The sequence below is a fragment of the Nelumbo nucifera genome, chromosome 2 (genome assembly GCF_055504915.1).
Source record: "Nelumbo nucifera cultivar China Antique chromosome 2, China Antique-T2T, whole genome shotgun sequence".
Lineage (NCBI taxonomy): Eukaryota > Viridiplantae > Streptophyta > Magnoliopsida > Proteales > Nelumbonaceae > Nelumbo > Nelumbo nucifera.
In genome coordinates this window covers 97,632,985-97,777,163 of record NC_142650.1, presented here as the reverse complement: position 1 = coordinate 97,777,163, position 144,179 = coordinate 97,632,985, and the positions used below count along the sequence as shown (strand labels likewise).

At 40.2% G+C, this 144,179-nt stretch overlaps 3 protein-coding genes and 1 pseudogene across 4 annotated transcripts; all 4 read left to right on the top strand.

Annotated features, from left to right (window-relative positions):
* The first annotated feature begins 50,724 nt into the window (after window positions 1–50,724).
* RECA3 (RECA homolog 3) lies at window positions 50,725–112,936 on the top strand. Of its 2 annotated transcripts, none has more exons than XM_010271349.3 (8): window positions 50,725–51,154; window positions 59,173–59,229; window positions 59,793–60,027; window positions 64,562–64,649; window positions 83,923–84,095; window positions 96,945–97,091; window positions 97,217–97,351; window positions 112,218–112,936. In XM_010271349.3, exons 1-8 carry the CDS (start codon window positions 51,105–51,107, stop codon window positions 112,503–112,505), a joined length of 1,173 nt encoding a protein of 390 aa, XP_010269651.1. In that variant the 5' UTR covers window positions 50,725–51,104; the 3' UTR covers window positions 112,506–112,936. The 2 variants fall into 2 exon arrangements, with proteins under 2 accessions (XP_010269651.1, XP_010269650.1); XM_010271348.3 differs by having other exon boundaries at window positions 50,728–51,154; window positions 59,173–59,233; window positions 59,810–60,027.
* Window positions 89,754–96,933, top strand: LOC148802594 (uncharacterized). Its single transcript, XM_088898535.1, has one exon. The coding sequence runs from the start codon at window positions 89,769–89,771 to the stop codon at window positions 91,074–91,076; it is 1,308 nt and encodes a 435-aa protein (XP_088754661.1). The 5' UTR covers window positions 89,754–89,768; the 3' UTR covers window positions 91,077–96,933.
* An 8,259-nt stretch (window positions 112,937–121,195) lies between the features above and the next one.
* Window positions 121,196–122,111, top strand: LOC104606342 (lichenase pseudogene; annotated as a pseudogene).
* Window positions 122,112–134,446: 12,335 nt separating this feature from the next.
* LOC104606341 (glucan endo-1,3-beta-glucosidase, acidic-like) lies at window positions 134,447–140,394 on the top strand. Its single transcript, XM_010271486.3, has 2 exons — window positions 134,447–134,601; window positions 139,263–140,394. Exons 1-2 carry the CDS (start codon window positions 134,541–134,543, stop codon window positions 140,204–140,206), a joined length of 1,005 nt encoding a protein of 334 aa, XP_010269788.2. The 5' UTR covers window positions 134,447–134,540; the 3' UTR covers window positions 140,207–140,394.
* Window positions 140,395–144,179: the final 3,785 nt, after the last annotated feature.

The following is a 144,179-nucleotide window of genomic DNA, read 5'->3' as shown; positions in this document are numbered from 1 at the left end:
GGGCCACACTTCTATCCGAACTCAAGACTTTACCTCGCACACCACTCTGGCACTTCATCTCCAGGCCACCGAACTGAACAACCGTACCTAACACCAAAGGAGTCCGTATCCTGAGGCGGCGCACCTGACTGACTTAGGATCTGACGCTAGACAGCCGCACTTCAATGACCACCTGCTACCGCCTCCTCCAGTTACAAAGACGGCTCCGACAAAGAGAGCAGTGGCGGTTGCCTGCCCCAACAGAGGTGACGACACCCGAACTGGCAGAAGTGCAGAGGCAATGAGACCCGACCTAACAGGAGCTTGGGAATGAGTGCGCGAAGTGGTTATAAAAGGTCCTCCTCCCCCCAAGAATGGAGGTACATGATAACTTTGCGCCATCTGGTCTTTTATCTTGCCTTTGAGAAAACACTAACTTGAGCTTCGGAGCACTCTCTCCGTGTTCCTCCCCGGAGACTATTCGCTTTCTCCCCCATTTCAGGCACCTTTTGCTCCAGTCAGAGACAAGATCGTTGACAGCTAGCACCGACCGGATTGCTTTACATCATTTGGCGCCGTCTGTGGGAAATGCTTCTAAAAGCCTCCCTCTAAAACTTTCATAGCACCTTCAATCAGAATGATGTACATTATGAGTTTATTGTAAATGAATAAAAGTACATATTTGATTCATGTTCCCTTGGTATGTTTCTGTGTAATACCCTTAAACTAGACACTTAATGAGACTCGTGTTAGTTTAGAATATTCACAGCCAGTGGGTCGGTCTGGGGAGACCTATCTGATAAGGCTGACACTGTTGTGCCACCAAGTCGGTTGGGGTGGCCTGTCTCAGTTGCTAGGGTGAGACTCTATGCGCATACAATGTAGGATTAATTGAATCTTTGAACTGGACCAGATTTCCAGTATTGCCCTAGACCTTGGAGATTGATGGGCAAAACTAGAAAGTTACACCCGACCCCAAGACTCGATTATAATACTGCACTAGGTGTCGAATTGGGCTATCTTTGATGTACCAATCAGTGAGATCCTTAGTGGGGGTCAAAACCTGGGTATGTTGGGATAGTCTGAGAATTCATCTGAGTGGGTGATCATAGTGATAGGATCAGCCCCTTTGTCAGACAAAGGTAATGATCGGGGATGCACACTCACTGATGGAAACCAAGACTGCCGGCAGCCGATTTCAATCGTTAAGATTTGTTTTGCAAAGTATATTATATGTGAGATATAAAAGTATATATATTATGGTTTCTAAAAGGTTTGCAAAAGGTTTTAATTCCCAGGATCCATATAAGTAGAGAGTGCAACACTGTTCCTTGCAGCCAAGGGAGAGGTCCTCTCTTGTCGGGTAGTGTATGATCATTATGGGCTGAGAGGTTAAGTGTAAGACCATTGAGGATAATACCTGATGGACTAATCTTGCATCTGCCCACAATCCCTGGGTGTAACAAGGTGGCTCAGCTCAGGGACCACTTAGGGTAAGTGTTGGGCCCAAAGAGCCCATTTGATGGGTTTCAGGGGGTGCACTGTCCATAACAGTGTATTCGGCTAGGCCTTGTCACAAAGGCTGGGCCGAACCCATGTGGTTGATGTGTAGATCAATGCTTGGGTCCCACACCATACAAGGAAGCCCAACTGGGCAGCAGTTAGGAAGGTTAAGTGAGCACATAAGCTTAATGGGCCTAAAGCCCATTTCGAACTAGGCTATTTAATTAGTTAAATATGGGGCAAATTCTGAGATGGATTAGCAAATAGGATAGGGTCTTGACCCTATCCACTCAGAAAGTCTAGATCTGAATGTGATTCAAATCTAGAAACCTCCTAATGAGATTAGGAGAAAGCTAATCTAATCTGCAGATAAGATAGGGGTTAATCCTTATCACCTAAAGAGATGTTTTGATCCAAATCTTATTTGGATCAGCAACTCCTAATTGGATTAGGAGATGATCCTTTGGGGTTAAAACAAAAAAGGAGGGGGCGGCAGCTTTTAGAAGAGGAGACATACTCACATTCTCTTGAGTGCAAAAAAACACAGAAAAAAGAATTAAGGAACCCTGTAGAATTCTTTCTTGCCGCCTCCTTGTTCTTGCCGCCCAGTTTGCCAATTCAATCTCCAGTTGTGGGAGAAGTAAAGATTTGATCTTGACATCAGTTCTTTGAGAAAGAATTGATAGGAAGTTGTGCTCACGTGCCATCCTACTGTTTCTTGCGAAGGACAGAATTCTTGGAGAAGAATACTGCTGATTCTACTCCATCTTGCACTGTGCCATTTTCAGTGGGAGCAGTCTTTGGATCCTTCCTTGGGCATAAACACCTTCGTTGGGAGATACTATTTTTCCGTATCGGGTATAATCCTCTCCTACTCCTTTTGGTTCAGATCTGGTTCAGTTTATGGTTCTAGATTGATCCTTGAAAATATGGTTTTCTAAATAGGGAATGTGATTCCCAGTTGAAGGGAGAGAAAAATTTTTGAAATTCGCCCCTTTATTCCACAAGATTTGGGAGTCCATACGATGGATCTCTCATCCCTTCAACCTTTGAGAAAATACTAACTTGAGCTTCGAAGCACTCTCACCGGGTTCCTCCCCGGAGACTATTCGCTTTCTCCCCCATTTCAGGCACCTTTTGCTCCAGTCAGAGGCAAGATCATTGACAGCTAGGACCGACTGGATTGCGCTACATCATTTGGCGTCGTGTGTGGGAAACGCTTCTAAAAGCCTCCCTCTAAAAGTTTCATAGCACCTTCTTTCCAAGAAACCCCAACACCTATGGCTTCTTCCAACAATGCCGGACGTAGCACGGAGATGAACACCACCAGGGAACAACTTCAAGTCCTCGTGGTATGCATCGGATAGTTCACCATCCCCCTTTCGATGGATGGGATCCCCAGCTTGAGTGCACCACGAACAATGGCGCCCATGAATCTTCCCTCCATGAACGTCCCCCTTCCTCCCTCTGTTGGAACCACCTTTCCTGAACCAGCCATTGTTCCCTCGGCAACTAGCCAGAACCAATTCGATGACCTAATGCATGGCATGCGAACCATCCAAGCCCAGATGCAGCAGCTTCAACAACATCAAATCCACCAGCAGCAGATGCTGCACCATGTCTCCCAGTACCACTACCAGCAGTTGTTCCCCCAACTGCTTCAAAGTCAGCCGCAGCTCCCACCTCGGCACCCACTGTTAGGCGAGCCAAGCCCTCCACTCAAGGTGGTGCCCCCACTAGGAGGCTTCCCAAGCTTTGGCTCTCCAAGCTCGGGCCTCCCAGGCTCGGAGCCCCTCTAGGAGCCAGGCCTCATCCCCTGGCAAGAGAGAAAGAGCGACTGCCCCCGCCTTGCCACGTGCCAGCGGATCAGGAACCCGATCTATCGAGTCAGCATCACCTCAGCGCTCTCAGGACGGGCTCCTGCACACCGAAAACCAGTTCAGCACCTTAGTCGCGGACTACCTCCAGCAATCCAAGCCCATTGAGCTCGGGAACACCGAGGCAAGCAGTGCCAACGCCGGGCCTTCCAAGCAGTAGAGGCGCCGCCGGCGAAGTCGCCGAACTGCAACACGCATCCTGCCCGAGCTCTGAGGCAAAGAAGAAGCGAGCTTGGATGAGGTAAAAGCTGCCCCTATCCTCTCAGTCCCTTCCCCCCTGTCATCAGAACTCCTTGCAATTCCTATGCCAAGAGACTTCAAACTCCCCCCACTTGACAAGTATGATGGGTCCTTTGACCCCAGTGACCATGTCGATGCCTTCCAGTCTCAGATGCACCTGGCGAGTCCTGTATGTGCGTGGCCTTCACTACCACTTTCAAAGGAGTGGCTCACACCTGGTACAGGAACCTGACCCCCGGGTCAATAAGGAGCTGGGCCTAGTTCGTGCAGGTCTTCACCGCACACTTCGCCACCAGCAAGCGGTGCCCCCGAACCGAGGAGAGCCTTCTCAGCGTGGTCCAGAAGGAAGGGGAGCCCATCCGCAGCTACATCAAGTGGTTTAACGACACATGCCTACAGATCCCACTCTTGGACCCCGCAGTTCAGCTTGCGGCAGCCAAGATGGGAGTGACACACAAGGAGTTCAAGTGGCACAAAGTGGCCAACCAGCCCACGACCATCGCCGAATTCCTTGAGCTCGTGGACAAGTACATACGAACGGAGTAGGAGATCAATCAAAGGACTGAGGGCAGGTTTGAAAAAAGAAAGAGAGAAGAACTCCCCAACCAAGGAGACACCTGGAAGGATCCAACTCGAGCGCTGAAACCGAGCCAGCCATTCCGAGCTCCCGTGGCAGGTCGGAAAGACTACACGCCCTTGAACACGAAGCGGGCTGAGATCTTGATGACGATCAAAGACGCCCCGTACGTAAAGTTGCCACCTCGCCTAAAAGGGAATCCAAACGAGATGAACAAAAACTCGTACTGCAGTTTCCATAGAGATCACGGTCATAGTACCGAAAATTGTAATAATCTCCGCGATGAGATAGAGGAACTCATCCGTCGTGGGTACTAAGAAATTTTGTACAACATAGTAATAACAATAATAGTAATAATAATAAGATAGGTCGGCAAAAGGAGCGCGGTAAGGATGCTCCCGAGTCTAGCAGCAGGCCGCCCGAACAGCCACAGAGATAGTGGGAGGTTCGGTTGTAGCAGGGTCCACTTCGGCAGCAGTCCGAACGTCAGTTCGCAAAGCTACTCGAGAAGACCAGAATCCTTCAAAGAGGCCAAAGATGGAAGAACCAATTCTTTTCACAGAAGACGATGCGCGAGGGGTCCACTACCCTCATGACGATGAACTTGTGATAAAGCTGAGGATCAACGACTTCAAAGTCAGGCGCGTGCTTGTCGACTCAGGCAGCTCGGCAGACATTCTCTTCAAATCAGCGTTTGACCAGCTTCAGCTGCGGGGAAGTGACTTGAAGCCCGCGAACACTCCCTTGGTGGGCTTCAGGGGGGAAGAAGTCAGGCCCCTTGGGAAAGTGACAGTACCCGTCGAGGTCGGCATGTGGCCCTGTGCGGTCAGACTCAACCACGACTTCCTGGTGGTCGCGACCCCCTCCCCGTACAGCGCCATAATAGGGCGGCCAATCACCCATGTCTTACGGGCGGTGGTCTCCACCTACTATTTGGCGATGAAGTTCCCCAAGGACTTCGGTGTGGGAGTAGCGTGGGGCGACCAACTCGAGTCCTGCAAATGCTATGTGGCCGCCTTGAAGGGAAAAACCAAGGTGGCCGGCAAACTCAAACTGGAGCGCCCTACGGAGCAAGAAGAAGAGCGATCTGCGCCCACAGAAGAAACGGTCACGGTCCCGACTTCGGCAACAAGCCCAGCTCGGACGCTACAGATTGGTGCTTCCATCCAAGAACCTCTACAATCCGAATTGGTAAGTTTCTTACTTCAAAATTTAGATATTTTTGCTTGGTCCGCGGCAGAAATGCCTGGCATAGACCCTGTGCTCATAACTCACAAGCTCAACACTGACCATGTAGTCAGACCCATTAGACAGACGTTGGAGGGCGGTCGATGAGGAGGTCGAGAAGCTCCTCGAAGTAGACTTCATCAGGGAAGCTCATTACCCGAGCTGGGTAGCCAACCCAGTTCTGGTAAAAAAGGCAAACGACAAGTGGCGCATGTGCGTCGACCACACCGACCTGAACCGAGCTTCCCGAAAGATTACTTCCCTCTCCCCAGGATTGACCGCCTAGTGGACGTGACCTCGGGACATGAGTTGCTAAGCTTCCTAGACGCCTACTCGGGCAACAACCAAATCAGGATGGACCTGACCGATGAGGAAAAAACCACCTTCATAACCGAGTTCGGCCTGTACTGCTACAAGGTCATGCCCTTCGGACTGAAAAATGCTGGGGCAACCTTCCAAAGACTCGTGAATAAGCTATTTCAGCCCTTAATTGGCACGAAGATAGAATGTTATGTAGACGACATGGTCGTCAAGACACAATTTTTGCATTAATTAATACAAGACTTGCATTTCGTCTTCCAAATTCTCCGTCAATTTAACATGAAACTAAACCCAAACACGTGTGTCTTCGGTGTCACCTCGGGTAAGTTCCTAGGGTACATCATCAACCAGCGCGGTATTGAGGCCAACCCGGACAAAATAAAAGCCATCCTAGATATGAGATCACCACAAAAAGTAAAAGAGGTTCAGAGGCTAAACGGTAGGATAGCCGCTCTGAGTCGTTTCATGTCTAAATCAGTAGACCGCTGCCTACCCTTCTTCAAGGCAATAAAAGGCAAAGGGTTCAAGTGGAGCCCGAACTGCCAGCTAGCATTTGACGAGCTCAAGAGATACCTCGCCAGCATCCCAGTGTTGACCCGACCCGAAGAGGGCGACATTTTAGAACTATACCTCTCGGCAAGCGACGAAGTGGTCAGTTCGGTACTGATAAAGGAAGCAGATCGGGTCCAACGACCCATCTACTATGTTAGTAAGATATTGCAGGGAGCAGAAACAAGATATCCAGAGATAGAAAAGCTAGCCTATGCGCTGGTCATCGCAGCCCGCAAACTCCGCCCGTATTTCCAAGCTCATACCATCATCATCCTCACCGAAAAACCCTTGAGGCAAGTACTACTTAGACCCGAGGTCTCTGGATGGTTGACGAAGTGGGCCACCGAACTCAGTGAATACGACCTCTAGTACAAGCCCCGAACTGCCATCAAAGCCCAAGCCTTGGCAGACTTTGTTGCAGAATGCACGTTCCACTCTGAGACCCCTGGCCTGATCGAGCACGAGGCTCCTAGTTCGGGTGAGCTCGGTGCTTCCAAGCAAGTTGAGTCCAAGCACTGTGAGGTCGCACCCAGTTCAGTATCTCTCCTGGTTAGGCCAAGTGCGAACTGGGATGAGGAGCCCTGGATCCTTCACGTAGATGGCTCCTCGAATCAGTAGGGCAGCGAAGCCAGTGTGGTTCTTCGTGGCCTGAGTGGCATAAAGCTGGAGTATGCACTACGCTTTGAGTTCACGACATCCAACAATGAGGCGGAATACGAAGCATTGATAGCCGAGCTAGCCCTAGCACAAGAAGTAAGAGCGAAGCACATAGTCGTCTGCAGTGATTCTCAGCTCGTGGTCAACCAGGTCACCGGCGAATATGAAGCTCGCGAGTCAACCATGATCGCCTACTTAGCAAAGGTAAAGAAGGCTCTCCTCAACTTCCAGTCACACTTCATCAGGCAGATCCCGAGGTTAGAGAACACTGAGGCCGATGCCCTATCCCGGTTAGCTAGCACCAGTGACAACACCATGAGAACCGTGTAAATAGAAGACTTACCTCGACCTAGCATTCTCAGGGGGGCATAGGAGGTCGCTCCCATCCTTGAAGCAGAGCCAAGCTGGATTGACCCACACGCGAGCTTCCTGCTAAACGGAACCCTCCCTGCAGATCGCAATGCAACCAGAAGGGTGCAGCGCCAAGCAGCCAAGTATGTCATAATAAATGGACGATTGTACCAATGATCCTACACGCACCCCTATCTATGTTGCTTGCGACCTACCAAGGCCGAGCTCGTGCTACGCGACACCCATGAGGGTCTGTGCGGCGGACACTTGGGGGGCAGGGCTCTCGCCCAGAAGGCACTTCGACAAGGGTACTACTAGCCAACGATGAAGGCAGAGGCCATCGATCTCGTTAGAAAATGTGACAAGTGCCAGAGGCACGGCAATATCCACCATCAGCCTGCTGCCGACCTCAAGTACCTCACTAGTCCGTGGCCCTTTGCACAATGGGGCATCGACCTACTAGGACCATTCCCGCCAGCAACAGGTGGGAGAAAGTTCCTAGTAGTGGCGGTGGATTACTTCACAAAGTGGGTAGAAGCCGAACCTCTCACGACAATCACAGCTCGAAACGTCCAGAACTTCTTTTGGAAGAGCATAGTATGTCGCTTCGGGTTACCTCGAGTACTGATCTCCGACAATGGAAAGCAGTTCGAGGACATCAAATTTCAGGAATGGTGCCAAGATATGGCGATTCAGCAAAACTTCACATCAGTCACGCACCCGCAGGCAAACGGTCAAGCATAACTTATGAACAGAGCTATCCTCCGCGAGCTGAAAGGCAACTAGACCAAGCTAAAGGGTTGTGAACAGACGAGCTACCAAGTGTTCTATGGGCTCACCGAACTACGAGAGAGACCCCCTTTTGAAGGGATGAGAGATCCATCCCATGGACGCCCAAAGATTGCGAAATAAGGGGCGAATTTCAAAAATTTTTCTCTACCTTCAACTGGGAATCACATTCCCTATTTAGAAAATCATATTTTCAAGGATCATTCTTGAACCTTAAACTAAATCAGATCTGAACCAAAAGAAGTAGGAGGGAGGATATACCTGATATAGAGAATTAATATCTCCCAATGGAGGTGTTCACGCCCAAGGAAGGATCCAAAATCTGCTCCCACTGAAGATGGCGCAGTGAAGGATGGAGCAGAATCAGCAACGTTCTTCAAAAGAACTTGACCCTTCGCAAGAATCAACTAGATGGCTTGTGGGTACAGCTCCAAGCAATCTTTTCCCAAAAGAGTGTGATCAAGATCAAATCTTGATTTCTCCCAAGAACTGGAGATCGAACTGAAGGGAATGGCAATGACAGGAAGGAGGCGGCAGGAGAGAATTCGCAGTATGCAGGAAAGCTCTCTTTCTCTCTTTCTTTGCTCTAAAGAGAAAATATGTTGTGAATCATGTGTCAAAAGGCTGCCGCCCCCTTCTTCTTTTATAATCTTAAAGGGATCAGCTCCTAATCAGATTAGGAGTTGCTAATCCAAATCATATTTGGGTTAGAAGTCCCTTTAAGTGATAAGGGATAATCCTTATCTTATCTACAGATCAGATCAGCCATCTCCTAATCAAATTAGGAGGTTTCCAAATCTAAATCTCATTTAGATCTTGGACTCTCTAAGTGAATAGGGTCTAAGCCCAATCCTATTAGCTGATCCACTTCAGAATTCGCCCCCTTTAATTGACTGACTAAATCAGCCCAATTCGAAATGGGCTTAAGGCCCATTTAAGGTTATGTATTCAAAAAGCCTTCCAAACTGCTACCCAGTTGGGCTTCCTTGTATGGCGTGGGACCCAAGCATTGATCTACACATCAGCCACATGGGGTCAGCCCAGCCTTTGTTACAAGGCCTGGCTGAATACACTGTTAAAGACAGTGCACCCCCTGAAACCCATTAAATGGGCTGTATGGGCCCAACACTTACCCTAAGTGGTCCCTGGGCCAAGCCACCTTGTAACACCCAGGGACTGTGGGCAGATGCAAGATTAGCCCATCAGGTATTATCCCCAATGGTCTTACACTTAACCTCTCAGCCCATAATGATCATACACTGCCCGACAAGAGAGGACCTCTCCCTCGGCTGCAAGGAACAGTGTTGCACTCTCCACTTATATGGATCCCGGGAATTAAAACCTTCTTGCAAACATTTTAGAAACCATAATATATATACTTTTGTATCTCATATAAAATATACTTTGCAAAACAAATCTCAACGGTTGAAATCGGCTGCCGGTAGTCTTGGTTTCCATCAATGAGAGTGCATCCCCGATCATTACCTTTGTCTGACAAAGGGGCTGATCCTTTCACTATGATCACCCACTCTGATGAATTCTCGGATTGTCCCAACATACCCAGGCTTTAACCCTTGCTAAGGATCTCACTGATTGGTATATCAAAGATAGCCCAATCCAACACCTAGTGCAGTATCATAATCGAGTCTAGGGGTCGGGTGTAACTTTCCAGTTTTGCCCATCAATCTCCAAGGTCCAGGGCAATACTGGAAATCTGGTCTAGTTCATAGATTCAATTAATCCTACACTATATGTGCCTAGGGTCTCACCCTGGCAGCTGAGACAGGCCACCCCAACCGACTTGGTGGCACCACAGTGTCAGCCTTGTCAGGATAGGTCTCCCCAGACCGACCCACTGGCTGTGAACATTCTAAACTAACATGAGTCTCATTAAGTGTCTAGTTTAAGGGTATTACACAGAAACATACCAAGGGAACATGAATCAAATATGCATCTTTATTCATTTACAATAAACTCATAAAGTACATCATTCTGATTGAAGCTAAGGGCATACAAAACTGTCTAACACCTTTAACCTCACCTACGACACCGAAGCAGTAATACCGGCGGAGATCGAAGTACCCACACTGTGACTAGAAGCATACGACGATCAGACGAATGGAGACAAGCTACGTACCAACCTCGATCTACTCGATCAGGTAAGAGACCTCGCGTACATCCGGACCGTAGCTTACTAGCAAAGAGTAGCTCGGTACTACAATGCCAGAGTAAAAAAGTGGAACTTCCGCATCAACGACCTGGTTCTCCGTAAGATCATGTTACCCGAGCTCGGCGTTGGAAAACTTGGACCGAAATGGGAAGGGCCCTACCGAGTAAAGAGAGCGCTCGGGGAAGCATACGAGCTTGAAACCTTAGAGGGCAAACAAGTACCCCGAGCGTGGAACGTCGTTAACTTGAGATGATACTACCTATAAATCACCAAGCGAAGTGGACTAGGAGACGCTACCAGAGCCTAAGGGCTAGAATGCCGAGCTAACAAGGACCTCGGCATGGGCAAGCAAAGGCAAAAATGATAACACCAAGCTGACAGGCAAAGTGCTACCAGCGAGCTGATAAGGACCTTGGCATCTCATCATCAGAGGCCAAGTGTTAACACCAAAATAGGCCGCACGAGTACAGTAACCCGGGCAGAAAACGGATCGGGCATATAGTCAGTTCGAAAAAAAGAGAGGGTGATAGAACAACACTTAACCAAAAAGAGAACATTTCATTACAAAAAACTTTGTTTACATTCCAAAAAAAAAACACAACAGAAGCGAGCTCATAGGCCCGGAGGTACATCTTCCTCACCATTGGAAGGCACTTCAACGATACCCGAGGGTCCTGCCTCGTCCTCAGAATCTGGTTCACCGTCAGCCGCGTTGGCCATCTCCTGAGTAATGCGCAAAGTGGTTATGGCGCTGATATCGAGCTTGGGGTACGTGTTCCTGATCATCCACCGGCTCAGTTTAAAACCCCTCCTGTACGAGTTCACCATCAGGTCATCAAAATGCAGCGAGGTGATATAGTCATCGACGGCCTTCTTCTTGGCGTCCTCGATGCCCTGAGAAAAGATCTCAGTCCTTTCCCTAATATCCTCCTGAAGGTATTCAACCTGATGCTGCAAATCCAGCCTCAGGTCCGCCATGTGCTTCACCGCCACTTCCATGGCCTCGGTGTCTCTCTGAGACCTCGCCAGCATGCCCTGTGCAGTGCGAGAAGCCGCTTTGGCAGTGCGGGAAGCCTCTTCGGCAGCTTGCGCTCACCTCGAACTCCTTTCCGCTTGGACCGTTAAAGCATGGATGGAGAAGTTCACTAACTTACCACCAAGGCATAAGAGGTAGCACGCCCGGCTACGTGGTTCAAAGGAAGCTCGGCCCACGCTGCGACCTCCTCAGGGTAAACGACCTCCTTACATTTTTGAAGAGCGTGGTTCGGCGACCGCACGCTCCTGAACTCGCCTCGGCCTCCCGAGCCTGAAGGTCTAGCCTGGGTATAAGCAGCCTCAGCATAAGGAGCCCCCATATAAGCAGCCTCAGCATAAGGGGCCCCTGCCGCTTCTTGTACTGGCAGGGCCATCTCGGGCTCCCTGGGAGGAGAGCTCGGTACCTCGGGCTCCACATCTCAGGGCGGTTCGGCACGAACCCATTTGGCAACTCGCTTCCTCCTCTTCATGGCGTGAAACAGGTTCCCAACATGAGTCTTTTCTGCATCCATCACACCTAGAAAAAGAGCTCAGCATCAGAAAAACAAAAGAATGGAAAGCAAAAAACAAAGGCAAGCCTCTGAGCGAGGAACCTACCCGAACTCAGGCCGGCCTGGATGAGCTTGGCCTCCGTCAGATAATGGTGGCATTTTACCCCGAGTCGGGCCCAGTCCCGAAGGCCCTTCGCCGTCTCCCTATCTAGCGTATCACCGGGGTCAGGGGCAGCCAACCCCCACCCGGTTTGGAACGGCAACCCCGATGCACTTCGTACCATGAAGTAGTCTCGTTTCCACGCCGGGACCTTGTTGGGAAGATCGTGTAAAAGCTTGAACCCCGGGCGAGGAGATAGGTAGTATGCCCGCCTATGCCCGGGAAGGGGACCCGCTTGCTTCTTAAGCATGAGGATAGAAGAAAAGATCACTAGGTCTAAAGGCAGAATGTGTTCGCGAAAGAGCTCGAGGGAGAATGTGTTCATAACCTCGACGATAAGAGGGTGGAAAGGTAGATGCAGCCCGGCGACGAGCTGCTCCCGGAATATCACGATCTCGTCTGGATCGTGTTCCCAAGGGAAGTCGCTCGAGGGTATAGAGTAAGTATACTCCCCGGGCAGGTTGAACTAGGTGATAAGGGAGTATAGCCCCTCGGGCGTCATGGTTGAAGACCCGAACTAGTCTAGCGTCCGACCTCGACGGGAGGAGGATGCCAAACAACCCGAGGCGACTCGGCCTATGGGTTCGAACTCCTCTTCGAGCTCTCCCTCGAGCTCTACTTCAGGCTCCTCGGGCTCACTAAGGATGTCGGGGGTCGCAGCTCGGTTCGTGGAACCTGCATCTGACCCCCTCGAGAAGCTGTCTAAGCTGTCCGAGCTAGACATAGGGAGGAAAGGAAAACCAGGAAGAAAGTAATGACTCACCCGGAAAAAGCTAACGGACTACGGAAGGTTGACGCGAGCTAAAATCTGGACGCGAGCTCAAGAAGCGAACACAGGAGAATGGCGATAGAAAGCGACTGGGGGTCCCCCACTATTTATACCCACAGTGACCGAAAACCGACGGCTCTGAATGAGGCAAATCCAACGGCTCGCGACCAAGCTGACCGCACGCCTCCTAAGACCGAGACATGACTAGCCGCACGTCTTTGGAAACTGAAGCGACACCGGCGCACATCTCCCAACATTGAAGGCAGCAGTGGCGCATTTTTTGAATTTGAAATAACGCCCGCCGTCGCGTCTCCCAGCGTTTAAAGGCGGATTGACATGTTTTTTGACTTTTTGGCGCTCGAGGAATCCGGAAATCTACTGGTGTATGCACACTTCACGCCATCAGTCAACCGGTTTGAGGTACGGGTCAAATCCACCCGTCACCTCGCGAACTCCCCGCGCTAGAGCAAAGACCCTTAGCGCGAGGAGTGGTGGGAAATTGATGGGGATAGATTTGGCCCGACCTCTTGGCCACCCGACATGTGGAAGCAACCGAGGGTGACCTGGAAGGAACGACAACTCGGCACGGCAGTGCTCAAGGCGCGAGCTCCAAGAAGAGGAGCCCCGAGCTCCCCCAAGAGGAACCCAGGACCCGAGCTCCCCAAAAGGAGCCCAAACTCTCCCTTTGACCCCGAGCCTTGCGAGGAGCACAAAGAGCAACAACCCGAACTGGCCCACCCCAAGGCAGTTCGGGCCACACTTCTATCCGAACTCAAGACTTTACCTCGCACACCACTCCAGCACTTCGTCTCCAGGCCACCGAACTGAACAACCGTACCTGACACCAAAGGAGTTCGTATCCTGAGGCGGCGCGCCTGACTGACTTTGGATTTGACGCTTGATAGCCACACTTCAACGCTCACCTGCCACAGCCACCTCCAGTTACAGAGATGGCTCCGACAAAGAGAACAGTGGCAGCTGCCTGCCCCAACAGAGGTGACGACACCCGAACTGGCAGAAGTGCAGAGGTAATGATACCCGACCTGATAGGAGCTTGGGAGTGAGTGCGTGAAGTGGTTATAAAAGGTCCTCTTCCCCCCAAGAATGGAGGTACATGATAACTTTGCGCCATCTGGTTTTTTATCTTGCCTTTGAGAAAATACTAACTTGAGCTTCGGAGCACTCTCACTGGGTTCCTCCCTGGAGACTATTCGCTTTCTCCCCCATTTCAGGCACCTTTTGCTCCAGTCAGAGGCAAGATCGTTGACACCTAGGACCGACCGGATTACGCTACATCAAGAAGGATTCCTGGGGATTTGCCCGACGGGAATACTCCGAAGCTTAAGTTAGAACGTTGGGGAGGAAGAAGAGAGAGTATAAAAGGCTAAGAGTGTAGGTCACGCTGGATCACTATGTCTCGAGATTAGGTCGTGATCAAATAAGAGTGCAAGTTCAGATATAATCCCCGAGAGAGTCTGTCTCTCTACTTAAAGGGCTTTTATAGGAGCGTTCTTGTCAAATCAAGCGTAACTGCCCCTGGGCTCCCGTCGCAGCCGTTACATGCCAGAGCTGCACAGGTGATCGTTACAATGTACTACCCGTTTGGCTGAGTAACACGTCTTCGAAGGGACAGGCACGCCACCATCTGTCGAGATACGTGGGGCAGACTGTCAATCGGGCAGGGCCTGCACCATCAGTCAAGAGACATGGTGCAGTCTGACGAGTACGGTCTTGTCGGATGGAAGCTTCCTGAGAGCGTCGCATCACAGTCGCAAGTTACTTCGTACCGAGCTATCCTTGCCGCAAGTTACTTTGTAGCAAGCTCTTAGGGGTACTTCAAGGTGACCCTTATCAAGGTTGGTCTTTGGGGAAGTTCTTCTGCCCAGGTGCTGGAGCGAGCTGATTTCCCTAACTCGCGAGCTGAAATAATCTTGGAGTATTCCCTTCTCAGCAGCTCGGGGGACCTGGAGCTCGCGTTGTAGCGAACTCCCCCTATAGAGAGCTAGGACGTGGCGAGCTGTTCTACAGACTCGTTACTTGGTCGCGGTCAAGCCATGCTACTAAGCTATTGCTCGTGCTGAGCCAAGTCCATGTGTCATCATCTCAGTAGGTCAGGTCAAATCATCCTCCATCAGTTTTCATACTAAAACTAGAGGTGGCACCCGTTTTAGCTATCTTTCTGGTAGCAGCAGTTAAGTGGCACTGTTGTCTAAGTGGTGGCTTTCAGATAGGCCTCTGCCTATCTGAACTAAAGAGTCTATCAGTTTGCTGGGAGCCTGTCAGTTTGCTGGGAAATAGACATGGAGTCTTTCAGATAGGAAATTGTGGCCAATAACATGGGAAACGAACAATACAACATGGTTTTTGTTGACCAAAGTGCCTGTCAGTTTGCTGATGGGAGCCAGCCAGTACCATGTAATCTAACTTTAAACAGCATTTCCTTCAATCTAGTATGCAATGACATTGGTCTTTGCCTCGCATGGTAAAAGAACAATACATGAATTATGGGTCAGATAAATTAGAACATAGAACCAAATCAGTATAGAATTTCAGTTCTTTGGCTGTTCCTTCATTAAGGTCCTGACATGAAATGATAAGCCCAAATAGACCCACCCATTCCAGAATCCACCAGTCTAGTTACTTTCATTTTGAAACCATTTACCACTCTCCCTCTTCGAATATGAAGTTGGTATGTTAACCCCATGCTCCCTCAACTTGTCACTTGTCACCACCACTGACCAAGGATGTGGACAATGAAAGAATAAAAACATAAAGCTAAAAAATGCTAGGAGAAAGTTCGAAGGATGTTGACAATGGTAGTTACATTAGCTAAATTTAAGCTTAACTAGCCAATTGGCTTCACCTATTGGCAACATAACAACGACGAACGAGGGCAAACCCGCCCCAGTTATATATCCACTTATTCGACCCCAAGTCAGCCCTGCACAGATTAATTTAGATGGTCTTGACACATGCAAAAGAATGCCTGGTAGTTGATCGACAAGGATAACACACTTGGTTTGGTGAACCTATATCTACAAGATGTTAATACTTAGAGTCTCAGACCACCTGTTCACATTACCCTACTACAAAATATTTGCAGAAGCCAGACCTAAGCTTACTCTTTAAATGCAACTACTAGAAAATTAAGTGCACAAGGACAAATTAACCTCGCTTAGGAGTCTCAGCAGGTGCGGACAGGCCTCCACCTCCCAATTGTTCAGGTTGCACCTAAACTGAGCACACCAGGAGATGCCTGCCTTTGAAAATCAAAACAATCTCAAACAATAACACCCCTATTGGTCAAATGAGTCAAACTTTTGGCATAACTTTGTTGATCTTGCACACTATACTGTGTACTTACCTGTTAAAGTAGTGAAAGGAAAAGAATAACCTTCCCCTAACCTGTAAAAGAGATGAAAATTCTTGGATCCTTTGCAAAAGGGTTCAGATTTGATAGTTATTAGCCTGATTTAGAATAACCTTCCCCTTACCTAACCCAAAATTCTTTGCTATATAATTCTGATACTTGTTAGTATTAGAATGTTCTTTCATGGTTTTCATATTGATGTTTAGAAAAAAAAAACTTGTTTTTTGAATCAGCATAGATCATGAACCAATCTGTTACACTACCATTGAAACTGGATATATATGTTTTATGTCTATGTTTCTTTATCAGTCTGATAATTTTCCAATGGTCATGTAGTGTAAATTTTGCACGAGGAAGAACAATCATTTTATGGATAATTGCCAGCCTTCTCTCTTGCTTCTTCACACACTTCCACTCTTGGATTGCATTTTTCTGCTTCTTTTTGGTAATAAGAAGATGACTTATTTGCCTCTAGTATCATTACCTTATGAATTCATTTTTGTTGAAATTGTCAGACCGAAGTTTATGACCCAAAGAAAAGGTCTTGAGTATGATGCACGTGCATATAATCAACTGTTCAGATGCAATGAGGATAATTTTGTTAATTCTCTTTTCTTTTTTGGTGATGGAAAAAAATTTATTAAAAGTGTGTATTGAACAAAGACTACTATGAATATTTTGTGTAAATTTGTACAGGTTTTTATCATACAGGAACAGGTGAAATTAATTATTTTTTTTTTTGTAATGGCATTCATACAAAAATCAAATGAGAAACAAACGTTTAGCAACGGTTATATTTTGTGACGACCATTCTACAGCATCGGTTTTTGACCCTAACCATTGCTATAAGATTTTTATAGCAATAGATAATGTAAAAAACCATGGCAATACAAAAGGATGGTTAATACTTTTAGCGATGGTTTGACTTAAAATCATTGCTATTTCTACTTATTCATCAATAGCCCATATTCTATAGCCATGGATAAAACCGTTGCTGTAGCAATTTGTAGCAATGATACATAATAAATCTGTTGCAATAAAATTTCCTATTAGCAACGGTTAAAACTGTGGCCAAGGTTTAAAATTTCATCACGTATCGACCGATACGGGCCGATACGTATCGGTTTTTCAACTTACTGGCATGAGAGACAGTCCTACATCGAAGGTACCATCTCTTTTCGTCATGCCGAAAGAGTATCAACTTCGTATCAAGCGGGTATCGGCCCATTTCGGTATGTTTCGACTGAGTATCGGCCGATATGCAATGAATTCATTGTTACAAACAAAACAACCTTCAAAAGAGGGCTTCTAAACCCATTTCAGAAGGCCTCTTTCTTCCCTAAACCCTCCAGAAACTTTCTTTGCATTCCTAGAGACTCAAATTTAGGAAAAACCCATCAAAACACCTACAAAATTGAAATATTCACCAAGTTTTTCAAGGTTGTTTAAAAAGTAGCGAGAATAGGATGTTTTTTAAAATTTCTTTACATTATCAGCCAGTTTTAGTTTGGATACTTGAAAACATATTTATGCATGTTGACCTCTTACTCTTGTGCAAAAAATCCAACATATTTTGTTGCTATATGTAAATTTTTGTGAATATTTGAAGAAATTCCAGAATAATAAAAAATCTGAAAAAAAATGAAAATTTTAGGTTTTTCTTTGGATATACCTATAGAAATTGATTATGTTGTAGATCTTTGGATGATCTAACATGTCCATAGATCAATTGATTTTTTTTCTAAATAATTGATTTTTTATTTTCGGAATAATATATATATATATATAATTTCTTTAATTTTATATGATCTAACCTTATAGGCTGGGTATGTTGTAGATCTATGAATGATCTACCATGTCCATAAATCAATTGAATTTTTTTATAAACAATTGATTTTTTATATATTTTTTTAATTTTTGGAATAAAACATATTTATAATTTCTTTAATTTTATGTAATTTAGCCCTATAGTCTGAGTATGTTGTAGATCTATCGATGATTTACCATGTCCATAGACCAAATTCATTCAATTCTTCTGTTACATACTTACTTTTCTTAATTTTAATTTAAATTTTAGAATAAAACATGAAAAATAATTATTTAGTTTTTAGAAAATTAGAATGAAACATGCAAAATAACTACTTGATTTATTATGCCCATAAATCCATTTGATTTTTCTGTTACATATTTACTTTTCCTAATTTTAATTTAATTTTTAGAATAAAACAACCAAAATAATTATTTGAATAAAAATAAATAACTATTCAGATTTTAGAAAATTAGAATGAAACATGCAAAATAATTAATTGATATATTATGTCCATAAATCCATTCAATTTTTCTGTTACATATTTACTTTTCCTAGTTATAATTTAATATTTAGAATAAAACATCCAAAATAATTATTTGAATAAAAATAAATAATTGTTCAGTTTTTAGAAAATTAGAATGAAACATGCAAAATAACTACTTAATCTATTATGTCTATAAATCCATTCAATTTTTCTGTTACATATTTACTTTTCCTAATTTTAGTTTAATGTTTAGAATAAAACAAGCAAAATAATTATTTGAATAAAAATAAATAACTATTCAGATTTTAGAAAATTAGAATGAAACATGCAAAATAATTAATTGATATATTATGTCCATAAATCCATTCAATTTTTCTGTTACATATTTACTTTTCCTAGTTATAATTTAATATTTAGAATAAAACATCCATAATAATTATTTGAATAAAAATAAATAATTGTTCAGTTTTTAGAAAATTAGAATGAAACATGCAAAATAACTACTTAATCTATTATGTCTATAAATCCATTCAATTTTTCTGTTACATATTTACTTTTCTTAATTTAAATTTAATTTTTAGAATAAATTAATAAAACATCCAAAATAACTATTTGAATAAAAATAAATAATTATTTAATTTTTAGAAAATTAGAATGAAACATGAAAAATAATTACTTGATCTTGTTATGTCCATAAATCCATTCAATTTTGCTATTACATATTTACCTTTCTTAATTTTAATTTAATTTTTAGAGTAAAACAAGCAAACACATTGGAACTGAATTGAGTACTATATTTTAGTTCCCATATGTTGATTATAATATGTTTTTCTCATAAAATCCACAAACATGTTATTTTTATGCATAACTCATACTTACACATGGGCTTAGACTTGTCCAAAACTTGAACACAATCCTATCCATGGACTTGGACTTGTCCCAAACCTGAACTCGGCCCTGTCCATGGGTGTTATGGGCCCGGGCATAGGATCTCGTCACGAGTCGATCCACGGGGAGAAAGCCCTGCTTTCCCTTGTGCCTTCCCTTGCGTGTAGAACCTATTGTGGAAAACTGAATGGGTGATTTGTCCAAGAGACCACCCGAACTCTCCTAATGGGTGATTTGCCCAAGAGACCACCCGAACTCTCCATACTCTTCTCTTGACTGGAAAACTGAATGCCTTTATTTCAACTCGTAGCTCCTTAAATAGGAGATTACAAAAGGGGGTTCCTTGTTGGATTCGACTAGGCTAGGGTAATCCCTATCAAACTCAACTTCTACTTCTAAATAAATTACCTACTTCTAATGGCAACACAACTCCTACTTCTAGTGGCAAACCGAACTCTTACTAAGAAGATAAGATTAGATAAGGATAAGGGATGAGGGATAATACAACTGGCGGCGAGTTGGCTAGAGTGGCAAGGTAAGTGGGCCCCTGATGAGCTGTCGTGTGGGCCCCCCTACTGCTACTGTCGGGCGGTGCGCGCCTCATAGTGCTGCTGTCGTGTGGTGCGTGCTGCTGCCGTGCGATGCGTGTTGCTGCCTAGTGCTGCTGCCGTGTGGTGCGGCGGTGCGTGCTGCACGCGGCTGTTGTGCGCGCTGCCGTGTGTGCTGCTGTCGGGCGGTGCGTGCTGCTGTACGGCTGTTGTGCGTGCTGCTGTCAGGCGGCGGTGTGTGTTGCATGCTGCCAGGCGATGCGTGTTGCGCGCTGCCGGGCGGTGCGTGCTGCTGCTCGGCTGCTGTGCGCGCTGCTGTGCGTACTGCTGTCAGGCGACGCGCGCTGCTGCACATGCTGCTGTGCGTGGTGGTTACGAGTGTGTCTACTGCTTCTATGTCTGTGACAATGGGCATATGCCTATCCAAAACCTAAATCTAGCATTGCCCATTGCTTTGTACTTGTTCAAATCCTAAACCCATACCTATTCATGGACTTAAACTTGTCCAAATCCTAAACATAAACCACTACATGGACTTAGATCTGCCCCAAACTTGAATAGGACCCTTATTCATGCACTTGGACCTATCCGAAACCTGAACCCAGCCATGTCCATGGGTTTAATTAGACCTGTTCAAATCCTAAACTTATACCTCTATATGGACTTAAACATGTCCAAAAGCTAAACTTAGTCCTATCCATTGACCTTAGGCTTCTCCAAAACCTGAACCTAGTCCTATCCATGAATCTATACCTGTCCAAGACCTAATTAAGTATTCATTTCATCAACAAAATAAAAATAAAAAATAAAAATAAAAATAAAACATATCAACATACCAACATACCAACACGCCCAAAACCTAAGTAAATTGTTTAAAACTTGTAGTATTCCTAAAGAATGTCTAACATGTCCAAAATATAAAAAACAAGATTAAAACAAGAGCAAATAACATATGTATCAAATCCTAAAATATGTCAACATATCCTAACCAAGTCACTTTCATCAACACAAACTATCAAGTGTGTGTTGAACCATCAATTTTTTTAGAGTTCAAATTTCCCTACATTGACTATCCCAATCAAAAACCCAATTAGGATTCCAATCACATAAGGCTGAATTGTTGGTAGTAGTTGTTGTACGTGCACTATCTTAGACGAACTAGCAATAGCAAGATTTACTAGGCATGATTTGCAAAATATTTGTTCTACTTCCTCACAGTCACAGCTATTAAAGGAGCACCAGGAATTAGCTTTAAATCTTATTATTTGTTTTTGGAACTTTGGCCAAGTCTTGTATATTCAACAAGCTAGTGTATATCAAAGAAACAACCATAACATTCAATGGAGTCATAAATATTGTACCAACTACTAGTTAAGTTCACAATCAACTAAAATGGTCATCCAATTCAAATAAAAGATCAAAATATGTTAAGGTTGTGAAGTATCAAAAAAATCCTAAACCATAGTTTGTTACTGTTGAACAAATACTATTGATATTAATCATAGAGTTCAGCAAAATTAAAGTACGTATAATGCATCTGACATTTGGGTAGTTTTGATAAGATATTGTATATCATCTAGGATTTGAATGGTTTTTGCCTAGCAAGAAATAGGCTAGCCTCACTCTCATTTCCACTCAGGTACTTGAAGACCGCATCTAGGACATGGATATCAAACCCTTTCAAGTCCATCACTTCTTTCTATATACAATTTTCCAAAGAACTCTTGATGGTTTATACTATCAAGGTAGTTGTAAGTTGCTTAAGACCTTCATTTATTTAATTCATTGGATCAACAAAATGTTCAAATGATTTCTTCTTTATACCACGAGCTCTCTTCTTTGCATCTAACAATGAGACATTTGAATGAGAGACATTGATTTGGGATTGAATTCCGTTATCATTAATGTTGATGGTGCATGGAGTAGAGGTTAATGCATCATCATCAACATCAAAGTAATCCACTCTAACATTCCAACCCAAATCCACTTCATCTTCTAGCATAATTTCTGTCATGGCATAATCTCCACTAGGTTGATCATTTCTGAGTACCAATTTCATCTCATCATACATTTTCATCACTTATCCTTTTGCACTATGTGCAAGTGGATTATCTTGCATTTGATAAATCAAATTTTTATGGTTGAGGTTTTCTTGCCAGTTTATAATAACAACATTACTAGTTAATATAATACTCTAGCCATTGGTATAAGTACTCTCTAACTTATGTGTCCACTTGTACTTGGTTTCTTGATTCGATTCATCCAAACACAGAGATACCAAGCAATTTTTTTTTGTTTTTGCTTCTAAGTAAATTTAGTGTGTGCATCCTATTCTTAATGTCGGGAGTTATCAATTTTATCCCAAAACTGCCAATCATTACTTTGCATATATGGGTGTACGCAAATATCTTGAAGCTTTTACCCACTTTGTTTTCAATGGAAACTTGTTTGACTAGAAGCTTTATCATGGCCTTATCCATGGCATAATTCCATCCTACATGATGACTATGTGTTACTTTTGATGTGACTTGATGTGAAAAGCAGGCGAGCTTTCTATATTCCTTTTAGAGACCCTTCCTAATAATCAATTTCATCCCATTAAATAATGGGTTAATTTTTTAAACTATCCTTATGGTTTAACTAAGTGTACTTTTACTGTTTGAAAATTAATTAACACTACACTTACTATTTCTAACAATTGACCAACTCTTCCTTTCAACAGAAAAACAAAAAAGACTATTTTACCCTTTATTTTTTTTCAAATTTTCAAAATAAAACAAAGGGAAAAGAAAAAATCAGTGATTTCAACAATTACATCCCTGTCATTTTTGCACCTAAAAACCCCTTTCATAACATCAGATTTTGTCTGCCGGAGAATTTATAGTTTGCGTCGCTGTGACTTCTAGCTCGAGTTTGGGAGTTTGACGATGGTGAACAATGACCCAAAATGCAAAAATAAATGAGGGAAGGGGTGGGAAAAAAGACAGGGAAGAAAGAGACAGAGAGACGGCGAACCAGCAGCACCTCTCTTCGAACAATAAAGAGTGAAGACGCAGCTGCACACAACGGCGAACCAACAGCACTGGATCCGCATTTTTCTAGAACCAGTGGCATTGGATCTACAACAATGGGTTAGCAGTATTAGAGATATAGGCTACGATGCCGAGGATGTTATTGATGAATTTATCACCCGTGAATAGAGACGGAGGCTTAAAACCCTCTGTCACTAGATCCGCATATTTCTAGATTATCACAAAGTTGGGTAAAAGATGGAGTACATCAATAAAAGGTTTACGAGGATTGCAGAGAAAAGATCAACATTCAATAATCTTGAACCTACAAATAGGGATGATCATTTGGTTTCTCGTCCTACAGCGGAAGGGAGGGAAGCTCCGAGAGATAGAGAAGTCGATGTGGTGTGCTTTCAACAAGATGCTAAAACGATAGCTAGTTGGTTGATTCAACCTAAAGATATAGAGGACGGGCGATTGGGATTATTTAAAAGGAGCTTTAGTTTTGGAAGATGATAAGAGCAACAGAGTGTTGCTAACTACTCGTAACAGAGATGTGGCCAAGCATGTGGGAAGATCAATCGAGCTATCAACTGAAATCCATGAACTTAGCCTTCTGGATGAAAGTGAAAGCCTTGAGCCCTTCGGGAAGAGGGTTGGATGTAAAGAACTTGTTCCAAATGAATTTCATGATCTGGGAGAGGAATGGTGAAGAAATGTGGTAGATTACCACTAGCCATTTTAGTACTGGCGGGTCTCTTGTCTACCAAATTGAATTTACGTGGCGGTGCAGCAGCCAGTCTTAATGCGTGGAAAAGAATTGGGATTCTTTAGAAGGAGCTTTAGTTTTGGAAGATGATAAGAGCAACAGAGTGTTGCTAACTAGTCGTAACAGAGATGTGGCCGAGCATGTGAGAAGACCAATCGAACTATGAATTGAAATCCATGAACTTAGCCTTCTGGATGAAAGCGAAAGCCTTGAGCCCTTCAGGAAGAGGGTTGTGTTGGAATATATGAATACAAAACAAAACATACAAAAAACAAGAAACTTTGTTGCACCCAAGATACATCATGCTGAGTTATCAAGGAAGTTTCGATATAAATACTTGTATCCATCGCAGCAGTCGAACCTTGTGGAATGAATGAGTTACCCTAACAGGTGTGGTTTTCCTCAGTTAAATCCTTCCTTTATTTAGGCTTTTCTTTTGACTCTCTATTTCTGATGGGGAGAAATAGGGGGCCACTGAAAATGATTTAACATGTTGGGAACCATAACCTAGGAGTCTTTATATTTTGACCTAATAGGATCTCATTAAGCCTATATGGGTCAAAATGTGGTATCCACTCATTAAACTCCACACTTTCTTATTAAAGTCTATGGGCCTTGCATAAATGAATCACTTAATTAAGCCCACTTATAAAATAGCCCATCAATGCAATTGTTTCACTGAATATGTAAACCCACATAATAGACATTAAAACCTAACAATCTCTCACTTGGGCTACATATGAAATATGAAACAATTATATTGAACAAATTCCTTATGTGTACACTTTTATGCTATTATCTTTAGACTTCTCCTTATTTTCAATCTGGTCCATTTCCTGCACTAATATGAGATCATGACGGCTTTTGTCACATACAAGCGTGACTAAACCTTTCATGCTCACCATATCAATCCATTCAATGACATAGATCAAGTATGGATGAGTGGCATGGAAATTACATGCAATGTGATCTCAAAACATGCATATTTCCAACTGGTTCTACTTTATTCTTTATAGAGATCATTCAAAAATTCACAAACACATTTAGAGATGTAGATGATGAAAAGAATCACAAAACTTTATTATGTATAAATGTAGACATACGAAACATGCCTTATTCCATAGAACATCCAAAAGTAAAACAACAAAAAAACTCCCACTAAATCAAGGTATCACAAAACATGCCTATACCCATACGAGCAGTGTGCTCATGAAAGACCTTAGGTGGCAATCCCTTGGTCAATAGATCCGCTATCATGGAATTTGTCTCTATATGTTCTATACAAATCTGACTACTTTGAACTCTCTCCTTAACAAATAGAAACTTGATGTCAATATGTTTTGACTTTACAGAGCTTCTGTTGTTGGAATACAGAACTGTAGATTTATTGTCACATAATAATTTTAATGGTCTTTCAATGCCATTAACTATACGTAGCCCGGTGACAAAGTTACGCAGATCCCATGATTGGATGCCTCAAAACATGCTATGAACTCTGCAGCCATGGTTGATGAAACTATGAGCGTTTGTTTGGCACTTTTCCAAGATATAGCTCCTCCAGCTAACACGAAGACATAGCCCGAAATAGATTGTTTGCTGTCTTGGCATCCCGCAAAATCAGAATCAGAATACCCAATGATCTCTAAACTGTCTGATTTCCTGTAGATTAACATATAGTCCTTTGTTCTCTGCAAATACCGCATGACCCGTTTAGTTGCTTTCCAATGATCCAGTCATGGGTTACTCAAATATCTGCCCAACAGTCCCACTATAAATGCTATATCAGGGCGGGTACAAACTTGAGCATACATCAGACTCCCTATAGCCGAGGCATAGGGAACCTTTTGCATTTCCTTTAGTTCAATGTCTGTTTTGGGGCACTGACTGAGACTGAATTTGTCTCCTTTAGCCACAGGCGTATCACCCGGCGAACAACTTTTCATGCCGAATCTGCTAAGCACCTTTTTGATATACCCCTTTTGTGACAATCCAAGAACACATCGAGGGCGATCTCGTACTATTTGTATGCCTAGCACAAAAGAAGCGTCCCCAATATCTTTCATCTCATAATTCTTAGTGAGAAATTTCTTGGTTTCTTGCAGCAAGCCTATATCGTTACTCGCCAGCAGTATGTCATCGACATATAGCACCAGGAAGATAAACTTACTCCCACTAAACTTGTGGTATACACAATCATCAACCACATTTACCTCAAAACCATATGAGGTAATCACTTGATGAAATTTATGATACCACTGACGAGAAGCCTGTTTGAGACTATAGATGGATTTCTTTAATTTACAGACCATAGACTTTGAATCTTTGGATTCAAAATGTTCTGGTTGAACCATATAAATCATTTCATCAATGTCTCCATTGAGAAACGCTATCTTTACATCCATCTGATGTAGTTCTAAATCAAAATGAGCTACAAGTGCCATTATTGTCCTAAAGGAGTCCTTTGAAGAAACCGGAGAAAATGTCTCTTTGTAATCAATGCCTTCCTTTTGAGTGAATCCTTTGGCGACTAGACAAGCCTTATATCTTTCGACATTGCCTTTTGAATCTCTTATGGTTTTAAATATCCATTTGCAACCAATGGGTTTCGAACCTTCAGGCAACTCGACAAGATCCCAAACGTCATTGTCTTTCATGGATTTCATCTCTTCTTGCATGGCATTGATCCATCGTTGAGAATTAGAACTTTGAAGGGCTTCATGAAGGTTGATTGGATCATCTTCCGCTAAGCCTACGGAATCTTCTTGTTCTAGGAGGAACACGATATAATCATCTGGAATCGCCCTTCTCCTTTGTCTGTTGAATCTCCTCAATGGCACTTCTTGAGGTTGTTGAGTTTGCTCTATGGGAAGAACTTCATTGTTGTCTTGAACCGGAATTGTTTCTTGAACAATGTTAGGAATTATTGTCTGATCACTATCAATAATAATATCAGGAAGAGAAATGAATTTCTCTTCTTCCAAGACAACTGTTTCGTCAAAAAAGACGTTCCTTAATTCTTCCCCCCCCCAAACTCTACATCCTCAAGAAATCTGGCATTTTCCATCTCAAAGAAGGACCGAGTAGTGGGATCATAGAACTTAAATCCTCGAGAGCGTTCTGCGTATTCAACAAAGTAGCAGATAACTGTCTTAGAGTCCAATTTCCTTTCGTTACGCCTATAAGGCTTTGCTTCAGCTGGACATCCCCAAATGTGTAGGTGTCTTATACTGGGCCTTTTTCTAGTCCACAATTCATACGGGGTTTTAGTTACTGCTTTGTTGGGTACTCTGTTAAGGATATACACTATAGTTTTTAATGCTTCTCCCCAAAGTGATTCAGGAAAAGAAGAATGGCTAATCATGCTTCTTACCATGTCCTTAAACATCATGTTTCGTCTTTCAGCAACACCATTCATGTTGGGTGTGCCCGGCATAGTGTATTGTGGGACGATACCGCATTCCTTTAGGAAGTTAGCAAAGGGTCATGGACGTTGTTTTCCTGATTCATCGTATCTGCCATAGTATTCTCCGCCACGATCAGATTTGACAGTTTTAATTTTCTTACCAAGTTGAAGTTCGACTTCAGCTTTATAAGACTTGAAAACGTCTAGGGATTGTGACTTCTCACTTATTAAATATAGGTACCCATACCTTGAGTAGTCGTCTATGAACGTAATGAAGTATTGTTGACCATTCCACGCTGGTGTAGGGAATGGCTCACAGATATCCGTATGTTTAGTTCCAAGACTTCTGTGCACCTGTTGGCACCTGTTTTCTTTACGTTCATTAACTTTCCCTTAATGCACTCAATATAGACTTAGAAATCTGTTAAATCAAGGGAATCAAGAATTCCATCCGACACAAGCCTTTGAATTCTCTGTTTAGATATGTAAACGCTTATGCCATAAGGAAGCAGAATTCTCAGCTAATTTGCGCTTTGCACCTTTAGAACTTGCATGTAGGATTTCATTATGGGAAGCTATGGTTTCCAACATATAAAGACGATCGATTAAAATACCGGTACCAATAACATTTGAATTTAAAGAGATACTAACTTTATTATTTCCAAAACCACAAAAGTAACCACATTTGTCCAAATAGGAAATAGAAATTAAGTTCCGTTTAAACAATGGAGCTACAAAAGTCTCTACTAAATTCAAATAACAACCAGTTTTCAAAAGTAATCTAAAGTGTCCAACAGCTTCCACAGGAACTTTATTGCCATTGCCTACATAGATGAATCTTTCAACATCATTTGGCGGTCGGCTCCAGAGGCAACCCTGCATAGACATACTTATGTGAGTAGTAGTGCCAGAATCTATCCACCAAGTGTCTATAGGTATAGAAGCTAAATTAGCCTCAGAACAAACTAAAGTGAGAGACGTACCCTTCTTTACACGCCAGACAGCGTATTTGGAACACTCTTTCTTCATGTGTCCTGCCTTCTTGCAGAAAAAGCAAGTGAGTCTGTCACCTTGCTTCTTCGCCTTTTTTTGTAAGGGCATTTCATTGGCAGTATTCTTAGCCTTCTTCTTTTTATTATTCTGAGAGGTCGATGCTAGGTGAGCACTTTCAGTCTTTTCCCTCTAGATCCTTTCTTCTTCTTGCACACATTGGGAAATGAGCTCATTAAGAGTCCATTTATCCTTCTAAGTATTATAACTCACCTTAAATTGACTGAATTGTACAGTAAGAGAAATAAGAGCCACGAGCAAATGATCATTTATCTCTAACCTTAGTGCTTTTAGCTTTTCAACAAGGTTTGACATCTCCAGTATGTACTCCCTTATGTTTCCCTTTCCCTTGTACCTCATGGAAATTAGAGTAGCCAAAAGGTTGCTAGTTTCTGCTTTCTCATTTTGGGCGAAATACTGTTGTATTGCCACAAGGGATTCCTTAACATTATTGCTCTCAGAAATAGAGCCCCGAAACGCTTTCGGTATGGAACGTTTCATAATCATTAGACTCATGCGATTAGAGCGATCATATTTCTCAACTTTGGCCTCATTGGAATTATCCTCAGCCGGAACGGGTCGCTCCATCCTTAACGCAAGGTCTAAATCCATCCAGCCGAGAACAATTTCCACATTCTCTTTTCAGACCGTAAAGTTTGTACCATTCAGCATAGGAATGGCACTGATTTGAGCAGAAACATTATTTGCAGTTGCCGAAACTGAATAGAGAACAAAAACAACATATAATCAATAATACAAATTACAAAAGTAAGATACCTAGCACAACTCGACATTTAGTGTTTGCACAAAAATATCAATTGTAAATGGTACTCTCAACGCAACAATCAAACATTGATAATAAATCCTATCAAACAACAACCTTTCTTTGGACCGACTATTATTCACATGGATAATAACCTCACAATATCAATATTTATCATCGCATGTGTGTTCACTATCTGGTCAAACATTAACATTCCTTTGGGCCGATCAATGTCCGCATAGACAATGAATACACAAAATCTTATATTTCAAATCGAGTTAATTTTACACAGCAGAGGCTACTTTGGTAACATGTTGCTTCAATCAACTCAATTTAAAAAAAATAAAAAACTGTATCTAGCCAATAAAACAAAAGAACTTAATATCGCATGCATGACAAAACCAAAACAATTCAATGTTCCATACAAAAAAATGTCACACGTACAGGTTTATCACGACCAAAACCTTTTTTTTTGTTCTAGAGACGCATTGAGCCGCTATTGCATTTCCCCGTTTTTTTTTTTGGATCTGAAAACCGCATTGAGTCGCTACAAGATATATATATATATATTTGTCAAAACAGCCTTGCATCATGGTTGTTCGGCATGCACACAGCCGAACGACTGTACAACCTCAAACAAGATACAATCTAAATATAAATTTTGTTTTGATAGAAAAGAAAATAATCCTAATAACCCAACATGATTTTTTGTTGTGATACCACTTGTTGGAATATATGAATACAAAACAAAACATACAAAAAACAAGAAACTTTGTTGCACCCAAGATACATCATGCTGGAGTTATCAAGGAAATTTCGATATAAATACCTGTATCCATCGCAGCAATCGAACCTTGTGGAATGAATGAGTTACCCTATCGACAGGTGTGGTTTTCCTCGGTTAAATCCTTCATTTATTTAGGTTTTTCTTTTGACTCTCTATTTCTGATGAGGAGAAATAGGGGGCGGCTGAAAATGATTTAACATGTTGGGAACCATAACCTAGGAGTCTTTATATTTTGACCTAATAGGATCCCATTAAGCCTATATGGGTCAAAATGTGGTATCCACTCATTAAACCTCATACTTTCTTATTAAAGTCTATGGGCCTTGCATAAATGAATCACTTAATTAAGCCCACTTATAAAATAGCCCATCAATGCAATTGTTTCACTGAATATGTAAGCCCACATAATAGAGATTAAAACCTAACAGGTTGGATGTAAAGAACTTGTTCCAAATGAATTGCATGATCTAGGAGAGGAAATGGTGAAGAAGTGTGGTAGATTACCACTGGCCATTGTAGTACTGGCAGGTCTCTTGTCCACCAAATTGAATTTACATGGCGGTGCAGCAGCCAGTCTTAATGCGTGGAAAAGAATTTCCGATAGTGTAATGGGTAACCTGCAAGAAGGTTGTGAAAAGATTTTGGCTTTGAGTTATCATGACTTGTCTCATTCCTTAAAGTCCTTCTCTTCATACAAATTCTGCTCCTATTCATAGTCGAATGAGTCTTTCACATTCTTTCTCAGAGTCTTCTAGAAAGTTACTAAAACAGAGGAGAGGAGAAGGTTCCATTGTTAGATGGATCGTCACGGACGACCACTGTTATCGCTGGTTTTGCCTTGGGTCTCTTGGTCTCTCTCTCTCCCTATCTCTAAATCAGATTGAAAAAGGAAATTTTAAAACTGCAAACCTGTGGGCTTTAGTGGTCTTGAATGAATATTTCTATGTAATATTAGTTGGGGATGGCGAGCGCGTTAGAGACATTGTGTGGACAGGCTTTTGGAGCGAAGAGGTACCACATGTTGGGGATATATATGCAACTCTCATGGATAGTTCTGGTCCTCTGTGTGGTTCTGCTCCTACCCATGTACATATTCGCCACGCCTATTCTAAAGTTATTGGGACAACCCACAGATGTGGCGGAGCAAGCGGGGTTGGTGCCTATTTGTTTAATCCTACTTCACTTCAGCTTCACTTTTCAGTTTCCATTGTAGAGGTTCTTGTAGAGCCAATTTAAGACAGTCATGATTGCTTGGGTGTCATTGGCAGCTCTGGTGGTTCACATCTTCGTGAGCTGGTTATTTGTTTACGGGCTTAAGTTTGGTGTGGTGGGAACTGCAATAACTCTGAGTTGATTAGTATGCAAGCATACAATGAGAGAAAGAGAGAAATAGAGGAAGAGAGAAGGGGAGAGAGACGAGAGGCAGAGGGGCAGGTTTGAGAATGGAGAGAGAGACAAAGGTGGAGGGGGAGGTCTTAGAAGAGAAAGAGTGGGGGCTCAGAGTACGAGGGTAATATTGGGTATTAAAAAAATTGTATAGGTCACGTGGGATCACATGTGCAGAGATTGTGACGGAGCATTAACGGATGCTAACAGGGGTAGAGTTAGTAAATTGTCAAAAACAGTAAGGGTAGTATTAGTCAATTTTCAAACAGTAAGGGTATACTTAGTCAATTAGTTAAACCATAAGGGTAGATAAAGAAATTTAACCTTAAATAATTGTAATGTATACAATAAATCAACACAATATTAAAATTGAAAGTTAACTACTAATAATGATTGACAACAATAACAATAAGGATGATGACCATTTCTTACTCTATGAAAACATAAAGATGATTTGTGTCACATTAACCACAATACCAAACTGTACCCTTATTGTTTAGCTAATCAACAAACTGTACTCTTATTGTTTCATTATTGTCTTAAACCATCCATACTGTTTCGAACAATTAACTAGCTCTACCCCTATTGTCAGTGTCCATTAATGTTATGTCAAAATCCATACACACGTAACACCATGTGATGCATAATTTTTTTAAAACCCAATAGTATCCTTTTCGTCTTTAATCTCAAGTTTGTTCCCATATCTCTCGTTCTTTGAGATTCTTTTGTATTGAGAATAGCTACTTTGACGATCTAACCTGTCACAAACTTTTTTTCTATATTAGAGAAAAAGCTTTCTCTACAAATCAAACATTGTCATATTCTATTGAAAAACCCACATTGTTATTTGGAGATGAAGCGAATAAAGCCCACATAGGTTTACCTTCGGTTTGGCAATCTATTATTGGTAGCTCTATTATTTCAAGGTGTTCATACCTTTGGGGGGAAGAAAGGCGAGACATTTGTAGAGCCTTCTCTGAAATATCTTCTCCTTAAGCTCTCTGATATATCACCTGCATCAATTCATTGTTTTTGGCTTGTTTCAATATTGAAACCAGAAGATGCCCTTGATATATTTTGGAGTTTCAAATTTGATTGTGGAGAATCTATTTATGAAATCGAAAAGGTGGAGCTATTGTGGAAATTGTTCTAGTTGGCTAATAACTAGGACAATATTTTGAGCATCTGCCTCCATCAATTGTCTCAGCGCAACATAAAGCGTTGGAGAATTGGAACAGAGAGAAACCACACTTGGGAATTGTTATGGTTTTTACAACGCCAATAATACCATGCATGTGAATGTTTGCCTGGGTTTTGTGCCCAATTGAAGGAGGATTGGGTTTCCGATAACATCCTATCCGAGACAAGTTCTTCTGCTAGAAATGGAAGGCCCTCTGGTTAACATCCTGTCCAAGACTTCAACAGACCTGAGCATCAATCAAACAACGAAGAGCTTCTGCAAGACTACAACCAGTTAGAGTAATCACCAAGCTTGTACTCCTTGTACCCTATTCCCGATATCGCTTTTCTGATGCCTTTGTTGGTCACGACAAAGGCAAAGATGGTGAAAACGAAGGTTACGGTAGTGAGAAGGAACATCACAAAGAGATAAAAGCAAAGGAGGCATGGAACCCAGCAACGCAACTAATCAAACCCAACAATGATACCAAGAACAAGAAGGCTCTAAATACCAGGAGAGGAAGCTACAAAAGCTTCTAGCATTCAAAAAACCCTTTAAATGTAAACCAAAATGCTAGATCTACAAAGAACCCAAAATTTGAAAACCCTTTAAATTTAAACCAAAACACCAAATCTAAAAGGAACCCACATCTGAGATCTAAGAGATACTCAGATATAAAAGGAACTTAGTTTCCGTTTACTTGTCTGAAACAGAATTTCAAGGACCATCGAAGAGAAGAAGAAGAGAGAGAGAGGCAACATCGGCCTCTGACATAAGGGCAAAAGGGACTTTTTCATCCTTTCCATTACGATTTAACGGCAATGACAATTGTTAGAAACAATAGAGGTGGTTTGAGACAATAATTAAACAATAAGGGAACAATGTCAATTAGCTAAATAGTATGGGTAGTTTAAAAAATTTGCCCTATAGATGCATCAAAAACTAGTCAAAGAGAACATAAAGTCAACAAAAATATAATGGCATAAAATAGTTTGAACTATAAAACACCAATACATTCATCATCTTCAATGTCGAGATCTCCCTAATCCTAAAACATTTTGGATCCAAGTTAATATTTGAAGGATAATCACCTTCCAAGTTCATTCCTTTAGAGTCGTTGTGTTAGGTTGTCCCCCACTAGCATATCATTTACAACCTCAGTCTCAATTTCAGTCTGACAAGTGTCTACCTCTTAAAAGTTGATTCAAGACAATGCATTGTTTGGATAAACTTCCATCATGTGATTAGCGAGGACACAAAATGCAAGGACAACTTTAACTTGTGTGATAAAGTCGAAGATTTAGATGGCATCAATAATGGTCCACTATTTCAGTACACCAAAGGCACGTTTTATTGCATTTCTCAATGAAGAATACCTATGGTTGAACATTTCTCCTGATGATTCTAGTAACCAACCTCGAATATTGTTAAAGTGGAATCTTGTGCCTGGGTAAGGTTTTAAGAATCCTAGCATGTTTCCTTAGCCTACATTTACAAGGTAATACTTTTCTACGCTTTGTTAATTAAAAATTAGTCCATATTCATAAATCAATTGAGTGAATTTAAGAAATAATGAGAAACTTATTATGCATATTACCTTCAGGTATGTTAAAGTTGTCTTTCCTTCATAGAGAATCATATAGGACTATCGCAACCATGGCTGACCCCTCCCAACTAGTCAACACATATGTCAATTTTAAATTAAAGGTGACTACAACTCATGTTTAGAAAATTGGAATGGATCAGCTAATAGAACATGAAACTTGTCTAAAAGGGTTGGTTTCCCTTTCTTCCATAGAATCTAGCCTATTCTTTAATAAGAACCTTGCATGGGATGTATGTTCCATCGGTAACACCTACGCAATTCTACATTTCAACTAAAATTCTATTAATTGGGTCATGGACTAAATAGAGAAGTTCTAACCATTATCAATATAAATTCTTTGAACATACCTTGAAGTATGACATGAATCAAGGGACATTTCTTTTGCTCTCCAATAGGTTGTACAACCAATATGGGATATAATCTCAACATTGCACATAAGACTCTATAAAAGTAATAGTTGACAATCTCCTGTGATCATCCAAATCTTACATAGATTGTACTATTCCTCACATTGGGGCCAATGGTGTGAAGGAACATTTCTACTTGTTTTTCTACATTTAAATCGGGGGTCACTTTGAGGTCACCATGCAACCTAAGTAAACTACACAATGAACCAAAGCACCCCCCTCGTCCTAATCTATCAAAACATCACTTCTCACTTTTAGCTATGCATTTCATAAACCTCCATTTTCATATTCTTTTAATCTTCTTTTGGGTTGGACTCTATAAAGTATGATATGCCATCATAAAAAAAAAATGTAGACTCTAAGGATGATAGATATAACCATAACAAACCGCCTACATCGTTCAAAGTCCTATGGTGCCTAATAACTCTGCACTTTGATGCTTTAAGGGCATCATTTTAGGGGTATTTCCGGCCTTAGAATAGTCAAAGTATGCCTTCTTTCCAATTAAATTCAATGTTGTAATCTCTGAGGGTCTCTATGCAAATTTTGTGCAAAACTGGGAAGGTTTCATAGCTGAAATGCAGCTTTTGGAAAGCTGGTGTGAAGTCCAACTGAGAGATGGGTTGTTTTTGTGAAAAACTAAGAGCAGAAGGGCGCCTCCTATCTGCTAAATCTAGTTTAGCGCCCCTCCTATTGTATTAGCATGCTCCCCAAGCCTTAGCAAACCCTAGGGCGACTTTTAAACCATTATTTTCACTCTTAGAAAACCCTAGCCGCCCCTAGCTGTTTAATCTCCACCCTCCACTTCTTCTAATCTCCACCACTCATTCTAGGGCATTCTTTTTGTAGCTTTTAAACCCTAGGGTGCCACTTATCTGCTAATCATTACCATTCAGCCCCTAACCACTAGATCTCAGCCCTTCATTCCATCTTCTATCTCAGCCATCCACTCTAGGGTGCCACCCATCTCTTTTAATCCCCACCTTTCAGCCCTAGGCACCTCAATCTACACCATCTATTTTTGGGCGCCCAAATCTCAGCCCTACATAATATTGGGTGCCCCCTCCTTTCCTTCTCATCCCTAAGATCACCCCAAAACCATCCTAACCCTCCATTAGAAACCCTAGGGTGCCCATATCTTTTGCTAAAACTTAGTTGCTGCCCCATCTTTCTCTCTAATCCCAATTGTATCCACCATTCTCTATAAAAATGACCCAAGAACTCCTGAGAAAGGGTTGGATTCTGCCCCCAAGTAAGACGAAAGGCTGATCTTGAGAAGTTGAAGGGTAGACGAAGAGGAGGGTGCCCAAGTAAGAGGAGGGGTTCCTGCTTGCAGTTCGCCTAAGCCACTACTGCTACCTCTGGATTCGGATCCCAACCACTAGTCTTAAATTTAATTTTTATTCTTTCAATTCCAGTTTTGTTATTTACTTTCTGCAATTTATTTTCATTATGTTTGATCTTCGTTTTCTTTTCTACAGATCGAGAATTTGGCCAGGTAAGACGAAATGCCTAGCTCAAGAAGTCTGAGGTTTAAAGGAGAGATCCGGAGACAGCTACCTCTGATCGGATTACAGTTTTTTTTTTATTTCATTTCCTTCATTTATTTATTTTTCTGCACTTTTAATTTCTACAATGTTCGAATACTATCTTTTTCAATTTAATTAATTAATTTTTATATTTTTGCACTTCCCTCTGGTGTTCTCTTGTCTGCATTTGAGTACGTATTAATTTTTCCCTCACTTCCCTGTGGATACGACCCATTCTCACCCATTTACTGTGTTTGTAATTGTTTCAGAATTAGAAAAATTTATAAATGTTTAAACTAGTGTTCTGAATTGATTAACAACATGCTTCCAGACACACCAAGTTGTTGGCACCGTTGTCGTGGAAGCAACGGAGAAAATCTTTTATTTACTTGTCTAGATATATTTCATTATTGTTTTATTTTTGTTTGATTACTAGATCTGTTATCTCAGTTTAATTCTCGTTTCTCTTTGATTTTGCAAGATGTAATAGCAAAAGGTGGGGTACCGGAGCATTGCGGTACTACAGGAGAGAAGAGAATAGAAGATTAATTGGATTGCGTTATAGGTGTAGTCGTCCCATTTTATGTTAGATTTTTGTATTTTTATTTTTGAACTCTTTTTGGTAGAATAGTGATTTTTGAATTTTTAATTATTTTTTTAGATTCAAATTATTTTCTTAGAATTGTTTTTCTTCCATTTTGTTTCTAGATCTATTTTTCTTTATTTATTTTAATTTCTTGTTCGAATTTTTATCTTATTAGGTTTGTGTTTTTCTTTTATTTCAAATAAAATAGCAATTTTATTGTTAGAATTTATTTTGGTAGTTGTTAATCTTTTTATCATAATTATTTCTTTTATTTTCTGCTTGTTATAATTATTTGTTGCCTTATTTAATTTCCTTTTTATTAGTGCTTTAATTGAATAATTAATTGTTAAAGAGAAAATTGTTTAAATTTTCAACTTTGAGTTTAAATTTTGATTTTGAATTTGAATATAAATTTTAATTTTAATTCGAATCTAAATTTGAATTTGAATTTGAATTTCAAATTTTGAAATTTAAATTTATAATTTCGAATTTTAAAAAAATAATAAATAAATAAGCGAAAAAAAAAATAATTTTTGCACCCCAACATTTAGGGTTTGATATTCTAGAGCATGCATCATTTAGGATTATTTAATTTCTGAAATTATCATTGTTAGTTGTGAATGTGTTAGGTTTTCTTTTTATTATTTTAATTGTTCCTTTTGCTTAATTAGTTTGTTTTATTATTTTATGTTATATTGCTTAATTGAATATTAGAAATAATTATTCATGCATTGTAATTAGTTCCATTTGCTTTGTTTATTTTGTTTTATTTCCGTTAATCCATTAAAGGGCAATTCAATTTAAATAATATAAGGTGGGGATTTCATCACCCTTCCTTGGCCCAAAAATCACCACCCTTCACGTGTGGTTTACCCTTAACCCTAAATTAAAATTTGGATAGCAAGATCCTTTAGGGAAGCCTCACACTTGGTTCAAAGGTGTGCTGAATTTTAGGAAAACTTGTAATTACTTTCCATAACCGGCGGTTGGTGTCTAAGGAAAGAGGTTAAACGGCAACACCCAAGCGGGTTTTGTGGTTACTTAATTAGGTCCTTGCGAGAGCAAGGGGAGCCTCCCACATCTCAACCTCTTCCCTGGCTGACCAAAGGAAGTGGTGTAATTCCAAGTGAACCTAAAAGGATTCACATTGGTTGAACCACTAGTTTAGGAAACCCTAGGTCAGCCCATAGGTCGTGTGTGTTAATTGCATGCATTTTTTTAATTTTAAAAATTCAAATTTGAATTCAAATTTTAAGAATTTAAATTTTAAAATCTGAATTTGAATTTAAATTTCAAAAACTTAAATTTCAAATTTCAAAAAAAAAAGAAAAAAATTTAAAAATTTAAAAATTCAAATTTGAATTTAAATTTCATAAATTTAAGTTTCAAAATCTAAATTTGAATTTAAATTTCAAAATTCAAATAAAAAAATATAAAAATTTAAAAAAAGATAGAGAAAATCAGGAATTTAAAAATTCAAATTTGAGTTTAAATTGCAAAATTTAAATTTCAAATTTTGAAAAAAAAAGAAGAAGAAAAAAAGGGGTAAAACAAAATAAAAGAAAATGAATTAAATGATCGGAGTGTGTGGAATGAGAAACTACTTCCAACCAAAGCCACAAATAAATTGGAACCATGTCTCTCGACAACTAGACAAGATTAATGGGATGGCCCACAAAATTGACTAAGTCCTTTCATATCGTCAACAAAGTGGCCCATACCCAACCTTGTCATCCTATCCAACATGTTCCATCTGTCCAAGCCCGCCCATCATGTTAGCATGTGCCTCGGGTCTTACCCTGGTGGCCGAGACAGGCCATCCCAACACTTGGTGGCACACCAGTATCAGCCTTGGCAGGATAAATCTCCCCAGACTTATCCAATGGCTGTGAACATTTAAAACTAACACGAGTCTCTATAAGTGTGCAGTTTTAGGGTCTTACACAAAATTATACCAAACAACATGAATCAAACATGCACTTTATTTATTTACACTAAATATCAAAAGTACATCAAATCGGATTGAAGCTAAGGGCATACAAAACTGTCTAACAATTCCAGACCAAGACATGCATCCAACAAATTTTTCCAACCCAATGCCAACCCATTCTTTCACCCATATAACCCTGGGTGGGAAAATTAGCCCAACTTCACTTACAGGGCCTAAGTCCAAGAGACCCCCTGCCAGATGTGCACTCCCAATGGTATGAAGCACAGACTCAATGGGAGTACAATGATTACCCTGGGACTCAACCATGTCAAACTTACACACAGTCCCAACAGTATCATCATCCATCTAACTCCATGGCCCAACAATTTCAGAGGCCACAAGTACAGAACCAATTCCAGCAGATGTACCCTAGGAATCAACCGGCTCAAGCTTATCAAGCTCACTCACAACCTCCTCAAGCCTGTATAGTCGATGACCAATTCATGCAACTTCAGCAGTAGTCCATCGATAGATTAAAGTGCCAAATAGGACAGCTAGCCGAAGCCAAGAAGAGGAGAAAAGTAGGGCAACTACCAAGTCAACCGTTGTGTATCCTAGAAATCAGCCATTGGGTTTTCCTCCACAACAAATTCAACCACCTCCTAAGAACCCTTAGCCTGAAAATACCAAGGCTATTACAACCTTAAGGAGTGGGAAGATTTTAGAGGACCCGTGTGAGAAAAAGAGAGTTAGTGAAGAAGAAAAGGAGCAGGAAGACCATAAGTTGGGGGGAGAAAAAGGAAAGGAGAATTTAGAAGAAGAGTCTATAGTGAACCAACCCATAGTTCCCTTTCCATCTACACTCACAGTCAGGCTGGTGCGAAAGAAGAAAGAGACTTGCAACGAGGAGAGAAGGGAAGTAAATCCATATTAAGTTCCCTCTCCTCAACGCCATCCAACATATACTGGCTTATGCCAAGTTTATAAAAGAGCTATGCACCCAAAAGAGGGAGCCACGATCGGCCCCACAAAAAGTGATGTTCTCGACAGATGTGAGTGCAGTCCTCCTGAACCAACTTCCCTGGAAGATGAAAGACCCGGGTGCTCCTCTCATCAGTTGTATCATCTCTGGAATCACCTTTGATCGGGCCCTACTAGATCTTGGAGCTAGTGTAAACCTGCTTTTGTCCATCATTTACGAAAGGTTTAGGATCAGCGAGTTGAAACCTACCCCGGTAATTCTACAACTCGCTGATTGGTTGGTCAAGACTCCTCGAGGTGTTATCGACGATGTCATTGTTAGGATAGAGAACTGTTATTTCCCTGTAGACTTTGTTGTCCTAGACATGACCCCAACCGAAGAACTAAACCATAACCCGATAATCTTAAGATGGTCGTTTCTAGCAATGACCAAGATTATCAAATTTGTTAGGTATCATGCTTCCATAAAACTATAGAACCAATCAATCAAATGTTTGATAATTAAGAAAACTTGTATTTTAAGAGCCTTTTCTTATGCCTAGCTATACATACAAGTTTTTCTAGAATTAAAAACATAGGTTTATTTATTTATTTATTTTTTTGCTTAGATGAAAAACATGAGTTTTTTTTTGTTTGTATAATATTTTCCTAAGTTCCAAGGGAGGAATAGGATTGATCATTTATAGCTCAAGCCCACATCAGGCTCGAAATTTTTGGGTTTAGCCTAGGACAAACAATTCAAGCCTAGCTTGGCCCATAATATATTTTATTTATATATAAAATATACTCTTTTATGCATGCTTTATATCATGTACATGAATATATGAGACACACACAGTGGAGGTTAAAGAATTAGATAGAAAACAAAGGTGATTTAAGTAATATACCAAAAATAGTAAAATGCACTATTCCTAAAATACTTGAATTAATTATAATTTTTTCTAAAAATTGTTTGAAATTATATAGGTGGCCAAACCATGCTAGTTGGTTGGGCAAATTTTCAAAAATTTCCTAATCCTTTAGAGAAGGGTAAAATTTCAAAAATTTCATAATCCTTTAGGGAATCAAATTCACAATGTTTTGAAAAACTGCATTTTTTAGGACCAGTCTTGCAATGAATTGGACTAGATTTGAAACCAAACAAAGAGGTGCAGTCTCCACTGAAGATGGTGCAGTGTATAGGTGAAGTTGATTCATCAACACAGTTTTCAGCAAAATTACAACTCAACTGCTTGGATCAAATTGGGGAAGGTGAGCCTAAAATTCCTTTGAATATTTCTTGTAAAAATCAGAAGAAAACTGATCTTTATCAGTCCTTGAAAGCCTAGGTCAAGATAGGGTTTCTTGGAAGACAAAAGAAAAGAAGAGAGAACAAAAAAGTGAGGTGTTCTAGTCTGGTTCACCGTCTTCTTCTTTTATCTCCTTATGGAGTTCTTTTCCTAATCAAATTAGGAGATTATCCAAATCTAATTTGGATCTGGACTCTATTAAGAGATAATCCATATACTCTTAAGAGGATGGGTGCTCCATACCCATTTCCAAACCCAGATTCAACCCAGAGCACATGACAACTTGATAGCTTAGTTAATCTTATTAATTATGGGTCTTAGGTCCATTTCTTTTAAAGGCTCATGACCCAAGATGTTACATGGCCAACTTAGGACTAATTTGTATGGCGTGAGACCCCACAATGACTTTATATAAGTTCACATGGGTTCGGCTTAGCCTCTGTGAAAAGGTTTGGCTGAATTCACTACTAAATGTAATAAACCCATAAGCACATCACTATGGGCTCAATATGGGCCCAACATTTACACTTAAATGATCATTGAATTTAGTCATCCTATGAAGACACTAAGATAATGGGCTTAAGTAAGATAAAGCCCATCAGGTAATCAACCCTGTAATGGTCTCTTACACTTAACATCTCGACCCATAATGATTACAACAATGCCTGACAAGGAAGGACTTTTCCCCTAGCTGCAAGGTACAGTGTCACATTCTCTAGTCGGATAGATCCCGGGAATTAAAACCTTTTTGCAAACATTTTTCATAAAACACATATATATATATATATATTGCAAAACCAAACCTCAAACACAATTAAAATCCACTGTCGGCAGTTTAGGCTTCCATCAGAGAGAGTGTAAGCCCTATCATTCACTTTGTTTGACAAAGGGACCGATCCTATCACTATGATCACCCATTCAAATGAATTCTCAAACTACCCCAATATACCCAGGTTTTGACTCTCAATAGATCTCATTGACGGGCATATCAAAGACAACCCAATCCAACACTTAGTGCAGTACCATAATCAAGTCTAGGGGTTATGTATAACTTTCCAGTTTTGCCCATCAATCTCTAAGGTCTAAGGCATAATTAGAAAATGGTTCAAGTTTAGTGTTTCATCCAAACACACATTGCATGTGCTAAGAACATACCAATATCAACATGAAATAATAATGTACTTTTATTCACAATAAATGTATATGTACATCAATCTGATTGGAGCTAAGAGCATACACTGTCTAACATTGCTCACCTCTACAAAAATAACTTTAGCTAGCTTCTCTCTCTAAAAAACAATTATTTATAATATGTACAAGGAATGCATAGGTTGTTCTTTACAATTTTTGAAGATATAGTATTTAAATAATTAAAGTTTTGGGGCTAGAAAAGCAATGACAATGACTATCAATTGCAACTATAATAACATTATTATGGAATGCGACTAAAAAATGATTATTGATGACATTAATCCTGAGAGAAACATACCCTTGAATTTTAAGATGATTATTCAAGACAAACAATATAGTGGAGAGAAGCAAAAAGAACATGAAATTCAATCATGCTCTCTAAAGCCAACATGGTTGTAGACTTGATTGTTGGTGGGAATTGATCAATGCTTGGAGTTGACTTACATAATGCAATTGAAAAGGATTAGGTTAATGGATTTGTGGGGCAATTTTATCCCTTGCCTTTCTCTGAACACTCTTTTACTATGCTAAAAAATTGATGAAATTTGTGGTTCTAAACTGATGTTTGATAAAGTAGAAAAGCTCTCTCTATAGGTCTCTAAATAACAAATATGTTTTTATATCTTTTACAACCTTCATAATATTAAAAAGGAAGGAATTTTAGTCATTATGAGCCATCTAAAACACATTTGAATGAATTCTATACATAGTCCACCTCTTATCAAATTAGACCTATTATCACTTTTTGGAGGTATGGAATGACATCCAACTTCTAAAGAGCAAGTTTCTCAAATATTAGACCTAGTTATTCAATGTTATCAAATGCTAACAATCATTTTAAGTTTTCGTTTTGGTCCAAAAAGAGAGCAACTTCATTCCTTTGTATATAAGGGTAAATCTATGATGCTAAAGTGGTATAGCACTATATGAGTTTTGACCAATATAAAGCCCCATAAATTTTAATATGGTTACTAATTTTATGATACTAGTTGATTGGTTATATATATATATATATATATGTATATGCCAGGGTTTGACCATGATATCGAAAAAACTTATAACCAATCAATTAATATCATAAGAGTGGTAACCAACCAAGTGGTTTTTATCAAAATTCATTGAGGGGGTTTCGATTGATTAAAGCTCTTTCCATATCATACATTTCCAGCACTATGAATTTACCCCTAAAAGAAATAAGAAAGAGAAAAACAAGATGCAGTTTATTGTAGTTGGAATCTATTACAATCAAGATATGTATAATGTAATACAAAATCCAAATGAGTGAAAATGTTAGTAAAAATGCACTTTTTCAAATATAATTTCCTTTGTAGAAATGAATCAATTGAAGAAAAGCTTGCAATGATAAGGACATTTGTTGATGGGCACATTTATCTATATTTTCCTAAGATTTTTTTAGTAAGGAAATATTCATTCATTAGAAAGGGGCAAAAACGAGTTTGGACCACAATATATTGTTGGCAATGTTTACCTAGCCGCACATTAGGAACATCTCTTGTATTTTATATCATTGATATTCCCAATGTGTGAATCCTAATACAAATACCAAGAACTACAAATAGATCTGTTAACATCAGCAAAGGAAAACCAAAGACCCTTAATGCAATTGGCGCTAACCAGATAGTAAGCATAGGCATTAGCCTCATAGGAAATGCAAAGCCATTGAACATCACCAAAATTGCAGACTTTTGATCTAATATCCTACAAAACAATGTAGGTTTCAACTTGGTCCTAAGGGATCTCTTTCAACATGTATACTAAAGGCAAATAGTTAGACTCCACTAAAACCTTTTTTAATTGGAAAAAGGAGGCTAATCTTAGTCCTAAAAGGGCAACTATAGCTTTAGAGAAAATGGCTAATCTTGGAAAATCAATCATTGCTTGAGCGCTAGCAACAATATCTAACTCATTATACAAAAAATAACCATAACCTGCTTGGGCATTAGATTTGAAGGCACCATCAACTTTCAACTTGGCAAAATGAACATGGAAAACTCCTGGTGTTATTATCTTGCTATTACATTGATATATAAAGGTTTTGAGCATCCATCTACTTGATCTCTAAACTAACTTTGGGAACATTATGTGGAATAAAAATTGGCATTATGTTTCCAAATAACCCAACAAGTCGTTGCAAAACTATAACCTAAGATGATTGGCATTAGTTATATATATTGCTATCTATCTAGACACCAAAAGCTCTTTAAAAAGTTAACCGGTAGAAATGGGAGACCAAATGGAGAAGTCAACAAGATTGCTTTGGTAGTTTAACAAGAGAATAAAGAATGCTCAGCTTTTTCAAGAGCACTTCTACAATGAAGACATAAGTTATTGTTCACAATTCTCCTCTTAAAACATTATATTTGACAAGCAAAATGCATTTCATCACCCATGCCAATCTGTCACTATTAACTTGTCTAGGAACAAACCTTTTAATTTGGAGCAAAGCCAAACTATAAGTTGATTTAACTGTTAATTAAAATTATGATTTTATTGTATTTCCACACCAGCTTATCCTTAGCATGGAAATAAAGAATATTTATAGACTCTATGCCCTTCCTAACATCCTTAGGGAACCAATTCTGAAGAGTAATAGAATACCAACATTTTCCAATTGGGTCTATAAGCTGATCCACCCTCTTGGTGTGGCAACCTTCTGGTTTTTCAATACCCACCATTTAGTTTTTCCTATTTTAAATTAGAGCAATAGAGTATCATATCATTAACGTTAGTATTTATATCTTACCTTTTTATCTTGCACACAACAATAAAAATGCCCTTATACTAGTGTCATAAAACTTTCTTCATGTACATATAATAGTTGTAATCTATGATGGATTTTAAAAAGGAAAGAATTTGCTCTTGAATTCATTATTATGATTTCTAGAGGAAATTCGTGGTAAGGATACTTACAAAATCTTTATATAAATTATACTTCAATAGAAATGTGTACCCATTAGGTCCTATTTATACTCAACCTCCACAAAATCACTTTGAATGGCTTGCTACACATCTAAATGATTGTTTTATTGATTGCCATTATTGATTAACAAACCAGTGCTAATAATCTTTGAATTAATAATATCCTAACCTTAATATTTAGGGTTAGGGTCATCTTTCCCAACCCAACCTAAAGGACCTGAATTTTCCTTGACCCAATACAAATCCAATCCGATTTCTAGGGTCGGTACCTGATTAAACCTATTCGTGGGCCAGGTAGCCTGATGGGCCAGCTTGGTCCCACCCATTATTTCTTGAACTTAGACATAGTTTTAGGCCCCTAGGCTTGGGCTTAGGCCTAAAACACTAGGATCGACTTTTTATGGGTCATACTTCTGTTTATTTTTTAAAGCTCTGCCTAAGTGTAAGCCTAACCCAATAATATTTTATATAATAAAAAATTAGGATCCATGTTATCCCAAACGACATGGGTAGAAGTAATAATAAATGATTTAAGCACTAATAATTTAATAGTGGATATGGCTTTAAATAAAATGGGTTGGTGAAACTGGATGATGATGATGATGATAAAAAAATATATTTCATATTTTTTTGTTTGTTCTTCTTTTCTTTTCTCAAGACATAGAAATTGGTCAAAAGCAAGGATTTAAATATTGATACGATATGTCTGATACGGGGTGTATCGTATTAGTATTGGTGGTGGTGGATACGGGAAACGCTACGGCATTGTGTCATGCCGGTCGTGTGTATCGCTACGATACAGTAGTACTGTATCAATGCGCATCGCACCGTATCGGTCGATATGGACTGATACACGCGACACGCAGATACACGTGCAACTTCTATCCTAAAATGTTTGCATCTTACGTGATTCAAACCCAAGCTAGGACCACTCGCAACTTAAGATGCTTAGCAATTTAAGCCACTAAGCCATCTTTTAATTTGTGATGATAAATGAAATACAATTATTGTTATTATCTTTATTGTAAACATACAACTGAATAAATGTCATAACTTTATATTCAATAGTTCCAACTTAAAATTAAATAGAATAATATTAAAATTTAATATTTATAAATATAAATAAAACAAATAATCTACCAATTTTATATTTATATCAAAAATTGATTTTTTACTCAATAAATTTAGACAAATAAAAAGATTAATAATAGAATAATTATTTTAGTACTTAAAATTCATATATTATATAATTTTAATATATTTTTATAAATTATTAATTGATATTTTAATTTACACTAAATAATAACATATTTATTATTTATAAAAATAAAAAATTTGTTTAAAAAATATTCAAGTATATAATATTATATTGAATCTATTAAATACAGTAGTTTAAATTTATATAAAAAATCATTTATTATTTTAGAAACATTATTGAAATAAAAGTGTTAATAATGGAATAATCATTTTAGTAATTAAAAATTATGAATTTGCAACATTATATGCTTTTAAAATTTTTAATATATACATATGAAATATTTTAAGTTAACATTATATATTTATATATTTTATAATTTATCAATTGATATTTTGATTTACATTTTATAATAACATATTTATTATTTACAAATATAAATATATTGTTTAACAAACATTTCAAAATTTAATGTATGGTTGACTTCTTTTCTATTAATGTTGAAAAGTAAAAATATTAAAATGGAAAATAATTAATATAGTAATTAAAATATAATAGCATTTGTTTGTATCTTGGAATTAAATAGAATGTAATATAATAATGGTTTTATGCATGCATTAATTTGTAAAGATCTATATAATATGAATCATAGACTCCTGATTGGTGGATTATCAACAAAGTTGTATGATATCTATGCATCACATAATATTAATTGTAATATATTCCTTTATATATACCATTAAAATATACATTTTGTATGTTTTATATCTTATTTGTAGCTATTTTAACCTTAAAGCTAGCGTAGTTGGTGTATTTACGAAATTTGTATTTATTTTTATAGCGTATCCATATGTTTTAATATTGTTCGTTTGTATCCATGTGTTTCTAAAGCGTATCCATATCCAAGTTATCCGTTACGATACCTGATACCGATACTTTGGTCCTTGGTCAAAAGTATATTTCAATACTTTTGGGTTTTGACGCAGTCTAATTTAACTAAATCAATTTTTTTGTTGAGCAAAATATAAAAATATCTTTTTGACCATTTCCTAGGTCAAGCTTCGAGCTTTATATGATGGCCAGGCTTAGGTTCAAGATCTAGGCTTGATGGTCAAGCTACGTTCAAACTTGAGCCTGAACATGTTCTATTAATAAAAAGGCAAAGCCCAACCCAAACCCGGCCAATCTGGCCTATGAATAGGTTTGTGCTCAATGTAGCTGATGTGAGAATCTAGTGAATTATGATGAAAACTACTTGTTTGCTTACCACTTTTATAACATTGGTTGCAATGGATTGATTAATCCTATAAGTTTTTGTTTAGGTAGATTAGAGATTACTATCTTGTACTTTAGGGGTAGTGGAAATTACCCTCCTGAACTTTCATTTGAGAGAAATACCCCCTACACGTTTGGATTATAACAAAGACCCCCTCCATTATCATTTCATTAGTTAACTTTGAAAAGATTCTCATATGATTCTTTAAACTTCTAAATCCCCAAATTATCATTTTCCAACAACTTTCTTAGTGTTTTTCATTTCCATTTCCATTAACAATATTGTGTTCGTTGCAATTATTCGAGGTTCCTATATAAGGTCTCTTTGTTTTTCTGTTGTAATTTCCATAAGTTTCTTAGAATGATATTTTCATAAATTAACTTATATCACTCAACTTTTCGGTAAGAATCTAAAAAGTTCATGTAATTGCCACCGCCATCCCAGGTAGTAATATGTAAATGGTATTATAGAGTAAGTTTTGTTTGATAAAAATAAGGGTCCATTTGGTTTATTGTCAGAATTGGAATCCTTCAAAATCGGAATTAGAATCAAAATGGTTTATTCCCTTTACCTATTTGGTTCATTCTACAATCAAAATCAAAATCAGAATTGGCTGGAATAAATTTTCATTCCCAGGGCCAGAGGAGGGGGACAATAGAAGTGTAAAGTAGGCCGTACCGGGCCGGCACGGCACGGCTCGTGGGCAGCCCACCCTAAAGGCAAGCCATGCCGTGCTGGCCCACGGGCTGCCACGGGCTGTGCCATCCTCCCCAATGGAAATTTTGGGGGTTGGCCTAGCATGACCCACAGCCCAGGCCCAAGCAGGCCCATGCCATGCCGTGCTAGCACGTGGGCCTGGGCTGGGCAGGGCTACAGGCCATGCCGAGCTAGGCCATAGGGCAGGCCTTGGGCCTAGGCCAAATCGGGCTGCACTATTTTTTTATTTTTTATTTTTTTTAAATTTTGATTTCTTTTCTAAGTAAAATTGTAAAACTAAAATATTTTAACTTTCCTATGAACTTTGGGAATTAGGAACTATTTAAAATTTAAGAAATGGGAAATATAAGTTATTTAATACATAAATGAAAAAAAATACTTAACCAAATGAAAATGAGAATGATGGAATAACAAATTGAAAGAAACATAAGAATTTTATTTCATTTAAATTTGAATGGTGCAAATTAGTGAATTACAAATACAATGATTGGATCATTGCATACTTGGATGAAGGTAATATAAAAATGAAATAAATTAATAAAATATAAAAAATACAATATGGTTATAAATTGAAAATACAAAATTACATTGTTAAAAAATTAAAAAAATATATATCAAATAAATTAAATAAAATTTAAAAATTTTACAATAATTTGAAAAAATGAAAAATTCTACCAGTAGTCAAATTCATGAATCATCATTCATGGCTTTCATCATCTGCTTCGGGTGAAATGTCTGGTGTTGTATCATGCCCTCCCTTGTCTTGTAAACTATTTTCTACATCTAGCCAATCCTTGAAGTAGATGCACATCTCTATGCTCTCATCATTCTTGCTGGTTCTTTTATCATCTACCACCCTGGTACCTGCACTAAAACAAGACTTCAATGGAATTGTAGACACCGGAGGGGTTAGTAGATCATGTTCCATGGCGGTAAGAACCAGATAATTTTTGTGTTCACTCCACCAGGATAAAATATCAAAATTATTGATATTTCACCTAAATTAGAAAAATTTGCTTGCAAATAAAAATTAAGTTCAGTAAATGAACTTGTTGTAGAACTAGCAGATTTCTGCCTTCAACTTATTAAATAAAAAATTTTTTTCTCTTCTACTACTGGGCTCAAGGTCAGAAGTAGAAGAAGAAGATGAACAAGTTGTAGGAATATTTCCTACAACTTCAGATTCATACAAACTATACATTTCAAATAATAAATTATTAATTTCTTTTTTTTATTTCCTATATCAATATTCATATTTTCATAATATGTTTCAAGTAAAATATCTAAACCATCTTTCCTAATCCTAGGGTCTAATATTGTAGATAAACAATAAAGAGGAGAAATGTTCTCCCAATATTTTTTAAATTTATTTTCCATAATTTCAACAATACATTTAAATTATGGATTATTTCTATATTTAGCAAAACAATCACTAATTACAATTAATTGATATGGTAAATTACAACTAGTTGGATAATAAATTCCAAATAATTCATTTTTTGCATCATAAAAATGTTTTAAAAATCTCTTATATAGGCTACAATTTCCCAGTCTTCCTCAAATATCATATCATTAGGCATTTTTGAATTATAAAAATCAGAAAGAATTTGTTTATGAGATATACAACTTTCTAACATAGCATAGGTAGAATTCCACCTATGCTTTATATCTAATATAAAATGTTTATATTTTAAACCATAATTTTGGCATAAATATTTAAATTCTTGTTTTCTTGCCCCTGAACTTTATATATATAATACAATTTCTAATTTTTAAAATATGAGTAGAAATAATATTCAAGGCATCTTGAATACTTAAATTTAAGATGTGACATGCACATTTAATGTGAAATAATTTACCATTTAAGCATAGTTTTAATTGAGATTTTAAAATATTTATTGTAGAATCATTATTGCTGGCATTATCAAAACTAATAGAAATCATAAGCATGCAAAGTATTTAAAATACTTGCAGCAATAGTTGGGCCACTATGTGGCCATTCAAGCCTAGTAAAAATTAAAATTCTTTTATTCAAAAGCCAATTTTCATCAATGAAATGGCCGGTAACACAAATATAACTAATATTAAATTTGGATGTCCAAATATCCGAAGTAATTGCAACTTTAGAATTAAGATTTGCTGACAAAGAAATTAAATTTTGTTTATATGAATAAAAAAATTTTATAGCATTAGTTCTTATAGTATTCCTAGAAACTTTTTATATTGTGGATTTACAGAACTACGCAACCATTTTTCTAGCTTTGGATTTTCAGCTAACATAAATGGTTGTTTTGCATGTACAATATACTTTGCAAGTTCTTGTCTCTTTTTTTCTTGTGAATATCTAAAAGTACCAAACTAGTCCCCCTCCCAATCAGTGTTTGGGTTGTTTCTCTCCCTTCATCTTCCTCTTGCTCATGTGTAAGTAGATGTCTGCTCAAATGACCCGTACCACCCTTACTACAATAACTAAAGTCTTTCTTACATGTTTGGCAAATGGCCCTTTTCCCCTTCCCCTCAATATCCTTTACTTTGAAAATTTTCCAAACCGGGCTATTCAGCTTAGAAGCCCTCCTTTTTCCTATAGTACTACTTACTACTGGGGGTGAGAGTTTCACTTCCATCGACATCAGTGCTAACACTAATGACTATATTTCTGAGCGGGCTGAGCGTGGCCTGTTACAGGCCCGGTGGGCTGTGCTTTGTGTCGTGCCGCGGGCTAGGCCGTGCCATGCTGGCCCATGGGCCTCAAACCCCCGGCCCAGCACGGCATGGACCTCCGTGCCGGGCCTGGCACGGCCCGGTCCGATTTATACCTCTAAGGGGGGAGTGACCTATGGGAGAATGCCGTAATGCCATTCCATCAGGGATGGGATTCCAATTCCGTCAATCAGACCCCTATTCCCGCAAACCAAACGAATCCTTAGTTTTCCCGGTACCATGTCTTTCAAGTCCGACTCGCGATGGCTCGCCAAGTTTTGCCAACGCGGTACCAATATTGCAGCGCTGCAGTGGTTGGTGGGCGACACTTTGTGACGAGAGCACTCTGTCTCACTGTAAACCCCTTTCTGCTCTCTGTTCGTTCGGCCACTTCACAGTCTCACTGTAAACCCTTTCTGTTCGTTCGGCAAGTTCAGCGCACAAGATAAAACAGAGGAAATGGCGCTAAAGCAGGCAGAATTAAATCCTGGGGAATCCAATCTCCTTCTTCAGAACTGAAACGTAGTTTTACAGTGAGTAACTCATTCAATGAGGGCCGTCAACTTCCCATCTTTTGTTTCTTCTACATTTCTTCGTTGCCCTCGTTTGCATGGACTGGAAAGGATTTCGGTGTCCTCCCTTCTCTGCCATATCCGACAGGTTTGAACGTCTATATCATGTTCTATTTTTTTTCCACTTTCGAATTTCTCTCTCGTGGGTTTTTGGTATTGCTTATTGGTTTTTGTGTTCCAGTTCTGCTTCTGTTTTTTACGGTGGTCAATTGACTGTTTGATAATCAGGGGCTTGGACTGTTCCTTGTCTCTGATGATAATTACCAACAGAGTAATTTCAAGTTTCTCCCCTAATTTTTGTATCGAATAATCTTCTTAGGAAAGTAGAGATTATTGGTGATAGAAAGGCTGAAAGCAATTTGAAAATCTGCTGCAATCTAGAGTAATGACATGGAAGATCGTTCAGTCAGCAGTTAATGGAACATTTTTTTTTTTAAATATGATTAGAGGTTAGAAGGAATCAAATTGCAGTACAAAAGGTTTGGAAAAGCAGAACTCAATCATGGACATAATTATTTTAAATATGAATAATTTAGGAGAACCGTGGCTCCCTAAGTAACAGGTCAGATCCTTCTCATTCTAATACCACAAAAAAAAAAAATGATCCTGCTCATTCAGCAAATATTCAACAATTTGAAATTCTGGATATCCTTCCTTTCCTTAGCTTTCCTACATTTCCCTTCTAAAGCAGTGGTGAAAAATATTCAACTTCAGCTTGCATTGTTAGCAATTAAAAATTTAACTGGTTGAAACTGGAATAATAGAGGGTGCTCACTCCAAGGTCCTATAAACCTCAAAAATTCAAATCGCCCACTCTAGAATGTTCCTAGCAAGTTAAAAATACCTGTGAATGAGAATAGATTCCACTTAATAATGCTGAACAAACAATATCTTTGATTATTCTTGATTTTTGGGAAGAAGCTTCAAGACATATTGAGATTTTAGACCAACTAACTTTCAATTTTATTCTCCATAAATTATCTAAAACTAGACAAACTGTGATAAGTTCATCAGTTTCTTTAATACTCCACCAATTATTAACAGATAGACTAGGAACTTACACCCCAAAGCATTGTGGGGCTAGCCCAAAACAAGTTGGCACTAAAATTAGAGAGGGACAAGTGGTGGGCATTTGCTCCTTGATTCACCGAAACTTATTCTGTCACTTCCTACCTCCATTGAAATTTGTTGATGTCTCGATCTTTCATAGATTTTCAGCAAAAATCTCTAGAATACCTTCCTAGAAATCAAAAGAAATTCTGAAAAGTTATCCAAGAATCTAATAAAATAACCAATCCAAGAATGAAGGTACTATTCATAGTAAATCTTAGACTTACCATAAATAGTAAAATCTCATAATTACAATTTATAGTTAAATTGTGATGTGCTATTTATATTAAAAAGATATGCTAGTAGGAATACAATAGAAAGCTGATATTGGGAGTTGATCAAACTAATGAGATGACAAAAATCCTAAAATGTCAGTTGATAAACAAAAAACTGGGTTAAAGAAGACAAAATGGTAGCAGAAGAAAGAATAGATTCTCAAGACACATAAAGAATCTAATAAAATGTCTTCATCATCTTTAGAGACTTCCTCTGGTTGCTTTGGTGCCATTTTGTTGAGAATATGAATAAGGAAAAGGAGAAGAGAAAAGAAGAGGAGAGAACAAGGAGGGGGAGAAGGATAAGAAAAAATTAGAACTGGAGAAGGATGACTCTGATTTGGTGGAAGACAGACAAGTAACTTGTAGGCTTGAAGGAGAACCTATAGGGGGACAACAACAGGTGGAAGAGGATCAAGTGAAGATCATAGCTAACAAATTGGGGCTTAACATTGAGAAATCCAAGGAGATACCAAATAAAAAAATTACAAGGAAAACTGGGGGTGGAAAAAGAAAGAAAAAATTGAATGAAGTGGAAAAACTAATTAATGATGTTGAAGGGGACAAAGAATTCAGTGCTAGAGGGTGGAGAAGAAAGGGAGGTCTTTAGGAAAGAGGGCTTCGGGGTTTTTAAAATAAGTGTAGTGAAAATTATTAGTTGGAATGTCAAGGGTCTAGGAAGTGCTACAAAAAGAAGAATGATCAGCATAGTTGTCAAGGTGACGCAGATGATAAAAAAAAAAGGTTGTCAAGCCAACTAGGCGCTTTTCAAAGAATGCCTCGCCCAAACGCCAACTATGTTAGGCACATGCTTAGGGGGCTGAAGCAAATATATACTATATAAATATTTATTAAATAAAAAATAAAAAACATATAATATTTTATTGGTTGTTTTAGTTTTTATAATAGAACCTATTGCATGTTATCATGCTTTTGTTTTGAGGAAAGTAAAAACAAAAGTAATCTTCGAGGGTTTCACTTTGACAATAGAACATTGACAATAGAATCGAACTGAGGAAGAGGAGAGAACAATAGCCTTCCATCGTTCCCACACAGTCCTCTAAAGTCAAGGTGAGTTAGTTTTGTTCTCTGTTTCCTGGTTTAAAACAGTAGTTATGCTCCATTTTTCTCTTCCTTTTTGTATCTTTTGTCCAAGTTTTTGAATCATTTCATTGGACTAAAACAGGGGCTCTGCCCCCTTCTTTTGTTCTTAAATTTCCTGCTTGTTTTCATCTTTTTTTTTTTTTTTCTCATTATTGGTGTCTGAAACAGGGGCATAACAGGGGCTCCGCCCCTTCTTTTATTCTTCATATATTTCTTTTATTTTAGTATTTTTTTCACCAGATTTTCTGGGTCTAGAACAGGGGCTCTGCCCCCTTCTCTTGTTCTTAATTTCTTGCATTTTTTTTCAGCTTTTTTATTGTTCTCATCATTTGTTTCTGAAATAGGGGCTCTTTCAAGTTCTAACTTCTAACTTGTAAGTTGCGACTCTAATATATTGTTTTGCCTACTTGAAACAACACTGCAAGAAATACAAGTACAAAAGTAAGTGCAGAATATGTAAAACCAAAAAAACTAGTTCAAAAGGGGTAGAAATCCATCAGCAAGCCTTATTTTTAAATTCCATTGCGTAGGTGAGGGCTAGGCGCCTGGGCGCCCCATGATCGCCTAGCCTCACCTTGGCGTCTTGAAAACTATGATGATCAGGGAACTGTTGAAGAAAGAAAAGCCAAACATAGTTATGATTCAGGAATCTAGGGTTTAGGAGGTTGATAGGAAGTGGATTAGGAGTTTTTGGGGAGAAAGAAGATGTCAATGGAGCTTTGCACCAGCCTGGGGTGCATTAGGTGGAATAATAGCAGTCTGGAAGGAAGATATGTTTTGTTCTGAAGAGCTAGTGGGAAGTTTTTCTGTCTCGATAAAGTTGAAAAACAATCAGGATGGATTTGATTGGGTCCTTACCAATGTTTATGGACCAAATTCTTGTAGAGAAAGGAATGTGTTGTGGGAAGAATTAGCAGATATTAGAGGCTTATGGGTGGCCTTTGGTGTTTAGGAGGTGATTATAATGTGATCAGATTTGTGGGTGAATCAACTGGAGGAAGACAGAGGATCACTTCAAGTATGTGGAAATTTAACAATTTTATAGGGGCCTTTGAATTAATAGATATCCCACTAGGGCAGTCTTGTTTTACTTGGTCCAATAAGGTTAATCCTATTTGTTCCAGACTGGATAGATTTTTTTTTTTGTCTCCTGACTACGAAGAACATTGGGTTGGTCTTAAGGGGAAGTCTCTACCCAAAATCACATCAGATCATTGGCCAATCTGTTTGTTCTAGAGGTCTAGTGAGGGGGCCCTATTCCTTTTAGGTTTGAGAACATGTGTCTCACCCACCCAGAGAGTGGTGGGTTTCCCAAAGTCCACAACCTATTTGGGATGGACAAAAGTTTTTGAGGAAATTACAAAGGCTGAAAGGGGAGATTAAAGAGTGGAGGATCTTGAAAGAGAAAGAAGATGGTCTCTAAAGGAGTTAGAGGATCTTTTGTTGAGAGAGGCGATTAGTTGGAAGCAAAAGTCAAGGGAGAAATGGATTAAGGAGGGTGATGGAAACACAAAGTTTTTCCTTTTCTAACTGCAATGGGAAGGTCAAGGTCAGACTGTGAGACATTAGGCTCAATACTAGTAGGAGAAGGAAGTTCAGGGTTGCTTTCAGAATTACCTGGAACTGGGTGATTAGATTGTTGTGGACATTCAGCCTTAGGAGTATTCTGCACCTTATAAACCACTGTTGCCAGGATTGCTGGAGAGAAACAGGGAGAGGAGGAGGTGGAGCATGAACACTGTTACTACAAGAGGGAGATGAACCAGGAATGTCCATAGAAGGAGGAACAAGAAAACAAAAAGGAGTCCGATCTTCACAAACACTCTTCCCTTGAAGAGAAGGATGAGTGGACTGAAAATATGGAGTAGACTCAAGGAATGTAACATCCCTAGATACATACCTTCGTCCAAGGTGGGGATCGAAGCACTTGTACCCCTTTTGGACTAAAGAGTAGCCCAAAAATATGCACTTGATAGATATAGGGTTAAGTTTCAGGCAAGGACTCATGCCATGAACAAAGCAGCTACAAACAAAGACTCTGAGAAGAAGATTGAAAATAGGATCCTTAGGAAACAAAAGTTGATAAGGGGATTGAAGAGAAAGGGATCATGAAGGAGGCTTATTAATTAGATATACTGCTGCTTCAACTGCATCTCCCCAAAATCGAGTTGGTACATCTGGAAGAGTAGGCCTCTAGCCACTTCAACAACATGTTTGTTTTTCCTCTTTGCTATACCATTTTGTTGCGGAGTATGAGAACATGAGCTTTGATGAATTGCTCCCTTTTCTTCAAGGAAGAATAGCAGATGCTTTTCAAAATACTCCTTAGCATTGTTAGACCGTAGTATCTTGATGTGCTTTTCAAATTGTTTTTCCACCATCTTGAAGAAGTTTTGAACAATGGTAGGAACTTCATCTCTACTCTTCATCAGGTATAGCCAAGTATATTTATAGTCATCAATGAACAATATAAAATATTTATAGCCGCCCATACAAGGAATAGAGTATGGGCCCTAAACATCAGTGTGTATCAAATTGAAAGCAATACCACTCCTATTACTTTGTTTTTGATAAGCAAAAGAGAATTTTATTTGAAATTAGGGTTAAAATAAGGTTTTACAACTTTGTGTATGGGATTAATGCTCCCACACTATTACAAATTTCTGTCTCACTTTACATTACAACCCAAAACAATTGTTGCCTCAAAGCCCCTTGTTTAGCAAGATAATCAGCTAGCCCATTTGCACTCCTTCTAACTCATTTGAATTCAGCCTCTACCTCCCTTGCAACCTTTTCCACTTCCCTTATCACTTGTTTGAAGGTCCATAGAATACTTCTATTATTTTTAGCCCAAGAAATGATCACCTTGGAATCCCCTTCAACCTCAATATGCCTCATTCCTAGTTGCTTAGCTATTTTCAGCCCTTGTAGCAATGCCATTAACTCAACTTTTAGAGAGTTGCCCATGCCAGTCGGTCTAGAAAACAAAGGTAATATTCTCCTTTTAGAGTACCACTCCTTCTATTACTTGCAAGATATATAGTTCTACATTGTTTTGAGAGATGACAGACTTTACGTTGCATACCCAAACTAGACACAGGCTGACACAAGTTTGGAAACTTAATGGACTTAAAAGACACATGACCGAGGCGACAATTCCATAACTTCAAAAGACTCAAATTTTCATCTTGATTTGACTCAGGGAAAGATCATGAGTAAGATTAACTTCCCCTAGACCAAAGATTGGGGTTTGAGATCTATTAGCTACAGTGATTTTTCCTTCTCCTGGAGCCAATTTATAAGAGGTAAAGTGGGAAGGCATACCGGTTATATGTGCACTAGCTCCAAAGTCCACAATCCAAGAGCTATAGTAGAAGATTGACAAGTGTAGTACCTATTTTTGCAAAAGCATTGGAAGGATTACTAGAACCATAGAGGCAGAGGGCCCAAACTTCTCAAGTTGAGTCAATAGAATCTTGAGCTTCTTCGTCACATAAGAGGAATCATGTGTGGGAGCCTGTGCATTAGGAGGGCATTCAGCTCCAAAAGTAGCAAGATGAGGATTACCCTTCTTTGTTGTTTTAAACTTGTTAGGCTTCAAATGTGGATTCACTTTCCAACACCTGTCCTTCATATGTTTCAACCTCTTGTAGTAATCACATACCACATCATCTCGGCTTTTCATTAGTACCATGTCTGTTTGTACTCGGCTTAGACCTTGAGGACATGTAGGCAGAATGATCCATCATTGACGAGTAAAATCATACTACTATTCAATCCATCCAAGAAGTCAAACACTCGGTTCTTCTCAATATACTTCCGATACTGCTCACTGTTGTCAAGGCAAGTTCTCCAAATGGCTACTGTCCTCTCCCCCTGACGCATATTATAGGTTTTCCTTCGGAGTTGATAGACTTGAACTATATTTTTTGCCTAATTGTATGTGGTTGTGACATGATCCCAAATATCCTTGACAATGGAGAGGAACATGTAATTGTGGGCAATATGTGGCTGCATTAAACACACTAACCATGACATAACGAAGGAATTATCCTGTTCCCATCTAGTAAGTTTGGGGTCATTAGCTTTTGGTTTCCCTTCTCTACCAGTAATAAATCCCAGCTTACCCCTATCTTCGATAGTAAACTTGGCTGATTGAGACCACACTAGGAAGATGGTTCCATCAAGTTTTATAGTGGTTATCATACCACTAGAGTCGTCAACATTACCCGGAAGCACTCTGGAAACAGTTTGTAACTCCTTAGGCAAATTCATTTGAGTTGAGTAGGCCTTTTAATAGTTCTATAGCACTCCAACAACCAACCGACACACACAGGACCCACAAAAAATGGGAAACACTCGGTTGGAGTCCAATGGGAGGCCCAAAACTGATTTGCCAGCAATATATGAGGGAAAAAAGACCTCTTGAAGAAAGATTAGAGGTCAAAAAAATGTGGAACCACTTCCCATACCGTTAACGAACAAGGTTCAAGCATGCATTGAACTCAGACAAGGAGGGAAAAATCCAAACACTGAACCAGTAATTTTCTGTAATTTCTGATTGTAAAACCTGGGAAAAATCGTAGACACATCAAGGAGTTCAAAGAGCAAGGGAACTAAATATCAGTTGGCTGATATTGGAAGGCGATTTAAAGGTGGTGATTAGCAGGTTGAAGAAAGAGGACAGTGGTTTGTGGAGCTACAATAATGAAAAGAAAAAATTTTTATGGCTGTGTAGGTGCATTGAGATACAATACAGCTGGGTGAAGAGGACCGCTAATTCTTTTGCAGATGGGTTGGCCAAGCAAGGGGTGAATAGGGAGTCTATCTTTTGGGCTATTTTTTAATTTCCTTTCATTGTAATTTGCTAATGGGGAGCTAAGGCTTTTTATCTCCCCCTTATTGTATCTAAAGCCTCATAAATTTTCTCTTAATTAATAAAGTCTGTTATTGATAAAAAAAAAGAACCATACCAAAATAACCCTAACATCAAGGTGTACCGGAGTAGATCAGTTTCAAGGGTTGCTGCTGCTACCTGTATGAACTGCTGATGTCATCCGGCGGTGGTCTGACATCAGCAGGTCTCCTTGAGTTTGGGAGTTAACAGAGAAATCTAGTCCAAGATTTCTTCCCACTCTGATACCAAGTTGTCGAGTGTAGGAAGAAGTTATGAGAGAGGGTGTGTGTTACTGTTACACCCAAAACATTTCATTATATACTCAGATAGAAATTATAGCCATGTCCCTATAAGGGCACCCAAAATACAAATAATTGAAAAGACAAAAATAACCCTAAGCCAAATGCATATTCTCAACATAGTTAACTCATTATTAATATTTTTTTTGATCAATGATGTGGTTGATTTGTTAAAAATTCGGCCTACTGATTGAGTTTTCAAGGCATGGTTTGACTTTTTCTATCAGATGCTCCAATTTTTCATGTTTGTTGTTTGTAATTGAGGAATTGTGGTGTGATACCCTCTCTCTCTCTCTCTCTTAATTAACAGTTCATCTGGTGGATTGATCAAAACTTACAAGTTCTGGTTTGTGTCATTTCTGTTTTATCTTTTCACAGTAGTTGGTTTATTTTATAATATTGCTCTTAATTTGCATTTCAGAATGAGAGAAGTCATCTGGTGGATTCCATGGAGATGCATACCAGTAACCTTTCTTCTGTAGGTAACAATCGAATTAGCAATTTTCTGTAGTGTTCATATTGTTCTTTTTTTCTACTTTCCACCTTCGTAACCCTTGATTGATTTTATGACTAGAAGGTGATTATTCTAATTTATTAAAGCACCTTCATAACCCTTCAGTCAGAGACATATTGTTGGTTTTGGAATATATTTTAATTAGCTTGGCGTTTGGATCTTTCGTTTGGTAAGTTTGAGAATCACTCTTATCTCCATTAAATAGATTTTCTTTTTTATTTACTACAAAAAAAAACTCAAATATACCATGAAATGGTTCCCTTCTATAATTAGATTTTGGAGCCAGTGGAACTGCATATTAATGCCATTTAGTGCAAGAGTGATTCTCAAACCATATGCAATTTCAACATGGTCTCTTTCTTTATTAAGCCTATTACTTATCTTAAAGGCTTAAAACCATCCGTTTCCTTTGACAAGTTGTTTTCTAGCCTGCTTTCAAAAAAAAAAAAAAAAAAAAAAGAACTTACTGGTGTTATAGCAGTTGGTGGTTGTATCATAAATGCCTTTTGGTCTAACATATACAAAAGTGCTATCTTTGTTTCAGTTGAATTTTCTGAGTATGGATGTGATGAACCTCATGATGATGACAAAGCAATGGAGAAGGATGCTGCATTACGTTCAGCTCTCTTTCGGCTTGCTGGCGATTTTGATAAAGAATCTATGTTGTCAATGCAGCGCTTTTTTGGTTCACGATATGCACCAACCATATCTACAGGTTCTTTAAAGCTTGATTTGGCTCTTGGGATTGGAGGATTGCCAAAGGTATTAGCTGGCAAGATCAAATGCTTAGAATTCTTATTATACGTGTATCTGTTAATCTTTTATCCAATTTGTCTTTAATATCTATTATTTCATGGAGTTTCTTTATCTATATAGTATAATTGTCTATTTTGTTTCTAATACAGTTTCTTGCCAAATGGTGTATTTTATCCATAAAAATGTGTATTATATTTGTATACAGTTTCTTGTCTTTAATGCGATTTAGGAATTCCATGTGGGAATTTATGCATCTTTTCTATATCTTTTTCTTTTCCCTTTTTGCTTTCTTTTCCTATAGGACATGATTCTTAAATATATAGTCAAACCAGTGTGCACAATATTATTAAAAGAGCATTTAAAAGTTGTACTTAGCCAGATAGTTCTCCCTCATCTCTTATGAAAATAATTTCCTCTTGCATGAGCAAACTTGGGTCCTTACATTGGGTGAAACAATTCCCTCAGTTTTGTGCTCCTTTTCCACCCACCTTAGCAATAAAGGGGACTTCTTATTCAGTATTTCCTATATGAGCAATTCCTCTTGTCATTGCTAAAGTCTTTGATTTTTTTTTTCTTTTTCTGTGAAGGTAAGGTATTGTATTAATTATGTAAACAAAATGAGATGCATCTTTAAGCCTCGTACATCCCATGAGCACGTCTATACACCTTGTTAGCAAGAAATTAACAAGAAAGAAGGATATCTCTATCAAAAGATCTATCAATGCCCAACCCCCTGAAATCCTCATGAACAGCTAACCAAGAACAAAGCCTTTCTTTAATCCTGTTCAGCAACACATCACTTTCAGCATAATTGTTTTCAAAAAGACAAATTCTCCTTTTCTCCCATATGGTCCAAAAAAAAACAGCCGTGGAGGTATTGTAATATAGAGTTAGATGCTGTAGGGTAGAATTGTCATTTTGTTTTATGTTCTGTTTTTAACGATCTCACTGTAATACTAACACTAATGAGGGCACCACCAGCCATCTTTTTGAGCTCTAAACATTTGAACCATTCTTCTCTTGTTTCTTTTCTCTCTTCTGTCCTTGTCCTCTACTTATTTTTTCATTGGATTATATGGTATCAGAGCAGGAATGTTGACCAGATTCACCTTCTTTCTATTTTCTATTCCTGATTGCCTCTGTTTTTGATTGGGAAGAACTTTTCAAAAAGCCCAGGTTGGTCTGAAGCCCTTTTCTCTTTCTTTAATTCTTTATTGTTCCTTGATCCTGGGGCCAAGAGAATTGTTCTTTGAGGTGATCAGTGGGTGTTGATGGAGGTTTAAAGGTTCTTTCAAAACTTCCTATGTTCTTTGTGGGGATCATATGACCTGTGAGAAGCAGGAGTGCATGCCGACTGCTTGTATGAATGCAAATAAAATTTCTGATTATTGTAAATGTGTGAGAGAGGTCCTGATTTTCTGTGGAGTGTGTTATTTCTCTCTTGAGTTGGTTTTTTAGTTCAAACAGTGGAATACAGGTCTGTCTAGGCATTGGACTTTGAACATCAACTGAAAGACCCTTGTGTGAAGTTATTAGTCACTCCAGAAGTGTTTTTTTTCCTTTTTTTTTTTCCGGTGAGAAAGTGCTACTGTCTTAGGTGTTTTTGTAGCTAGCATCAGGTGGGACCTCCTTTTTACAGTGATCAGTCTTCTACAAAATGTCTATACAGGATTCAGCAACATCAGGGGTTACTTCTTCCTCATCCATGGGTGGTGACAGTATGGACAGCTTGAATTTCTCCATTTTCTAAGTTGCATATTACTAGGAGGGGTAAGGCTGATTATCTTATTGTGAAGGTTAAAGAAGAAGCAAAAGAATGTACTGTAGAGTGTTGAGGATTTTTGTGTAGATTTATGAATTAATTTTGTTGATTATTTGTTTAGCATTTTTGTGCCTTATTTAAGTTCTTTATGGAGTTTTTGTGTTTAGCTGCCATGTCTGATGACTATCTCATTCTTTTCTCTACTCTTTCTCATCTTCTTCTCTCTTCTCACAAAACCTCTTCTTTTCTTTATCTTTTTCTACATTTTTTTTTTATTTCTGCAGATTTCTACTTGGTATCAGAGTAGGGTTTGAGCTTTTCTTTGTGCTCCCATCATGCATCCATAGATCAGCTGACTGCATGATGTATTAGAGGGCTCATCGAAGACCTCAAAAGTGCCCAATTTTGGGATTTTTTGGGGGGGACCTAGAACCCTTTATAGCAGATCTAGGGTTGATCACCAAAATCAAGAAGAGCTAGAGAAGAGGTAAGAATCCTGATTGCAGTAGGACTCTTCGGGCTTGTTTGTTTGCTCAGAAGTCTGACATCTGAAAATGCAATAATTACATTAAGAGGTATATTGGTATTGGTGGACTTTTCTTTCCTCTGAACTCTGAATGCAGAGAATGTTGTTCTCAATTCTGAATTCTGAATTAAAATGATCAAATATCCGTTTTGATCCCATATATGAGAGCTTTTGTTTTTCTTTTTGGGGGTATCATTGGAAAACAAAAAGTTGTATGGTTGCACTTTAAGAAATAAGAGATAAGAGGAAACGAACACCCATTTTTCTCTTAAAGTCAAAAGGTTCCTCTTAAGAGATAAGAGTTAAGAAGAAACGAACAAGCCCTTCATTATTGACCTGGGAAGGGGTTCTCTAGATTTTTTGGAGTTTTTGGTGAATTTTGAATGGGGCGGTTCAAGTTCCAGTGATTTTTGAGGTCTTTGGAGGGAGTGAAAGCCTTTTCTCTTGTTTCTACCTGCTCCTATGGTGACAAGAATCTTGGTGGGACCGTGGGAAGAGGTTTCTGTGTACCAAAAGGGTGTTTGAGGCCTCTAAAGTAGATAAATTCATTCTTTCTCACTTACAATTGTTTTTCTAATCTATTATGAGAATTATGGAGGGCTGGAGCACTGAGTAGACTTCAACCAGTGACATGGGACTGGGCAGAGCAAGCTTTGGAGAATCTTTTGGACATGGGCTTATTACCACAATTAAGTTAGATGGTACAAACTATCTAGAGTGCGCATAATCAACCAAGATGACTATTGGAGCTCATAGGAAACTAGGATATCTTACTGGGGATGAGAAAAAACCTAATACAGATTCCTCCTAGTGGGTACAAGAGAATTACATGGTGATGTTTTAGTTGTGTAATTCAATGTTACCACAAATTGGTAAGAATTTTTTGTGGACTAATACAACAAAGGAGATTTGGGATGGAGTGATTGAGACCTATTCCCAAAAATAGAATGTAGCCAGAGCTTATCAGTTGAGGAACCAGGTGATTAATACAAAATAAGGAGATAAGCCTTTTGCTATGTATTTCTCCATTCTGAAAACACTTTGGCAGGAGATCACTTGGAAATTGTGCTTTGGGAGAGTACGAAGGATGTAACAACCTATCAAAAGTTGGTAGATAAGAATAGGGCCTTTGAGTTCTTGGCTGGATTGAACCAAGAATTTGATATTGCTAGGCAACACATCCTTTCTAGAGAGAGTGCAACTCTTTCTCAAGCTTATGAATTTGTGTTTGGAGAGGAGAGGAGGAATGCCATGTTGAGACAATCTGGAGTTCACTAGTAGAGACACTCATTGAATTGAATCATAAGATAAGTGTAGAAGAGGGTGAGCCTCTTGAAGACAAAGCCATGTACCAACGACTGGTGGGAAAGCTCTAACAACAATAACTTCAAGTACAATTTTTTTCAAAATTCACCTTAAGATTGAACATTTGCTCAAAGAGTTGTATAGCCAATTTCAAGTTTCTAATCCAACTCAAGTTCCCACCTTCACAGAATAAGATTGTATCATTTGCAAATTGCAAGTGGGTAAGTGGTATCTCCTCCCTTCCTATTCTCCACCCTCTTAAAATTTGCAATCAAGGTAAACAAGAAAGGGGAAAGTGGGTCTCCTTGTCTTATTCCACTATTCCATTTACTAACACAGAGTAGTGACAACTCCTAACACATTCCAAGACCCATTTGCACCATCTGTCCCCAAAACCAAAGTTGAACAACACTTCCATCAGAAAGGACCAATCAACCAAGTCATAAGCCTTTTCTAGATCCAGTTTACATACCACTCTTTTTTAGTCTTTTTGAAATTCTCCACACTCTCGTTTGCAATTAAGATTTGATAAAATATCTCTCCCCTTCACAAAATCTCCTTGGTTAGGTGCAACAATAGTAGGGAGGACTTGCTTGATCATGAGAGACAACACATTTGCAATTATCTACTGCTTACCAAGCTAATTTGATCAGAATCTCTGTCTGTCTGTCTACCTGTTCTCTGGGTTTATATCTTTGCAAACCTGTTTTTCTTATTAGTGAAATTCCATACTTTTATCGTTGTCAAAAATATCTATTGTAGTATGCTATTTATTGCTATCAAGGAAATATGATATTCTATTGCATACAATAGGAATCTTATTGTGCCTCAAATTCAATTGTTTTAGTGGCATTTCTTGGCTCAGTATTTCCACGTTACTTGGTCCAATAAAGAATCTAAAGGCTTGTTTATGTTGATCTTGATCTATGAAAAAATGTTGACTTCAGGGAAGAATTGTTGAAATTTATGGACAAGAAGCGTCTGGGAAAACAACCCTTGCTCTTCATATTATCAAAGAAGCTCAAAAGCGAGGAGGTATTTATTTTATTTAACTATAAGTAGTCTCCCTTTCCCTTTTCATATTATTTTTTTTCTCCTGTGAAAAAGAAATGGTTAAGTGTTTGTATTTGTTATTGTGAATTTTAGTTTGACTTTTTCTCGTCTTTGCATCTTCCTTTTCTTCATTAGTTGCTAAAAATTTCTGGTAGATTGAATTGTTTCAGAGCCTCCCTTTGAATTGAACTTGACTTTGATTTTTATGTTTTGGTTAACTACAAATTTTGATTCTTTCATCCTCTTAGCAGCAAGAAGAAAATAAGTGTACCGCCTTCAATCATTATTTGTTTTTAGTGGTACCAATTTGACTTTCTGCCCATAAAGATGTATATATTCCAAATTTCCAGGTGAATGGTCTTCTGATTGAATTCTCATGGTGTGCCTAAAAGAATTCTATTGAATACACCTCACACAAGATTGAATACTTGTTGTTGAACAAGAGAAGAGAAGAGAAAGAGAGGAGAGGCGAGAGGACTGAGAGCCCAAAGAAATACTGCAGGCGTGTGTAGTATATTATTATTTATACTAGGCTGGTCGTACAACATGAAATATGAAGAAATTAGAAAAGTACCCTTGGAATGGTGTAGCCCTTTTGTAAAGATGTTTGCAAGTTGGTTCTCAGAGCTGACATAGGGAGTACATACTTCACCTATGATGACTTTCTCTCTGATAAAATGCTTGTTAACTTTGATGTGCTTTGTTCTATCATGTAGCACTGGGTTAGCAATAATGTTTATAGTTGCTTTGTTATCACAGAATAGAGTTATAGGCTTGTCCACTAGGAAACCCAACTCACTCAACAGATTCTTTATCCACATACCTTCAGCTACCCCGTGAGCCATTGCACGATATTCAGCTTCAGCATTGGATCTAGCCACCACATTTTGTTTTTTACTCCTCCATGTAACAAGGTTCCTTCCTATAAAGGTGTAGTAGCCACTAGTAAACTTTCTGTCACTTTGAGATCCAGCCCAATCTGCATCTATATAAACTTCAACTTTCAAATGCTCGTGCCTTTGAAATAACAAGCCAGCACCAGGAAACTTTTTTAGATATCGGAGGATTCTTTCTGCCACTTCAAGATGAGTGGACCTAGGTGCATGCATGAATTGACTGAGGACACCAACAACATAAGCAATGTCTGGGAAAGTCATAGAAAGATATTCAACTGGCTTCACTCCCATCTTTCCAGTGTCCTAAAACAAATCTAGGACATATTTCCTTTGGGAAATGAAGATACCCCTTTTTGATCGGGCAACTTCAATTCCAAGGAAGTATCTGGGAGGTCCTAGATCCTTCACTTCAAACTGAGTGGCAAGAAACCCTTCAACCTCTGGATTTCATCCTTCTAGTCACCAGTAACAATTATGTCATCCACATTTACTATTAAAGCAACCATTTTACCTTCTCCTCTTTTCACAAATAGTGTGTGATCTGATTGACATTGCTTGTATCCTTTCTGCTGAACCGCAACATGGAATCTACTGAACCAAGCTCTTGATGATTGTTTCAACCCGTATAAACACTTCTTCAACTTGCACACTTTCTGTTCATTGCCTTGAGCTAGGAAACCAAGGGGTTGAATCATTTTAACTTCATCTTCAAGATCACCATTCAAGAATGCATTCTTGATGTCAAGCTGATGTAGATCCCAATCCAGATTAGCAGTAAGAGAGAATAAAACTGTAGTGGAGTTCATCTTAGCAATAGGGGCAAAAGTTTCTGTATAATCAACTCCGTACACTTGAGTAAACTCCTTTGCCACTAAGCAAGCTTTATACCTCTCCACCGTTCCATCAGCCCTATGCTTGACAGTGAACACCCATTTACATTCAACTGGATCCTTTCCCTTAGGAAGATCTACAAGTTCCCATGTGCCATTTTTATGAAGGGCATTAATTTCTTCTTTCATGGCATCTGTCCATTCAGGTACTGAAAGAGCTTTTGCCACATTCTTGGGGATAGGGACACTGTCAATAGAGGTAAGGAAAGCACGAAATGAGGGTGAAATGTTCTCATAGGAAACAAAGTTGGAAATGGGATGTTTAGTGGTGCACAATCTAACACCTTTCCTGTGAGCAATAGGAAGGTTAAGGTCATTAGCAACAGAGGTATCAATTTCAATAGAATCAGGAACAACATTGGGAGCCAAGTTACCTAAGTGGGTATGATCCTCCCCCGAGGAGTTTGATGGCACTGGAGGTACAACTTCTAGATTCTCCACATCTCTTGAATTTGGTTGGCCTTTGCGATGACGAACGAAGACATGAAAAGGCGGAGAATCAGGAAGAGAAGGGAGCTGAATTAGTTTCTCCTCATGCCTACACTCCCCCTGAGGAGAAATAGGAAAGAAAGGCTCATCCTCAAAGAAAGAAACATCCATGGAGACATAGAATTTCCGAGAAACAGGATCAAAACAACGGTATCCCTTTTGAGTGAAGGAGTAACCAAGGAATATGCAAGGAATAGCACGAGAATCCAATTTCCCACGGGTGGGAGACAGATTTTGGACAAAGCACCGACAACCAAATACACGAGGAGGAATGGGAAGAAGGGGGGCCTTAGGAAAGAGAAGCTGATGTGGGGCTTTGTACTCTAACCAACGAGAGGGCATACGGTTAATGAGGTAGGTAGAACAAAGAACAGCCTCAAGCCAAAAACATTTGGGGACATTCATATGGAGTAGTAAACCCCGAGCCACTTCAAGGAGATGTCGGTTCTTCCGTTCAGCCACACCATTTTCTTGTGGTGTTCGGGCACAAGAGCTATAGTAAAGTGAACCACGCGAAGCAAAGAACTCCGTGAGATCACTATGAAAAAACTCTTTCGCATTGTCTGACTGAAAAATTTGGATTTCAGTCTAAAATTGAGTGAAGACCATCCGCTGAAAATCTTGGATAATTTTTGGTACTTTCTCCCTGGTTCGCATAGGATATACCCAAGTATATCTAGAATAATCATCAATGGAGGTAATAAAATACTTGTAACCACTCTCAGATGGTAAAGTAACAGGGCCTCATACATCAGAATGAACAATGTGAAAAGGAAATTCAGATTTACTATTTTTTTGAAGAAAATGAGTTCTACAATGTTTACTTAACTGACACGTTTGACAAGAGAAATCTGAAACGGACATTGACTTAAACAGTTCTGGAAACACAATTTTTAAAGACTCAAAAGACAAATGACCAAGGCGACAATGCCATAAATAAACTTGATTCTTACAGGATTGACTCATAGACTCTGTAACATGAAGACCAACCTTATTCTCCAGCATATAAAGTCTATCAACCATATGTCCCCTACCAATCGTCCTCCCCGAGGCCAGATCCTAAATCACACAATGAGAAGGGAAAAAGGTCATTGAGCAGTTTAAGGAATTAGTAACACTACTAACAGAGAATAAATTAATGGGAAATTTTGGAACATGTAGAACATCAGAGAGGGTAAGGCCAAGGGGAAGAGAGATGGTTCCTTGACCAGCTATGGAAGTGTATGATCCATCAGCTAGTCTCACCTTGTCTCTTCCAAAAGAAGGTGATAGTTTTGAAAGTAAGAGGACATACCAGTCATGTGTTTTGACGCTCCAGAATCAATGATCCATGGAGAGGCAAGGGTGTGAGAAGCAACATGGAAAGCTGTGGTAGAGTTACCTGATGTAGATGCAAATGAGGTTGAGGGAGGAGCATCCATCTGACGAGTTGCTCTACCATAGAGCTCTAAATGGTCACGGAAGGAATTCATAATATCCTCCCTCGGGTCAGATCCAGAGAGATGTGTCTGAGTCACAGTAGGGATGGAGGGCTGATTCTCCCGAGTAGCTTCGTTGGCCATGTTGTATTTCTTTGTACCTTGCTGTCCGGACCTTTTATTCACATCTGAACCTTGCTTCTTATTCAAATCTTGAGCCCATTTTGGTTTCCCATGAAGATCCCAATAGGTATCTCTGGTGTGTCGGGGTTTCTGACAATGAGTGCACCACAATTTGTTTTTATTTTCTGTTTTTTTCTGGGGATCTCCTTTCCTGGAAGAAGATCCCACACTAGTAGAGACACCCCCTTTTGCTGCCAACACAACTGCATCCCCGCCAGGGCTGTTCATCAAATTCCTTCTGCTCTCTTCAGATTGTACAAGAGCATAAACTTCCTGAGCTGATGGAAGATCCTTAGAACTGAGAATCTGTACTCTGATAGATTCATACATAGGATTCAGACCATGTAAGAAGGCAAACACTCTTTGCTGGGAGACAAGTTTCTTGTACAGTTTTGCATCCTCGTCACACTTCCAATCCACATTCTGGTAATGGTCCAACTCCTTCTAGACAGAAGTCAAGTCAGAGTAGTATACTGATAAACACCTCTCCCCCTGTCTACAAGTAGACGATTCTGCCTGCAGTTGATAGATCTTGGCATAGTGTTGCAGTTCTGAATATGTAGATTTTGCTTGTTCCCAGATCTCATTGCAGTTTCAGCCCACATGAAATTCTTCCTTATTTGAGGTTGCATGGAGACCAAGAGCCAAGACATAACCATACTGTTCTCCTAATTCCATCTATCATATTCAGCACTCCCAGAGTGTGGTTCTTTAATTCTCCCATTAATATAGCCTATCTTCCCCCTTGCAGTGATGTATAACTTGATCCCTCTTGACCACTCTAGGTAATTTAAACCATCAAGAGGGACAACAGCCATAGGAAAGGATAGGACACCACCCCCACTCATTCCATTCAGCATTGAAGAAACTCCAGATGTGGCTGAATCTTCACCACTCATGATTTCTGGTTTAAAAAACAGCACCCAAAGGAGCACTGCCTCACAGAGTTGTTATAGAAGGCACCAGGCACTTCCTGACTTTCAGTCCACTAAAAAGACTGCTATTGCAGCACACAAACAGGTCCTTATGACCTACGGTTTCACAGGGATCCAAGAACAAACACTGCTGTTGCAGCACGTAAACAGGTCTGTATGACCTATGGTTTTACAGGAATTCAAAAGACAAACACTGCTGTTGCAGCACATAAACAGGTCTGTATGACCTACGGTTTTACAGATATCATACGACCCCACAACAGAATGCAATCTAACCCAATCGGCAGACCTGGTACAGTGCCAACTTCAGGGCAGACGAACGGTCAATGAGATCAAAGTAAAAGAAAGAGCTACTTCAGTCCATCAACAGGGTAGCCGAACAGCAGTAACAAAAAAAAAAACTCAGTCGAATATTAGGGCATCAACAGTCCATCAATGGGTGCAAAGAAACACAAAAAGAAACTTCAGTTGAATACCAGGGCACCCGACTGTAGATGAACAGTAGATAATACCTTCTTGAACATCAGATGATAGCCTCTCTATAAACCAGAGCTTTCTCTACGCTGGAAGATGAAAAGCCAGGCAGACTTCTTCTTGCTTAAGGTTGAACAGCAGATGGATACAGCTGGGAGATGAAGAGACTGGCTGCTCGACATTGGAAGATGAACAAATCAGATTTGCTTGACATCACCCTTCAGGTCTGGACGACTAGCTCTGATACCATGTTGAACAAGAGAAGAGAAGAGAGGAGAGGTGAGAGGACCGAGAGCCCAAAGAAATACTGCAGGCGTGCGCAGTATGTTATTATTTATACTAGGCTGGTCGTACAACATAAAATATGAAGAAATTACAAAAGTACCCTTGTGGTACTAAACATGTGTACAGCAACATCTGTCAACACTTGTAACTATGCTATCTCCAACCTATTTGAAAGCACCACCATGGCACCATGTATTGACAATTTATGGTGACATCTTCTCTGTTCTTTGACCATGCAATTTCACATAGATCTGGATTTCTTCAGTCACCAAGTCCCTTTAACCATGCTATCTTTAATGAAATTGGAGCACTTGAGCTAATACTGAATCACATAATTTCTGTCCATGTTATAGCATGAATAGAAGATGTTTAATAGCTACTCATCACCAAGAGCTTCTTCTTCTTCTTTTTATTGTTTTTTTATTTTCCAAGCATAACATGTCTCACTACCAAAACTAGTAAATTTCCAAGTTTCAATAATCATATATTATCTTTGTACTCTTCAAAATTGGTCAAGTCTTCAATATATGTGTTGAAGTTTGACCTGCCATAGAATTCTGTCTTGTTCGTTGACTGTAGAGTAAAGTAGACAGCAAGAAGTAGGAGAGGAAAGAAGAAAAGAGAGAAGAGAGAAAGGCTGGTTCGAATTAGGGAAAAAAGTTAATCCCTTGATTCGGCCAGACCTGTTATTATATTATTAACTTATTGGAAAAGACTTGAGTGCCCTTCTTTAAGTAAGAGGCACTCGAACTAATATAACAGTACACATCAGCATTCTCAACAAGTACAAAGACTGAAATACCCCTTCACTAACACCACTAACACTCCCCCTCAAGCTGGTGAGTATATATCATATAATCCCAGCTTGTTACATATGTAGTCCACTCTCCCCCGACTCAAGCCTTTTGTAAACAAGTCTGCCCACTGGTTTCCCGTACTAACATATGCAGTTTCTATCACCCCATTCAGCATCTTCTCTCTCACAAAATGACAGTCAACTTCGATGTGCTTGGTTCTTTCATGAAACACTGGATTGGAAGAGATATGAACCGCTGCCTGATTGTCACAATAGAGCTTCATTGGAGTACTGATGTCATAGCAAGGGTAACAGATTGTGATACAGGGTCTAGGTCAACATTACCAACACCACAAATAGATGACGTGGAGCCATTAGCAAGCGTAACAGATTGTGATGTTGAGCAATGAGTGAGAGATGAAAACACACCAGGGGTTGGGTGTGGATGCCAAACAAGCCATACCTGAGTGTGCAAAGGAAGCTGTGTTCTGCTGCGACTTGGATTGAACAAACCTCTCATACTCATCACGAGGAGCACTCACCATCTCCTTGCCTGGACCATCTGAGGGAGTAGAAGGCATCGGGTCAGTTGACCGTTTCTCCTGTGTAGAGCTGAAACTGGTGTCACTAGTCATGGCATGGTTGGCCCACGTCGAGAAAGGACCATGTAAGTCATAGCAGTAGTTAATGGTATGTCCATCCAAACCACAGTGAGTACACTTCCGTGGACCCGAGCCACGTCCTCTACCACGAGCTCCCCCTGAATCTCTGCCTCCAGTACGACCACCACCACGGATATGTGTAGATCCACCACTACCACTCCTGCCAGGCTGGGTTCCTCGAGTCCCACTTCTGCCACCTCGGCCTCTTGACACTGCAAATGCTGATTTATCGGAGACATTAGAGTCCATAGATCCAATGGAAGCCCTCCGAAGACGAGCAAACACCTCCTCTAAAGATGGAAGAGCAGATCCCCCTAGTATCTGGGCTCGTACAGGTTCATACTCAGACTTCAGCCCCACCAGAAACCGTGTCACATCAAGCTGCTCTCGCTGTTGCTGTTGAACTTTGACATCTGAAGTGAGAGGATGATAGACATTTAACTCATTACGGATATTCCTCACATTGGCATAGTACTCCTCAAGGCTCTGATTTCCCTGTTGCAGATTGAAGTATTCCTGATACAGTCGATATACCCTAGTGGTATTATCCTGACCTGAATACAGTTTCTTAGCATGATCCCACACCTCTTTGGCTGTGTCAAGAAAAATGAAGTTCACACTGATTTTGGGTTCCATACTGTTCCACAACCATGTAATGATCTGTGCATCTTCCTGTTCCCAGTCTTCATACTCCTGAGAATTAGCGGGGGGTTTCTCCTCTCTTATATGCTTCACTTTCTTCTTCGCCTTCAGAAAAACCTCTACAGACTTGGCCCAAGGGACATAATTCTCTCCATTCAGTTTAATGGAGGTCATTTGGACATTCAGGTAGTCAGTAGATATCATGACACTAGGTTTACTATCACTGTTATCTTCCATTGCCGAACTCCCTTAATTCTGAGCACTGAGTTAGGAGCACTACACACTGCACACTACACACAGACACTTCACCGAAATCTGCACACTGATTTCAACAGCTGAGAACTGCAACACCACAAACCCTACTCACCGAAATCTGTACACTGATTTCAGCAGTATTAAATGCTAAAAACTACAACACCACAACCCCTACTCACCGAGGTCTACACACTGATTTCAGCGATATCAAAAGCTGAAAACCACACTTGTAACACCACCAACATTAATCCACAACTATAGGGAGCTTCACCATTCAGTAGACACTATTGCCATTCGAATCACACACAAACCAGAATAAACCCTAGCATAAACCCTAGCATACTGCAATCTGAAAACCCATCATGCGAACTGTACTACACCTCTCATGTATTCCAAAAAAAAATATATAAAAAAAACTTTACCTCATCGCCTGAAGGCCAACCATACGAAGGGCTGAGACACCACTGCACCACACGTACCAGCCCTAACTAGGGCTTAGAAACCACAGCAACCAATCACCAACGACACAATCGGAGGCATAGAGACCTCCTAGGGAAGAGGGCGATCACTCCTTTTCAGCCCTTTTCCCAGTCTCCAACTCACAACTGAGAACCCCAAGTGAAACCCTAATTCAAATGCGCAGAAGGCAGAATTCTAGCAAGTCTGATTTGGTGAACCTAGCTCTGATACCATGTTGAAGTTTGACCTGCCATAGAATTCTGTCTTGTTCGTTGACTGTAGAGTAAAGTAGACAGCAAGAAGTAGGAGAGGAAAGAAGAAAAGAGAGAAGAGAGAAAGGCTGGTTCGAATTAGGGAAAAAAGTTAATCCCTTGATTCGGCCAGACCTGTTATTATATTATTAACTTATTGGAAAAGACTTGAGTGCCCTTCTTTAAGTAAGAGGCACTCGAACTAATATAACAGTACACATCAGCATTCTCAACAAGTACAAAGACTGAAATACCCCTTCACTAACACCACTAACAATATGCAACATCATCAAATTGTTCTCCTTCCACTTGGTGGCTGGTTTCAACAATTGAGAGATTTATTGCTGTATATTCCCCACTTATAACAGTTATATTGGTGCACTGATTTTAATGCATCTATATCAATCTGTGTGAAAAGTTCTCTAATCAGGGAAGATTACCTATGATATAGGGCTGCAAATATATAGAATTTAATCTAATTTGAATTTGATTTGTTTAACTTGAATACAGATATTCTTTTAGCCATATATCAAATCAAATTTGAATGTAAGACCTGTTTATTAATTGGATCGAATTTGGGTATTTCTTTAGAACTAAATGGGATTTGTGATTTAAATAAAATTATTTTTTCTTTTTATGGTATATATATCTTTTGGTTTTATATTTAATTTTGTAAATTTATGCTAATTTTATATGCATTTATTGGTGTATTAATCAAACCGGGTTCGGGTGCACCCACCCTCAGGTGTGCTGAACCTTTTTGACTTTAACTTCTTCTGACAACCAAGGAAAAGGGGCAGGGTAATGTGGAGAATAACAAGAGCTGCCATCCTATGGTCAATTTGGGAAGAGAAAAACAATAGGATCTTCTTAGGGCAAGAAAAATCCAAGGAAGCACTTGTGGAGGTTGTCGCCATCAAGGTTATGCACTGGCTGAAAGTACATTATCTCTTCAAGGATTTCTCCTCAGCGGACTTAATTAGAAATTGGAGTGTTATAGCTATATCCTTGCCTTCCTCCCCTGTGGTACAAGATTGTTGCGTACCACCGCCTTAGCATAATTTTCAAGGCGCCCAGGCGAGGCTAGGCGACTGGGGGGCGCCTAGTGGCCTAGTCGCCTAGGCATCGCCTAGGCAATGAATTTTTTTATGTTAAAAAATAGATCCTTGGGTAGTTCCCTAGGTGCCATAACCATATTTCTTTAATAATTATTCATGGTTTTCATAAGAAAAGTATAAATTTCATATTAAAGTATAGAAAATCAACATATTCATGAGAAGAAAAGGAAGAAGGAAAATAAAATTAAAAAAATATAGGGGCTGAACCCTTATTTTTGTTATAGGAAAAGAAGAAAATAAAAAGTATTGGTAGAAGAAGAAGAAGAAGAAGAAGAAGAAGAAGAAGAAGAAGAAGAAGAATATATGGAAGAGGAAAATGTGCTGATTAGATAAAATTTTTAGTTCTTCCTTACTTATTGGTTCAGGTTTTTAAGTCTTTAAGGGTTCAATACAGCATTTAGCAATGTTTGTGTTGATTAAACCCTAATAGATAAGAAAATAATAGAAAGAAATTAGTATATAAACACACAAAATGATTATTTTAATAATGTCTATTTTATAATTATAATCTCAAAAAATTGTGAATAAAAAAGTATTTTATAGTAGGAAGTAGAAAACTGTTAGGCGATTGGGCGAGGCGAGCCTCAAAGGGCACCTTGTCACCTAGGCATCGCCTTGACAACTATGCGCCTCAGTTCAAGGTGAAGCTAAACTTTGATGGAAGCTCCTTGGGTAATTTAGGTCCGTTGGGAGTTGGGGGTGTACAGAAATGAGGAAGGAAAAGTCTTGGCCCTTTACTTGGGCCCAATTGGGGTGGGAGATTCATTAAGGGCAGAAGTAATGGCCTTACTTCAAGGTTTGAAATTGGCGAAACAATGGGGCATGCAGCAATTAGAAGTGGAAGGAGACTCCAAGCTGGTAATAGGGTGGATGCAAACTGGAAACCTGGGAATGTGGTCTCTTAGACAGCCTCTAAGAGAGATTATTAGCTTAGCAAGGGAGAATGGGGTGCACTTTAATTGGGTAAGAAGGTCAGCAAGTGGAATGGCTGACACTTTAGCTAAGCAAGGGGTTACTAGGGAGGCTTTGTTTTGGGCCTGTTTGTAAGTTTTTGATTTTCTTTTTCCATCCTTTTTATGGGTGGTAAGCCTATAATCTTTTTAATTATCTAATGAAAGTTACCGTTTCCTATCAAAAAAAAAAAAAAAAACAGGGTATCCAGATATGCAAAAAAATTGAACTTGAATCTATGTTTTACATATCTATTGGATATTAAATTGAATTCGGATACCTCAGGTTCTTATTGGATTGGATTTGCATATACCGTATCCAAATCTGATCCTTTCTGTTTCATCCCTGTACCTGAATATTCCATACATTTTGGTGCTGTAGATGATACTTATCCAGTAAGACATTGGATATTGCATGTAGAGGTATTCATGGTCTGGTCTGGTTTCGCTTGGAGAAAATCTCAGACCAAACCAGTATAGTATGGTCTTAGAAATTATCAGACCAGACCAAACCATTTTAGTATAGAAAGACGAGACCATAAAACAGTCTGGTCCGATTTCTAATACTGTTTTGGCCATTCTATTGGGCTTAATCTAGTTGGAAAGCCCAAATAACACACATACCTGCATAAATAACAAATATAATTCAAGTATCAAATTATATATATATATATATAATATATATATAATCACATATGTTTAAGCATATATATTATATATACCAATATATATTATTAATAATTTGGTTTATGGTCTGGTCTGATTTCTGAAATTCAGAAAACCGGACCAAAACCATAAACTGAAATTTTAAATTTCCTAGATCAGACCAGACCAAACCGCCAATTTCAGTTTAGTTCGGTCCTGTGTGGCAGTCTGGATCTATAGAGAGATTGGGCCAAATGGGCCTTGCTTTAGTTCAGCTGTTTGTTGCTTTATTTATGCTGTAATGGGCTGTCTTTATGGGTCCTTAACACATTAGTTCTTATGTTTATTGAGTCACCTACCTAGCTAGGGGCACCCATGTAATTGTTTCTTTAAATTAATCCAACACATTTATATAGAGACTAAGGGAGTGAGAGAGGGACACTTTTTCTCTTCTCTTCTCTTCCTCTTTTCCTCCAGCTTCTTTCTCTTGAACAACTCTTTCTCTCTTTTTCCTTCTTATTTTTCTTGTTATACAAGTAGGAAATTCTTGGACTGGTTTTCTTCTCTGTATGAAAGCAGGTTCCCACTTCCTGCTTTTCTTTTCGTAGGCCCATACATAGTGTGTATGGAGAAGTAAGCTGTTGATTGATTGAAGATTGATGCTACCCAGTCAGGGGCGATTTCTAGAGAAGATTTATCATTTAGGTTGAGGCCCAAGGTAGGTTCATGGAGATTTTTCCCAGAAACCCTAGCTAACTAGATAAATTGGACTAAGGGGTTTAGAGACTGTTTGAAGCTGGTGCTTGGGGCTTAAAAGGGAGTTTAATTACCCATTTGGAGATCAACTCCGACTGGAGATGTTTCTAGAGTCCCTGGTAGGAATGGCCACAAGTTCTTTCTTTGGCCCATTTTCTTCCATTTTGTTGGGTCTTGTGAAACCCTAGTTTTTTGCTATAGAAAATCTCAAGTTAGTGTTTTTTGATTAATAGTATCTTATTTTGAAATTCGTTTGCCTCCGTTTGACCAATGGAGCATACTGGAGGTGAGACAAAATACCCTACAGACTCTGGATGCAGTCAGGGGTCTGTAGAGAATTTTTGTGGGGTAGTGACTACTACTATGAAGTCTTTGCAACCTATTTGGTATGATCTCAATCAATAAAAATTAATGTTTTTGGTAGAGGAAAATGGGGGTGTATCACTGGGAATAAGACACTATTATAGGATGGTTGGTGAAGTCTATGCAACCTCATATCAGTCAACACTAATGGTTAGAGACTACTAAGGAGGTATGGGATATTGTTAAGGAGACCTCTCTGGAACAAGAGAGGGAGGCCGGGAATAGTCCTTTTCCAACCTTTTCATCAATCCCAGGTAACCAAGTGAATTCGGTTTGTGCTACTAATGTGTTTCCTGTGTCTTTGGTTCCAAATTCCGTCTCGGCTTCATGTCCTGTAGCCCATGAATATGCAGCCAAGCTAGATGGTGGGTTATTTGAGGTAGTGGAGAGAGGAATGAAGGACCGTGGGGAGGTGTGGGAGGGGAGGTATAGGAATGAAAAAGTGTGGGAAATCATTGAAAGATTATTTAATGAAGTGGAAGGAATTCTGACTTGGAGGAGGGATGGGGTGGAAGGAAGAGGGGAGGGGTCAGCGGAGAGGAAGGAAAGGAAGGAGGCTAGAGTGGGAGAGGAATATGGGGAGAGAACATGGCAGGTGGGAGGTAACAGGAAATGGTGGATGGAGGGAGAGGTGAGAAGAGGGGTGGGACCAGAGGAGAGGAGGGAAGGGCAGGGGGGCAGAGATGGAGGGGAAAATGTCGGAAGGATAGGGGTGGAGTCGGTGAATGAGGACATGATAACAGAATTTGTGGGGAAGTTGGGATGTAGGTTGGAAGATCTGAATGTGTTGAAAGAAGGTTTACAAAAGAGAAAGAAGGAGATAAAAACAAAGAAAAGGAAATTGAGTGAAGTAGAGAGACAAAAAAGAGATGTAGAAGGGGGCAAGAAGTTCGGGGTAACAAGAGATAGAAAAAAAGGGGGAGAGTAGTGGGTAGGCGGAGAGGGAGTTAAGAAAGAATTAGAAATAAAGATACTTAGTTGGAACGTAAGGGGAATAGGGAGTGCAAGGAAAAGAGCGACAATAAAAGAGGTGATAAGGAGGTATGACCTAGATATTGTTCTGTTATAGGAGTCCAAGAGAATGGTGTTTAATAACAGATGGGCAAGGAGTGTATGGAAAGCCAGAGGATTAGCTGGGTGGCTGCTCCTTCGTGGGGTGTTTCCGGGGGGATTGTAACAATGTGGAAGAGGGATGCGGTTGAAGGCCTGGAGGAGCTGATTGGAAAGTATTCGGTTTTCATGAAGTTTAAGCAACAAGAGGATGATTAAGTATGGGTGCTTACAAATGTATACAGACCAAATGACTACAGAGAGAGAAAGAAGTTGTGGGAGGAATTGGCAAATGTTAGAGGGTTGTGGGATGAGCCATGGTGTGTGGGTGGGGACTTCAATGTGATCAGATACTCGGAGGAAACCAATAAGATTAATCAGAGGGTGACAAAAAGCATGAGGAAGTTTAACAGGTTTGTGGATGCTTTTGAGCTTAAAGAGATTCCTCTAGCCCACAAAACATTTACATGGTCAAATCTCCAATCTAGACCCATTTGCTCTAATTGGATAGATTCTTGTTCTCTTTGGATTGGGAAGAACACTAGGGAAATTTGGCTTCTAGAGCTCTCCCAAGGGCAACCTCAGATCATTAGCCCATAGCGATTTGTAAGGAGGAAAGGAGTGGAGGACCTACCCCCTTTAGATTTGAAAATATGTGGTCACTCCATCCCGGGTTTACCAATAAAGTGAGGGAGTGGTGGTATGATTGTTACCCAATGGTGGAATGGGAGGGGATGGGATTCCATAAGAAACTACAATTTGTGAAAGTAAAGATCAAGGAGTGGAATCTTTTGGAGTTTAGGAGGATAGAAGAAAGAAAGAGGACTTTGATGGATCAATTTGAAAGCCTTGACTCTAAAGAAGAAAGGGGAGAATTTGGAGAGGAAGATAAGGAACTCAGGAGAGGCTTGAGAAGACAGTCAGAGGATTGCTTGCATAAGGAGGAAATAAGCTGGAGGCAAAAATTTCGTGTAACATGAGGGTGACAGAAACACTAGGTATTTTCACTCTTTGGCAGATGGAAGGAGGAGGAATTTTATCTCCAAATTGGTAGTAGGTGGAGTTGAGTTAACACAACAAGAGGAGACAACAGGGGCTTGTGTGGAGCACTTTAAATCCATTCTAAGATGGCCAGTAAGTGGAAGGGTGTGGGTAGAAGGATTGGATTAGCTAGAGGTAGGGGTGGAGAACAAGAGAAGGTTGGAAAGCATATTTGATTTGGAAGAGATAAAGGAGGCTGTGTTTTCTATGGATAGAACAAAAGCTCTAGGGCCGGATGGGTTTACAATGGCTTTTAATCAGGACTGTTGGGATATTTTGAAAGATGATCTTTTGTTGGTGTTTGAGGAATTTTTCAAGAGAGGAATTATCAATCCGGGTGTGAACTCTATATTTATAGCTTTGATTCCAAAAAAGAAAGATGCTTCCCACTTGAAGGATTTTAGGCCAATTAGCTTGGTAAATAGCCTGTATAAGATCATTGCTAAGGTGTTGTCTTTGAGGCTGAAGGAGGTTTTGCCAGACATCATCGCCCAAAATCAGGGAGCTTTTGTGAGTGGAAGACAAATCATTGATCAAATCTTAATTGCTAATGAGAGTGTGGAGAACTTTAAGAAGGATAAAAAGAAGGGAGTGGTCTGTAAGTTGGACTTGGAAAAGGCTTTGACTTGGTGGACTGGGAATTTTTTAGGAAAGTTTTGATGAAATTTGTGTTTGGGCTAGATGGTGTAATTGGATCATGGGCTGCGTCTGGAATTGTCATTATTCAGTGTTAGTGAATTGGACAGTGGTAAATTTCTTTTCAGCTAGTAGGGGTATAAGACAAGGAGACCCTCTCTCTTCTTTCTTGTTCATACTAATTGCAGAGGTTCTGGGAAAATTGATTCACAGAGCAGAAACCCCCTCATTCATTCATTAGAGGTTGGAGAGTTGGGAGGGCGGAAACCCCCTCATTCATTTACATTTTGTTGATGACACGATTCTGTTCTATGAAGGTGGTAATGTGAGCTCTATCAAGAACTTGAAGTTGGTGATACAACTGTTTGAGCAAATGTCAAACTTGAAGGTGAACATTGGGAAAAGTTGTGTAGTGGGGGTGAATATGGAGGAGGGAGAGATTAGCGAGAGTGCAGAAGTGTTGGGGTGTGAAGTTTAAGGGTGGCCATTGAATTATTTAGGGTTGCCATTAGGCGATAACCCTATGAGGGAGAGCTTTTGGAACCCGGTGGTGGAAAGGTTTGAAAAGAGATTGGTCTCTTGGAAAAAGAATTACCTCTCTCTTGGCGGAAGAATTACATTGATTAAGGCCATGCTTGCTAATTTACCCATCTATTTCCTATCTGTGTTCAAAATCCCAGTGAAGGTGTCTAACAGATTGGAGAAGTTGATGAGAGATTTTCTGTGGGAGCCAGGATAGGAGAAAAGGGATCATAGAGTCAGTTGGGAGGTAGTGTCCAGGAGTAAACTTGTGGTGGTTTGGGGATTGGGAATATTAGAAGGAATATGGCTCTTTTAGGGAAGTGGTTGTGGAGGTTCCCCTTGGAGAAGGAGAAGCTATGGGCTAGAATAGTGGCAAGTATACATGGGTTGGAGCACAATGGTTGGGATGCTGGAATCAGAGCTAGGACCACAAGCTTTTCTCCTTGGAAAGTCATTCACGATCTGCTTCCAGTTTTCTCCCCTAATATTAGGTATGATCTGAATTCCAGTAACTCCATAAAATTTTGGGAACAAACTTGGGTGGGGAATGCCCCTCTAAAGGATCAGTTTCTTTGTATGCTCTATCTGATCTTAAAAATGAGCCAATTTCATCCTTCTTTACCCTATCCTCTTCCACTTCTGGGCTTGGGTGGAATTTGGGTCTAAGAATGACTTTGAGGGATTCAGACTTCGACAATATTTTCAGCCTTCTTGAACTCCTTGATAACGTTGTCTTAGATCCCACAAGGGTGGATTCTAGAATTTGGACCCCTACCCCCACTGGCTTTTCTTCTTGTGCTTCCTTTTTCAAAGTCTTAAGCCAGTCCACCAGTCTTGGAACCCCCCCTTTCCCTGTTGATGAGGTTTGGTGTAGAGCAATCCCTCCTAGGGTTGGTAGTTTTTGTTGGGAAGCCTATCTGGAAAGATTCAACATTGGTGATCTACTCCAAAAGAAGAGACCCAATACTTTTTTGTCACCCCATTGGTGTGTTCTATGTAAAGTGGATGGGGAGACTGGTTTTCACTTACTGGTGTCTTGCCATTTTGTGAGGTCAATTTGGGAATGGGCTTTTTCCCTCTTTAGGTTTAGGTGGAACCCTCCATCAAATCTGCAGGGCCTTTTTTCCCCTTCTTTCTTTAGGTGGCATAGGAAAAGGGGAAGGACTATGCGGAAGGGGACTGAGGGCTGCAATATGTTGGACATTATGGGAAGAAAGAAACTTCAGGATATTTTTAGAAGCTGAGAGAGGGGTGGAAGACCTAAAGGCTGTCATTCATATTAGGGCTATCCAATGGCTGAAATCTTTGGAACTATTCACAAATTACACGGTGGATGACATGTTGAGGAAGTGGGGTGAAATAGCAGAATTTACCCAGACCAAGTTAGTAATGAGCGTGTATTGGACCCCTCCACCTACTGGATTCATGAAATTAAGCTTTGATGGGAGTAGTAGGGGGAACCCTGGACAATCAGGGATTGGTGGTGTCTTTAGGTATGAGAATGGGGTCATTTTTGCCATGTTCTCAGACCCAATTGGAGTGGGTGACTCCCTTAGAGTTGAGATCTTTGTAGTTATGGAAGGAGTCCAGAAAGCTAAGGAGATGAACATCAGAAAACTCCTAATTGAAGGGGATTCGGAGGTGGTGATAGGGTGGCTGAATGCAAACAGCAATGGTTTGTGGAAGTACAACAATCAGAGGAGGAAATTTAAGTGGCTGGTGCGGGAGATGGAAGTTAAGATGTGTTGGGTTAAAAGGTCAGCCAATTCTCTAGCTAATGGTTTAGCTAAACAAGGGGCAGAAAGGGATTTAATGTTTTGGGTGAAGTTGTAACTTTATTGTCTCTTCCTATTCTTTTGTTTTCTTGAGGACCTTTGTTGTTTTTGGAAGATAAGTGTGTTTGTCTTCCTTATGTAACCTTTTTGGTGAATTAATGAAATTGTTATTGATAAAAAAAAAAATTGTTTAGGAGACATACTCACAGAAGTTAAATGTTGATAGGGCCTACAAATTGAAGAATGATAAGAATAGTTTGAGATAGGGGGAGAAGCCATTAGCTACATATTTCTTAATATTGAAGTCTATGTGGTAGGAAATTGATTTGATGGAGACAGTTCAATGGGGATGCACAAAAGATGCTGAAACTCATAGGAAATTGGTGGAGAGGGTTCAGGTTTTTGAGTTCCTAATCGGGCTCAATCCTGAGTATGATATAGTCAGACAGAATGTGTTATCTAAGGATGAGGTGACCCTTTCTCAGGCTTATTCTATGGTTAGTAGTGAGGAGAGTAGGACACAGGTTCAGATTGTGGAGACCCCAGTGGAACACCTTGCTAATGCTGGGACGAAGCACAAGGGTGGTATCGAGAGAAAGGAGGTTGTGTGTGAATACTGCAAGAAGCCAAAGCACACAAAAGATATCTATTGGAAGTTACATCTAGAGCTCCTACCCCCCAGATTCAACAATAATAATAACAATGATAGAAAGAATGGGAATGGGAAAGGAGGCAAGGCTAATGTTGCCACCTCTTCTGATGGTGAGAAGGGGTAATGTGATGAGAAGTTTGTAGGGGAACAACTTTCTGGAGTCTACTTTAGCTTCCACTCTACCCAGTAACAGCTCTACCTCTGCCTATGCTCACTCAGGTATTCATGCTATTGCGAATCATGCTTCTATCTCAGGTAATCGTAGGATACCCTGGATAATAGCTTCTGACCATATGACTAGTGCTTTCACTTTATTCATTACTTACCAACTCTTATCTAGTTGTGACAAAATGTCTCTTACTGATGGTTCTCTTGCCCCCATCTCGGGAAAGGGGGAGGTTAGAACTTCAGACTCCCTTACTTTGACTTATTTGCTTCATGTACCTAAACTTAATACCAACTTACTTTCAGTTAGTAATTTGACTAAATATCTGAACTGCAGTGTAACCTTCTTTCCATCTTATTGTGTTTTTTAGAACATGAAATCTCAGTAGGTGATTGGAAGTGGCCATGAGGCGAATGGGATATATCTGTTAGGCATGCCTAAATAGAGCCGAGTACTACCTCATAAATCAGCTTTTAGATCTACAGTTTCAGAGTCAGTTAGTCGTGTCATGTTGTTATCATTGTTTGTGTCATCTGTCTTTTTTTTTATCTAAAAGCTTTTATTTCCTACACAATTTGAAGGAGGCGGTCTATCGAGTCTACACTGTGAGTCCTGTGAGTTTTCAAAACATCGTAGAACCTCTTATCCAACAAGTAATAAAAGATCCATTTTCCATTTAACATTGTTCAATTTGATGTGTGGGGGCGTTACCATTTACCTTGCATGGGAAACTATAAATATTTTATTTTGTTCATTGATGACTTCTCTCATTACACTTGGTTGTATCTTATGCGTTCATGTGCTGAAGTGTCTAAACTTGTTCACTTTGATGGTTTTGCAACATTCAGTTTGTTTGCTTTCCCTTGGTATCACTATATTTTGCAAATTCTGTTTTTAAATTGTTTCACTAATTTATATTCAATAACTCCTATTTTAATTTTGGCAGGACATTGTGCTTATCTTGATGTGGAAAATGCAATGGACCCATCATTGGCAGAATCTATAGGTGTAAACATGGATAGTTTTCTTATTGCACGTCCAATCTCTGCTGAGAAATCGTTAAGTGTAGTTAATACATTGGTCAAAAGTGGATCTCTGGATGTTATTGTGGTGGATAGTGTAAGTACTACTTTCCTCTCTTAATTTTGGGAAAAGAATCATATGATTAGTATCGATTTATGAGGGTTAGTGGCTGGCTTAAGTGGGGAATGTGCCAAAAACTGCATCAGTATGCTTACAAGTTACAACTATGTGTTTGGTATCCATTGCTTTGTCAGCATGGAGATCTCGACCTTTGGCTTAAAAGTTGATCCTCATGATCTTAAGATCTTTTTCTATTTCATTTAAAATTGAAAAGGAAGATGACTCAGCCTTATTTCCTCGTGTTTGGTTTAGAAAAAAGTATTGTGTACGGAAATGGAGAAAGACAACTGAACCATGACAAAAGTTTTGAATTTTAAGGTTATTCTTCTGACTTGTTTTTTGTTGTGTTATTCAGTAATGAGAAAAGATATGTCAGATTTCTTTTTATATTGTTGACTTTTCTGGATTGCCATTACTTCAGTTCTTGTTTTTTCAGTCATTTTTAACTTAGTAGTAAGTCAGGAAAGCTTTGATCAATGAAGAAAAAAAAGGAATTTACTAACAAGTCCAACAAAAACATAGTAACTCAGAATAGGTCCAAGCAGTGATTTAAAAGGTGCACTTTGGGTGCAGCTTGGCACATTGTAGGGTATGCACCTCGCCTAGGCCCTAGGCACAGCACTTTCAAAAGGTGTGTGCCTGGTGTGCCTAAGCGTGCTCTGAAAACCCCCTATTTGCTAATATGGACTTGTTTGGGCTTGCCTCGAGGGGCTTGGTACAAAGGCAGCTCGTAAAATCAGGAATGCATAATGTTAAACATCACATCAGCTAGTTGAAGTAATACAATTGGGGAAAAAATAAATAGATCGAGTCTTACATGCTTGAATATGTTTATATGTTATGCTTGATTTTATTTTAAATTTTCATTTTAAACATGTTTTGCATGTTATGTTTATGCATTTTAATTTGAGATAATAGGTTGCTAATACAACGTGACTTCTTCTGGCTATGTCATAAAGCTCACAAAGGAGGAATTAATAACCAGCATTTTATAGATAGTGACTGATTATACAACCAGAACCTCGCAAGGATTTCTGACTTTAGATGGTCACCAAGGATCTTTGTCATGAAGACGAAGACCTCGTTGTCATGAAACAACTTAGGTACCAATTGGTAACTGATGAAGGGTGATTTGGCCCGACCTCATAGACGGACGACGCGTGTACGTGACTCAACACAAGTGACAACCTGGCATAAGCCAGCTCGGTATAAAGCGAGCTCGGGTATGCTAGTACTCCGAACTGGGATCACCTCAGCCCAAGAACACTTCAGCATTCACAAAGGCAGACCAAGGTGCGAGCTCGAGAAGCTCGCTACTCACTAGCTCGCTACCAAGCAGCCGGGTATCTCGCAGATAGCCCATCTACCGTACAGAGCTCCGCGTGGCCACCTCGAGGAATGCACCCCCCTTTTTCCTGAACCCCACTGGACCGTACTTATAACGGTAACATTAGTTCACCAACTCCCCGTTCTGGCGGGAAGTGACAGTATTACCGTTTGGCGGCGCTTCAACCACCTAACACGCGACAGGTCCCATCGTAACAGGGGTTCAGTGACCGTTCCACCTACCCACCTGAGCCAGTGTATAAAAGACCCTGCACTCACCTGGGGCAGAGGTATGTTCTATTACTATTATTGATTGTGCGAAATCTCTACTCTCTGAGCTCTCATTGTTATCATCTCCAAGCTCTACACTATCATTGTGTTCTAACTTAGCCATCGGAGTATCCACCCCGGGTGAGTCACTCGGGGATCTCTGAGCTCCTCTCTTCCAGGAACCCGTTCTCGTCGTCGTTGGAAGCCAGGTCACCTCCAGCAGGGAGTAGCCAGATTACGCCACATCAATTGGCGCCGTCTGTGGGAACCTCTTACAAAAAGCTTTTTTTTTTTCCTCCCTTTCTGAACACCTAGAAAACTCAGAAATCAAACCTATGGCCTCTTCCAGCAATTTCGAACAACTTAGGGAAACGAATGCCTCCGGGGGACAACTTCAGCCCCCAATTGTTTGTGTAGGCCAGTTCACTATACTGCTTCCCACTGATGGGATCCCAGCACCTGTGGTGGCTGAACCATTTGGGCCTGGGAGCACCCCATTCCCTCCCGTAGTAGCCCCAACTTTCGTGGAACCATCCATAGCTCCCCCGGGAGCAGGACAAAACCAACTAAACGACCTAGTATACTGCGTACGGGCTATGCAAGCCCAAATGCAGCAGGTCCAACAGTTCCAACAATACCAACAACAAGTTCTGCACTACATGTACCAGCAGCAGTTTCCACCACTGCGGCAAAACCAGCAACCTACCCCACCTCAGTGCCCAATCACCTCGAGCAAGCTTCACTGCCAAGGCAGCCGCCCTGACCAGGAGGAAACCTCCCAGGCCTCGTCTCGCGGCAGAAAAGAGAAACAAGTCCACCCCACCTCACTCCAAGTGACCAGGTCGAAAGATACTCGACTCACTAGAGTCAACCCACCTCGGCCTTCACGACCTGAAGGCCTTCTTGCAAAAAATCGGTTCGGAGTCCTAGCTGAGGACTCCAGGCAGGGCCTCTCAGCCTGCAACAGCCGGCAGTCCGAGTCACACTCGACCAAAGCACCATCAGACAATACGGAGGTCAGCAACACCGCTGCGGAACCATCCGAGCAGCACCGAAGGCCTACCGAAGCATCCACCAAACCTGAGCAGCATAAAGGTAGGGCCCGAGTAAGCTCGAAGGTCACCAAAACCGCTCCCCTCCTTTCTGTACTCTCTCCGCTATCCCCCGAGCTCCTAGCTTCCCCGATGCCAACAAACTTTAGGGTTCCTCCCCTGGACAAGTATGATGGGTCTTTCGACCCCAATGACCACGTAGACTCGTTCGAGTCCCAGATGCATCTCGCCGGGGCTGACGAGGCCTGTATGTGCGTCGCCTTCTCCACGACTTTCAAAGGAGTAGCCCGCACTTGGTATAGAAACATTACGCCTGGGTTGGTTAAAAGCTGGGCGCATCTCGTACAATTATTCACCTCGTACTTCATCACCAGTAAGAAGTCCCGAGGTCACAAGAAAGCATCTTCAATATAGTCCAAAGGGAAGGAGAGTCAATCAGAAGCTACATCAAACGCTTCAACGACACCTGCCTGCTGATCCTGGACTTAGACCCAGCTGTGAGACTTGTGGCAGCCAAAAAGGGGATTACTCACAGAGAATTTAAATGGCACGTGGTTGCAAACAAACCCAAGGACATTACAGAGTTCCTGAAGCTCGCGGTTCAGTTCATTGGCACTGAAGAAGAAATGAACCACGACCGAAGCCCCAGCGGAGAAAAGGAAAAGGGAAGACCACAACTCGAACAAAGGAGTCGACAAAAGAAAGAAAAACAGGTCTCCTGTCCGGCCTTGTTTGGGGGAACATGTCAGATTTCCACCCCCGAGCTCCCCCGGTTGAAAGAACGAGCTTCACACCCCTCAACGCGAAGCATGGGGAAATTCTCATGGCCATAAAGGATGCCTCCTTTGTAAAGTGGCCACCCAGGTTGAGAAGCGACCCGACCCATAGAAATAAAAATGTATATTGTCATTTTCACAAGGACCATGGTCATAGCACCGAAAACTGTAAGAACCTCCGCGACGAGATTGAGGAACTCATCCGTCGCGGGTACCTGAGGAACTTTGTACAAAGAAGTAATAAAGGCTAGACAGACCAACGAGGGGAGCAAAAGGAAGACGCTCCCGAGTCCAGTAGCAGGTCAAGTGAACAGCGACAATTGCTTGAGGAAAGACCAGTTCGCGGAGTAATCAATACGATCACCGGTGGGTCGGTTGTTGCGGGCTGTTCCACGACAACAGGAAAGATTTCTGCTCGCGAGCTAGAACATGAGGAACAGAACCCTCCAAAGCGGCCGCAAACTGAGGACCCTATATTCTTTACCAAGGACGACGCGCGAGGGATTCAATACCCCCACGACGATGCGCTGGTCATCAGAATGAAGATCAACGACTTCGAAGTCAGGCGCATCCTGGTAGATTCGGGAAGTTCGGCCGATATCCTGTTCAGAAGCACCTTCGACAAGCTACGGCTCCGGGAAAGCGACCTCTAGCCCGCCAACACTCCTTTAGTGGGTTTCAGTGGAGAAGAGGTCAGACCCCTCAGACGAGTTTCCTTACCTATGGAGATCGGTACATGGCCCAACATCGTGAGGTTCGAGCATGCCTTCCTAGTAGTCGCAACACCCTCCTCGTACAACGCCATTGTAGGGCGGCCCGTCACTCACACATTGCGCAGTGGTGTCAACTTACTACCTGGCCATGAAGTTCCCCACGGACTTCGGGGTAGGGGTAGCCCGGGGCAATCAGCTCGAGTCCCGAAAGTGTTATGTTGCTTTTCTCAAAGGAAAAGGAAAACTGGCGGATGACCTCGAATTGGAGCGGCCTACGGAATACTTCGAAGAATGAGCCATGACCATCGAAGGAACAATCCACATTCCGACCTCGGCGGAAGACCCAACCAAAACTCTCCAAATGGGAACCACGATCGAGGAGCCCCTTCGCTATCGGCTGGAAAGTTTTCTACTTGAAAATTTAGATGTATTTGCCTAGTCCGCGGCAGAAATGCCCGGTATAGACGCTAAGGTTATAACTCATAAATTGAACACTGATCCTTTAGTCAGGGCAGTTAGACAGAAAAAATGCAACCTAGCCCCGGAGCGCTGGAAGATAGTCGATGAGGAGGTCGGAAAACTCCTCGCGGCTGATTTCATCAGGGAGGCCCACTACCTGAGCTGGGTGGCTAACCCCATTCTGGTAATAAAGGCCAACGTTAAATGGCGCATGTGCGTCGATTACACCGACCTGAATCGAGCCTGCCCGAAGGATTGTTTCCCTCTCCCCAAGATCGATCGTCTAGTGGATGCGACCTCAAGGCACGAGTTGCTGAGTTTTCTCGATGCGTACTCGGGCTACAACCAGATCAAGATGGCCCCTCCGACAAGGAAAATACATCGTTTATAACCGAGCTAGGCTTGTACTGTTATAAGGTTATGCCTTTTGGACTAAAAAATGCCGGGGCAACCTTTCAAAGACTTGTCAACAAACTCTTTAAGCCGTTGATCGGCGATAAGGTTGAGTGTTATGTAGACGACAAGGTCGTCAAAACCCGATTTTCAGACAGTTTAATAAGTGACTTGCAGTGCGTTTTTGAAATCCTGCGCAAGTATAATATGAAGTTGAATCCTCGTTGGTGTCTTTGGTGTCACCTCAGGCAAATTCCTGGGTTACATAGTTAACCAGTGTGGAATCGAGGCAAACCCCGAAAAAGTCAAGGCTATTCTAGAAATGAAGCCACCTCGCAAGTTGAAAGAGGTTCAAAGGCTGAATGGCCGCATGGCTGCCTTAAGCCGCTTCCTGTCCAAGTCGGTAGATCGTTGCCTCCCCTTTTTCAAGGCAATAAAGGAAAGTAAAAACTTCGAATGGACTAAAGAGTGCCAGCTCGCCTTCGACGAACTAAAGAAATACCTTGTGATGAGGTGGTCAGCTCAGTACTAATAAAAGAAGTAGATCGGGTCCAACGACCTACCTACTGCGTAAGTAAAGTTTTGTAGGATGCAGAAACCAGGTTCCTAGAGATCGAGAAGCTGGCGTACGCACTGGTCACGGCAGCTCGGAAGCTCCTCATGTATTTCCAAGCCCACACTGTCGTAGTCCTCACAAATAAGCCTCTGAGACAAGTCTTACTCAAGCCCAAGGTATCTGGTAGACTTACGAAGTGGGCCATCGAACTCAGTGAATACGACCTCCAATATGAACCTCGTACGGAAATTAGGGCCCAAGCCTTGGCCGACTTCATAGCAAAGTGTACTTTCAGCACCACAATCCCCGAACTACCAGAGATCGGACACGGAGAAGAGGCTTCAGCCAATACGGCACCGATCCTGGTCAAAGCAGGGCCAACTTGGGATGAAGAACCCTGGATCCTTCATGTGGACGGGTCGTCCAATCAACAAGGAAGCGGAGCCGGCGCCATACTACACGGACCAAGCGGAGTGAAACTAAAGTATGTACTTCGGTTCGAGTTCCCGGCGTCCAACAACGAAGCTGACTACGAAGCACTACTAGCCGGACTCGCATTAGCAAAAGAAGTACAAGCAAAGCACGTCATCATCTGCAGTGACTCCCAGCTCGTGGTCAATCAAATCACCGGAGACTACAAAGCCCGCGATCCTGCCATGGCCGCCTATTTGGCCAAAGCCAAAGAAATCCTGCAAGTCTTCCGGTCTTATTTTATCAGGCAGATTCCAAGGTCTGAGAACGCTGAGGCCGATGCACTGTCCCGATTAGCCAGCACGAGCAACAACACCATGAGGACCATACACATAGAAAACCTTCCTCGACCCAGCATTCTCAGGGGGGCAAAAGAGGTCGCTCCTGTTACACAAGCCGAACCAAGCTGGATTGACCCACTCTTGAGCTACCTACTTCACGGAATCCGATCTGCAGATCGCAACGCAGCTAGGAGGATAGAACTACAGGCAGCCAAGTATGTCATGATAGACGGGCGATTGTACCGAAGATCCTACACGCTCCCCTACTTGCGCTGTCTGCGACCGTTAGAAGCTGAGCTCGTTCTCCATGACACCCATGAAGGCCTATGCGGCGGACACTTGGGGGGCAGGGCTCTCGCGCAAAAAGCACTACGACAAGGGTACTATTGGCCCACGATGAAGGCAGACGCACTAGAGCTCGTCAAGAAATGCGACAAATGTCAGAGGTACGCCAACATCCATCACCGACTTGCTGCCGACCTAAAGTACCTCACCAGCCCATGGCCCTTCGCACAGTGGGGAATTGACATTCTCGGACCATTCCCGCCAACGACAGGACAGAGGAAATTCTTAGTAGTAGCAGTAGATTACTTCACAAAGTGGGTAGAAGCGGAACCCCTAGCAACAATCACAGCTCGAACCGTGCAGAACTTCATTTAGAAGAACATAGTATGCCGCTTTGGATTGCCCCGAGTGCTCATTTCTGACAATGGTAAGCAGTTTGAAGATATCAAGTTCTAGAATTGGTGTGCGGAAATGGGGATACAATAGAACTTCACTTCGGTAGCACACCCCTAGGCGAACGGGCAAACAAAAGTCACGAACAGAGCCATACTCTGCGGACTGAAAGCTCGCTTATCCCGCGCTAAGGGGCTATGGATAGAAGAATTGCCCAGCATACTATGGGCCTACCGAACTACAGCCAAGACCGCCATAGGAGAAACCCCCTTCAACCTCACCTATGGCACAGAAGCAGTAATCCCAGCCGAAATTGAGATACCCACACTACGTCTAGAAGCCTACGACGAAGAGGGAAATGACGGCGAGCTCCGCACCAACCTCGACCTAATAGAAGAAGTAAGGGACCTTGCCTACATCCGGACCACAGCCTACCAGCAAAAAGTAGCCCGGTATTATAACGCTTGAGTCAGAAAGCGACACTTCCGCATTGGAGACCTAGTCCTCCGAAAAGTCATGGTGCCCGAGCCCGATATAGGTAAAGCTCGGACCGAACTGGGAAGGTCCCTACCGAGTGAAGCGGATACTAGGAGAAGGCACGTACAAGCTCGAAACCCTCGATGAAAAGAAAGTGCCCCGCGCATGGAACATCAACAACCTAAGGCGATACTATCTCTGATTACGAACCAAAGCATCAGCCCCGAAAACAAGTAAGCAGGTTCTAACTCTCAAATTGTGATTTCTAAGCCCGTCGTCTAATATGGGAGTACTAACTTAGCCATCGGAGCAACCCCGTCGGGTTAGTACCCTGGGTCCTCTGACAGCTAGTTCCTTACAGGTCTCCAAGGAGCAACTAAATCCAGGAGCGGACTATGGGTCCCTCCCTAAGTCTAAGGGCCACAAGAAGACCGCAGTTGCCACTTCGGCCTGGGTGAAATCCAGGAGCAGACTACGGGTCCCTCCCTAAGCCTAAGGGCCACAAGAAGACCCCAGTTGCCACTTCGGCCTGGGTGAAATCCAGGAGCGGACTACGGGTCCCTCCCTAAGCCTAAGGGCCACAAGAAGACCCCAGTTGCCACTTCGGCCTGGGTGAAATCCAGGAGCAGACTACGGGTCCCTCCCTAAGCCTAAGGGCCACAAGAAGACCCCAGTTGCCACTTCGGCCTGGGTGAAATCCAGGAGCGGACTACGGGTCCCTCCGTAAGCCTAAGGGTCACAAGAAGACCCCAGTCGCCACTTTGGCCTGGGTGAAATCCAAGAGCGGACTACGGGTCCCTCCCTAAGCCTAAGGGCCACAAGAAGACCCCAGTTGCCACCTTGGCCTGGGTGAAATCCAGGAGCGGACTACGGGTCCCTCCCTAAGCCTAAGGGTCACAAGAAGACCCCAGTCGCCACTTTGGCCTGGGTGAAATTCAAGAGCGGACTACGGGTCCCTCCCTAAGCCTAAGGGTCACAAGAAGACCCAGTCGCCACTTTGGCCTTGGTGAAATCCAAGAGCGGACTACGGGTCCCTCCCTAAGCTTAAGGGCCACAAGAAGACCCCAGTTGCCACCTCGGCCTGGGTGAAATCCAGGAGCGGACTACGGGTCCCTCCCTAAGCCTAAGGGCCACAAGAAGACCCCAGTCGCCAGTTTGGCCTGGGTGAAATCCAAAAGCAGACTACGGGTCCCTCCCTAAGCCTAAGGGCCACAAGAAAATCCCAGTTGCCACTTCGGCATGGGGGAAATTCAGGAACGGACTACGACTCCCTCCCAAAGCCTAAGGGCCACAAAATGCCGAACTGACAAAAACCTGGTTATCTCTAACCCTTAAGGGAAAGACAACTCGCGTATGAACCCTACGGTGTCTACACCCTTGTTGCTCTTACTCAGCTCGGTAGCCCGATAGTCCGGGGTAACCCGCGCAACCCAAAGTAACACAACTTCACTCAGTTACCCTTACCGCCGACTCGGTGGCTCGACAACTCGGGTAACCTATACATTAAATTGACCAGCTCGGAGTCCACTCACACTTAGAAGTATTTTTGCACTCAGAGATACTCGAAAGAAACTATATTTCATTAAAAAGAGAGTTCAGATACAAGAATTTTTACTCGAGCTCAAAGGCTCGGGATAGTACATTCACAGTTTAGAAAGGGAAAAAGAAAGGAGCTGTCACTCAGAAGGGTCTGCCGCCTTGGCCTCAGTGTCGCCCTCCTCCCCCGAAGAGTTGGGCTCTGCGTCCGCCTCCTTGGCCACTTCAGGGTCCAAGCCCGCCATCGTGATCCCACCAAGATCAAGGTCGGGAAACTTCTGACGAACTAAGTAACGACACAGCTTGAACCCTGTCCGGTAGGAGTCCAATCCATATTCAACCTGCAAAGCCTCAAATTCTGCGGACTCCTTGAAGCTCTCCACGGCTTTGACCCTCTCTTGTGGGATAGAAGCTTCGAGGTCTGCAATCTCCTGCTCCAGACACGTTTTCTCCTCGCTCAGTGAGGAAATTTGTCTCTCCTGAGTCAGGATAAGCTCCTTCTGGGCCTCAACCCCCTTCTTGGCCCTAAGCGCCTCGCCCCGAGCATGGTTCAAGTCGCGGTGGAGACTCTACATCTGCGTTCTGGCGTCGATAGCTTCCTTCGTGCGGATCGCCACCTAGCAAGCCAACGCACGACCAATGGAGTTAACCTGCAAACCAAAAAGTCGAGGTCAAAAAAAAAAAAAAGAGAAGAGAAGAGAAAGGGGGAGAGGAAAGGTAGAAGGCTCACCACGATACAGTGGCTGGCAACTAGTCCCAGGAGAGTGCCCGGAGCCAGCTCGGTCCACTTCGAGACTTCTTCTTCGAAGACAGCCTCCTGACTTTTCTGCATGGCCTTGACGTGGTCCATGATGCTGTCCTTCACAGCCGGAAGATAACCTTCTGGTCCATCCACAGGTATGGACGAACACCCCGGCTCTTTGGACTGAACTTCCTCACGCGGGACCTCAGCCAAGGTCTCAAGGGCAGCAGACTGGGCCTCCTCCTGAGGTACGGAAGACGGTTCCACGATGACGACCTCGGGAGATTGCTCGGCCTCCGGACACGGTCTCTTCATGCCCCTCTTCCTCCCTTTCTGGGAGCTCCTCAGAAGACTTAGCATTGATCGGCATGGTAGCTGCCAAAAATAAAAGGTAAAATTTGTCACGAACTAATCAAGATCTTGAGAAAGTAAAAAGCCCAATACGACCTACCAGGATTCAAGCCGGCCTGCATGAGTTTATCTTCAACAAGGTAGTTCGAGCAGAGGAAGCTGAGCTCCGCCCAAGACTTAAGTGTCTCTCTTGTCTTCAGGCCCAGCCTAACACCAGGTACCTGAATTGCCGGCCTCCATTAGGTCAAAAAGGGCCACCCCTCGGGGTTATGAACTACAATGTAACCCCATTTCCAGGCTGGAATCTTGTTAGGAAGTTTGTGCAATAGCTTGTACCCCGGGCGAGGGGATAGGTAGTAGGTTCTCCTGTGCTCGGGGAGAACACAGGAGGAGTTTTTCTTGATAGACAGGATGGTGGAAAAGGTGTCGAGGTCAAGGGGAAGACAGTACTCATAAAAGATTGAAATGGTCCCTACCACATTACGAACAAAGTTCGGGTGTAATTGATCTATGGTTATATTAAAGGACTTTAGGACCTCGGTGATCAAAGGATGTGACGGAAGACGAAGACCAGTCGCGAGTTGCTCTTCAAAAACCACGATCTCGTTATGATCGTGCTCCCAAGGAAAGTTACCACGAGGAAGGCTATAGGAGAACTCCCTCGGGAGGTGGTACTAGTGAACTAGAGCTTGAAGTCGGTCCAAGGTCATCGTTGAAGGACCGAAGTTGTCTAGCTCTCGACCTTGGCAGGAGGTGGATGCTTGACCACCCGAGGCCTCTCGGGGAGCCTGTGCTTTAGAAGGGCCACGATCTGCCCCCGAACTCACAATGGCCCCATCCTGGCCACCGACCAGGGCCAAGGCACCCACCTCGGCCTCGTCAAGAGGGCCATCGGAACTAGAAGGCGACATGGTGATAAAACTGAAAAAAAAAAGAAAAGAAGCGAAGGGAGACTCACCAAAAAATGGACAACCTGGCTAGGAAGGAACAACGAATCGGGAAACCCAAGCTAAAGAAGCAAGCGCGACCTCAAGACAAGAGCTGATGGATTTGTAGCAAAGGAAAATGGGTCCTGGAGGACACTATTTATAGCCACTGTGCCGAGAAAGCAACGGTCAAGATTAAAACGATCCGACGGCTCCTAAGAAAACCGGCTGCACGACCCTCGAGACCGAAATCAATTTAGCACATTTTTTGGCGTCCGTAGAGCTTATAAGATCGCCTGACGTCCACGCATGAATCGCACGCGGTCCGTCCCACATCAGCTTAAACTCCGAGCCAAATCCACTTGTCATATCATGAACTCCCCGCACCAGGTCAGGACCCCTAGCTCGGGGAGTGGGGGGCAATTGATGAAGGGTGATTTGGCCCGACCTCATAGACGGACGACACGTGTATGTGACTCAACACAAGTGACAACCTGGCATAAGCCAGCTTGGTATAAAGCGAGCTCGGGTATGCTAGTACTCCGAACTGGGATCACCTCAGCCCAAGAACACTTCAGCATTCACAAAGGCAGACCAAGGCGCGAGCTCGAGAAGCTCGCTACTCACTAGCTCGCTACCAAGCAGCCGGGTATCTCGCAGATAGCCCATCTACCTTATAGAGCTCCGCGTGGCCACCTCGAGGAATGCACCCCCCTTTTTCTTGAACCCCGCTGGACCGTACTTATAACGGTAACATTAGTTCACCAACTTCCCGTTTTGGCGGGAAGTGACAGTATTACCGTTTGGCGGCGCTTCAACCACCTAACACACGACAGGTCCCATCGTAACAGGGGTTCAGTGACCATTCCACCTACCCACCTGAGCCAGTGTATAAAAGACCTTGCACTCACCTGGGGCAGAGGTATGTTCTATTACTATTATTGATTGTGCAAAATCTCTACTCTCTGAGCTCTCATTGTTATCATCTCCAAGCTCTACACTATCACTGTGTTCTAACTTAGCCATCGGAGTATCCACCCCGGGATCTCTGAGCTCCTCTCTTTCAAGAACCCGTTCTCGTTGTCGTTGGAAGCCAGGTCACCTCTAGCAGGGAGTAACCAGATTACGCCACATCAGTAAGATTTCAGGAAAAAATGTTGTTCCTAGGGATTAAAATGATTGTTTTTTCTGCTTCTGGGAACAGAAGCACAGGAGTTATTTTCTTTTCTTTGAAAATGCTACCAAATGTTACATTAGTTGGTGATTTTTTTGTATAATTATAGATATATATATATTTTTTCAGTTTGTATAATTATACATATCTTCTAAGAGATTTCTAAAGGAAATTAAATAGTAAATGATTTTTGCCGATTGCAAAAAAATGTAAATGATTTCATAGAGTACTGCAGGTAAAGTTAATTAAAGAATCTGATAGGCAACGATGAGTATGTGGGTAATATTCATCTCATTTGATGCCAATTTCTCTCATCAAAATGCATACTTCTCAAAATACACTTCAACACTTTCCAATTGCTTCTGGTTACACCAGACACATTAAATATGAAATCTAATTTTATTCTTCCACAAAAACTCTATTGTCAAAAATATTGATGTTACTGTATTTATGAAAAACAAATTGATGTTACTGTCACGTGGTTTAATTTACAGCCTCTCCTTTTGCTACTTTAACTGATTTATATTCTGCATGTTGCTTATTACTGTGTTCACCATTTTTTATCACTGGCATTGAGGTTGCTTTGTTGTAACTCATGTTGCTTCCTCTCTTTCTGTCATGTCCTACACTCATAACTTTGGCAGGTAGCAGCTCTTGTTCCCCAATGTGAACTTGACTCTTCAATAGATGTTAGCTTTCCAGACATACAATCACGACTAATGACTCTAGCACTACGCAAAATTCATTCTTCATTGTGCCAGTCCCAAACTCTTCTAGTTTTCACTAACCAGGTATTTTGCTAGTGTAATATGTACTCTGAACTGATAATTCTTTTTTATTTTCGTCATTTATTTCAAACCGTCTTATAACAAAGACACATGATATAAAATTAATTATACTCCTTTATTCTATTCAGGTTAGATCTAATTTAAAACCATGTCATGGTTTTGTGCATGCAAATGAGGTAACTTGTGGTGGAAATGCCTTAAAATTCTATGCAGCAGTACGAATGAGAATCACAAGAAGAGGACTGCTCAAGATGGAGAACGAGGTAAAGCTTTTATTACATTAAAGGAGCATGTATAAGGTTTTGTTGTTAAATTTTCTAATAGCTAGGGGTGCTCATCAAAAACCAAAAAACCAAAATATCCGGTTAACCGAACCGGTCGGTTCGGTGTTTTGGAAAAAGTGAAGGTACAGGTTTGATTTTGGTTAGCCAATATGAAAAATTGGTGGTTAACTGTCAAGACTGTTGGAACAGACCAACAGAAGGCAGTTAATCAGTTTTACAAGAGGAGGCCACATCAGCACAACTAACCATCCACTTGTAACAACTGCCATCCAATTGTAACAACTGCCATCCACATGTAACAACTGTAAGAATCAAGATTGTAACACTATAAGTAGTAGAGCAGAAAAGGAATAGGACATTGACTCTTTCAGCATTAAAACTCTCCCCCCATCTCTCTATCTCTCTCTCTCTCTCTCTCTCTCTCTTCTAAGAATTCAGGAGGTTGGCCCCTTGAAGAGCCCTGAGTTAGGCAGGTTCCTAACAATTTGGTATCAGAGCTAGCATGACCAACACAAGAAACACATCAGTAGACAGCCGAGTGGATCAGATGGAGGTCGAGATCCATCGAATGTTTTCAGATCTCAAAGAAATGAAGGAAGGCTTCACTGCTCTCCTCCTTCGACTGGAGCAGGGGGCAACGAACATTGACAGAGGAAGGCAAGAAGAGCGCAGCAATGAAAACAGGCGCAGAACAGGGGCGGCAACAAGAATAGCCAAAATCGAATTCCCCATCTTCTCAGGCGGTGACCCAACTCCCTGGATTCTCTGAGCCGAAAGGTATTTCGATTACCATGAAACACCAGGGCAAGATAGGGTAGCTCTGACTTCTGCGCATCTTGAAGGGGAAGCCATCCTCTGGTTTCAATGGTACTGAAGGGGGCACCCTCGTCAAACCTGGGTAGACTTCACCGATGCCATGACTGTCCGTTTTGGATCATTTGGGTTCGAAGATCTTGATGAAAATTTGGCAAAGCTGCGACAGGTGGGATCAATAAAGGAATACCAGATGGAGTTGGAAAGGTTGGCCGTGAGAGTCCAAGGGTGGACGGAGAAGGCGTTGGTGGGAAGCTTCGTCGGTGGCCTAAAAGAAGAATTGCGACTAGAAGTGAAAGCGATGCAGCCCACTTCGGTCATCAATGCGGCATCACTAGCAAGATTGTATGAGGACAAGCTCAGTCGAGCAAGAAAGGTGCAACGACCATGGGTTCCAAGAGCAAGAAGGGAGCAAGAAAGGATGACAACACCAGACAAGGAGGAAGAAGTACTGGGCCCAGGCCCACTGGTTCCTTTCAAATGGCTGACCTGGGCAGAGATGCAAGCCCGCAGAGACAAAGGTCTCTGTTACAACTACGAAGAGAAATTTGGGCCAAGCCATCGCTGCAAGAAACAACAAGCGTTTCTCCTCCAAACAGATGTCAAAGAGGAAGACGACATCACCGGTTGCGAAGAATCTAACCCAGGGTGGGAAATACAATCCAATGGCATGCCTAGAATATCCTTACAAGCCCTTATGGGACTTGCATCCCCTCAAACAATGAGAGTTGCAGGGCTGATTCTAGGACGCCAAGTGCCAATCCTCATAGACAGTGGCAGATCCCTTAACTTCATAACTCAAGTCTTGGTGGATAAAATGGGACTTCCGGTTCAACCAACAACGGCCTTTACGGTTCATGTGGCCAACGGTAACAGCCTATCTTGCAATAGCATTTGCATGGGCCTACCACTAAAGATTCAGGGTCATCAGTTTGTGGTGGACCTATATCCTCTCCCATCTCAGTGGAGTAGACGTGGTGCTAGGCATTCAATTGTTAAGACAGCTAGGACCCGTGGTCTGTGACTGGGCCCGTCTCACCATGGACTTCACATCAGGAAACTCTACAGTCCATCTACAAGGGCAAACATGCAAGGGCCCAAGGCCCATCAGTCTTGCAACACTGACAAAGCAAAGAGGAGATCCAGATCAGCCTATATTCATGCACATAGACTCAAATTGGACCAGGCCATCCTTAGCTGACAGCAGCCCAGATGGGCCTAGAGACTTCCAAAGCCGCCTACAACAACTCCTTCAGCACTATGGCAACGTGTTCAAAGAACTCCTTCACCACCGCATCCCCCTCATGCTAGGATCAGCCCCGACCAATGTAAGACCCTACCGGTACCCTTACTTTCAAAAATCTGAAATCGAGAAGCAAGTTCAAGATATGCTTAAGCAAGGGATAATACAGCCCAGTCACAGCCCATTCTCTTCACCGGTACTATTAGTCAAGAAAAAAGATGGGACATGGCGGTTCTGTATTGATTACAGAGCCCTTAACAGCATCACCATTAAAGACCGATTTCCGATACCAGTCATTGATGAGCTGCTTGATGAACTCAGTCAAGCCACCATATTCTCAAAACTGGATTTACGAGCTGGGTATCGTCAAATAAGGGTACATAAGGAGAATGTTCACAAAACAGCTTTTAGGACACATGATGGCCACTATGAGTTCCGGGTCATGCCATTTGGGCTGACCAATGCTCCAGCCACATTTCAAGCGTTGATGAATGACATATTCCGGCCATATTTACGTAAGTTCATCCTTGTTTTCTTTGATGACATATTGGTCTATAGCCCCCATTGGGAGGAACATCTGAACCATCTACAGGTCACCCTTGCAACACTTGAGGCCCACCAGCTGTTCGCTAAAGAGTCCAAGTGCTCCTTTGGGCAAAACCAAGTTCACTACTTAGGGCATGTTGTAGAAAAGGGGATTGTAGCGGCTGACCCAGATAAAATCTCCAGTATACTGGGCTGGCCGCAACCCAAATGCGTGAAAGAATTGAGGGCCTTCTTGGGCTTGTCCGGGTACTATCGCCGCTTCATCAAAAACTACGGCCTAACAGCTACCCCATTGACCCAATTTCTGAAACAAGACGCTTTTAACTGGTCAACCCAGGCTCAACAAGCTTTTGAGCAATTGAAACAGGCAGTTGCGAGCCCTCCAACATTAGCACTGCCTGATTTCACAAAAGATTTCATCATTGAGTGTGATGCCTCCGGTCAAGGCGTTGGGGCTGTTCTCATGCAAGACCACTAGCCTTTTTCAACAAGGCCTTAACATCACAAAAGTGGGCCAAATCAGTTTATGAGCGAGAATTAATAGCAATAGTCTTAGCAGTCCAACGTTGGCAATCCTACTTGATCGGTAGACGGTTCACAATTCGGACCGACCATCAAAGTCTGAAGTTCTTATTGGATCAATTGGTTCTATCCCCAGAACAGCAACGCTGGATATCCAAGCTACTGGGGTACGGCTACAGAATTGAATACAAAGCAGGGGCTGCTAACCGAGTGGCGGACGCCTCTCACGGCACCCACAGTCATTTCAATTACTAGTATCTTTCCCAACCTCTCCACTTCTGGATCTACTGCAAAAAGAAGCCCAATCCCATAAGGAGTTACAACAGTTGAAGGCCCAAGTATTGGAAAATCCCTCACTGCACCCCGGGTAGACAATTAAGAATGATCTACTCTTCTTCAAGGGATGCCTGGAAATCCCGGCAGCCTCTGCTCATCTCAGGAAGCTCCTAGAATTATTCCATGCCTCACTCACAGGTGGCCACTCCGGCATCCTACGAACACAAAATCACATCGCCACACAATTTCATTGGAAAGGCATGCGTACATCTATCCAGAACTTCATAGCCGGGTGTGCAGTATGCCAACAAAACAAGTCAGCCACTACAGCACCAGCAGGCCTCTTGCAACCACTCCCAATACCAACCCAAGTCTGGGATGATATATCAATGGATTTCATCACGGGAATTGCCCGTTTCTACAGGCAAAACAGTTATCCTTGTGGTAGTAGATAGACTGGCGAAATACAATCATTTCCTACCTCTATCACACCCATTTACAGCAGCCACAGTTGCTGAATTATTCCTCTGGGAAATTGTGCACCTACATGGGCTCCCTAGCTCAATTGTATCAGACAGGGACCCTATCTTTATGAGCCGTTTCTGGGCTGAGCTCTTCCACCTACACGGGGTTAAACTATTCAAGTCAACTAGCTACCACCCCCAATCTGATGGACAGACAGAGGCGGTTAACAAGAGTCTTGAAACATATCTGAGATGCTTCGCAGGAGATCGACCAAGACAATGGGTGATGTGGATCCATTGGGCCGAATGGTGGTATAATACCACTTTCCATAGCGCCGGGACCCACCCCCTCTACTTATGAAAAAGGAACCACCATAGTAGTGGCTGTTGAAGAATAGCTAATGCAACGAGATGAGGTGCTAAGGGAACTAAGACATCATCTCTTACAGGCACAACAATGGATGAAGCACACCTATGATAAACACAAGAATGTCCAATATGAAGTAGGTGATTGGGTATTTCTCAAATTACAACCTTTCAGGCAGATTTCAGTTGCAAGCCGACAGTGGAACAAACTCGGCCCGCGCTATTTTGGCCCATTTAAAATCCTGGAGAGAATAGGATCAGTGGCCTACAAACTAGACCTTCCGACAACATCCAAACTGCACCCTGTATTCCATATCTCTTTACTAAAGAAAGGGCCGAAGTCAGGAGTCATTACAAGTACGACCCTTCCCATATTTTCAGAAGAAGGACAAGTGCAGACTCAGCCAGCCCGCATCATTGATTTCAGATGGGTGCGCCAGGGTGGCAGAGTCATACCAGAAGCATTAGTTGTTTGGTCTAACCTTCCGGAAGAGGATGCAACCTGGGAATCGTACTTAGATCTGCAATCAAATTTTCCTACATTAGACCTTGAGGGCAAGGTTGCTCTAAAGGAAGGGGGGATTGTCAAGACTGTTGGTGTTAGACAGTTTTGTATGCCCTTAGCTTCAATCATTTTGATGTACTTTTGTTATTTAGTGGAAATAAATAAAGTGCATGTTTGATTCATGTTGTTTGGTTTAATTCTGTGTAAAACCCTAAAACTGGACATTTGTAGAGACTCATGTTAGTTTTAAATGTTCACAGCCGTTGGATAAGTCTGGGGAGATTTATCCTGCCAAGGCTGATACTGGTGTGCCACCAAGTGTTGGGATGGCCTGTCTCAGCCGTCAGGGTAAGACCCGAGGCACATACAGCATGGGATTACTTGAATCCTTGAACCGGACCAGATTTCCAGTCTTGCCCTGGACCTTGGAGATAGATGGGCAAAACTGGAAAGTTACACCTGACCCCTAGACTCGATTATGACACTTCACTAGGTGCTGGATCAGGCTGCCTTTGATATGCCAATCAGTGAGATCCTTAGTGGGGATCAAAACCTGGGTATGTTGGGGCAGTTTGAGAATTCATCTGAGTGGGTGGTCATAGTGACAGAATCAGCCACTTTGTCGGACAAAGGGTAATGATCGGGAATGCACTCTCTCTGATGGAAACCAAACTGCCGGCAGTTGATTTCAATCGTTGGAATTTTGTTTTTGCAAAATTAATATATTTACATATATATGTACGGTTTCAAAATGTTTGCAAATGGTTTTAATTCCCGGGATCCATGTGAGAGGAGAGTGCGGCACTGTTCCTTGCAGCCGAGGGAGAGGTCCTCTCTTGTCGGGCAGTGCTTGATCATTAGGGGCTGAGAGGTTAAGTGTAAGACCATTTAGGATAATACCTGATGGGCTAATCTTGCACCTGCCCACAGTCCCTGGGTTTTTATAAGATGGCTTGGCCCAGGGACCACTTAATGTAAGTGTTGGGCCCATAGGGTTCATACGATGGACTCAAGGGGTTCATTGAGTTTTTCAGTGAATTCGGCTAGGCCTTGTATTAAAGGCTGGGCCGAACCCATGTGGCTGGTGTGTAGATCAATGCTTGGGTCCCACGCCATACAAAGAAGCCCAACTGGGCAGCAGATTGGAAACTAATTAAACACTGAATACTTAATGGGCCAAAAGCCCATTTCGAAGTGGGCTGATATGATCACCCATCAATGGGGCGAATTTGAGATTGAAGTTAGCAAAAAGGATTGGGCTCTTAGCCTTATCCACTCTTAGAGACCAAATTCAAATCAGATTTGAATCTGGTAACCTCCTGATAAGATCAGGAGTAAGCTAACTCTATCTGGGAAAGGGATTAAGATTATCCCCTATCCAAATACTGATTTGGATTGGGATAACTCCTAATTAGGAGATTTCTTAATCAAGAAGAAAAGAGAGGAGATTTTCGAATGAACCAAGAGAGGGAAATCAGATTTCGATCCAAGAGGTTCTGGTAAGCAAGAAAGGTTCCTGCGAATTGAGATTAGATCTCATTCTCTCCAGAAAAGAAAACAGTTCAGCCTTTTCGTTTCTGGAAATCTCCTCCTGCCGCCGCCATCTGCATTGTTGCAAGATTTGATCTTTGCAGAAAAGAAAGTCAAGAAACCAGTTCTTGACATCAGTCTTGCAAGAAAGACTGAAAGAATTCAGTGTTTAGTACATCCAGGGGATTCTTGTGAAGGATCCAGTGTGTAGGACACACCCTGCTGGTTCTGTTCCATCCACAGCTGTGTCATCTTCAGCAGGGACAGATCTTGGAGCATTCTTTGGGCGTGAACACCAACTTTGGGAGATACTGCTTCTCCGGATCAGGTATAATCCTCCCATTTATCTTTTGGTACAGATCTGGTTTGATTAGGGTTCAAGTAGATCCTTGAATATTGTATTCTAAATTCAGGGAATATGATTCCCAGTTGGGAGAAGGTAGGAAATTTTTGAAATTCGCTCCACCCATTCCGCAACCTTTATGGCGTCCATTAGATGGATCCTACCATTCTTTCAGTTGGAACAGACCAACAGAAGGCAGTTAATCAATTTTACAAGAGGAGGCCACATCAGCACAACTAACCATCCACTTGTAACAACTGCCATCCACTTGTAACAACTGTCATCCAATTGTAACAACTGCCATCCACTTGTAACAACTGTAACAATCAAGATTGTAACACTATAAGTAGTAGAGCAGAAAAGGAATAGGACATTGATTCTTTCAGCATTAAAACTCTCCCCCCCCCTCTCTCTCTCTCTCTCTCTCTCTCTCCTTCCAAGAATTCAGGAGGTTGGCCCCTCGAAGAGCCCTGAGTTAGGCAGGTTCCTAACATTAACCAAACCAATTGGTATATATATTCTATATATTTTTCATATATTATAAATTATATAATATACATAAATATATATGCATTATATATATTTATAATATATAATATATTATATATCATTTATAATATAATATATCACATACTTTTTTAGTATTTATATTTGTTAGAGTAAGCCAAATAAGGGTAGATTAGTCAACTCACCTTGGTTAAGTTATGAGCTTATGTGGCAGTCTTATTAGAGGTTCTCTGTCCCATACTTAAGTAGGGGCAGTTTAGTCCTTTACATTTATTAGAAGCCTAATCACTATTAAGAGGTCGACTGATAGGGTTTAGCTATCAGGTTCGACAGTTCTTTCATCTTCTTCTTCTCTTCTTCTTCTTCTTCTCCTTTTCTTTCTTCTTCTCCTTACTGGTTCGGACTACCGTAGCAACAGTAGAAACATGGTATCAGAGCGTGACAACTTCAGTTCGTGACCTGTTTCAGTTCGTGACAACTTCAGTTCGTGCTTCAGTTCTCTCCTTTTTCTTCTCTGGGCTGTCAATGGAGAAAAGTTGTTCGTCCCAGGCTTGAAACATCACAGCTCTTCTTTTTTCTGGTGCATAGAACCTCCTTTCCTAAGAAAACAACTTCAGCAGTGAATGGTTGGCTGAAGCTCTCAAACGAAGGTTGGTTATCTCTCCTCTGTGTGCTGTTGGTATTTCTGGGTTGAAAATCTTCAAGAACTTGAGAGGACTGATCAGAACCTAGAGAACTAGGTTGGTTGTTGCCCTGGTTCTTGGAAAAATTCCAAGAATAGGCTGTGTTTACAGTGACCAAATGGTGTAAGGGCTGCTACTGTAGGTGGCCGAATGGTGCAAGGTGTAATGCAATGGTACTAGTTGAGTTTTTGTTGGTCTTGTGGTGCCCTCTTAAAAGCGTTAAAGCAGGTCTGTATTGTGTGTGACAGCTATGGCTGTGTGGTGGTGCTTGTGATGCACAAACTCTGCTGAGTAGTTGTAAGAGAGCTTGCATGTGGTTAGTAAGTGCTGAATTAATGTCGGTGTAGTCTGTGTTTTTTTTTTTGTGAAATCAGTAGTGGTGTAGATAAGAACAAAGGCGTGTGTATCTATCATTGTGTTTAGGGACTGCTGTAGGTTCTGGAACATCAAACTCTTGACAGCAGCACTTAGTTGGTGATTGGGAATTCAGATTAGAGGCAGCATTGAAAGAGTATCATGGTAGCAATGGGAGATGGCTGTAGTGATCAGAAACCTAGTGTGGTGGTTTCCTCTGACTATCTAGGTGTACAGATGACCTCAATTAAATTGAATAGTGAGAACTATGTTCCATGGGCCAAGTCGGTGGAAGTTTTTCTCAAGGCAAAGAGAAAAGTGAAGCATGTGAAAGAAGATAAACCACTGGCTGACTCTCCAGGGTTTGATGATTGGGAACAGGAGGATGCTCAAATCATGACATGGCTATGGAACAGTATGGAACCCAAAATAAGTGTCAACTTCATGTTCTTAGATACAACTAAGGACATATGGGGAACATGCCAAGAAGCTGTATTCTGGGCAAGATAATACTACAAGGGTATATCAGCTCTATCAAGAGTACTTTGGTCTGCAACAAGGAAATAAAACCCTAGAAGAGTACTATGCCAGTATGAAGAACCTCAGAAATGAGCTCAATGTCTATCATCCTCTAACTCCAGATGTAAGGTTCAGCAACAACAGAGGGAACAACTAGATGTCACAAGGTTCTTAGTGGGGTTGAAATCAGAGTATGAACCAGTTAGGGCCCAAATATTGGGGGGCTCTACCCTTCCTACACTTGAGGAAGTGTTTGCTCGGCTTCGCAGGATTTCTTTGGGACAGACAGAGAATCCCACACAGTCTGATAGATCAGCTTTTGTGACAGCCAGAGGAGGTAGACGTGGTACAAAAGGGGGAGGACATGCCTCCCGAGGAGGTCGTGGTGGTTCCATATTTGGCCGTGGTGGTGGTCGTGACTCAGGGGGAGGCCGTGGCAAAGAAAAAGGCAGCTCTACAAGGAAGTGTACCCCCTGTGGCAGGGAAGGACATTCCGTAAATTTCTGTTATGATCTTCATGGCCGCCCTCTCTCTAAATGGGCCAATCATGCTGTTGTTGGTGGGGTTGATGTCAGTGATAATCAACAGACAAACCTAACTCCTTCCACATCTACATTTGTTTCCAGAAGGGAGATGGTGAGTGTACCGCGTGATGAGTATGAGCGGTTCCTTTAGTCCATTTCACAGCACACTACTGCTACTCTTGCCCACTCAGGTATAACTTGCCTGTCATTTAAAACCTCCCCTTGGATTATTGACTCTGGAGCCTCTGATCACATGACCGGGACTCCAGGTGTGTTCTCTTCTCTCTCTGAAACTTTCACATCTCAAACTGTTACCCTTGCCAATGGTTCCTCCTCTCCTATCTGTGGTGTTGGAAATGTTGACATGGCTTCTCTTTCTTTATCATTTGTTCTATATGTCCCTAAGTTTCCATTCAATCTTATGTCTGTTAGTAAATTAACCAAGACTCTTAACTGTTCTGTTACTTTTTTCCCTTTCTCTTGTGTTTTTCAGGATCTCAGGACGGGGAAGAAGATTGGTGGGGGGCATGAAGCTGGTGGATTGTATTATCTTGACGGTGGTGGATCGTCAGTTGCACTTCAGACTTCACTCACTCCTCTACAGTGGCATTGCCGACTGGGACATCCTTCTCTCAAGGCACTCAAGATACTAGTTCCGTCTTTGAGTCATTTGTCAGTGTTACAGTGTGAGTCATGTCAGTTTGGGAAACATCGTCGTGTTTCCTTCAGTCCTAGAGTTGAAAGTCGTATGTTGAGTCCTTTTGCTTTGGTTCATTTAGATGTTTGGGGCCCGATCAAAATAGTCTTATAATGGTTACAAGTATTTTGTCACTTTTATTGATGATTGTTCAAGAATGACATGGATTTATTTAATGAAAGAAAGGAGTGAATTATTTTCCATTTTTCAAAAGTTCCATGCTGAAATACGTACACAATTTGGTGTTCCAATCAAAGTTCTTCGTTTAGATAATGGTCGTGAATATTTTCTAACTTCCTTTCAACAGTATTTAGAACAGCATGGCATCATTCATCAAACTTCTTGTGCATCCACTCCTCAACAAAATGGGGTGGCTGAACGGAAGAACCGTCATCTCCTTGAAACAGCTCGGTCTATTCTTCATCATGAGTGTTCCTAAACGGTTTTGGAGTGATGCTGTACTTACTGCGTGTTTCCTCATTAATCGGATGCCCTCCTTTATTCTTCATGGTCGGTCTCCCTTCTCTATCTTGTTTCCCACCTTGTCTCCCTTTCCATTAACACCTCGTATCTTTGGTTGTGTGTGTTTTGTTCACAATCATAGTCCTGGAATAGACAAGTTGGATGCACGCTCCATTAAGTGTGTCTTTCTTGGCTACTCTCGGACTCAAAAAGGGTACAAGTGTTACATCCCATTACTCAGAAGTGCTATGTCTATCCTGATGTCACCTTTTTTGAGTTTGTTCCCTTCTTCTCAGGAACTGAAGCATCTTCGTTTCCACCTTTACTTCCTCTTCTTCTTCCGGTCAGTGATCCCGTTCCGGGTGTTCCTATTGGAGTTGACTCGTCACCTCATCCAGTGCAGATCCCTACTGAACGACCACCAATTCGGCAAGTGTATACACGTCGAACGACACCGGCCCCTCCTCCAACTTCTACCTTGTCCGCGGATCCTGTTGTTGCTCCTGTTGCTGAACCCTTAGGACTTGACCTACCCATTGCCTTACGGAAAGGTAAACGTAGTTCTACTCTCCATCCCATTTCCATTTGTGTTTCAGTATCTCGCCTTTCTGCTTCACATCGCCAGTTTGTTTCACTATTGTCATCTATTTCCATACCTAACAATGTCCAAGAGGCTCTTAGTTCACCTGGGTGGAGGCAGGCAATGGAGGAGGAACTCTCTGCTCTTCAGCATACTCACACGTGGGAGCTCACTACTCTTCCTTCTGGTAAGCATGTTGTGGGTTGTAAATGGGTGTATACTGTTAAATACTTGCCAGATGGTAGTGTGGAGCGTCTGAAAGCCAGACTTGTTGCTAAAGGGTATTCACAGTTGTATGGAGTGCACTATATGGAGACCTTCTCTCAGTGGCTAAGATTAGCTCTGTCCGTGTGTTAATTTCCCTGGAAGTTATGTATGATTGGCCCTTATTTCAACTTGACATAAAAAAATGCCTTCCTTCATGGTAACCTTATAGAGGAGGTATATATGGAGCAACCACCTGGGTTTGTTGCTCAAGGGGAGGCTGGTAAGGTGTACAGACTGAAAAAGGCAATTTATGGGTTGAAACAATCGCCTCGTGCTTGGTTCGGGAAGTTTAGTGAAGTGGTGAAGAATTTTGGAATGAAACAATGACAGGTTGATCACTCAGTGTTTAGTTATGACTCAGAAGCTGGAAAGATTTTATTAGTGGTCTATGTGGATGATATTGTCATAATTGGCAGTGACAAATTGGGGATCAACAAACTCAAGGTCTTTCTGCAAAATCATTTTCAAACAAAAGACCTTGGGACATTGAAGTATTTCTTAGGTATAGAAGTTGCTAGATCAAGACAAGGTGTAAACCTGTGCCAAAGAAAATATGTTCTCGATCTATTGGACGAAACAGGACTGTTAGGTGCAAAACCGGTTGAGACTCCTATGGAACCAAATGTTAAGTTGAGCAATGATACAGGGGAAATATTTGATGATCCTGGAAGGTATAGACACTAGTGGGGAAGCTGAACTATTTGACTATCACGAGACCAGACATCTCCTTTGCAGTCAGTGTGGTGAGCCAATTTATGCAGAACCCTCGTATATCTCACTGGGATGCAGTTCTTAGAATTGTAAGATATTTGAAGGGAGTTCCGGGCCGTGGGCCATTGTATAAACCAGGAGGAAAACTTGAAGTAGTTGGGTACACGGATGCAGATTGGGTGGGCTCTGTGTCTAATAGAAGATCTACTACAGGTTACTACACATTTCTTGGAGGAAATCTTGTGACGTGGAAGAGTAAAAAGCAGACAGTTGTGGCTAGAAGCAGTGCTGAGGCCGAGTACAGAGCCATGGCACACACTACATGTGAATTAGTGTGGTTGAGGAATCTCCTACAAGAAATCGGGTTCCACATGGATAAACCTATGAAGTTGTACTGTGACAATCAAGCTGCGCTCCGTATCTCATCCAACCTTGTTTTTCATGAGAGAACAAAGCACATAGAGATTGATTGCCACTTTGTAAGCTCAGGTGATCAGTGGGCAGATTTGTTTACAAAAGCCTTAAGCTCAGGGAGAGTGAACTATATATGTAACAAGCTGGGATTATATGACATATATTCTCCAGCTTGAGGGGGAGTGTTAGAGTTAGCCAAATAAGGGTAGATTAGTCAACTCAGCTTGGTTAAGTTATGAGCTTATGTGGCAGTCTTATTAGAGGTTCTCTGTCCCATACTTATGTAGGGGCAATTTAGTCCTTGTACATTTAATTAGAAGCCTAATCACTATTAAGAGGTCGACTGATAGAGTTTAGCTATCAGGTTCGACAGTTCTTTCATCTTCTTCTTCTTCTTCTCCTTACTGGTTCGGACTACTGTAGCAACAGTAGAAACAATATTATATAATTATATATCTATTTATAATATATATTACAAATTCAAAAATAACTGAAAAACTGAAGAATCAAACTGGTCAAAACCGAAGTGGTCAGCTGTGAGCATCCCTAATAATAGCCTGTTCTCTATTCTTCGTCCATTTGAGGGCTTTGACTCTTTTGTATTTCTCATACCATTATTTTTTATGGGAAATTATGAGGGAGGGAAGATACTGCTGAAATGTGAGCTGCCTATGCAAGGATGAGCTCACTACATCTCTTTCCCCCCCCCCCCCCCTCCCCCCATGGATATCACTGCAAAGTCTATGAATTTCTCAAACAATTCCAGTAGGCAACCCTATACTCCACAAAAAATCTACTTTGTGCTTCTCCACATGAATAGCAAGTGGAAAAAAAAAGATCCTATTCAAAGGACAGGAAAATTTTTGCTCTCCATAGGCTCTCCACCTGAAACTTTAGCTCTGCCTTTTACTAACAGTCAAGGTTCAAAGTATCGACATGTATCGACCTGTATCGGCCGATACGTATCGTTCCGGGACCCCACCGATATGCCCCTATAGTGGGTGTGTTGGGGGTCTGACCAGTTCAGGGGATGGAGGAGACCTAAACCGGCCCCCCTGAACCGGTTTCAGAAAAGAAAAATAGTATTGATTCGCCTGATACACCCATACCGGCGTATTGATATTTTGAACCTTGCTAACAGTAATGGAGGAATAATAGAAAATGACATATTAAAATACATTTAAAATAAAAAATACTTTCATTTTACAAGACTTAATGGTACCCATCCCTATACTTGACTGGTGAAATGAGTCTTGTTTTTATCTTGATGATGGGAAAACAAGAATTAGAAATGAAACATGGGGAACAGTTTATCTGGATGCAATGATTGCGTGTGGTCTTTTGGAAATTAATGGAAATAAGGACAGCATGATGGTTAAGAGGTAAAAGATGTGGAGGCAGGTCATGCCTAGGTGACAAGGCACCCGTGGAGGGTTACTTTGCTTAATTGCCAAGTTATTTTTTACTAGTGCTATTATACAAGTAAGGAATAACTCAAGGTTTTTTTCCATTCTCTACATATTGATTATTGTTTCCTTCATTTCCTAGGACAAAAGTAGTGATTATATTTTTCATCCTTCTCATCTTTTCCTAGGACAAAAATAGGGGCTCAGCCCCTCTATTTTCTAAAATTTCTTTTCTTTCTTCCATTTTTTGATAAATATGTTGATTTTATATGTTTTAAATGAAGGTTATACATTTATTTTATGACGATTATGGATAATTACTAGTGAAAGATGGTTGGTGCTTGTTATGGAACCCATGGAATTACCCTAGGATTCATGATTTTTATTCAAAAAATCCATTGCCTAGGCAGAAAGGCACTCCCTTGTTGTACAATGAATAACAGTAACAGATAGATGTGAAAACTGAAAACTAAAATAATTACTCTCTTATCTGTTTCTTCTCTTTTGCACCCATTCCCTGTTTAAGTGCTTAGCTGCATTTTTTATGTGATTAATGATGGTTGAGTTTTCTCTTCAGATGTTATGTTCTATTGCATCTTTTGTTAGATTTTGTTTCAGTGGGTTGGCAATTTCTTTAGTAGAAAACTTCATGAACTTTCATCAAGGTTTTCTGATTATCTATCTGCTTTTATGTTATTCATTGCCTTCATTGCACTCTATTTTCCATTCCTTAAGACCTTGAAGTACTCTTAGTGGGGAAGGGGTAGGGACATTGAGTGGTGTCATTTTGAAAGAAAACAAAAACAAAATAAGACAACTTACATCTCACCTCTGTTACTGTTAGTGGGGAAGGGCAGAGCTAACATGTAAGGATGTCAAGCAGAGAGCTCACACTGGAGCACTAGACAGAAAAATCCCAATCTCATCCATGTAAAAATAGTGATGCATCATTAATTGCCTAACTAATAGAAGGCATCCTGCAATATATTGCTTCTATTATGCCCCTGACTGCATTTTTATTTATTTGCAATCTCTTTTCTATTTGAAAAACAAAAAGAAAACATAAAAAGATTTGTTTTCATTTGACGTTCTTTTCTAATATTTGTCTTCTAGATCACCGGCCTTGGTGTTTCTGTGCAAGTGGTGAAAAATAAACTGGCACCTGCGATGAAGAGGGCTGAGCTGGAGATCAGATTTGGGAGTGGAATTTGCTGTGAATCAGAGGTCTTGGAGATTGCTTGTCAGCATGGACTCATATTGAAGGAAGAAAATGGATATCGAATAGAAGGGAAGGTTTTCAACGATAAGCAGGAAGCTGAACGATATCTGGCTGAAAACGTTGGTGTTCTAGATAAGATTGTCACAATCTTAAGAAAGCAGTTGTTTAAGAATGAAGCATAATCATGATGGACCCCAGTTAGAACATCATCGAGGAGAGAGTATCAGATCTAACATAAAAAGATGGAGCTGTATTTGTCCAGTTGTAATTGGTTTTCGCTCCATGGCCGCCACCCATCCAGTTTTTATGGCAATGTAAGCTTCAAAACATTCACATTTATATTTTTCTGTGCATTATTCCAATTGTGGACTCCGATTATCTATAAGACTGTTGGTGATGAGTTGTGCTAGGCGAATGTACATCTTGAGCTAAGTGAAGAATATAGGGCTGACAGCATCTTATTTCTCTCCTTGGACTCTTTAGTCGCGTTATTGTTGTAAGTTATCTGACACATTTGTTTCTGACTTGAAATATTGTACACTACATACTGTTTCTTTTTCTCAAATTTTTATTAAGCATAGCCATCCTCAAATGGTTGGTTTTAAAGTTTAAACTGGAATAGCACGAACAATTCATTCGGCCAACTTCATGTAGTTAATGATGGCCTTTGATGATGATGATGACATTTCTTAATTTGGGCAAATCTCAAATGTCTGAGATGTCAATCCTAGGTTTGGAATAGCAGTCCCCTTAAATACATATTATTACTCCAGAAATCCCATTCGATATTGTCCAGAATTGCTGCGCCACTTAAAATTGGTGACCTAAGGAGGTTTTTTTTTTTGATCAATAACAACAGATTTCATTAAATAATAATAAAGTTATAAAAAACAGGGGAGCTAAAGAATCTCAACTCCCCAGGGAAAGGATAAATCCCAAGCTGAAATAGAACAAAACAATTACAACTGAGCCCAGAACCCAAAAATCCTATTCACTCCTTGCCTAGCCAGACCATCAGCAAATGAGTTTGTACTTCTCTTAACCCAATTATACTGAACTTTCATATTCTTGGACAACCATTTGAATTTCCTCTTATCATTACTGTAACTCTAGAGCTTAGAATTGTCTTCTTTCAACCAATTCACTACCACCACAGAATCTCCCTCTACAATCACCTTCTTGACCTTTAGTTCTTTAGCCTTTTGTACCCCTTCCAAGGCTGCTAACACCTCAGCCCTCAACCAATCCCCCACTCTAATTGAGCTAAACCCCCCCAAGACCCGAGGGCCCTGGATTTCCCATGCTATTACCATCAAAATTAATTTAATAAATCCAGGAGGTAGGTGGAGGATTCCATATAGTATTCAGGGTCTTTTTAGCTAAGGAGGTTTAGAGGCACTACCCAAGTTTCAAAATATTGCTAAGCTTAGAAATGTACATGTATTTTGAATGTGTTGGATATGTATGAATACTGTGAAAAAAATATGAATATGCTTGGATAAATTAGGGAAACACTTATAAATTAATCCTACAAACACAATAATAGCATCAAGTGGGTTGATAACTGTGATATAAACACATAAGAAATGCATACTTTAACAGTTTATATGAAGAATTATATTACAATCAATATGGTGGGCATGTAATATTCATGACATGCCATGCCATGTAACATATGCAAATTACTAAATGTGTAAAATCATTTTATGTTATTATTGTTATTTTTATTCAGTTAAATTATTAATTGATAATTAAAGAATTTAGTTAATCTAAAAAGTATATTAGATTCATTAGAATGTAAGATTCCAAGCACAAATCAATGTGCAACTATTATATCATCAGGTAAACAAATTGATTTGCTGTAAAAGCTAACTATTTGTTTTGTTTCCTGGATACCCAGAAAATCTCAAAAAAGCTTTTTCCTTTTTATTTATTTTTTGTTAAAGAAGGTTCTCTAGGTTTATATCTAGCATAGAGCCTACATTGAAGTATAATTAATGGTAGTCTCCCATTGTTCCTATTGCCCGTTGTTTGTAGCACAGAGACGGTGGGCCAAAGCAATAAAATGTTACAGTAATAGTGTATGCCCATGTTTACAGACTTCAAATGATTTTTGGTCAGTGGTTGCTTCAATTGGACAAGGACATGTTTTGTGGTATTAAGTACCATCGTAAGAACAATTGCAAACTGTAAATGTTTGTTTACAGTTTGTGGGACCAATAATAACAATTGCAAGCTGTATCAGCGAATTAACTGAATTTGATGGCTTCGTCACTGGCTGTGGGACTAATAATAAAGACTCTATCTCTTACTTGACATTTAATTTATGGCTGGCATGGGGAGTTATTAGTGGTCAGTGATCACACAGCTTCAAAAACAATCATCAAATAGGGGTGTTCATAAAAATCGAAAAACTAAACCGAACAGAAAAAAAAAAAATGAACCGAAAAATGTGGTTAATCGAACTGCCAGTCATACCTGTGCTCTTTTTTCTCTAAGCCCTTGTTTAAATTTTCGATGAGATCTCTTAAATACTATCCTACAAACATTAATGATTTTTTCAATAAAAAAGATTTTAACAATTGATCAGATAAGTCTTACATTATGGACCCTTGATTTCAACATTGAAATTCTTACATTGCCGAAATAAATCTAGATCGATTAGATTGGTACGACCTGAGGCATATATATGTATATATGGATTGGTTCGATCGATTAAGCTATATAATATATGTAATATTTGTATTAGTAGATGTCCAAAATGATCATTTTGGTTGGGTTTCAATCAAAATCCTACCGAAATGACCATTGCATTTAGCCAAAAGGGAAAACAAAAGGAGATTTGGGGACACCAACTCTCAACTCAGGTCTGTGGCTCAGGTTCTGCTTCTTCGGTCTCACCATCTAGGAGTAGTCTTGCTCACTACCAACTCTTCTTCACTCAGGACCTCACCGTATAGGAGCATTCTCTTGACCCTCACCGTCTCTCTCTTCCATTCAACCACTGAAAAAATACGAATCATCTTGGATTGGTTTGAAGTGTAGACTTCCATTCTTTAAACTAGTCAAATGGAATAAAGTTAGACCAATTTTCCTCCGCCCTCGACCTAATGATGATAAGATGATTTGGAGGGTTGGACCATAAAGGAAATTTCTCTATTAAATCTACTTAGAAAGAGGCTAGTGTGATTAGAAGGGATTAAGAGGGCCTATCATGATCCTTAGCAGCATTTGGGGTCTTCGGATTCCTCCTAAAATCAAAACTTTTATACTCTTTCTATTGAGCTATCGACTTCCCTCAAAAGTTTTTCTTGTTGCTAGTGGTTCCCATTGATGAAGATTGTAGTATTTATGGGGAGAAAGAGAACATTGATGATATATTTAAGAATTGCTCCTTAGCAAATCAAGTTTGGCTTGCAATTAACTCTAGCATTATAGGCCTAGAGGATAATGGTTCTTCAAACTTAGATCGGTGATACAATTTGAATAAGGATAGTAGAGTAGAAGGGACTATGGATAGAGAAAGAGTTGTCTCATTCTAGGGTTTTTATGAAAAATAGAAATGAAAAAACTTTTCAAAACCGGTGCTCCCCCATTCTATCATCACTGAGTGGGCTTTAAATTTGTATTTGGAATCAAAATCTTGTGATGCTTAGGACCCAAGTATGGATAAAAGAAAATTATGGAGAAAAATTAGATGAAAATATCCTAGAAGGGGAACCATTAAAATTAACTTTGATGCTTCAAGAAATGATAATGGGGTTTTCTCAATTGCTTTTATTGCCAGGAACCATTTGGGGATATTCTCTCTGCCAAAGCATATGCTATTAGATTAACCATGATAAATGTTGTTGAAGCTTGAGCTGCTTGGGAAAACCCTAACATTGCTAAAAATTTTAGAAATCATTTTATAATTATTGAAAGTGATTTACTCCTTGTAATCTTTTGTTTGAAGCGACAAGTTCAAGTTTCATGGAGATTGGACGCCATTATGAAAGATTTCTTGAGGATGGCTGGGTGGCTGCGGTGCAGTGTCGCTTAGGCTACGTTTGAAAATGATGCAAATGGAGTGTAAATTTCAGTTCAGGGTAACATTACATTTATGCTTGGCAACATTACACTCTGGTTCACTTTTGCTTGTGCTTGGCAACATTACATTTATGCATTGACAAATGATAGAAAACACATTTTCCAATGCATATTTACATTGATAATAAGATGTAAAATCAATAAAAAAAGTAAATTTGCATTCAATTGGGCTTTTGATAAAAAAAGGAATATGTTTTATTGGAATTTGTATTTGCATCCATTACAGCTAAAAGTTTGTTTGATAAGAAGATAAATTTGTCAATGCAAAACTAACCCAACTTTGCAATTTATATGAACCGTTTTACACTCTACATATTTGCATCGTTTCCAAATGCAGCCTTATTTTCACTCATTGCGAGAAGCAAATCAAGCAACGGATTGATTGGCACATCAAGTTCTTTCTTTCTCCTCTAATCCCCTCCCCTTCAATGTCTTCTCTCCCTAATTCCCTTTTGTGTATATGTTTGAGTGATGTCTGGGGCTGAGCTACCCCCACCTTGTGTAGCTCCTCCTCTTATCTACCAAAAGAATAAAAAAAAAAGATCATCAATGTATCTTTGCTTCGTGCCTTTGAAATTCTAGGTTAACCAAATTTTGAAAATGATGTACCGTAGATTGAGGAAAAAGATGAAGTCAATCTATTGTTACAAGCACACAATCAAGACGCTTGAAAACAAGGTGATCATTATCTCTTCGATTGGACCAAGTATAAGAAGATCCAGATGATCCTAAGTCAACAAGCCCATAGTAATCAAAGGTTGCATGCATTAACATCATTTGGGAGTTGTTAGGACTTCAACCCCCACTCTTCTTGATGGTGTTAGTTTTATTCAAATCTGTAAGTATTAAGGAACAGTGCATGGTCGACTCCGAGAAAAGATGTAGATTGTTCATGAAGCGAGTTCGACCATCTGTGCTAGGGTCTACAGAGGATGTCCCACGTGCAGTTAGAGGATACTTATGAAACCGAACTACCATTTGATTTGGTTTATTAAACAAATTTGAAACATTAACACCCTTATCAAAAAAACTACAGACCTCCTAAAAGTCATCCAGAACCAACAATGTGAATATTATAGGAGGAACACTAGTGAAGGATTTTATTACTCTTAATTACACTACTCTTGGTTTCATTAACAAAAAAGAAGATAGGTTTATACTGCTAGATAAGACTCTTAGGCTCTGTTTGTCTTTTAATAAGTTATTTATCGGGTAAATGCACTTATTTGGGTAAGTATTTCCTAGGAAAGATTTATCCGGGTAAGTTCATTTACCCATGTTCTTTTATTCCCTATATAAATAAGGCAATGATCATTTTATCTCTAAAAATCCAATATTAAAAGGGGCATTTTTGTCCCATTCAAGTGTTGGAAACTTTCCCCCCAAGATGGGAAAGTTATTTACCCACCTAGGAGATGAGTATCATTTACTAGGGTAAGTGATAATCAAGAAAATAAATTTTTTCTAGTCCCCACATTAATCTGGAAAAAGAACATGGGTTTCTTGGTCAATGGGAGTCAAAATCCCATTGACCAAATTTCCTCCTCTCAAAATCCAAAAAAAAAAAACACCCCCTTAAAATGATGAACTGTTTAGGGGATTCCTCCCCCTTGATAGTTCCAACATTGCAATTCATGGCACTGATGGTGGTGCTTTAGGGCCCACCACCTCAACCTTAGACATGTCATTGCTCTACTCATCTCCTTGATTTCTACTTGTTCTTCCTTGATTAGCTTAACCAATAATTAATACTTTCTTCATAACCTGCTTCTTCAAATTACTTGGCTTGCCAATTTTAGAGGGTAATGGCCCAGCCCATTATCCATTAAGTTTCTTCCTTTTGATATAACTTGATGGGCCATTTGTTACTGGTTAACCAGGATTTTCATGATCCATCTCTCTCTCTCTCTCTCTCTCTCTCTCTCTCTCTATATATATATATATATATATATATATATATATATAAAGTACAGGGTACTGAAGAAGGAAGTTTAGGAATTCTGTCATTTTTTGAAACAACTAATGAGAGGTTTTCCTTCCCATAAAAGTTTACCTAAAATCTCTCCCTCTCACATGTTCCCAATAACCTAAATAATCTCTTCTCCTAGAATTTATCCTAAACTACCTTCTCCACCTAAAACTTCATTTTAAAACATATTCTAACTCTCCCAGTTATATATTCCATTATTTTTAGGGAAAATCCCCAATTAGTGCCCTGTACTTTGGTCCTAGTGCCACTTTGTCCCCGAACTTTAAAATACGAAAGTTTAGTACCCAAACTTTTAAAGCGTGTCAATTTAGTGCTTACCATTAACTAAGCGTTAAGTTGCATTTGAAAAGGCACAAATGCCCTTTGAATGTCATATAATTTTCTTTACCAACCATCCAAATGTTGATAAAAAATGAATAGTCCCAAATCCTTGTATCTTCTATTCAAGAAAGTTGGGACTGTTCATTTGAGATTTTCTTGAGTAGAAGAGGCTATAAAGATTTGGAACTATTCATTTTTTAATAGCGTTTGGATGATTGATAAATAAAATTAATTGACACTCAAAGGGTATTTGTGTCTTTTCAAATGCCACTTAATGGCTGGTTAACGGTAGGCACTAAATTGGCGCATTTTGAAAGTTCGTGTATTGAATTGCCGTGTTTTAAAGTTTGGGGACCAAAGTGACATTAGACCCAAAGTACATAGTACTAATAAGGATTTTCCCTTATTTTTAATGTTAAATAAATTTAAAAACTATTAATAAAATTAGAAATGCCCATCTAACTCAAAAAAATGATTGGTCTTGACAAATTTAACCCAATTGAGAATGTTATATAATTCTTTTTGCTCCAATTTTACTTAACAAAGCCTAGTGCAACATCACATAGATCCCCACTAATATCAATTATGGATGAATCCTTAGGAGAACAATTGCGTTTTGCTTTTGGAGAATAACAGATTTCATTGTTTCTTGAAGACTTCGCCCATCAATGTCGGCACCATTAACATGTGAATATGGTAAAGAGAATACCTTGTTAAAATAGATGGGATTAGTTAGTGGTGAGAGAAGGTGTGGTGGAGGGGCGGTCACCATGGAATTTTATTAATCTATACTATATATAAGAGTGTGAATGCAGTGTGAAACTTTTTTTAAACTAAAATTACCCTCTATTTCTTTGTTTGTTAAAGGGTATATAAGTCATTTTATTATAGTTTTAATAGCTACTAAAATCGTCATATTTGTGTATTTAATCCATCTTTAATTGCAAGGGTTGAAAATGTAATTTCAATTATTATTTTCCACCTCATTTAATCCAAGGTGTCAAATCCCATTTTCACTTATTAAATCCTATATTTTTAAGTTATTTTTCATTAATAAGTGCCACTAATTAAGTCTATGTCAATATTTTTAATAACAATATAAACCCATATATTTTAAAACTGATGTAAAAGCAAAACCATTTTTTATCCAAGTAGTAGCTAAGCAATTCAACCATCCGAATCAAATTGATCAACCTATGAAGTCATAGTTAGGTAATACAATTTTTAGAATAGAAATAAATGTAGAAAATTACAAAAAATATAGAAAAAATAAAAATTTATGATATTTTTATTAATAAAGTAAAAAAATAAGTGTAATAAACAAGAATTATTTTTATTGATAATGAAAATGAAATACATAATTTAGAGCTGACCAAAAATGAAATATAAAAACTTATAATAAATAGTCCAACTTTTTAGTTAAATGTGTTAACCCTTAATGTCATAAATAAATAGTAAAAATTAATAAAATATAAAAGTACAAAATGAAAAAAAATACATAAATTTTGCAAAGAAAAAAGCATTCAGGCACATGTATAATTCTAAAGAAAAAATAAGTGTGACATATCATAATTATTTTTATAGACAAAAAAATACAAAAAAATTATAGAAAAAATTGAACACATCTATAATTCTAAATTTACATTACTATTAAAAGCTGACTTGGAAATAAAATCGCTTTGGCTTCTGATTTTTAGGTCAGCGGTTCAACCATCCAGTTTGAGTGGGTCAAACCGGTAAGATGTAAAATATAATGTAACTTTTTATTTTGACAAAATACTATTAGATATTATACTGAAAATTGTTCATTTTATTATTTTAATGTTATATTATCCAAATAATCTCTTAATTTGTTGGAAAAAGTAGGGAAAGGTAGGGAAACCTTTACAGATCTTGTATGGGTTTCCCTACCTTTCCCTTCATTTCTCTACTTTTTCCTTCAAACCAAACACTGCTTAAAGGTAAGTTTGGTTCTACAGAGTGCAATCTTAAAAATGGAAATGGGCCTGAGCAATCTAACTCTGTTCCCTCTATTAAGGCCCCGTTTGGTTTGCAGGAATATAGGAGTCTAGAATCTAGCTTGGGTGGAATCGGAATCTCTTTCCCATTCCTAGTGAAATGGCATTCTCTCTTTTGAAGGAATGGTCAATTCCCCCTGCCCCCCTTTTGGGAATGAAATCCCATTCCTTTTTATTCCAATTTTCAACCAAATAGACTATAGGAATAGACTATTCTGATTCTGATTTGAAAGGATTTCGATTCCAATTCTGAATACTACAAACCAAACGGACGGTAATTAATAAATGCAAGAAATAGAGCTGATCATCAGAAGTAAGTAGTTGGATGTATAGACGGATTTTAGTTTCTGTATGGGTCAAAATAATGGATCCAACTTAAATCCATTATCTGCAATTGCCCCATTTTGATAATCTTCTTGTCCTCGCTGAATTTATTCCAAATGCAGATGCACAGTCAGTAGGCGTTTGCTACGGAATGCTAGGCGACAACTTACCAGCCCCGAATGAAGTAGTGGCTCTCTATCAGTCGAATAACATACAAAGGATGAGACTCTATGATCCAAATCAAGCAGCTCTTCAGGTCCTTAAAGGCTCCAACATTGAAGTAATGTTGGCAGTCCCAAACAATCAACTTCAAAGTATAGCCTCTGAGGACCTCACCGCTGCAAATAACTTTGTCAACACATATGTAGTAGCGAATAAGGATATCAACTTCAAGTATATCGCTGTTGGTAACGAAGTAGATCTTCAGGATTTCCAATATTTCTTCCCCGCCATGACAAAATTTACAGGGCAATCCAGGCAGCTGGCTTACAAGACCAAATCAAGGTTTCAACAGTGATTTACTCAGGAATCCTTGAGAACACTTACCCTCCTTCCAATGCTGTTTTCAGTGCTGATGTGTCATGAAGCAAATCATTGTGTTCTTGGTTCGAAACAGGACTCCATTACTTGCTAATTCGTATCCTTAACATCAGTTATGTTCAGAACCCAGATACCATTTCGCTGAGCTATGCATTGTTCACTTCTCTATCGGTTGTGGTGCAAGATGGTCAGTTTGGATATCAGAACCTTTTTGATGCCCTCTATGATTCAGTCTATGTGGCTTCTTTCAAGGCAGTTGGGTCCTATGTGGGGATTGTTGTATCCCAAATGCAGGTGACTTTGCGTCGACGACGGAGAATGCTCAAACTTATTACGCAGACCTGGTTCAACATGTGAAAACGGGTACCCCGAGAAGGCCAATGCCTATTGAGACTGACTTGTTTGCAATGTTTGATGAGGATACGAAGGATGGACCAGAGCGGGAGAAACACTTTGGGCTATTCTCTCCAAATAAACAACCAAAATACCAACTCAGTTTCACTTAAGATCGATTTAGTGAACAAAGCTTCTATTTGAAAATAAAAGATAAATAATAAAACCATTAGCCTAATAAGGGTCTGTTAAATAAACCACATATGAGAAGACCACCACCACCTATGCAAAGGAACAGGTGGCGATCAATCATTGGGTCTACAGCAAAGTCATTAGGTGTAGGTCTACAGCAGATCCACATACATGGCCAGCCCAAGACAAACATTTTCTTGATAAACAACTCAACCAAATAAAAAATCAAGTCTCCATTACAAGAAATGCTTATTTGGCAGTTATTTACTAATGCAATAGTACCAATAAACACCATCTTTTATTGGTGACTTTAGATTATTAATTACATGGTTGATTTATTAACCATGAACTATTAATTATAATTAGGTCCATTAAATTAAATTATTGATATATACTTTCTCAGCTTTCTCATTATAAATGGAAAACCGAATTGGATTCAGAACCAGGTATATCCGATTCGATCCGACCCATTTGAGGAAGGGCCAAGAGGTGGGGAGATGATTATCAACATCTTGGAGTTGGAGGTTTAGTTATATTGATTATACATGCATGAGAATAGAACCTCAAGGGAATAAGGCTCAAACCATAAGTCCACATAATGTTTCTATTTGTGGGCATTAATATGCTGATGAAGTGGCTAATTAAGTGGCCGTTTGTGAGAGGTTTTTACTGTCTTTTAGCTTTGCGATGCGGGTCTCACACAGACAGCCATGGTGAAAATATTGGGAAAGCTCAAATTTATTGTCGTTCAGCCAAAAGAAATTAAACTTGCGGTGAAGCTTGTTTTTCAAAAGCTTCTCCAAAGTGATTCAATGAAAACAGCTCAATCTAAACTTTGCCCTCCCAAATGGGTCCTAAATGCATCTATAACTGATAAACTAAGAAGAGCCTGGATCTGTTATGTGTACATCACTGTGTAAGGGTGCGTATTAGTCGAGTTTTTCATGAGCTATTCGAGTTCAATCAGCAAAAAATAATATATATAAATAATAAATAAATAAAAATGATTTTTATGTGTAATAAGAACTACTTTTTATGATTCTTAATGTTTTATATGTCAATAAAAATATAATTTTTTATTTTATAAGAAATTTAACTCCCAGTCGAACTCGAACCAAGTCAAACTTGAACTTATGAATTTTTTAATTAATCAAGCCAAATTCGAATTCAAGTTTCTAACTCAAATCGAACTCAAGTCTCGTAATATTTTGGCGAATTGAACTCAAATAACTAGATATTTGACTCGTCTTGACTCGAATCCACCTATACCACTATCACTATTTATCACTTGGTACGTATAATAAATTAATCACAATACTTGCATGCACAGATGGGTCCCATGTGTAATGAACATTGGTGTATTCTCATTTAAAATCTAGTGTATAGTAACATATTCCATAAATAAAAATATATACAAGTATCCAAATGTTTTCAATGCACGGCGGCAAGTGTCCAAACAACTAATACAGAGTGATGCAAAGCAGCAGATCTGAATAGACTAAATAAATATATATGGAGAGCCTACCAAAAGAAATAGATATGGAGTAATAGTTGGATAACCAACCTCTTCTAGATGGATGCCATGCTCTTTAACGCATTAAATAGGTATGGACTATAGAGTAATCCAGTACGTATTGCCGTCATGAGCCATGGCCACCTCCTCATGTCCGTTAACTCCATTATTTAAAACAAAAACGATTACCTAGTCCTCAAGTTAATAAGTAATTTAAAATGAAAATAAATAATATTAAATTCATAATCCTGAAATTTCATCACATAATGCAATGTGATATTGCGTGATCTGGAAGCTCTTTCTTGTCAGGTGATTCAGACTCAGATTCGGATATCTCCTAGTCGAGGCCGAGCTAAGCTAGGCCGGACTGAAAGGTGGTCGAGCTGATATATGCTGCAAAGAAAGATATTAGAGTGCCCGTGCATCTTTTACCTGGGGAGGGCACTCCGATGCTTAAGTCAGAGGTTTGTTTGTGAAATCTCTTTGGAAGGTTGAGAGAGCTAGAGAGTATGTAATCGTGCATACCTATTTCAGGTGAATATGAGAGCCTTTTATAGGCATTGGCAGGCAGAGCCTTCTTGTAGTGGGCTTTAGCTTCTTGCAGAACCATTTCCGCGTTGCTGGGCGCATTAATACATCAGTTACGTGATTTGTGCGGAGGTAATGGTCTACTTGAGTAACTCAGAGGCATGCGATGTGGTAGGTCGGTCTAACGGTCGAGGTACTAGCGCTAACACTAAGGCATTAGTTCCCGGGCTGCTAACATTAAGGCAAAGGCGAGCTTTTCTATATCTGGGTACCTTGTCTCAGCAGCATGTAGGACTTTGCTCACATAGTAGACAAGTCGTTGGATCTTACCTACTTCTCTTATTAGGATTGAGCTGACCACCTCGTCACTCGCGGAGAGGTAGAGCTTGAGCTCGTCCCCAATCTCAGGTCTGGTCAATAGGAGAGGCGAGCTAAGGTACATTTTTAGCTCGTTAAAGGAGAGCTGACACTCTTCGGTCCACTCAAAACTTTGGTTTTTGTTTATAGCCTTAAAAAAGGACAAGCACTTCCCAACCGACTTAGACATAAATCGATTTAGGGTAGCTATTCAGCTAATAACTTTTGGGTTTCCTTAATCGAGCTAGGAGGTCACATATCTAAGATTGCCTAGATTTTTTCTGGGTTGGCCTCAATACCACGTCAACTGACGATGAACCCGAGGTCACACCAAAGGCGCACTTGTTTGGGTTGAGTTTTAGGTTATATTTTCTTAAAACAGTGAAAACAAGGTCTAGGTCGATGATTAAACCATGCAAAAATTGAGTCTTGACAACCATATCGTCAACATAACACTCGATTTTATTTCCAATCAAATTTGAAAATACATTATTTACAATCACTAGAAGGTCGATCCAATATTTTTTAAGAAAAAAGGCATGACTTTGTAACAATACAAGCTAGTTTTGGTCAAAAAGGTTGTTTTCTCTTTAGTCCGCTGGGTCCATCGAGATCTGGTTGTAGCCGGAGTATGCACCCATGAAACTCAATAGCTCATATCCTAAGGTCGCCTCTATCGGGTGGTCTATCCGAGGGAGAAGGAAGCTATCTTTGGGGCAAGCTCGGTTTAGGCCAGTGTAGTCGATGCACATGCGCCACTTGTCGTTGGCCTTTTTCACCAGCACTGGATTTGCCATCAAGCTTGGGTAATGGACTTCTTTCATGAAATCCACAATCAGCAGCTTCCTTACTTCTTCGTCTACTATTTGCCATCCTTCTGGGGCAAGGTTCCTTTTCCTCTATCGGACTGATCTAACTGTAGGGTCAACATTCAATTTATGAGTTATGAGTTTTGGGTCTATGCCGAGCAATTCAGCAGCCGACTAAGCGAACACATCTAAATTATCAAGCAGAAAACTTACCAGGTTGGAGCACAATGGTTCTGTCAGGCGATATCCTATCTGCACTGTTTTCTCTGGCTCAATTTTTGAAACCGGAACCAAGATTGTCTCTTTAGTGGGTTGAGCTCGCTCGTCTGCATTCTTAGGAGGTGGCTCTAGGTCAATGTCGATGGCAACCCTTTGCCTTTAGGGCGGCTACATAGCACTTGTGAGATTCCAATTGGTCACCTCGCATGGCCCAGATGCCTGTATCTGTAGGGAACTTGACTGCTAGGTGATACGTTGAGACCATTGCTCGAAGTGTGTGTAGAATAGGTCGGCCCAAAATGGTTTTGTATGGGGAGGGGATGGCGACCAATAGGAAAAAGTGATCAAACCAAACTGTATTAGGAGGTGAGCCCGCCTCGACTGGTACCCTTACCCTGCCAACTAGCCGAAATACTTCCCTACTGAAACCTATTAAGGGTATGTCGATAGGCTGGAGATCCTTTTACTGAGCTCCATGCACTCAAAGGCCTCCAAAAATATAATGTCGGTTGAGTTGCAGGAGTTGATCAAAATCCTTTTCACCTTAAAGTCGTTGATTCAAAATCTCACTACCAAAGCGTCATCGTGCAGATACTATACTCCGCGCATGTCGTCTTCAGTAAAGTAGATGACTTCTTCTCTCCTTGGACACTTTGGTGGATTGTCGTCTTCATGTTTTGGTTCCCTGACTGAATTTTTCGTAGTTGAGGTGGTGCATCTAGTGACTATTGACCCTTTAGTGATCATGTTGATGACCCCTCGGACAAGTCGCTCTTGTTATTGGTTCCTAGGAGCTGCTTCTTGCTCCCTGCTGGTTTGGGGGGCTTCTCTGTTATGCTCTTCAAGTCAACGTTCGTCCTTGACGAACTACTTCAGGTATCCCTGTTTGATCAGGCCTTCTATTTGATTTTTAAGGTTCTAGTAGTTCTCAGTGTCATGACCAACATCGCGATGTAAGTGGCAGTATTTGTTGGGGTTTCTGGTAGTTGGGTCACCCCTCATCCTGGGCGGCCACTTTACATAGTTATTGGATTTTATTTGCATTAAAATTTCTCCCTTTTTGCATTTAGGGGAGTGAAGGTCCTATTGTATAAGGGTGGGGTCCCCGATTGGGTCTAGGGGAGTGAAGGTCCTGTTGATAAACTTGTCTTCCACAGCAAGGAACCTTTCCATGGTGGCTGGCGGGTGCAATTCAATCTCCTAGTGTAGGTTGGGATGACGCATGCCATTTTTTGCCGCGATGAGTTGCACGACTGGGTCTAGGTCAGGAATTTGTAGGCATTTCATATTGAATCTTTTTATGTATTCTCACAATGTCTAATTAGAGTTTTGAATCACATTACGTAAACATGTTGCAGATTTGGAATGCCTTTTACTGGTGGCGAACTGGCTGACAAACATACGGGTGAACTAGTCCCAATTTTTGATGGAGCCAGGAGCCAGCCTTGAGTACCAAAGCCAGGCTTCTTCTTTTACGATGGTTGGGAAAGCGATGCACATGCTTGCATCATTAGCCCCATGAAGCAACATGAGGGCTTGGAAGTTGTCGGCTTGTTCAATCGGGTCTATTGTACCTTTGTAAGTCTCGAGGGTAGGTGCCCTGAAGTACTTTGGCCTCGAGGCCTAGAGGATTTCCAACTCCAATGGGGATTCCCAAGTTAGGTGTGGTTGTTCATACGGGGCATCTGTCTTGTTTGTCGCTTTATTGTCCACTCTTCTCTGAGTTACGCTCCCTGCTAGAGCGAGCTAGCTCTTCTTTGTGGCGTGGTGTGCACGTCTACTACACCTTCTTTTGTACCCTTCAGACAAGCTAGCGATTGTTGTTGGGGGCCACATTGTCGACGTGGTGCTGGTTGTTACCATGCCCAAGCATCATGTTGGAGACCTAGACCTGGCTGTGGACTCGGGCTGGAGCTGGGTTGAAATGGCCGATCTAATTTAGACCAGCGTTCTGTTGAGGTACTTGCTAGAGGGGCACTTGCTAGTTCTATTGAGGTACCTGTTGGAGAGGCACCTGCTGGTGTTGCTGCTATTGTTGTTGTTGTTGCTGCCCCCTGCTATGAAGGCGAACTTGCTTTCCCATAACTTCAACTGGTCACTCATTCTCCGCATGCATTGCACTAGATCATAGAACTGGTGCGCATTGATTGCCGCAGAAACCACCGCAGGCTCAACCACAGGAAGAGGCGTGGCGGGCTAGTTGTCCGATGGTGATAGTGGGCACTTGTTCGTTGTTGTTGTTGGCGGGCTAGTTGCTTGAGGAAGCCATTGGTTTCTTAGTTCTTTAAGAAGGTAAAAGAGATACTTATCCTTTTGTTACAAATTTCCCACAGGCAGCACCAGATGATATTGCGTGATCTGGAAGCTCCCTCGTGTCAGGTGACTCGGACTCCGATTCGGATATCTCCTAGTCGAGGCCGAGCTGAGCTAGGCCGGGTTGAAAGGTGGCCGAGCTGATGTATGCTGCAAAGAAAGACATTAGAGTGCCTGGGCGTCTTTTACCAGGGGAGGGCACTCTGATGCTTAAGTCAGAGGTTTGTTTGTGAAATCTCTTTGAAAGGTTGAGAGAGCTAGAGAGTATATAATCGCGTGTACCTTTTTCAGGTGAATATGAGAGCCTTTCATAGGCACTGGCAGTGAGAGCCCTCTGGTAATGGGCTTTAGCTTCTCGCGGAACCATTTCCACGTTGTTGGGCGTTTTAATACATCGGTTACGAGATCTACACAAAGGTAATGGTCTACTTGAATAACTCCGAGGCATGTGATGCGGAAGGCCTATCTAACAGTCAAGGTATCAGCGCTCTAGGGATCTTGGCTTGGTAATGTACCGCTGGAGCGGGTCAGGGGGCTCTTCCTCGTAGGTCACACTGGGTCCTTAGAGCTTGACTGGTTTCTAGGATAGGTTGTCGTAATCTTATAGGACCTACTAGTTTGGCCTTACTGAGGTGGAGGTCGGCCTGGACAAGGTGCTCCAAGCTGACTTGCCAAACTGGTTTGCTTACTCAGCGCTGAGGTATCACTCAAGGGCCACATGTCGCAACATGATTGGGAGGACCAAATTACCTCTCATCACAATGGAATGGCAGAAGAAGAGGCATGTAACTAATCTTATTTGATGATGATGATGATGGTATGCCCTAACAATATTTCATCATTATTACGTGAAAAAAATATATCTTATATTATATTCCCCCTTTCCTTCTTTCATTCCCCCTTATCTCTTTTCTCCTTAAACCTCTTTCCTTTTTCCTTTATCCCATCCTTGTTCTCTCATTTACTCTCTCTCTCTCTCCCCTTTTCTCAACCCAAACCTCCTATTGAGTTACATAGTAAGGTTCTATTTACCACTAACCCAAATCATGCTAAAGTGGAAATTTTCCTCCATAAATCTCTCTCTCTCTCATTTATCTATTCCCAACTACCTCCTTAACCCACGTCATTATCCTCTCCTTACTCCCCGTAACTATCTAACATCAATTTTCAAAGGCAATATTCTTATGATAACTATTCCATTTTTCTAAGAATGAAGGCATGTTGGGAATTCAGCTATCTTCTTTAAAAGGCATGCTGAATTTGCAATATTTGGTTCTCAATAAATTGATAAGCGTTCCCTCAATAACTCAATTAATTATATTATGATTTTATTTGAAAATAATACAATGGAGCTAAGAATTCTTAAAGTGTGCTGAAGAGTCATTCTCCCTTTATTTAATTAAAATTTCCACTATGATACTAATATTAAAAATTAAATTACTTCTTAATAAAATTAATAAAAAAGGATAAAATAATACAAGTTAGTAATTTTTATAGTTCTAATGTTTATTTTCAATAAATTGTGACCATGGAATAATTAAAATGAAAAATATATATAATAAAAAGTAAAATTTACAATTAAGTACAAAAAATACTAAATACAAAATAAAAAATGAATAAAATTGAGAATTTCAAAATAATTTTAAATTAAGTAGAATTTCAAAATATAATTAATAAAATGTAAAAAAATAAAATTAATGGAATAACCCTAATAATCAATAAAACTTAATTAAATTAAATTAATTAACTGAGGTTGATTAAATAGTTATTAGTTTCTTAATTACATTAATTAGCTTAACAAATTTAGTTCACTTAGAAAATTATTATATAATTAAAATGATTATCTGAATAATAAGATAATTATATAATTAGTTAACTAATTATAACTTAATTACTAAAGCTTATTTAATTAGTTAACCAATTAATTAATAACACAATAAATTAGTTAACTAATTAAGTTAATAATGTAATAAAAAATATAGATAAGAATAATATAAATTAGTGAAAATTGTTTTAGTATAATTTTATTAATAAAGTTTTATTTAAAAATAAAGCTAACACAAATTAATACATGTTTATTAATAAAACAACACAAAATAAGAAAAATTTAGTTTCAAAATTAAATTTTATATTTTGATAACTATTTAGATTTCATCTAAAAAATAAAATGACCCTAAAAATTTTGTTAATAGAATTAAAAAATTAACAAAATTATTAGTCTTAAACTTAATTTATAGGGTAAATTGCAAAGACCCCCTTGTACTATGGGATTTGTGACAAAGACCCCCTATACATTGTTTTGCGACAAAGACCCCCTGTACTATGACCATGAGACAAAGACCACCCTCGACCATTAAGTCAGATGACAGAATGCATTAAATTACCGAAATACCCCACTCAATGTTTTTTATTTTCTTTTTTTGTCCTTTTTCTCTTAAAACCTATTTAATTCCTTTCTTCTCTTCTTTTCCCCTCCCTCACCGTACTCTCTCATTCTTTCTCTCTCCCAACTCTCTAAAATGAAAGGACGGAGGAACCAGCAGAGGGACTTGTAGTTGACGGAGCCCAGCTCTATCTGGGCTGACTTCTGAGTCCTATTACAAAACAAAACTTGTATACACATATATCAAATTATCAACGAGTGACTCACTGAGTTAGGTCGGCAAACTGGGTTGTTGCCTAGCTTAAAGTTGGTTTTCTAAATTATAGATCAGGTAATGACATGTTTTCTTCTTTTTTTTTTTTTTTTTCTCTCTCGCTTTCTCCATAATGTGAAGTTGCAGAGAAAGAAGTGATAAAAGAGACTCAGATAATGTGCAATGTGTCGGAACGAAGATTGGATTTTTGTGAGGTCGACGGAGATGTTAGAATTCAGGCAAACTCCTCCATCATCTTTGCGGTTTCACCATCTCAAACGGGTATTCCGGAATCGGCAGGAAATGACTCAAGGGCTATCCGACCATATGCTTGGAAAGGAGATAAAGCTGCGATGGGAAGCGTTAACCAGTTGTGGGTGAAATCATTTGCCGGTCATGAAGAAGCAGCCCCTCAGTGCACGCTAAATCACAACGTTCCAGCCATAGTTTTCTCCACTGGTGGATACACTGGTAACAATTTCCATGAGTTCACCGACACACTAATTCCTCTTTTTATTACTTCTCGCCAATTCAACGGAGAAGTTCAGTTCGTCGTAACCGATTACAAAGCTTTCTAGGTGAACAAGTATCAAGTAACCGATTGCAGCACATGGATGGTTGAAGTCACCGTCCTTCCGTCCTTTTTTTCTCTCTCATTCTTTCTCTCTCCCAACTCTCCTCCTGCAGCACTTGCGCAGCCGGAGCCGGAGCCACCTCCCCTGCAACATCGGCACACTACCTTCTTTCGCCGCTTCATCGCCGCAATTTTTGCTGTGTTCCTCATCATCGGCGCCATCACTTTCATCGTGTGGCTCGTTCTCCATCCTCATGTACCTGAGTTCCGAGTCGATTCAGTCTCCGTTTCCTCTTGGAACCCTAACAAGAACATGAGCGTTCACTCCGCAATTTCACGGTGGCGGGGCTGCGTTTGAGGACGACTTGAAAGTTTTTGGTTAGGGAAATAGGCAAATGGAGAGACAGAGAGAGATCTGAAGAAAGCAATAACGGAGAGAGAGATCAGGATTGAATTAAATGGATTCAATCCCGACGCTGTTAAGGGGAAGGGCAAGAAGAGAGATCGGGGGAGAGAGAGGAGAGAGAGAAAGGGAGAGAGAGAAATGTAAAGGAATAGAAGGATAGTATCCGAAGGTCGGGGAAGATGAACAGTGTGGGGATTAAAAAATATTGTAACGGCATTTTGGAGGGATTGCGGGAAGGGGGTTTTTGTCTCATTGTCATAGTACAGGGGGTTTTCTTACAAAACAAAGTACAAATGGGTCTTTGTCACATACCTCATAGTACAGGGGGTTTTTGTCACAAAACAAAGTACAGAGGGGTCTTTGTCACTGACCCCATAGTACAAGGGGGTCTTTGTAATTTGCCCTAATTTTTATTAATTTAAAATCCCCTAATCCACTAAATCAAAATTTAGTAAAAGTTAAAACAATTTAATAAAAAAATAAAAACTAATGCAATTAGGAAAGTCATAATGCTATTTCTTCGGGTGCAACTTGGTTGAGTTGGATTGGGTTGAGGATCAACCCAAGCCCAATCGTAAGTCTCAAACCTCGACCTTAGGCTTAGCCCAACTTAAGGTTAAGTTTGAGTGTACCAATTGAGGCCTAACTTGAGGTTATCGCAAATCTCAGGTTGGACTTAGGCTTGGGTGTTTGTAGCCCAATTTTTAGGTAGAAGAGATTGATGATATGCAAATATGTATGTCAAAATGTTGGGTGGGCTCAAATTGGGTCGACTCGGGTTGGGTCAGGTGATCCAAGGCCTCAATTCATGCCCAACCTGAATTTAGGTTAGGCTTAAGCTTTTTTACCAAGACCAACTTGAAGTTCGAAAACTTGAGCCCAACCTATGCAAAAGCTTTGGTTGAGTTGGGTAGGGCTCGAATTAGACTATTTTAAGTTGCACCCCTATCTCTTTTTACTTTAAATTCTTTTAACAAAGCCTATGCATTGTACGGGTCCCTGCTAGTTAATCTATATGGTAAGACTTGAACTAGACCATACTTTGAACTAATGACTTGGTGACCTGATAGGCTTTTAAAGGTCACCTGACCATGAGATTAAGTATGAGTAAAACAGTGATTGTGAGTTTTCTGATTTTTGGCCCGGTCTGAGTCCAACAACATTAATTGGAGATCGACTTCAGCGCTCATAAGATCGATGTCGCACAGCCCTTAAATCTGTGCAAACGGTTCAAACGGTTCGAATAATTAATCAGCCAGTTCAGCAGTTTACTTATCAAAATCAATAGTTTTGAGGAAAAACAAAACCGATCAAATGATCGATTCCCGAAGAATTGTAGAGTTCTTTGGTGGTCAATACACCCACAGCTTACTCTTTCTGTAGCTCATCCACACCCGCACCCGCACTCTCCCAGTCTCCCTGCTGCGAGTCTAGTGTCCCACGATTCTACGATTCTAGTATTAATTAATGAACCCTACCTGATGTTACAAGCTAATTGTCAGTTCAGATGAGTTGCAATTCCTATCTGTTTTCAATTCCAAGAAAGCATTCCTTATTTTAAGAATTTATCTCATTTTCGCAGTTAAAACTCAATATTCATAGGGTAGTAAAAATGAGATAAATTTTAAAATAAGAAATGCCAAATGCAGCCTAAACTACAAATCTCTCACGATAGTTTTGGAAATTGGACCGAATCTCATGGTCGAACCATTTGAACTGAGAATTGATCATGGCTCTAGGTCATTTTGGACCCAGGAACTTACTGCTTGACCAGAATTTGTAGTGGACAGTTGGACCATTTAACCCAGGAACCGATGGTCAAAGCAGAATTTGGAGTGGATTGCAACCAGAATTCAATAACACCAAAACAACACACATTATGCTATTATTTTTTTATGACATATTTCTGTATGCTCACTCTGATAAAACATATAAGGGCCCATTTGGTTCATAGGAATAGGAGTTTGGAATTCCGACTTCAATTGTTTGATTGGGTGGAATCGGAATCTTATTCCCATTCTTGGTGAAATGCCATTCCCCCATTTAAGGGGATGGTCATTCTCTCACCCTCTTTTAACAACTAACTTCCATTTCAACTGATTCTAATTCTTATTCTGATTCTGATTCTTGTTTGAACCAAACAGACTATAAGAATAGAGCATTATAATTCCAATTGTGAACCCAACGGACCCTGAGACAAACTAGCTAGTAAGCAGAGTTTGAGGGATGTTAGACTCGGATTGGATTAAAAAATGGAATGCTTTATGGCCAGGCCACGGTTTTTTGTTAATCGGATGAATAGCTCGTTCAACTCGTGAAAACTGTCATTTAACTAGGACCTGGAAAGGCCACCCGTTTCTAGTTTTTATGGTCCAACCATCCGGTCTGATCCAAGCGTTACAATAGTGGTTTGAATCAGGCCAAAAGTTATTAAACCCATGGTTTTCAAAACTGGACCAGATGGGATGGTCGGACCGGAAAAAACCAAGAACCGGTCAGGTGACTGGTTCTGTTTTACTCCAGAACCATTATTTTGCCAAAAATCGTTGATTTGGTCAACAAACCACTAACTCAGGTGGTCAAACCATCTAAACCATTCGAATCATCCAATGGTTTTGACCATTTTTAAATTTTTTTGTCAGAATGGACTATCCATTCGGTTCGAACGATCGGACCATTCAACCCGGAAACCGGACCCTGACTGATTCATTGTCCGGTTCGATTTTAAAAACGTTGATTAAACTATGCATGTTTAATTATCATCCTGTGCTTGAATGAATACAAAGAAGTAATTGAGGAACCAAGACTTTTCACAGATATATTCATCATTACTTGACGGTGGCTATGCACATGGTGTCCGTAGAAAGATTGAAATTGAGCTGCTAAATTCCGACAGTGATCAATTAAGAACAGTTGAGGACCTCCAAGGCTCTAACCTCACCATTAAGGAAAAAAGAAGAAAATATTTCGCCCCATCTCTTCTTATAAAACGGACATCATTTGTATTGGTGGCATAGCAAATTTTGATCTGCGTTTTCTTTACCACTTTCTCTTCATGGCTGTGTTCAGTGCAGTGCTGCTTCTTGGGCTGTTAATGGCTTCCTCAAACATTGCAGGTAGATCTCTCTCTCTCCCCACGCCCTCATCTACCTACTAATTAGAGGCTCTGTCTGACTTCTTAATTCCATTGGTAATTATAAATTTCTTCAGAGTATATTCAAATTTTTGCTGCTTTAGTTGTTTTATATTAATTTAGTAGAATTACTTTATTTATCAAAAAATCATTGTTCACTAAAATTTACTTCAATCTCTCTTGCATGGATTTATTCTCCAGAAAATTCGAAAATTTTAAATTCGGTGCTCGAATCCTCCACACCCAGATCTCAGTAACCTAAGAATTGGTTCTACCAACTGATGGGAAGGGGCTAAGGCTGCATTTGGCATCTCAGTAACCTAAGAATTGGTTCTACCAGCCTACGTCGTCTGGTTGGTTGTAGCAGAGATTTGAGATCGAATAAATGTAAAACAAAAAATTAAAAAATAAAATCACAATTGGTCCCAAAAAACCAAGTCCAAATAGCATTTTCATGTTCTAATTATCGCATATTTACCGATCCCTTCCCAATAAGGACCTTAAATCTGATGTTAACTTGGTTGTAACTGTGGTCTTGAACGAAGTATGTTTATTTTCTCTGAGTGAGGGAGGAGTTATACCAAACTGGACTTACCACCACCGGAGGTTGCGTTCGTGCTTTTAAAGTCCAAAAGCTGAAAGGCACAAAACCCAACTTTTGGTTTTATGTTTAGGGGTTAAAAAGCAGCTCTGATTTCCTACCCACATGAACTTTATGTTTAGGTGTGGATAGAGATGTTGTTGGTGGAAGGAGATCCAAAGTAGTTAAAAAGTATTTTTGTTTTTGTTTTAGCTCTATGGAGCAATACCATGGTTTCTAAAATCGGACCGGACCGGAAATACTAGGAATCGGTTCTCTGACCGGTTTTATTTTCTTCCAAAACCATTGGTTTTGGTCAGTAAACCATTGAACCGGCCAGTTAATCATTTAAACGGTTTTATCTATTTTTCAATTTTTTATTTTTTTTGTCAGAACGAGCTGATCGTTCGAACCGATAATCAGACCCCTAACCGGTTCGATGTTAAAAACCATGAGCTATACAACCGGGGTAGGCAATCCCCCAAATCCATATATAATCTCCAATTAGATGGAATTTGATTCCAAGTCTCTCAATAGGAGTCAACCAGCTATTGGTAACTTGCCATCTTGGCTAAATTGTTATGGTTGTAGAAATACCTCTTATCAGGCGCTCAAAACAAAAGCTTATACAAACGAAGCCTTAACTAGTCCATAAAGACTTGTGTTGATTTTTCCCCAAATAATGGCCACAGTCAAGTTGACCCTTGTGGACTTAATTAGTGAACAAAGTTACATCATGGTCAATAGTAAAAGCCTTGGATCGTGTGAGTGGGACCTCATCTCCAAAACTTCGTTTTGGAAGCTGTATTTTTCCATTTTTATTTGTTATTTTTGTTTTAAAGAGAAAAAGACTTTTGGACGTTGGGCCTAATAATTTTATGGCTCTTTTAGCGCCATCATTTACATGAAAACAAACAGACCTTAGGATTTATTCCTTTTCTATAGAAGAAAATGCAAAATATTAAAAGTATTTAGGGTCTGTTTCGTTTATAATCAAAATCAGAATTGAAATCCTTGGGAATCCGAATCGAAATGAAAATTAGAATTAATTGGAATGGGATTTCATTCCCAATAAAGAGGGAGGGAATGGTCCTTCCCTCAAATGGGGAAATGCCATTCCTGTAGAAATGGAAATAAGATTCTGACTCCATCCAACCAAACAGTTGAAATCAGAATGACTCATTCCAATTTCGATTCTAGACTTTTATTCCCGCAAAACAAACGAACCCTTAAAAGAGCTCAAATGGGTGATGCTTGATTACAAAGAAAAAAGGGTGATATATTATTATTGTTAGTATTATCTATGCTTTTGCAACCCTATAACATGCTACTTTTCCAATAAGATGGCTACAAATGGTATATCTATTTACTGAGCCTGCCTTCTAAATTGAATGAATTCAAATGAACCACATGTGCGGTCTCATCTGTTGGTGTTGGATACTTGGATCCTTGTGACATTACGAGGAAAGTATCTCTGTATTACCTAATTATTGTGAAACAAAGAAGACTTATTTGGGAGGGAGATGATGAGGAATCCGAAGCACCTGTAAACAAAACAAGCACATCTCATACATATGTTAGAAGTTTGGCACATGTTTTATTGGTAGAAAATCAAGCTCAATAGCTTCTTAGTATATTAGTAGCTCCATCCTTATAAATCCTTATATATCGCATCTTACCCGTGGATTTAATATTGATCCACGGTTAAGATTTATCCCACCTGTAAGGTGAGGCTAAGATTTGTTATAATGGACTGAATAATAAAGACCCTTTCATTTAATTTGGGCAGGTAGAAAACTTTGGACTATGTGCCAAAATTATTGTCATTATGACTTTGTTTATTAGAGCCAGATTGCAAATGGGTACCAATTCTTAAATTCAGCCTAGTTTCTCTTTATCCATTAATAACTTGTGCATGAATTCTCTTCCAAAGACATTACAGGTCAGCTATTATTTTGCTACTATCACTCCCATTTTGATTTATAGAAGAGGAAAAAAGTCAACATACAATAATGAAGGGGAAACAATAGTCTGCATATAGGGATTAATAATAATATAGCCATATACGGTGTCCTATTGTTCACCATAATGGCACATTGAAACCCTCTACCCACCCATATGGGTTGTCGCCGGAGACGGCATTAATCTTAATTAGACCCAAACTTGGACATACCAATGTTTTAACCCGTTGACCTGGTTGGTTAGACCATTCATTCTGTCCGGTTCTTATCAACTTGCAAGTTGAAACATGCTATATCATTGACTTGACCAACGATGATTCATATAAATTTGAATAGTTGAATCATTGACCCATTTGAACATTCACACGGTTAATGATTTTTTATATGATTTGGACTATGATGGAAAAAATATAATATTCGAAAACAATAGGCTAATAAACTAAAATCACAAACGTGGTAACAGATGTTATTTATCAAAATCCATGGGTGAGTTTTAATTGATCAAAACTCTTTCAGTATCATATTTTTCCCGCATCACAGAATTTTTTAAAAAATATTTATTTTGCTTTCCTAATCGTTGCTTCATTATAATGTAACAAACTGACCCATTGACCTAGATAGTAGTGATGGGCCACTAACATCTCTGTCAGTTGTAACTATCTACTAAAATTTGGGCCCCCACATATTGTTCCTTGTGGGCGGTCACAAGTCTAGAATTTATATCTATATAAATATACTAAGCTAAAATATGTATATAAGAAGGCATGAGGATGAGGGAAATTGAATTTTACGGTATTTTTTGCTTTTACAGAAATTATAAGAATACCACTCTCTATCAATTCTCTCTCTTTTGCTTTTTTTTCTTTCAAATTACAACAGTGCCACTCTCTTATCAACTCTCTCTCTCTCTCTTGCTTTCTTTTCTTTTAAATTACAACAATGCCACTCTCTCTCCTATCAACTCTCTTTCTCTCTTTTTCTTACAAATTACAAGAATGCCATCTCTCTCTCTCTTGCCATCTCTCTTTCCTTATATAATTACATGAATGCCACTCTCTCTCCAATTGAGGGAGACCTTAGCTCGGCATCTCAACTACTAGGGGACCTACAATCAAAGGTAGTCGAGTTCGAGCCAAGCCGAGCTTGAACTTCTGACATCAAGCTCAAGTCTCTAATTTGAATCGAGTTCGAGCTAAATGACACCTCGACCACTGAGGGAGACCTCGGTTCAGCACCTCAGTCACTGAGGGAGATCTCGACTCAGACTTCGACAAATAAGGGAGACCTAAACTCGACACATTGTCAACTAAGGGAGACCTTAACTCAACACTTCGCCTGCTAGGGAAACCTCAACTCGACACATCAACAGTTGAGGAAGACCTCGATTTGGCACCTTGGAAATTGAGGGAGATCTCGTCTCAACACTTCGAATGCTTGAGAGACCTACAATCAAAAGTAGCCGAGCTCAAACTTACAAGGTTTTGACTTGAGCTGAGTTGACCTCGAGCTCGAGCTTAAGTCTCTAATTTGAATCGAGCTCGAGCCTAATAGTTTATGAGCGAGCCCCTACAACGCAAGGCCCCCTCCACTACTTGTCCTTTATGCATGAATTGAATAATATCCAAAAAGGTAAATAATATTTACCACCACACAAGGTTTTAAAAACTGGATCGGACATGAAACCATTATAGGGACTTGTTCCTGAGTTGATGGGTCCGACCATCTAGTTTGAATGGATGGCCTAGACTTAAAAAATTCAAAAATAAGTAAAACAAAAAATACCAAAAACCATTGTCCAGATGGACAATTCGACCACCTGCAGATCCTCAACCAAATCAACGGTTTTTGGCCAAAAAGCGGTATTAGGGTGAAACAGAACTGATTACCTAACTGATTCCCAAGTCAATCAGTCCAACCGTCCGGTCCAGTCCGATTTTCACAACCATGCCACCACAATCTCCTTCAGTAGCAGTTAAGTCCTTGGTGTGACATAAGCTCTGTAACATGAAAGGGTTGCTTGCTCTGGCCAACCCATCAGATCATTTTATACCGTTGAAGTTGAACTTAACTACCATCAGCTAATCCTCGCTGAATGCATTGCAGATGCACAACAAATTGGTGTTTGCTATGGAATGCTAGGAAACAACTTACCATCCAAAAATGAAGTTGTGGAGCTCTATAAAATAAACAACATACAGAGAATGAGACTCTATGATCCTAACAGAGAAGCTCTCCAGGCTCTTAATGGCTCCAACATCGAACTCATGGTGGGCATCCCAAACGAACAACTTCAACTCATGGCATCCTCCGACCCCACTGCTGCATATTCCTGGGTCTTTGAACATGTGTTTCTCAACAGAGATGATGTTAAATTCAAGTACATCGTCGTTGGAAATGAAGTCAGTTTTGCCGAATTCAAATACATCCTCCCTGCCATGAGAAACATTTACAGTGCACTTGAATTAGCTGACTTACAAAACCAAATCAAGGTGTCAACTGCAGTTTTCTCTGGGCACATTTCTGAAACCTACCCACCTCGGAATTCCGTGTTCAATTCTCAAATTCGGCCATTAATGGAGGAAATCGTTGCCTTCTTGGTCGAAAAACAAGCACCACTGCTTGCTAATGTGTATCCCTTCTTCGCTTATCTGAGCAATCAAGATCAGATACCGTCTGAATACGTCTTCTTTACATCCCCAACAGTGAATGAAATCGGATACCAGAACCTTTTCGATGCCATGCTTGATGGTTTCTATTATGCTCTTGAAAAGGAGGGAGGGTCCTCTTTGGAGATTGTTGTATCTGAAACTGGTTGGCCAAACGCAGGTGACTCCATATCAACCACAGAAAATGCACAGAAGTACTACTCCAACCTGATTCGGCATGTGAACTCAGGAAAGGGTACTCCCAAAAGGCCTGGAAAGCCTATTGAAACATACCTGTTTGCAATGTTTGATGAGAACCAGAAGCTTGGAGATGAGAGGGAGAAACACTTTGGGCTTTTTTCTCCAAATAAAAAGCCTAAGTATCAAATCAGTTTTCCATAGAGTAGAGTGACTGCAGAAGAATGTGACAAGGGGTCCTGATCTAATGTATCATCTTAAATAAGGGTTACTACTTGAATTCTTGTGCTTGTATCGATATCCCCGTACTGAAGTCCAGTAAAACTTGTAATTTGTCTTGGACGGTGGTTTGAATTTCTCCATTAATGAATTGGAATAAAATCCTCAAGGCATTTATGTTTTGGGATCGTCTCATTATTGTATATTCAACAAAACACAAACATCAAACTGGTTTGCTTTTGGCCATGCGCATAGTTAACTGCCTACTTTACTAACCAGTGAAAAGGGTTTTGACATGTATAGATATAAATAGTTATAATAAAAGAAAAATAATTCGACTTGGTCATTTTGGGGGTATTCTATAGCGTAGATGAGAATTGGGTAATGCATTTTCATCATGTGGTGTGGATGATAACTAACAACACTCAAAATACACCCTAACAAAGTAGTTGCTCTACACTGTAAACAAAATGTGTGGATTGATCCACACCTTCATGGGCGTTCTGCAAGGTGTGGCATATTTCAGTCTATACATTGTATTTGATTCTATGCATCTCAGCTACAACATTTGAGATAATCTGTCGTTAATCATTAGAAAAACAATATATTATTTTTGTAATATACACAATAAAGAAATATTAGTAAATTGCTAAGAAGTTTAATAGTTAATAGAAAAAAAATATTAGTAATAATTAATAATATTAAATAACAAATAATGATATTAGTATTAAATAAAAATGGGTAGTAATATTAAGGGTAATTGATAAAATTAACAACAATTTTAATAATATATCATAATAATTAATAATATCAATACCAATTAATATTAATAAAAGTAATATTTGAAACTTAATAATTAATAAAATAATATTAATAATAATTAATCCAATCTGATTAATAATCGGATTGGATTCGGATTTGACTCCATTCGATCTGGTTAAAATATGAAACCAATTATTATAATATTTACTAATTTTAATATATAAATTTTATATTATTATATTTAAAATTATAAAAATATATTCTATATAAATTTATATATAATAATTTAGTATGTTATATTTATATTAATTTATTATATATAAAAGTTGAAAAATAAATGAATTTTATTTTTCTAGTATTTTAGAAAATTTATAGTGGAGTCGGGTTAAATCTGAATATGATCAGAGTCCGTTAGGATTCGAATTCGAATCCAAGATGATCGGATTTATATGTAGGTTCTCAATAATCAGATTGAATGTGGGTATTGTTGCATCCAATCTGAAGCAATCCGATTATAACCATAGTTCAAATAGCAAAGAGTAACAATGACGAGTAGAGAAGAATAGAAACGACAAACTCACAAAGAAGTGTTGCAAAGGTAAAAAAGAAAAGAGGTCTTATATTAGGGTTAAACATCCATGCGAAATATAGGATCGTTATTCTATATGCAAAATAGTGTGGTGTAAATGCTACCACGGAATAAACCCATGAATGAGAAAATAGACTATGAGGCGAAGTAATCCATGAGATAGCATGGATCAGTCCACACCACACAGCCAACCGAATGCATGGCACAAGTGTGAATTGAAAGTAAATATATCATGGTCAATCTACACCACTGAACACCACCTTTATGTTGAAAGTGGATTTAGCTAATTAGGCATATGATAGAATTGATTTGCATTTCCTTCGTTTTTTTTGTAAAGAAAAATCAGAATTTAGAACAGGATCGGACTACAAAAAAAATCACAAAGCTTCACATAACAAGCAACAGTCTTCGCAAAAACCTAGTCTAAAACAACAACTGAAAAAGCATCAAAACAAACCATTGATCACCGGGGCTCTCAAAGCCCGTCCAATATGGACAAGACTAGCAGCTGGCCTTAACTCTTCCTCCTCTCCCTCTACCCCTTACCGCCTTCTTCCCTCTAACGTCTTCTATCACTGTGTCATCCACGTAAAACTGTTTGAACGTTCACAACTTTCTACTTTTGGGGAGTCCACAGAACTTGAACCCCCCACTACCTGCCAAAAAGTCTTCTTCATCACTATCAGCTCTACTTCTCTCTCGTGCCTTCTTGGGTTCCATGATTCCATCTCAAACCTTCATAAGACTTCTCTAGCGAATTTTTCCCCACCCAAGAAATGCAAGCCCAGCAAGGCAGCGACATTGCCACCTGAAAATCCTTCTCTACATGGATTCTACAGACATGGACTCTTCCTCTGCTACATCCTTCTCTACCTCTTTGCTTTGCTCTGGGTGGGCTTACTCTAACAAAAATCTAGGCTGTATCAACTTCTTTCCTTTTTTCCCCATTGAAACTGAGGCAATAGCCTCCTGTTCTTCGTCTTCCAAGATAAGAAAGGAGTTCGAGTCCTGATTTCCAGAGACTTTTTTCTCTAACTCCACCCAATATCACACTCTCCTATCTCCGTGCTTCTTGCAAAGCAACCTCAAACCAGCCCTTTTTGCATTTCCCCTGGCTAGAAATAAACTTCTCAAATTCCTGATCAACATGGAGTGCAATTTGGCTCGTCTAGGAGCCGTGGCTGCTTTTAGCCGATCCCAAATTGTTGAAGTCGAGACAAGCATTAGGGTGGCCACAAGTCGAGATTCTCACGAGCTATTCGAGTTCGGTTTGGATTCATTTAAATTAAGCTTTGAGCCGAACTCGAATTCAGTGAAGGTTGGCTCGTGAGGCTCGCGAGCCTAGTATAATAAATAAATATTTTTATTATATACTTGCATACATAAATATATGCATATGCATATAAATATATAATAAATAATTTATATTTTATATATAACATTTTTATTTTTTATGTATAATAGTAAACAATTTTTATAATTCTTATTGTTTTGTATGTAAAATAAAAATATTTTTACATGTATATTTTTTATTTTTTATATGTATAATAATAAATAATTTTTATAATTCTAAATTTTTTGTATGTAAAATAAAAAATATTTTTATATGTATATTTTTATTTTTTTTTAAATTGACTTGCAATCGAGCTTGAGCTCAAGTTTCTAGATGGAATTGAGCTGAAATTGACTTCGAGCCTAATACAGTTTCAGCAAGCCGAGTTCGAATAATCAAGTATTCGACTCGGATCGGCTCGTATCCACTCCTACTAAGCATCCCTCAAAACTTGAACCCCCCCTTTTCTCGACCAACCCATCGCCTGTCACTTAGCATGGGCCCACATGCTCATCCCCCTGACTCCCTCCTTCAAACACCCAAGGCCCTATTGGTCATGCCAAAACAACCTCATGTGCTCCAGCATTAATTGGCCCATGGGCCCAAGAAATTGGTCTACACTTGGAACCTTTTGGCCTCGAGGTCCCTGCACCTGAGATTCACATTTGTAACTCCGACGAAGCCTTGGAGGTGTTTCCTAGTTCCCTGAAGGCTTTCAGGCACTAGGAATGAATCGGTAAGACGAAGACTCTCAATCTCCATGGTTGGTTCCTCTGCTGGTGCAAACTCTCTGTAGGCCCGATGCCCACCGAAATAGAGATAGTGCTCTACCTCCGTTTCAATATGGGCTTCCCTCTACTAACTGCATAGTTTGTATCTGTTTTCAAGACAATTAGGAAGCGACCACTCGACAGAACACAGAAGCCAGAATTCCGGTCACGCTTACAATTCAATAACCAAGCTGCCTGAGGTTGCAACACCGATATTTGAGAGCACTCCCCTTCAATTTCTACGATCAAGCATCTTTTAAGCCATCTCTCTTTCTATCACCCGAGACCTGGCGACACAGACTCTGAACCTATTGGAGTTATGCAAGCCAATGCTTCACAAGTCTCTAAGAAGCCAAAAATTACTCCCTTCGATTTCTCCGATGCTTCATCGGTTCCACAGTGTCTGGTAAGACACTAGTTCAAGGTTGAGAAGAGTACACCTGATAAGGTCTCATTAGTTTTTCGGTAATTGAGTTATTTATCCGGGTAAATTATCTACCCGTG

What these genes read in the sequence shown, in the direction of transcription:
- LOC148802594 (XM_088898535.1), top strand. Translation starts at nt 89,769, where the DNA reads ATGTATTTCCAAGCCCACACTGTCGTAGTCCTCACAAATAAGCCTCTG.
- RECA3 (XM_010271348.3), top strand. Translation starts at nt 51,044, where the DNA reads ATGAGGGCCGTCAACTTCCCATCTTTTGTTTCTTCTACATTTCTTCGT. An exon ending in TTCTCTGCCATATCCGACAG is followed by an intron (nt 51,155 to 59,172) that starts GTTTGAACGTCT and finishes TTTGCATTTCAG; the next exon opens with AATGAGAGAAGTCATCTGGT. An exon ending in CAGTAACCTTTCTTCTGTAG is followed by an intron (nt 59,234 to 59,809) that starts GTAACAATCGAA and finishes TCTTTGTTTCAG; the next exon opens with TTGAATTTTCTGAGTATGGA.
- LOC104606341 (XM_010271486.3), top strand. Translation starts at nt 134,541, where the DNA reads ATGGCTGTGTTCAGTGCAGTGCTGCTTCTTGGGCTGTTAATGGCTTCC. An exon ending in GGCTTCCTCAAACATTGCAG is followed by an intron (nt 134,602 to 139,262) that starts GTAGATCTCTCT and finishes AATGCATTGCAG; the next exon opens with ATGCACAACAAATTGGTGTT.